Source organism: Ischnura elegans, chromosome 5 (assembly GCF_921293095.1).
Source record: "Ischnura elegans chromosome 5, ioIscEleg1.1, whole genome shotgun sequence".
Lineage (NCBI taxonomy): Eukaryota > Metazoa > Arthropoda > Insecta > Odonata > Coenagrionidae > Ischnura > Ischnura elegans.
In genome coordinates this window covers 33905820-34045719 of record NC_060250.1, presented here as the reverse complement: position 1 = coordinate 34045719, position 139900 = coordinate 33905820, and the positions used below count along the sequence as shown (strand labels likewise).

Here is a 139900-nt window from a genome sequence, read left to right as displayed (position 1 = left end):
TCAGAATAATAAAAAAACAGTGTGTTTAGCATGAAAAGAAATTCAGGAAACCATTTAAAATTTTTTTTCTGTCATAAAAGACAGTGGCCAAAATCTTTCCGTAAAATACTCTGGAAAATTTTGTCAATACTAACTTTTTAACGGCATAATTTTTTATGAAGGAAACAAGACCTACTAATAAAGTGTTAATTCTTAGTTGAATACTTAGAAAACTACTTGCAGGACAAGTTTTAGTACTGAGAATGCTCTCCAATATTTTCTAGAGCACCCTTTACCAACCCCTGAAATATTGCAGATTCCTCATGAAGCACCCTGTTTAAATACTATGTTTGTGGATGCACAATCAGAATATACTTATAATAATATAGGAAAAGGTGATTAATCTCCATGGTGAGACGTGGAATCGCTGCTGTATGTATCATTGAATAAAAATAATATGAATGACTCCTTGTACCTAATCATAATTTATTTAGCCAAATTATCAATTTCGTTCTTCCACTGAAATGTCTCGGAATTACCTAGTGTAAATAATCCGTTGCCCTGGAATCTTGTCGACGTTTTGTCCCACCTCAATTTGGTTGCAAACTGGAAAAATGAGAAGATTTTTATGAAAAAACAATGAAAGTTAAAAATTAAAAATAATAATTAGATACTATGATTATATGATTGATCCATCGTTGGAAATTAATCCTTAACCATACGTAAAAGTAACTGAAATGCGAAGTATCATCCCAAATCAGGTGTTAAAAGTATATACGTAAATAAGTAGAAACATCTTTGAGTAACATTTTAATTCTTAAGGCTTTTCTCGTGTTGAAATTTGGATTTTAATTCTGTTTCGAAATTCAAATAATTAAATCGCAATCATGGGCTTACTGTTAACTACTTTTTTAACAGTGTACTTATCCTCGTTGATAAGGCATCTGGCTAAGGCATTTGGCTGCAGTATATAACCCATTGAAATTCACTCCTGTATCAGAGTTTGGTACTCTTTCAGTCCGAATATTTAACGTACAGAACCATACATTTTATTAATAGCAAATCTGCAAGACTAGTATTAAAATAGGGAAGCAAAAACTGGTAGAGGCGGATGAATTCTGTTATTTGGGAAGCTGGATAACTAGCGACGGGAGAAGCAATAACTATTCAATGCTATTCCTCGCAATTGCAATAATTACACTGCAAAATATTAGGAAAATAGTGGATCGCATTGCACTCATCATCGCGCCGCGGACACTTTTGAAAGTCGATTAAAATGAGAGCGAAGTGGCAACAGACCTGAAAATGAGAGCAGTGGCAGCCTTATATGTGAAGGAATTGGGCCTCCCCTATGCAGTCCCCTTGGTTAAAATTTTTATTTCCCTGTTCCCTTCAACTCAATCACACATTTGAGGCTATCAGTGTGGTTTCATCATCAAAGTAAACCTTTACGAGAGGGACAATCGACTTCTGCGTATGGGACCAAGTTTGAAATGGTGAAATCCGAGATAACGCAGCTTTTTCGATCCATTCGACGGGTGAAGTGCTGTAATTGTAGTGCCGTCCTCGAAGTAAAGGTAAACATGAGACATTTTCGGATTCTGTGCGAACGATGTGATAGAAATGGCAGCATCCGAGATCACGATATATTCGGCTTGATTGGCTGACTACGGCAGTGTACGACGACGACAGATACAGTTTGCAGTTATACTTTTTATTTTAATAAGACATTTTATTTCCATGAAATTTAGTTTTAATAAATAATTATTAATTAATTTCTCAGTAATAAATAAAATAAATAAATTAATTTTAAGTAATAATAATTATTTTTAATTGTTTAATGCCCAAGAAAAAAGTGAGAAGAATCAGAATACCAAAAAGTATGGATTTATGCTTACTTCATTTGCTACCTTTTCTATTTCTCATAATAACGTTGAATTTGGGATTTCAGTGCTGGAACCGGATTTAGATTACTGCGTAGCGCTCTTGAATGGACCAGAGGTCCCATTTACAACCAGTGCTTACGGAATATGCTGATTTTGATGAATTGGTAAAATGCACATTTATAATGCTTTAAAATAAATATTGTTAAAATTCCTAAAAGTAATCAAAAATGGAATGAAATTATAAGAAGAAGCGTTGTTGTCAATATTAAGGGGAAAGAAGAAACTCTATAATTAAATCGAATGTACTTTTAAGAATAAAAATTGATGTACTAACCAAATTCAATGCCTTTCTCAGAAGAATTAATAGTTTTTTTTACATGAAGTTCTTGTAGTAACCCGATTAAATGTACAAACTATCTCATGCGTGCTAAGAATAATGGGCACAGGGAATCAGGGAAATGCAATGCAAGTAAAAGTTGGGACTAAATATATGTCAGAGAAATTAGATTCTGGTCATACAAAATCTTCATAGTAGCATCATATAGGTGGAAATAGTTGTTGAACACACGCATCATTAGTGCATTCAAGGAAACTGCATGAAGGACAGAGGCAGATACAGCATCAAATTTTGCGGAGGTCATGACCTGGGTCCGGAGAGTATCCGGAGAGCAAAATGGAATATACCCCGAGAGAGAGGGGCTTTTCTGCTGTAGGAAGTGGCAGGAGAAGTACGAAGTGGAAGCTCTACGATAAATACAACTCAAACTTCTCTCACGAATCCCAAAGGAATCCAAGCCATGCATTCGCATGAACACACCCTTTACTCATTTACAAGGGTGCATAAACTAATAAAAATAAAACTTTTTCATAAAATTTTGGGGGGGTCACAACTCCTGTGCCCCCTACCTTCCAAAGTCTGCCACTGATGAAAAAGGCCCCAGTCCGTCCCCTATAAGTTTGATTTATGTTGTAATTTCGGGCGCTTTTTAATTCGTTTTTTTAGAATTGGCTAATCGCATCATCACGTATATAATTTACATACCTACGATTTGACATTAATTTTGTTAGAATGGTATAGAAATGAATGATTAGAACATTTTGGCCGCCATTTTAATTTTGGATTTCTGAGCAAAATGACAGCGTTTTACCATTGATATTAATTTTCTATGGTACGTTAGTACAAAGCGATGTAGAGCACTCCCATGCTTCTATCATGTAGGTGCTCACAGCAAGGCACTTGCTCCCGGTCTACGATGCTTCGGCGGCAAAGTCATTCGAAACGTTTCGCACTCGCCGGAAATCGGAAAAAAGCCCGCCAAAATTACAAAATGACTTTTTTTTAGATAGAAACTTGAAACTTCGCACATAAACTAAAAAATAATGGAAATCTATGGAAATTCACTTGGTTTTACATGGTTATCACTCGTTACTGAGATATAGAGGCTAAAACTTGAGTAAATTTCCATAAAAATGCCCGTGTTCAATTTTCATTGAATAAAACCTTACCGCGTCACGGCTTATCCAGCTTACGATGCGCTGATACGAACCTTGCCGCGCAATCGAAAAATCAATTTAATTTCCGGCGTCGCCATCTAATCTCTAAGATAACTTTATATGTACCTTAAGAAATCATTAATTCATGATTTGGTGTAAGTTACTTTGCGTGACTTTGCCGAAAACCCATTCGAAACTCTCACTAAACGTAAACTTTTGTCGAAAAAAAGTATACGCCATTACGTAACTGTGTGAGAGGAATTTATCAATTTTTTTCTTTGAGATTACGGCAATTGAAAGAAAAAAACGCCATGATAACAGATTATATAGTTTTTTATTCCGTAATAATCCAGCTTTAACTTCACCATCAGCTAACTTTGGAAGATTTTCAGTGAATATTGATCACGGGATTTATATGGAAATTTTCTTACGCTTGAGCCTTCATATCGCAGTAACGGGTGGGAAACATGTCAAATCAGGTGCATTTCCATAAATTTAAATTATTTTTGAGTTTACTTGCGAAGTTTCAAGTTTCCATCTCAAAAGAACCCATTTAGTAATTCTGTCCGACATTTTCCGTTTTCCGGCCACTGTGCTTCGGCGTGCTCAAAATTGACGTGGTGGAGGATCCAGGATGATAATCTGGGGTTTCAGGCGAGATGGAGTGGAAGCGTGACATAATGAAAAATGACAAAGCAGGAGCAATTTCCACAAATTTTAAATTTAATATACTACCGGTTTCGCTTTACAGCATCTGTACCTGTTGATGCTGTAAAGCGAAACCGGTAGTGCATTAAATTTTAAATTTGTGGAAATTGCTCCCGCTTTGTCATTTTTCATGATCCACGATGACTTTCACACACTGCGTGCGCCAAGAATGCGCGGGCTCATGCATTGCAGTTGAGTTTTTGCAACCTTGTTCATTGTATAAGGCACTTCTCAAGTTCTTGGGGTTATTCCTGATTATGAAAATGCGACCACATTTATCAAAGTCTGTTATCAGTGAGCAAGCGTCATTATAATCCAGCCTTTACTGGCCTGACGGCAGATAAGTTGTCATGCTTTGTTTTTATTTTATTGCATTATCCCGTGAAAGATAACTGGCGAAGATTTTCAGAGATAACGGATACCAAAACTGGCTACTATTTATCAACTCTTTGAACTCGTTCGTTTAGAACTCTTTACCTTATGTATTCCACAGCCATATCAACATGTCGCGACATGTCGTAGGCGTAGTTAAACGGCAATAAATCTATGTAAAATATGATGAAAAATCTCTCGGGATTCTCACCGGATGTGGTATTGGGTTGATTCTCCCAACGTTTCAATGGCTAAGTCTGCCATCGTCTTCAGGGGTTCACTTGTAATGGTACTTTTTACGGTACTTATTTATTAGTGAACCCCTGAAGACGATGGCAGACTTAGACATTGAAACGTTGGGAGAATCGACCCAATACCACACCCGGTGGGAATCCCGAGAGATTTTTTTTCATCAATTTATACGCCGGGAAAACCTAAAATTTTACTATGTAAAATATCTTTCTAATTCACGATTTTCATCGATAGTCAATCAGGGGTGTCGAGTTATAAAATAATGGGGGACCCATACCGGGGGTCTTGCCCCGGGAAATTTTATAAATAGTGAGTTTTAAAGTTTTTAAAAAGTATTTTAGAAGAGCCATATGGTCAACGTTAAAACCCTGAAAACTCGACTCTCGATAACTGGACATTCCGGGAAAAATCGAAAAGCCTGAGACAGTTTTTCCTCACCTCCATAATGAACTTTTGAGGGAGCCCGGGACCCCTCATGCCCCATGGAGTCGGCGCCACTGTAGTCAAGTTGAAGCTCTATACCAGGGGTGTCAAACACGCGGCCCGCTTCCTTACAATCTGCGGCCCGCGACACCATGACTTCTTCAATCGCAATCTACACTTCCTTTGCTCCTTTAAGATTTACAGCTCTTGCAATTGGAAGATCAAAACTTACTGGCACTTCATCCATATTACCCACATGCATTTCTTCATGCACTTGTACAGGGAGTATTAGTACCAGGGATTAAAGTAAATAAACTCTTTCTTCTCTTTCAGTTGCCTTTGTAAATAATAATAATTATAATATAGTTACGGTAGTGTTTTATATAATTCTCCAGAATTGGTCCTGAAATACATATGCGGCCCTCGAGCTTTATGAGTTGGCTAATGTGGCCCGCCAAGGTGAATGAATTTGACACCCCTGCTCTATACCATTCTAAAAATATGAGGACATGAAGCTATTGGATAGAACCCGCACTCCTTTTTGCTGTCGAATTGTCAGAAATATGATGTTGAAGCTTTCAATAACTTAATCAACGTATTAGTTTATTTTTGAAGCCGGTCGAAATAAGCTGAATGACGGAAAGATGTTATTTATAATTTTCAAATGCTCGTTGATTGGCGACCATATATATTTATTTATTTTTTACTCTGTGCAACAATACTCTTCTGATCTGACGTTAATTAAATGAAGAGTCTTGATTTAAAGTTATATTTTTCACTTACGCCAAACCAGCGTCTTCTACAACTCCGCGTTCAAGAAACTAACAAAAGAGACAAGTGAGAAACGGAAATTCAATATGGAAGCCTTTTGTCCTTAAATTGCACGCAAGTATCATAAGAGTAAATCGGAAATGGCGTTGCGTAGATTACTTTAACTTTCCGTCATCCAAAAATATGCATCCTATGAAGATTAGGGTGTCCCAAAAAAACCGAAAGTTTGAAAGTTGAGGGGGCATTTCCATTTTCCTATGCGAATGCATGAAAAAACATCCCATAAAAATTTTCAGCTCAATCGGACAATATTTTACCCTGCCGAAACGCATTCAAAGTTAGAATTTTTGAGTTTTCCAATTGTCATGGAATGTTGCCTAGCTCTAAGGGTCTTGTGGGATTTAAAATTAGAAACCTCCGTAAGAAAATGCTCTCTTATTATTATACTGTCACAATGCGGATACAAATGCACTGTGAACAACAAGCAATATGAAAAACTAGAGTTTTTTGCCACTTTTTTCATGCATTCTCCTATGCCGCTTAACAACTAGTAACAGATGTTGCCTCTGAGCCTCATCATTTGCCAATTTTTTCTTGACTAGAAAATATTTTATTAATTGAACTCCTCTATCTGCAGTATCATTAACAACCTTAAGGTGCTGAACTGTAGATTGGCCCTTCTGATAGTCTACGTCACTTTTCCATGTGCACGGATATCGCAACAAAAATGTCGGCGAAATACCAATAATTTTGAAAAACTTCACAGAATTTTTCGAAGCGAAGTCAGCGAGAATCAGCTCAGTAATAGGTCGATTAGGCGGAAGAGTAGCCCGAGGTACGTCATCATCAGACCCCTCATTTTCTCTTTTCTCGTCAACAGAAACCATTTTATCGAAGAGGGCCATACAACTCAAGTTTTCGAAAGTTTTAACCATAGATGGTTACAAAACTTGGCCAAAGCTGCTGCGTAGTGAGAGTCTTTCTTCCGACCAAGGACTTTAAGTAGCTCAAGATCCATTCTCGGAGCGCTCACTGCCACGGGACAGGTGTACCAATGTTTCATAAATGCAATTGCAATGAAGCAACACAATTTGAATAAATTGTCACTGTCATGTGTCGACAAATGTAATTGCTCGCCAAAAATCCACGTTTTAAAAGCGTAGAGCTCCTTATTCATCCACTGTGATTTGTCAGTTGGGCCTGGGGGGCGAACCACATACTTCTCTTTCTTGGGAACCACACTATACACAACTCCAAAAGTTCTTTGTAGTCGTCTCAAGGATGGTTGTTCTAAAATAATATGGGGCATAATTTTAAATACTAATCCTGAGGATGGACTTTAAATCACCCTGAACATCCTGACATTTACCATTTACGAACCTGCAGCTGAAGAATACAAAATTTGATAATGTCATCTACATTTGAAATATCCTTCAAACAGCCTCTTGTCGTCTTCACTGCTTGGAAGTAATTTCCCATCCCAGTGCACTGCTAAAGGAACTTGAGGGTGAAAGTCTTGCTTGATAAGCCTTACTGTCTCAGTCCTTTTATTCGCTCTCATTCTATGTAGATGAGATTTGGGAGGTACTAAATGGATTTCATCCCCTTTAAAGCCCAATGCAGATGCTGTCGCTTTGGCGACAGCCTGGACTATCATAGACCCAGCGGCAGAGGACGTCCGAGTCCAATCTAGGGAAGCAGTCACAAGGCTGTCGGACATTATACTTACTCTACGGTGCTTTCCGGACCTTGTCCGCATTTCATAATCTGTAAAAGTAACAAAATATTATTTCTCCCTTTCTTCCGCCATATTGGTCACCCTTCCCGCACCCGTAAAAAATTACCTTCTTCCGAATCCGACGAGCTTGTCGTACTCTCCGCAGACATCTGTCGAACGAGGTCCACTTTTTCATCCAATATTTCCTTTTCTTTCTCATGCAGTTTTTTCCTTAAAAAATCCTCTTCATGAAGTCTCTTACGGTTTTCTAAACGCTTACACCACTTAATATCAATACCCGCCATATATCCTTTTCAATCAGTTTTCATAGATATGTAAAACAACTTGCCCTCCTCCATAGTAATGTTTGAAAGGGCGTCTTTGCAGCCGATGTCAAACAGACGGCCGAGCACTTTGCTGAATTCCTTTCTTGCGGACACTGACTTCTCACTAGTTTTATTTTTGTCTTTCCCAAGGGCACGGTAGTTCTCGTAAGCTGTCAGGAGCTCCTTAATGGCTGCTCAAACCTCCTGGGTAGGAATATTAGACTTTCCCCTCACAACAAGTAACTCTTTGATTGCAATCCTTGCTGCATCTGCCGCTGACATCGATCCTGGAGAACAGTGTAGGTTATAAAAAAAAACTTTGAGAACTTCACACAGCGTTGGGAGTTTACCATTGCCGGGCAAATGTTTGGACTCATCACCCACCAACCACACACTTGTCGCACTTCGCATAACCGGCGTACCCTTCGACTTCACGCTCATTCTGGCCACCGCCGAAACAGCCTCGACCTCGAAACACACGACAATACCTCACGTTCTCGGTTAGTGCACAACACTAAACTCCACGAGTGACTGATAGACTAAGCCGGGATACTTTTAACATAAACAGAGCGGTGTTCCGAAAGCGCATAACTCGAATCTCAACATGAAACGGCGGGGCAATATGCACTCGACTGGCGCCTGGCGGCCGCAACGGCGAGCGGGACTTGTAAACACACCGAGTTGTGGCTGTGAAGCTCATTTTGACTCAAGTGTTGCTGTCAACGACTATAGAGCTAGAGGAGATGGTTTGGACTTAAAATTGGTTGTTTTTTAACACTCGAGCCTCCTGCAGGGTAGGCAACATAGCATGACATTTGGAAAACTCAAAAATTCAAACTTTGAATGCGTTTCGGCAGGGTCAAATATTGTCCGATTGAGCTGAAAATTTTTATGGGATGATTTTTTATGCATTCGCATAGGATAATGGAAATGCCTCCTCAACTTTCAAACTTTCGGTTTTTTTGGGACACCCTATATGAAGATGCATCCATTCTATCAGGGCCGCTCGTAGAAATTGAACAACATTAATTCCTGACCTCGTTACCACCCAGTGTAACAACAAGGCTACGGGTCATTCTGAAGAAACAAGTTGCTGTATCACCATAGGCGGATTTAGAGGTTGGCACGGGAGCACATGCCCTCCCCCAAACGCTTAAAAAAAGCAAGATTTTTAATAACTTATCATTAGGTTCGTTTTGTTTTGTGTATTACGGAACCAAATCAATAATTTAATTTCATATTGATAACTTTCTAATCAAAATAAGGAGAATACTTCGTATAGTAAATGCTGTTTACTGGATTACTGGAAACGATCATAGGAGCCACGTAAAGTCGGATTCAAAAGTATTTCAACAAATGGAGCGGCGCCACGTTCGCCGCAGTTTTGAAATCGAGTTTCGGTATTTTCACCAGTGTGAGGAAAATTTGAACAATACGTGGCTCCGTAGCCGAGTGGGTCTATACTGTGCGCTGTAACTTCGTGAAAATCTTGCGAGGGATCAAGTCCGAAGTAATCAATTTTTTCTCTATCTCTCTCTCATATCTCTCTCAATTTGTCGTTTCTGTCGGACCCGGAAATGTAGTGGCATTCTAATATCATGTTCTTCATCCAACATCTATTGAGTGTAAGGTAAGGGTATACCCTTCCTTTGGACTCCTTCCCCTGCCATCTGACTGCCCTTCCTCTACACTCAATCAACGGTAAGGCAAGTTTAGGACTATCCTTCGTCCATCCTTCCTTGGAACCTCTTCTCTGTAAAAGAACATAAGCAGCCTTTGATAGCAAAGCTAGACGGGATGCACAACAAATATTTAAAAGTCCTCTAAGGAAAAGTAGTTGCTATAATTGTGTGAAAAGGACCTAATGTTTCTATGTGGCTGTCAAGGAGACATGGCGAGAGTGATGTTCGGGATTTGAATGCCGATGTTATTTTCTGAAACAAATAAATAAATATATAATAGGCAAGGTAACCTTGGTAGCCGTGGGTCTCACGGTGTGTGGGTTCCGGATTCAAGTCCACATGAAGGGTAATTTTTTTCTGTCTTCTAATTTTAGAAATCACTGTTACAACTCATCCCCATTCGTTTAATTTAGTTGCGATTGTAATAGCTTAGTTGCGATAATTATGTTGCGATTTTTTTGTTTTCATATTATTTTATGGATTTTTTGTTTTCATATTAGTCCTACCCTTCCTTTACCCTTCATTGAGAATGGCCCAACCCTTCATCTGCCTTTACCCTACACTCCAGGAAGGATAGGACCTACCCGCCAATGTTCTAAAATACGCTCCGTCTATCCTTGCTTAAGGGTATAGGAAGGGTAGTTTTAAGAATCAGAAATAAAAAGATAACTGAGAGAGATTTATATGTAGTGAGCAAGATATAATTGCAACAATAAAAAGCAATTTTTTAAGATGGATATCATCATCATCTGGAGTTTTGCCTTTTGGTAGGTCCCTTGCGCCAACGCTGTCTCCATTATTTCCTGTTTCTGGCCATTTCTTTTTAGTCGCTATATTTTCCCATCTTTAAATTGCCAACTAACAGCCGGTATGATAAAACAGCATGTTAACTGTAGACCAATTGATAAGACAAGTGATTGACCAAGACTGCGTTTGAGAGACAAAGTGCCAAAGGATGTAAAGAGATGTGGACTGGAAATAGAAATGACAGAAGAGTGAATGCGGTTCGTTTGCGAGGCGAAAAACCATCATGGGTTCACATGGCCACACGAGTGAGTAAGTTAGGTGGGAATCCATAGGCTCCTCAGGCCAGCATGGGAGGGAGAGATGGAACAAGAAAGAAAAATAACAATTACATAAATACTTGTCAAAAGTAAGAAAAGCTTACTTTTTTGTTTTGTCTATTTACTGCATCTTACACTCCCAACAGGTATGAGGCTAGCAATTTTCTCCTGGGGAGCTTAGCAATTCCTACACTAGAAAATCGTACACATCATTAAACCAACTACACATATTTTTCATTGGAATCTTGCTGAAAGTTATATTCGAAGTTTTTTTTGCAGACATTAGATATGGAATATAACTAATGAGGCGATGGCAAAACTACAAATAGGCCTAAAGTCTACCGATTGTGACAAACGGCAATGACTGAGTTTACGCCTAATAGCAAGTAGGCCAAAGTATCAGAATTCTATATAGAGTTTAATTTCACTCATTTAATTTTCTTTATGTCGCTTGTTCCAAATTAATGACTTTCAATACTGTACAGTTATTGACTTTAAATAATTATTGAATATTGTATGGATTTTGTTGTTTTATTGTGTACTATACTTTAAAATGTGCACATGAAAGAATTATTATACTGTGCTTAGCACCTAAATATTAAAGAAAATAACTATACTGTAAATAAAAAAGTCAATTTCTTCGAAAATATTTTGTCTTAGAGCTGTTTGCATTAAGCAGATGTTTGGGTTGCATGTGTCTGTATTAGCTGGACTCCAATGTATTTGGAAAAATTGAGTATTTGAGGATGGATTGCTCTGGGCTAGTGGTCTCCTCAACAGATGTATCAACGGCAGTTGCCGTAAAGGAAAAAATTTTGGTGGAGAGTGAAACCTCCAATGCTCTTCCCTCGCCTGACATTCAGTTGCAAGAGTTAAGGCTACTCCATCTTCATCGCAAACTTCTACAAAAAAATCACCTCATGTTCGAGAGCTCATGTTCATTTCCTATGGGGTCTTTCAGTCAGACCCAATATTACAATTCTACCAGGCAATTCTGTAAGTGGATGGAAAAGATAAGTTATGACAAAAAAGGTATTTCTCATTCAGTCATTTTCTCATAACCTCCTCTAGCTATCTCTATCTACCTTAACACATTTCTTTCTAAACAGATTAAATCACTGAGGTAAAATAAGTCGGGGAGGTGGCAGTGGTTGTACCTTAATTTCCTTGCGGCTAATCACTGTCAAATATCCATTGAGTAAAATCCCAACTTATAGTATCGGCAATACTCGATAACTAACCAGCTACATTCGTAGTTGAAATCATTTTATAGCCCTAGGGTATGAAAATTATTTTAACTCACTAAAATGGGACACGTGGATGTCTATGATATTATTGAAAACGATTGTACATCACTAGGAGGTAGGATTACAAGGTCAAGAGTCGAATAGAAAAAAAAATACTTGGCACTTAGCCAACAGCTTATCATTTACGTGCTGATTTAGAATTCGGAGTTGAATTCCTCCTGTTTCCCAACTAGATTTCGTCTTAACCGGGTAGTAGTGGACAATTAGGCTACTATTTATTTCTGCATGTAATGCAACACAAACTTTATTCACTACTACTTCCATATTTTCATCACATTGGCTGCGGATGCCATGAAATTTCGTCTTAATACCTAACATGCGTTTCGTAAGGTCATCAGAACGGTTTAGTGCGTCAGAAAGTTGCGTCTTCAGCACCACATTTTCACTTTGCAATTTGAATATTTGATCTAAAAATTTCTCTAATATTTTACCCTGCGATTCAATTGACTTTAACCTGTCTCCCAATTTATCTTATGGCTTATGAATAGTGTTCCCTAATTTTTTTGATCCGTTATAATTAGTTATTTTATAACCTCTATGAACAAATAAAATATTTCCTGAAGGGATTTACCTTCCGATTTACTTCTGTCCATACGGCATGTCTTTCGTAAATTTTGGCAGTACACACATTTCCAGGATTGTCCTCTTGATTCAATCCCTTCGATATCAGCGACTCCTGAAGAGAAAATCCATGGAAGGTTTTACGGCAGGTATCGCTATTGATGGAAGTTGTATTCCGTGTAGATGTGTTGCACTTTGCATACGAACTAATGCCAGAAAGATGTTGTAGGCATGGCGGATATCACTCCTGTAAGCTCGATTTAGCACACTTATCTTTACACAAATAAGGCTTACACTCAATGAAGGCAACTATTTTCACACATTTAGGCGGAAACTGAATGGCTCGCAACCGGCGATTCCACAACGTTGGACGTTGAGTCAACCACACGGAGTGAGAACACATCCATACCCGACGGGAGCGGAACATGAACTGAATGTAGTCAATCTTAGCACCGGACCTCGTTGCACTCACTGCCCTTTAGTTTACATCTACATACTACCCCGCAAGCCGCCTAAAGAGGCGTGCGGCAGGGGGTGTTAGGACAAAAGCCGTTTACATACGAAAGAAAATGCTCTAACGGAATAACGGCTAGCATTTTTAAAAAGTCCTTTATGGTTCGGGGGAAAAACGAATTCACACACCTCTATCCGTTCGCCAAAATATCTCTCTTAATTTATTGCTTCTGTCGGACCTGGAAATATAGAGGGGCTCTAATATTATGTTCTCAATGTCACTCTTAAAGATATCTATTCTCAATTGTTCAAACAATCTTAGCCTATCGCGCAGCCACCGAGTCTCCGGTGGCTACTTCGCTGGGTAACGCTGTCTGTACGCCCGTAGGAGTTCTATTACGAATCGCGCAGCTTTTATTTGTACTTTGTTCAGCTCGCGGATTATGTCTTTCTACACCGCATCCCATATGCTTGCTGCATATTCAAGGTGTGGACAGGAAGAGCGTAAAATAGCACCTCTCTTTCAGTTTTTCATCCGAAAATCTTCCCACAATACGCTTCACGAATCTTAACTTCTTTAGGGCTCTGCCAGAAATATTCCTTATATGTGTTCCCCACGATTGATTGTAAGTTATCATAACTCCCAGGTACTTCACTTCGTCCGTTGCTTTAATTTTAATACCACAGTTTAATCAAGCGAAGGTTTTCAGACACGGAAATGAACCTTTGATTACCGGAGTAACTAAAACAGTCGAACGTAATTAATTCCGCACAGAATGAAGGGAGTCATATCAATATTAATTCGAGGCTGTAGAATCTCACCTGGTTAAGAAGCTCGGCTGCACAAATCTAGTGGTACCAAAATGACAATCAGCGAAATGGAAAATGAAGGCAGGTCTCACCAGATGTCAAATATTTCATATTGCTCCTCGGTAATCAATCACCTTCTCGGATGCCAGTGAAATTAACCCTCCACCACTTGCCCGCTATCGTATATTTATCCAATGAGCAGTGTTTGTAAAAGTGCTGAGAAAAAGAAACTCGGCTATATTGCAGTTACTTTTTAAAAGGTAATCATTTACGGGTATAAATTACTGATTTTAAAAGTAATCAGTAAAATTATATTAACTTCTTCTAAATTGTCCACTCTAAAGACCACTTGGCAATTAATGTCGAATATTGGAGTAAAAATATGGAAAACTAGAGTCAGAAATAGCTAAAGTTGCACTTTAACTCGCAATGATAACTATTGTCGTACGACACCACTAGTGTCGTATTTTGTACCCATTTGTGTTGTTACTTACAACAGAAGAGTGGCTGAACCTAAGCAAGGAAATTATGGCACTCAAGGATTAGAAGTTATACGTACGCCTAGTCAAATCAGTAAAATCTATAATGTTAGCGTCGATTAGGAGCAATTAACGATTACATCGATAGTACCGATTCCTCTTCCAACGTAAGTAGTAAATTACAAATAAAACTTGCATTTCGTAAAAGTAATTGTTACAAATACAAATGACTGCAAAAGTAATCGTTTTAAGAAATCCGATGCGTTTTACTCGATAACCAACCAAAAACTCCGATGAGGTACACTTATGGTAATTATTGCATATTGGGTTATTCACTGCATAGATGAAGCATCAAATGAGATGAGAAACGTTTTGCTCTGCCGTTCCAAGCACTCCAATGCACAAAATTCTAGCGATGAAACACAACATAGTACTCTGTTAACATTAAATAGTTTAGCTTAAAGCCAGAGGTAGCACGCTGAATTATTTTTGTAGGCGGACGTGGAGATTCGCACACGACATACTCGCCTCTCGCACGCAACGGGCTGATAATGATTTTTATTGGTCGGATGAAGAGACATTCAGACTGCGAATTGTCAAGTAGAAGAATGCTTGTGACTTCATCCGTAAGGGCCCACAAATATTTACAGAATATTAAATGCAATCTCTAGAAATGCAGATATTTTCCAGAAATCCACCTTTTTTAACAGTTTCATTACAGACTATAAAAAAATGATTTTTTTCACATATAAGATATTTCAATTTTCTCTATTGCAAAGGTATTAATTCTTTATGTAAAAACAACCGTTCGTTATGTTATAAAAAACATTTTATCCGAAATGTCACATTCGGGGACTTTCCTTGCCCTTCTTTCCTTCCACCTGTCCTTCTAAGATAAGATTTTCGTCAGATTATCATGGCTCATATTATTGCCAACTCAATTTTCCCGTCTTATCCTGAGGATTTTAGAATATTTCTCTTTTCTCCCTTTTTTCTTGGGACTTCGTCATTATACTTAGTCGATTCATTTCATATTCATCATTCGTCTATAGCACCTATTCGCTTCATCAACTATATCTTTATCATTCTCCGGTAGCACCACATTTCGAATGCTTCCACTCTTGACTTCTCTGCTGCTGTAAACGTCCAAGTCTCACAACACGCCATAACGACACGAATTTGAAATATTTCACGATTATTATCAATCAGCGATTGATAAATAGAATAGGTGTTTACATCAGCATCGTCATGTGGGTAGATAGGCTACACCATTTTGAATTCAATTTCGAAAAATAGATATCATGTCTAACAATGCATATTAATATATTTTTAATAAAATGAACATCTAGATCTACGTAATACCCTGCGAGCCACCTCTAGGGTGTTTGGCAGGGGGTGACCAATCACCAGCATGCAGCATGCATTTGGACTCCCACATGCACACCACACCGTCCAAGAAACGTCCCGTATAATAACAAACCACACTACTATATGCTGTTAGAAATAGAATATAGAATAGAATTTCAGAAACATGCATTAAGTTTTACATAGGTTAGTAGGCTACACTACAAGTCATGCAATCTATTTACGAGTTCTATTGCTGCCGTTATAATCTCTAATTGATCGTGGGAAAAATGACATTCGGAATCTGTCTGTTCTGCAATCTATCTCTCTTATTTTATTTATATGATCCGATCTTCCGTAGTACGTTGGCGTCCGCAAGATATGGTTAACTTCGTCAGAAAAGACACTGATCTTGAATTTATCTAAAAGGTTTAGTCTATTTTTCAATCTACGGTCCGACAGAGATTCCCATCCGAGTTTATCTAAGAGGTCAGTTACACTAACAAGACTATCGTAACGACCTTTCACATACCTGGCAGCTCTTCTTTGCACGCGTTCTAACTCTGTTATTAAGCCTTTTTCATGAGGGTCCCAAACACTGGCAGCGTATTCCAAATGTGGTCTAACGAGGGAAAAGTAGCTAATTTCTCTCACTTTGTCGTCGCACTTTCCTAATATTCTTTTAACAAAACCCATTTTACGATTAGCTTGACCGGTTATTTCTCGAATATGTTTATTCCACGATAGATCATTATTAAGTCTAACCCCTAGATATTTCACAGATTCAACTGCCTTTAACTGCGTGCCCCGAATGACATAGTTACGCTGTAGGGAGTTATTCTTCTTCCAGAAATTCATTACGACGCATTTATCCAAATTTAATTCTAACTGCCAAGCATCGCACCAAGCTTGGATAGCAGCAAGGTCATTCGTTATTTCATCTATATCTTTGCTGGAACGGATTTCTCTGTAAACTACAGCGTCGTCTGCAAATAATCGTAACTTACTCTGCACTACTTCGCCAATGTCGTTTATATAAAGAAGGAATAGGAGTGGGTCAATGACACTACCCTGAGGAACGCCAGAAGTGACTCTAACCTCATTGGAGACTGCACCGTCTAATACTACTCTTTGGACGCGGTCGCTCAAAAATTCTCTAATCCAGGAAATGACATCTTCGTCTAGACCATAAGATTTCAGTTTTATCATTAACTTTCCGTGGGATACTTTATCAAATGCCTTTTTGAAATCAAGAAAAATCGCGTCTACTGGAATGTTGTCTTCCCCGGAGACTAAAATATCGTGGGCGAAAAGCGCTAATTGAGTTTCGCACGATCTGCTTTTCCTGAATCCATGTTGAGTTGCCATTAATAAGTTTTGCGCGTCTAGGTGTTTCATTACCGAGCTGACTACGATGTGTTCAAGGACTTTGCAAGAGATGGACGTTAAAGATATCGGCCTGTAATTAGATGGCTGTTCCTTGTCTCCACTTTTAAATATTGGCGTTACATTAGCGATTTTCCAGTCATTAGGTACTTCGTGTTGCTTGATGGATTTACTGAATATTAACTGCAAGTAGGGGGCAAGTTCTGAGGCTAGTTCTTTATATACGCGAGAAGGGATTTCGTCTGGACCAGGTGATTTATTTGGACTAAGCGATTTCAATATATTTTCTATTCCGAGCGTACTAATGTCAATAGTAATAATGTCATCTTATGTATACAGGGATTGTCATCGGTCTCGGGTGATTTTTCGGAAGGCTCCGTGAACACGCTCTTATAGTATGAATTTAATAAATTGGCTTTATCGTAACCGCTTGTCAACACATCTCCATTGTCGTTTCTCAGCGAACATACGGTAGATCGTTTACCTTGAACTTCCCTAACATATGACCAAAATGCTTTTGGGTTATCCTGTAACTGCTCTACTAGTATTTTTCTTTTAAAATTCGTGAACGCATTCCTGAACGCTTCCTTCGTGGCGGCTTTAGTCATCCTATATTTTTTAATTATTAGCTCGCGTTCATTAGCGGATAAATCCGTGCTGACTTTTTTCATTTTAGCATGACACGCTCTCTGTCGCCTCAATGATTTTCTCACTTCCGCGTCGTACCATCTCGGTTCGCTGCCTTCTTTTACTATTTTACTAGGGATGTAGCTATTTATTCCCGAAGTTACGAGCGAAAGAAAAGCTTTCCAAGTATTCTCTACATTTAACTTTAATACTGATTCTTGAAACTCGGGGAAAGCATTTTTCAGATGACTCTTAAACCCATCAAAATCAGCTCTTTTAAAAATGAAAACTTTTCGCTCTTTTTTTAAAGTTTACAGCGGTATTTAGAGAAAACTTTGCAGTTACTACCCTATGGTCACTTATTCCTTCGACAGTGCCAACGTTTATTACCTGATGTGGTATATTTGTCGCTAATAAATCAAGAATATTTTCTCCTCTGTTTGGTGCGGATGCTATTTGAAACAATGAATTAGATGTAAAAGTGTGCAATAAAGCCTCGCAGATCACTTTATCCCTCCCACCAGGAATGAAGCTATAAGTCTCCCAATTTATAGAAGGTACGTTGAAATCTCCACCTACAATCAAGTTTCTTTCAGGATACTTGGATGCTACGCTGTTTATTTGATTTTGAAAATCCAACATTGACGTTATATCTGAGTTAGGTGGTCTGTAATACGAACATAATAAAATAGTTTTGAATTTTGGACATTTAATTAAACACCACACAGATTCAACGCTGGTCTCAGTTACGGTTATCGCTTGGCTGACGATTGAATTCTTTACAGCTATAAAAACTCCGCCCCCAACTCGATTAATTCTATCTTTCCGATAAACAGTGAACGATTTTGGGAAGATCTCATTGTCTGAATCATCATCTGTTAGCCAACTTTCTGTTCCAAAAATGACGTTACACTTCGTACTATGAATTAAATGGTGGAATTCGGGAATCTTATTTCTTAAACTACGGCAATTAACCACAGCCACGATTAAAACTTCGGAAGTAGTATTATTGCGATTCGGGAATAATTCTGATTTGCTTTTGTCGAATAGACTATTCACAGGCTCTATACCGCTGATAAATGGAAATGCCTGTCTTATCGTCTCACTATCAAAATGACTTGAGCCTTGACTGCCTTTGAACGTATTGCTCGACTGACGCTTCTCATGCTTAAATGTAATACCTGAAACGCTGATTTTTCTTTCTACTTCTTTGTTCTCATTTCTGGAAGAATTTTTGTCTGTGAAAAGTTTTGAACTTACCCCTTTATTTTTCAACCCACTAATATATCTACACTCTGCCCTACTCTCCACTCTAAAAAAGACCTACAGTGCTCAAATATTCTACTCGCTACACGACTAGCCGACTCGGCCGTGTAATGGACTCCCGAACGGTTCAGAGGGATCCGACACGATCGGATTGCCGGCCTAAGGTCCACGAAGGAGGCTCCGATGTCCGTGCAGGAACGACGCAGCCTCTGGTTTATGCCTTCCACTCGGCTCCAAACCAGAGAACCACGATCGATCCTCGGGACAAGACTACAAATCGAAAGCTCTATGCCGACCCCAATGGTCCCACCCACCCGCTTCACTTCGGCATTCAGATCCCGGAGGGAATCCAGAATTTCCTCAGATCCACGGAAGGTGGCATCATTAACGCCGACATGAGCCACAACCCGCAGTCTGGAGCACTTCGTGCCCCGTACCGCCGCACCAACCGCCTGCGTCACCTGAGGAACACCGCCACCAGGGATGCACCATGATGTTACACGGTCGCTTACACCCTCGCGGTCTGCCCTCTCCCGTAACGGGACCATCACACGACGGACATTGCTACTCCCTACAGTGAGAGTAATTTACGGTTTTTATTGTTAATAGGAATTTCTATCAACGCCGTCATATACGTAGCCAAGCCACAAAATTTCCAATACACTCGCGAATAATCGTTAGAGGTGGTTTACATTAGGATCCATTTGGATATAATAATAACAACAGAAAATGTTAGAGGTGGTTTACATTAGGATTCATTTGGTTATCGCGCGATCACTTCTCGAAAGTTATCCATTCTTCCCCCATACGTAGAATGTAAGTACTATCGTTTTCCAAAGTATGTAGACACCCAGTAGTCCTACTTAACTGATGGGGCCGGGTCGGTAAAAACTTGAGAGGTTGGCACATAGAGCGACCTGCATCCCTCACTCGTAAGCCTCGTAAGCAACTAAGAGCCGACGAGGATGGAGGTGGACACGACCTAGCCACCGAATCTGGAGTCAAACTCCATTAGCATAAGCCCAATCAGCATTAAGATTAGCGGATGGAATGTACCGAGGTAACCCACGTCCACACTCACGTTGGGCTGTCACAGTGTTTTCTTTCGTGCTCCTTGGCGAGGTTCTGCCTATCTTTAGATTCACATTTGGACTCACCGTTTGTCTCTTACTGCTACGTGGCTCCGTCGCCGAGTACGTCTATACTGTGCGCGGTTGTTGAGGAAAAGTTCCGGGGTTATAACTGAGCTCATCAGAGGCTTAGAAGTCTTGTACTGCAAAATGTTTTCAGACTTTTCGTCGCGTTGAGAACTCGGAGTTGACAGCTGTTGTTGAGTCCTAGTTTATAACCGATTATTTATACGGATATCAGTACTCCTTTTTAAAACCTTATTTAGGCTTTATATGACAGTTGTTACAGTTTTTACAAGGTGTTCAAGTGCCGTTGAATGCTGATACGCTGTAGTGAATACATTGTTGATGACTTAATGTAAGTAATACTGTCGTAATATGGACGGGCTCTAGGAACCCTTTAACTATAAATGAAATACGGGAAGGACAGACAGGGGTATACGTCATAAGAAAACATATGAAGCGAAAATAAAATGTTTGTGTGAAATATTATAATTTTCGTAACTAGATGATTAAGGAGGCTTCAACAAACTTGAGGAGCTACCTGCCAAAAATTTGCCCTGAATCCCTTCACGGAGGGATTTCGATTTTATCTATCCTTTTACCTTATTACTGAGAACATGTTTTATATATACACGGCTTCCGGAAACACAGCTCACGCTCTTTCTTCACGATGTCCTTCAATCTGTCGAATCGAAAAGACATGAATACACTTTATTCTTAGATTTTAAGAAAGCATTTGACTCGGTACCTCACAATAGGGAACTTGCATATATTTCCGATATAATCAAGAGCCCCAAAATTATATAAAAATATATGCTTGCATACCACGGTGAAAGTTTTATTTTATTTTATGACGTGGTTTGCGATATTTAATTCATCAAAGTTCACGAGAATTTTCAAATGCAAGTGAGAAGCGAAAACGCCCGATGATTGGCTGGTAGAAAAGTGACGTCATAGTTCAGTACGAGGAGGCACGGCCATAGTACTTGAATTGATTACATGCGATGGCGTGGTTATGATTCATTTATTGAAGTGCAGACGTATCGGAGTTGTTCATTGTGACTACAGGGCTATTATTTGATCTATTTTTCTTTTATTGAAAGCGATAGATTGCATGAAGATGAAGGAATATGGTTATTCTTTGGCTGATCCTAGCAAGCTTCCTGGTACTGATTCCATCATGATACCAGGGTATTTTAGTGAAACTGTAGACTTCGTCGGCGCCGAATGTCGATGCCGAGAAATGGAAAGGTAGCTGATGTGCATCTGAAATATTTTATAGTTAACAACAACGTGAGACTTGCATGAATTATTGGCGAAAGCGTATGTGAAATGTGTATTCTCTTGGCAGTCCGGTAGAGAGTCTTATGGTGAACTTATTTTCCACCTCGAGGCAGTCAATGATGCTTTCAACTTAAAAATATTTTGCTTGGAAGGCGACAGGAAGCTCTTTGAGATTAGAATCTGAGCAAGCCAGACTATTAATTGTTTCAATTTAGTAGCGATAATATGCACGAATTTCCAACACAATCTACCAGCTTGTGACTCAAAAACTCAGAAGCCACTTCCTATTTTGCAGAAAGAATCAGTCAATCGCACTTCGATCAATATAATAAACGCAACGTTATCAGGTGTTAATAAGTTAATTTTGTAATTAAGGCCTTCCTAATGTAACATTAAAATATGAACATTTTCCAAAGAGCGTCCATTTTGGGAGCTTTTCTCGCGATATATCTGGAACCTACTCTCAATATGAGCTCATCGTCATTGCGAGCGTTGCCACTTAAAAATTCCGTATCGGAAATCCTAGAGGGGTAACCTTCACCTGCACTCTCACCATTTTCCCTGTGGTGCAGATCAGTCCTACTTTATACGATGGCCTGACAACCTTTAAATGGATCCTTGGTTTTTCCTGACAACCAAAATAAAATGCTGAATGGAAATTGCTGATCCACACATGTATTCTGCTTCTTCCTCCACATTTTCCAAATCAAGGGCCGCGGAGAATTCCTCTTGTGATTCAACTTTTTCTGGAAAGCAAGTAACGGCGTAGAATAGCATCAAAGAATGCTACGATTCATTTTTTGGGACCACCTCTGTATTCCATTCTTTTTCCATTTACAACTTACTTTATCATACGTCTCCGATCCATTCTCGCAACAGCTCCCTAGGTTCCGCCGCGGCCCCGTTTGGCAACATGGCATTAATAGAGTTGATTAACATTCTCAAATATCAATGTTTTTATAGATTATGGGTCATAGAAAAATTACAAATAAAATAAAAGGTGTTTCTATCAGTTTTATTTTTTCTTTCAGGGTAAACTACAGGATAAGATACTGTTTAAATATTTTCATTAATTTATAACAAAATATGCGCTTAAAAATACCCAAAAGCCATTTTTAATCTACACTGATGTTTGTAAATAATCTAATAAACTAGGTTGAGTTTCAAAGTTCATTAAGTTGACAAAACGGCTACTTATACGGTGCGCGGAGTCATTAATTGCACTGGTGTGTCTACATTTTTAAATTAAAAAAAAAACGGAATTTAGGATAAAATTTTCTTTAAAATGACGTATAATTCATTATTCTAAATAATCAACCCATTCCCTCTGTCTTATCCCACTCCGATTTAGGCGTCACTTTTGACCAAAAGTTAACATTTTACGAGCATATAAAAACCGTTGTTAACAAGGCTATGGCAGTGGTTGGGACCCTATATTGTCTGAGCGAGATATCCGAACCGAGTGCCTTAAAATCAGTCTTCATTGGATGTGTGCAACCCATCCTTGAATATTGCTCTCCCATTTGGTCAACTGCTTCTCCCGCCACACTAAAACTAATCAACCGTCCACTCAATTTCTTTTTAGCAATAGTTCGACATCGCATACCTCACCTCAGATTCTCTTCACGTGCCGAAATACTTCATTCACTTGGATTATTACACCCCAACCACCGCAGATTGACAATAGACATCAAATTTCTTTACAGCATCTTAAATGGGTCCTTCAGATCCAGTGATCTCCTATCCTTCTTTTCACTATGCATTCCTGCTCGCAAAACCCGCAATACTGAACTTCTACACCAGCCCAATTTCCGTCTGGCAATGTCTCAAAGATCCCTCTTTTTCCGCCTACCTTCTATTTTCAATTCAGTCTCCAATACTTCTTCCTCTCTTAACATCTTCGCCTCCCGCTCTAATTTTAATAACCAAGTGAAAAGTCTATCTTTCGACAATTTTTTTCTGGGGTGTTATTGCACAGAGGAACAATGCACCACATGTATCGGTTGTATATGCTGAAAGTGATTGTTATTTATGATATTATTTTTTTATATGTTCATTATTATATTTATATTATTTATCTTGTTTAAAAGCCCAATGTCTTAATGCTGTAAGCCTAATGTCTTAAAGCCCAATGGCCTTAGTGCTGTTTTTCGTGTGACATCAATAAATAAAATTATAGCATGCACTGAAGCCAAGATATAAAGTTGCAAAGTACAGCGTCTCATCATTTTGACGCCGACAGCAGAAGAAAACGATGTCTTCTTGGCTGGCACTCGAATGCATGAGGATAAACGCTGCTCTTTATTTTCATGTTTCCTTCCTTGATTTTAAGCATCATGGAATATTCTATGTCCTCCCGTAACTGAAATTGAACAAGTGCCATAAGTAATTCGAGCCCATCGTATCCATCGAGAAACAAGTATCTCGAAGTTTTTATTATAAGGCGGCCGAATTATAGAAAAATCTCAGGTTCAAGTCATTCAGTCGATGAAATATCGAAATATTATTTATATTAAAGTTATCTTTGCACACATAGCACACGGGTTTATCATTCCGTTTATTATACTCTTATTTTTCCGCAACGCTCATTCCGACGAACGGCATGTATCGCGGCTTATCTTCTAATTTCCTCCGTGGGAATGCAAACGACAATTTTTTTCTGGGGTGTTATTGCACAGAGGAACAATGCACCACATGTAATTTTTCCTTATTCCAGCCATGTTCTCCTTTAAACGCAAATTGGCTCTTCCAAACCTGCAGCTACGACGTTACTGGGCTTGGATCTTGGACTCCTACTGAGTTATGACGTCACGGCGTAAGATTAGCGAGGGCGGTATTTTTTATCCCGCGAAACTCGGAAGACTTTTGGGATTCATTTTCTAGTGTATAAACTGAATTTTAAGCGGAAAAAACTATATTGCGGTACTAAGTATTTACTGTAGTATGTCAGCATACTGTCTATAAAAAGTATGCAATTTCCCTATTAACTCATATACTATTAACAGACATGCGGATTAGATGAAACAGTGGCAAACTGGATACGCGACTTTCTGAGTAATCGTAAGTAACAAGTAATTCAATACGGAATTAGCTCTGATGTAGTTGAAGTGACATAAGGTGCCCCACAAGGAAGCGTATCGGGCCCCCTTTTGTTCATTAGGCATGTACTATCGTTTTCAAAAGTATGTAGACACCCACGAGCCCCACTTAACTGATGTGGTAGGGTCGGTAAAAACTTGGAAGGTTGGCACATGAGGTAGCCTGCATCCCTCACCAGTACGCCGCAAGAGCCGACGCGGAAGGACGCGGGGGCGACCGGGCTAGCGAGACAGGAGTCAAACTACAGGCTCAAATGCCCTAGCGAATAGAACGCTCTGAGGAAACTCACGTCCACGCACAGGTTGGGAGTGTTTTCTTGCTAGCTCCGTGACGAGGATTTCCTCTCTTCAGATTCATATTTGGACTCGCCGTGAACAGGGAATGTGTATGTGGCCCCGTAGCTGAGTAGGATTACTTCACGCGCATTTAATGCACTGGTGTTATGGGGGAGATTCGAATCTGAGCCAATAGTATTTATTTTTATTTTTTTGAGAGGTCAATTTATGACATCAACATAATATTAATAATGAATGTATTTGAGAAATTTATTGGAAAATGGTGTAAGTAATAGCTGAAACCGGTAATAAAATACATACTCTGTGAATTTTGTGGAAGTAACAAAGTGTTTTTCATTATTAATATGGAACCCTTCCACCACGTAAAAGCTTCAAGTTTCGATTAAATCAACATAATAGTTATAGTTTACTCGATAAAAAAATTAACACCGAATTTTTTACCGACTAATTTTTTAACATAAATGACTCAATCTGCCTTAACACATTTATTTCAAAGCAAGTTTATTCAAAGAGTAGAAATAATCGGGGAAACTGGCAGAGGTTGTATTTTATCCTTGCTGCTGTCAAATTTCAGTTGAAGAAATGGATGATATCCATTCGGTCATAAATTTAAAATTATTTATTGTTGTCCGATCGGTGCGGTCTTGTCAGGTTGGTTGGTCGGCTATCTCTGAGGCCCCCGAGGTTATAGGGCCCCCACAACGCTCGCGTCTATCTGGAAGTGTATATGAAAGGTGTAATAAAAAAACTCAGATTACTCGAAACAAATTATTTTTAATAATTATAAAATTCTAAGCACTGATTATTTGCTTTATTTTCTGCTTAATCAGCATACAAAGTTTGTAAAAAAATTAATGAAATAAAGGTCTTAGAAGATAAAAGAGAACCTTATGCTTTTTGAAAGGGTTATTCGAAAGTTATTTTGGAGGATTTTTAGATTTTAGTGCGGTTTTAAGGTACAAATATACTAAATAGATAACAGAACCATCACACCTATCTAAATTTTTAAGCTATGTAATTTTCATTTTTCTTAGTATTTTTATTTACGAAATTGCTACCTTTTATTAACTTTTATATACATTTTAAGAGCCAGAATAGCGTCTAAATCCATTTCTGGGCATGCGATTTCCCAAAATTTTCCCAAGGGCCCCAGCCGATGTCACAATATCATCCCAGGCCGCCCCTTCGCCCGTTTTTAAGGGTAAAAGATTTCATGTACCAATTTACTTCCACTTAATCCTTGGATATATTTGTATTTCGCACTCCTATTGGAAGTAAAGAGTTGGTGCTTTTACTTGCATAACTTCCCACACTGGTGAACAAAGATTTTGTATACTTATATTATGTATGTTTTGTATATCTTAGACGTATTTTTTGCTGCTAGCTGCATAGATTATTTCCATCACGTCTAGTTTCATAGGGACAGCTGAATGTATGTTTTTTCTTTTACAAAAGTAGTAATTTATTTCATTTATGTATGAAATAGCATGAACAGGTAAAAATAATAATTTCCTCTCATAACATGTTGTCCTACGATGGCATGCCTTCCTATCCCAACAAAATATATAATTAAACTTACAATAACCTATCGTTTTTTTCAATGCACTGCATAATCAGCTTCCACTCCAAATAAGTATGTGACTGTAGGCGCGTAAAGACATGTGTTTTTCATCTGCAGACGGTTTGAGAATTTTGTTGTTCGCAGGAAATGTCAGCTTATCACATTGTAATCGTCGCGAAGTGTCTTAACTTTCATCGTGGGGTCAATCCATTTCAAATCGCCGAGGTAATGTTGCTCAGCATTTTTAATTATCCTGAATTTTTTATCATTGGTTCCCTTCAAGTAGAAAATCACAAAAAACCATTTGAAAAAAAATTTACAAGACATACTTTTTTTGGCAGACATTTTTAAAAGGGCGAATGGGCCTATACAGAGTGTGAACTACCACGATGACTTTTATTACGTGTGCGATGAAATTAATTTCAAGGCTAAGAGGAGGAACGTGGCTTAAAGATGGAGACAGTGTTTTAGACTTTATTTTGAATGTCCATTGGGTGACCTGGATACAGCATTGGAGCCTTCTGTGATATGTAGCAGGTGTGAAAGGCTTCTCACTGGTTGGACTGATGGAAAATGTCATATGAAATTTTCCGTCCTCATGATTCGGCGGGAAGCTAAGGATCATTTTTGACTACTATGCTTGTGAAACAGAAATTTAAGGAATAACACCAAAATCAGAATACACAGTAAAAGATCCCAACAACCTAGAATCAGCCCCACACTTGAAAATTTTACCAGTGGTGGAACCACACAAAACGTTAATCTTAGCGAATATTCAGAAAGTATGTGAGAATGATGGATTCAAAAACTCGAAAGACCCAATTTTCGGACCAAACATACCTGATAGACCTCATTTTATGTGAGAGGATTTAAGTGTTCTATTGCGTAATTTAAATTTGTCTAAAAAGCAGAGTGAAATCTTAGAATCACAGTTGAAGGGTTGGATTTTGCTAAATCGAAATACAAAAAAATCACAACTGTACTGTATTTTCATGAAAACAATCTTAATTTTTGCAATGATGTTCTCTCTGTTAAGGATACTCTTAGTTTTTAATCAGTGGCGGATAAGGATGGGGGGCGCGCGCCCCCCCCCTTGCGGGTCCGCTTTTATTGCCGAACATTGTAAAACCACAATTGTAACTTTTTTATATCACAAGATGGCATTGTCTTTTACATGTTTGTAATCACTTTAAATAAAATTTTCATATACTTTGCCTGTGACTTGATCATCTTTTATTACGATAAAAGTAAAGACAACTCAAAATATGTTGCGCCCCCCCCTTGAGTTTTTTCTGTATCCGCCACTGTTTTGAATACAACACAGATGACTAGGTTCATTGATTCCTTTAACGTCAGTTTAAAGGCTGTTTTCTTATATAATGGAATTGAACTCCCCTCGAAAGCATTAGCTCATGGAACTGACATGAAAGAATCTTACCAGAATGTGCAGTAAATTTTTCTCTACGCAAAATCTGTGGAAAATTAAAAGCAGCTGAATTTTTACTAGGCATACAGTTGGCCAACACGAAATATTATTGCTTCTTCTGCGATTGGGATAGTACGGACAGAAAAAATCATTGCTTGAAAAAAGATTGGCTATAACGTAAACACTCGTTCCTGGATTCCAAAATGTTCCTTTTAACTTTTTTACGATCCTAAAAATATTGTTTTGCCACCTCTATGTATTAAATTAGGGCTTTTCAAAAATTGTGTAAAAGATATGCGCAAAAATGGTGCAGGTTTTACTTATTTGAAACAAATGTCCTAAAAATCAGTGAAAACAGATAGTAGAAGGATATTTTATTGGGCCACAAATTTTTTTTGGAAGCGCTGAAGAATTCGGAAGTTTGACAGCAAGAGTTCAACAAAAAAGCGCGTGGAAGGCGTTGAAAAATGCATTTGTAGGTTTTCTAGGAAAGAGAATGACTAAATATCATCACAATCTGGTAGTTAATGTAATTAAATTGCACAAAAAATGGGCTGCTCTACGTATTTAAAACAAATCACTTCATCGGCTCACACCTGAACTTTTTTCCTACAAACCTTGGCGCCGTTATACCATTTTCAATCATAGTGATCAACACGATAGGTGTTACTAATGCACGAACGGCACCAAGAAAAGCTCAGCAACATGTTATCAGATTATTGGTGGACACTGAAAAGGGATTCGTTAGAAGCTAAATATGCGAGAAAATTCCGAGTAAGTACCCATTTTTCACATCACTGACAATTTACTTACTTAAACTCCCTTGAATCCCCGTTGAGTCCGATTGTCCTAAAAAAAACTTTACGTGACAGAAAACATCTGGGCCCAGATTCGGAATCAGCCCAAAAAATACCAGAGGATCACTCAAAAATAATTTTTTGGTTGATCAGTGTTACCGATTGAGTTGCAAACATCATGCTCTAGGGATATCATTCTGATTTCAACGAGTGTATCTGGCTATTTATTGAGTATTGTCCATAATATGAGTAGATGTTTTTATCAATGGAAATTTGACAGTAGCAAGGATAAAATACAACCTCTGCCACTTTCCACCCTTTGAATAAACTTGCTTTGAAATAAATGTGTTAAGGCAGATTGAGTCATTTATGTTAAAAAATTAGTCGGTAAAAAATTCGGTGTTGATTTTATTATTGAGTAAAATATATCTATTATTTTGATGTTATCAATTGACCTTTCACAAAATAAAAAAATACAATTGGCTCAGATTCGAATCCCCCCCATAACTTCACTGCATCAAATGCGCGTGAAGTAATCCTACTCAGCTACGGGGCCACATATACATTCCCTGTTCACGGTGAGTACAAATATGAATCTGAAGAGAGGAAATCCTCGTCACAGAGCTAGCAAGAAAACACTCCCAACCTGTGCGTGGACGTGATTTTCTTCAGAGCATTCTATTCGCTAGGGCATTTGAGCCTGTAGTTTGACTCCTGTCTCGCTAGCCCGGTCGCCCCCGCGTCCTTCCGCGTCGGCAATTGCTGGCGTACTGGTGAGGGATGCAGGCTACCTCATGTGCCAACCTTCCAAGTTTTTACCGACCCTACCACATCAGTTAAGTGGGGCTCGTGGGTGTCTACATACTTTTGAAAACGATAGTACATAAATGACCTTTGCCCTAGCATTAACAGTAAAATACGCTTATTTGCTAACGACGCCGTCATCTATCGCGAAATTAGTGGCCACTCTGACAATGAAATTCTATAATCGAATTTAAACAACCTTCATTTGTGAAGCCAAGAGTGGGGACTTGAACTTAATTTGAGCAAATTCATGTCGGTGCAATTTTTGCAGAGTTCGTCCAACCATAACCATGCTAATTCTGTGGATGGTATTAACATAAAGGCTACAGAGGAAGTGAAGATGGCAACGTCGCGACGTTGCCATCCATCCCGCCGTATTAGTGATCACTCAGGCTTTCAAATTCCATCTACGAACTTAAACAACGTCCATGTGTGGAGCCAAGAGTGGGGACTCGAACTTAATCTGATCAAATGCAATCTGACGGTGATTTTTTTGCTCGGGTCGCCCTACTATCTCCATGTATTTTCTGTGGATGTTTTTAACATTATGGTGACAGATGAAGTAAGGTATCTGGGAGTTACCGTAACCTCGACCCTATCTTGGGGAACGCATATAATGGCCTGTTACACGATACATTAACACGCGCGAGTTAATGTCTGTTACCATGAATGATTTTTGTGGATCGGGACGGAACAAGTATGAATGCATGAACCAAATTAGAACAGGTTCTATTTTCTGTGCATGCATTCGCATAAGTTGGTTGGTTAAACGATGCGTTTTGGCGTTTATTCTCGCGTTCATACATTTAGACCCGTACGTGTTAATGCACCGTGTGAACAGGCCTTAAGAAATATTTTTGTAAGAGCCCTGAAGAAGCTGGGATTCGTCAAGCGTTTAGTGGGTGGATTTTCGGATGAGAAAGTAAAAGAGAGGTGCTATTTCGCGCTCGCCAGGCCACACCTTGAATATGCAGCGAGCGTATGGGATCCGGTGCAGAAAGATTAGATTCGTGAAATTAATAAAATACAAAGGAAAGCTGCACGATTCGTAATAAAACCGCTTCGGGCGTACAGAAAGTGTTACACAGATGTTAAACGAATTAGGTTGGGAACCGCTGTAGATTCGGAGGCTGCGCGTTAGACTTGGAATACTTGAGCAATTGACAATGGAAATCTTTCGAAGCGAAAACGGAGAACATCATATCAGAGCCCCGCCACATTTCCAGGTCTTTCCAGGTCAGAAACGATAAATTGAGAGAGATATTTTGCCAAACGGATGGGTATGGGAATTAGCTTTTCCCCCGTCGACAATAAAGGACTTAACTAAATTTTGGGCGTAATTTTGTTAGAGCATATCCTTTTTATTTGTCAACGGCAGGTGACCTAACACTCCCTGCCACATGCCAATTGAGGCGGCTTGCTGGTTAGTCTGTAGATGTAGATTTAGGTGATCAAAACAATTTTTAAATAATTTAAATTATGTTGTGGATTAGTTCTGTAAAAGGTTAACGCACCGTCTAAATAACGCCCAGATGACGAGTAACGATTAATTAATGATAAATTTCGTTAGTGTATAAATTTTTACAAATGCGCTCATAAATATATTGTGTGCTTTCGAGTTTATACTTTTCTTTACGCTGACAAGGACGAATGAAATCTTCCTTTTTCATTCCGTTAGAATTTTTCACCTGCCCTCTTGTCGAGAGTCAGAAATATTGCAACATTTACTTTGCGGTGTCCGAAGTAGATGATATTAGTTCTAAAGAATTTCACGATACAGAGGATAATAATGGTTGCCGAAGAGAAGAAATTTGAGTAAAAGAACGTCATATGTTATGCACTGAGAGCAGTAATAGGAAAACTACATAGTAGTAGTGATCCTGTGTGATTAAAATTAGCTTTTCAATCATTATTTGTCCGTAGAAAACTGAAATATCAGTTAGTCCTGGTTTTCATGGAAAAAATGAAAAGGGGCTTCTTAGTTTAAAGCTGATACAATAATATAAATCTCTATCATTCGAATAATTTCATTGGGCTTCGGGAAGTACTAACCATTGCCCAGGAAAATTACTGGAAAATTTTTGGAAAATTGCCATATGACAAAATTGATTCGAGTTCTTTGTATGCCGCCAATGAATAAATTCAGATTAATTTTAGTGTCCGTGAGCGATAAATCATGCGAAGAAAGGAAGTTAGGACCCAAGGAACGCAGTAAATTACATTTTCAACGATAGTTTCATTTGAAATCACGGACCAAACTCCTCTTACATTAATATCATGTTTCGTAAATATTTATGGAAGGTAGCTTACATGCTTGTGACTCGCTTAGCTCGCTGGGGGGGCTCTGCCCCCCCCTAGGCCCCCCCGAAAAAGGCCTGCGGCCTGTTATGCTCACTGTGGGAGGTCTTACACTTTTTGTTTGCTACTTGTTACTTAAGGATCGTTTACTTTTAAGCTGGTTAGTTTAGGTATAAGCGATATTTCCACTTTCACGTAAAACGAGCGCATGGTACGTAGGCTACAATATGAATGTAAATATTTATAAAGAGAAACGTTTTTCTGAGGGGCTAAAAAAGTGAAATAAATTTCTACGAGTTTCTCTAACTTATTCAATTCAAATACAAAAAGCGTTGAGACCACGTTCCACTGTAACACCTAAGGCATACGTAATATCATAACATAACGACTTTACGTATTACAATGAAAAACACGTTTATTAATTATTTTCCACAAAACTCAACCAAATTCTTATATCATATACGAATAAGATGTAACAGCTCTTCCCCGCTTCGTAAGCGAATTACGTAGGGACTGAATATCAATATCTAGAAACAAATGCGCCTTAGCATGAATTGGGGCTAGTATGACGAATTTTATCGAAATATTATTTATCGTGATCGCGAATGATTTCACTTCAGAAATACCTCTATTTAAAGTTTTAATGAATCGGGATACACAAATATCTCAGCTTTAATATCCAACGCAATGCGCAATAAATCTGGTGAGTAACGCATCACAGCCTTTGGTGTACAAGACATTGTGAATGTCAAGATTTCGATAATTTTCACAGTTGAATAACTTAGTCACTCAAGGAAACGTGATTTTCGCAAGACAAATAATTGAATAAGAAATACCTTTATTTGCACTTATCTTCCATATTGTATTATTCACTGCCTATTCACTCCTGCAGCTCACGGATAACATTGTACATTAAAAAGGAAATTAACGGAAAAAAGAACGTAAACAAAAATAAAAAGTTATCACCATCACAAAAAATGAATATATAATAATTTTTACTAACCTTTATTATGTAAGACTTGTTTAAAAGTCTTTCTACTACAATCGTGTATCGCCAACAAGATACGAACTATAGTCAACAGCACGAAACATATTTCTAATATGGCATTTAGAGCACTTTTTAACTTTGAAATTAATAACCACCACACTCTCGATGTAATATACCAAAAACAACAACTAATTTCTTACCTTACATTTCTCCGCTTTCCATTTGAATGCGCTTTGATTTAAACATGTGTTTGTTCTTGCGGAAAGACGACGCAAAGAAATAGACACTTCAATTATTACTTTCTTAATTTCCTACTTTATATTTATCAGTTTTTCGTTTCATTTCCTTTATCTTCTTTCCCAATTTAGCTCCTCTTGTTTCCATGAACAAATATGTTGCTATGATTGCTTGCTTGTATGACTGCCGCGCCGCCATTGGAATTTAGTGGCCATTTTTTGAACTAATCCCCATACACTCAATTTTATATGAATAGACGGATAAATAATTGTAAATTTAGTGTTTTCATAATTTTTCCTGGGGTTTCAGACAATTTTAGAGGGGGTCTTCATTAGACTTTTTGCCGTATCTCGTCTCGTTCACCCCAAACATTTGTATACGTGAATGAATGAATGAATGAGTGGTCGTTAAGGGGCTTCATGTTATATAGATAAGCCAACTCTGCCAAACACTTTTTCAGTTTGCTGGCTGGATAAGTGTTTCTTTTTTTTATAAGTATACCGGGACTAGCCACGGCGGTAAATTTGCGAGGGTCACCCACAGTGCACATATTGTGCTAAAATCCACTGAGGAAAAAAAATCATTCGGGGGGATCCGGATTCGAATCCTGGCGAATGATTTTTTTCATCGTGGATTTTTCGCACAATGCTGGCTGGATATTATGCTGAGTTAGCATTTGACATCGGGATACATGTCTCACTCTCGTTGGCGCTAATTTAACTAAACCTTCAAAGGACATCGGAAAAAATGTCACATGAAGCATAAATAAGCAAAGAAGCTGATTAGTGTAGAAATAGTCTCTCGCGTACAGAAAGCTAGTACGTGATTCGAATCAGTGAATGAGGCTAATCATTTATGACATGAATTATAGAATAAGACCGTACTTTTATTATTTTTTAATCATATTCTTCACCACTGAAGTTGAAACGTTTGAAAAATTATTATATATTTATTCAATATTTAGCATTTCATACTTTTAATTTCATAATTTTTTCGCAGATGGAGTTTTCACGCTTATCTTTTAGGTGTCCGTACTCGATACTAAAGCCTTTATACAGGTGAAAAATAAGAGAACCGAGTGTTATTATCATATTATTCTCAAAGTTCCTCTCAATATAAATTGATAGACCCTCCACTTTCCCCTTGACTTGTAGGCACAACAGAGCCATATTTTTCGGAGGATAATGTCAAATAATGCTACGTTGGTTTACTATTCCACCTTCCTTATTTCCTGAAAGGATTTTATTTTCTTATTTTTTTCAACATCCAAGCAAAATATACCACTTTCGTCTGTCAACTATATATTTACTTTGTATCATACAAGCCAATTCTTACGAATATTACATCTTTGGGGGTATCCATTAACCCTTTCGACACAGTGTTGTTGTTTCCTTAGCATGACTGAGCCCCAAGGGTCTCTTCCGTCCCCTCTGTACGAACCATTTTTGCAGGACATTGGTTAAGAAGAGTCTCACGGATAATCACACTCTCTCAGCGCCAACCTTATTCGACTTTTCCTGGCGGGGACTCCGCATTATCTCGGACTCAAAGTAAAGTTGGTCTTCCTCCTTTCCGGGTTGATAGCCCTTGCAGCGGAATTGGTTCCGGGTCAACTCATGGTTAGTTTTTGTGAATTAGCTACATGGATAATTGTTGTTTGCCCGTATGTTGCAGATTTCGAATTCAATTCCTCGTTTTTTTTCTGTGCATTGTCAACTTTTGAACGGAGCTATACCGTCCTAATTAACGAATTTAATGCATCAACAATTTCTATGTTGATTTTTATATCGAAATCGAGATATAAGTTAATATTTATGGTAAAATTTCATTTAAAAATTTTAAATGCTCCTTAAAAGGCAAATAATTCACTTATTATCTTATATTTTTTTTAAAAAGGAACAAATGCTTATTTCAAAAACTGACTGAATGATCACTATACCTTACCACAAAAAGGGGTAGTAGAAGACTAGGTGTCCGGGTACCTGCTCCCGGATTTCGAGGGTACGGCCTATGTCCCCGCTTTGTTGGGTCCCGATAGGACTTCGCGTAGCTGCGACCGGCATAAAAGGGCAACGAAACGGATATTCGTTCGCCTGCGTAGGAAAATATGAGACGAAAATTTGCTGCTTTCGTCTTCCGTGTCATAAACCGTCCGAGCGAATATTTACATTGTTAGTAGCGAAAGGGTTAGTTAGATGGTTAGGGTGTTTAGGAGGGGCGAGGGGGTCAAGCCGATTCTCACCCAATCTCACGTGGGGGACCAGGTGGTCTTTGCAAGTGTCACGTAATTTTTTCATAAAAAATGATAAAACATTGTTTTTTAATAAATCTAACGAATGAAGGTTAGATTAATGTCTTTACACTGAAAATACGCATTCAATTCTGTCACGATAATAACGCATGGCTATGGGCCATGGTTTTAAGGTATTGATTTTTCATTTTACCACTAAGATAATCCGTGAAATATAGAAATAAAGTTCACTTGACTGCCTCCTTTGTCTCCAGTATCAATTCAAACGATTTATGTGAAGAGAGAAGGAAATTTTTATATTATTGACTCTGATGAGCTTCCGTACTCATTTATCCAAAACAAACGTATCCAAAATAAACAAGATTGTTAAATCGTGATCCCGGTGGAACAAAGCAACTTTGAATTCCGATTTGTACAAATCCAATATAGAAAAAGAATCTTGCTCAACTTGTAATATACTAACATCGTGCGGTCAATAACTTCAATTTTTTGAGTTTTATATTTAACTTTTGCTATCTGCCTATTTTTAAAAACAAAATAGTTAATACGATGTAATACTTCCCAAAATGTTTGTTTGCTATGTATTTCTTTGGCACTGCTTATTCTACGAATTCTCTAGTGCTGCTATTAGAATAATTAAAGTTATATATTTCTAAGTCATTTTACATATTTATTCAAATCTTTCACTGCTAAAATCAAGTGGATAAAAGAATTCCACATTAAAGTACAATAATTTAATCTGTTTACGAGAGATTTTAATATACCTACCCTATTCAATATCACTGTATCAAGCTCCCTAAAAAATAGCCTGTTGTTTAAAAGTCATTGAACAAATATGTGAATTTCTAGAGAATTTTTTTGGGTGTCCTTCTTTTTACATAAACAGCCTTTGTTTTAGCATCCATTTCCACGATTTTTAAAGACAGACGGGTATAATAGTTTGAGTCATTCCACCTCTATTCCAAAAAAAGCTTGTTTCGTAGGGTCTCAGATTTTGATGAATTCATGGTTGATATTTTATAGGTGACGCTGTAGGTCATACTACAATGATATAGATTACCAGTCTACGAGTACATGTCCTTAGAATGCTATTAAAAGTAATCGGAAAGCCGCACGGGAGAAAAAGTAAACGCTTAAATATTTTCAAAAATATCATTCAGGAGGTGATTTAAACTTAATTTTTGTAATTCTAAGGTAATGAATGAGCCTACATTCTAAATAATAAATGCTTGGGCCAATTCTGAGATGGGTTTTTTGAGAAAAGTTGATTAACAATGTTTTAAACATTTAAATATAACAATTATAGGGAAGTGCACTTTATAAATATTTTACTCAGAGTGACTTCCGAAAGGACGTAGCTGTAAAAAAGCAATAAATAATGGCTATACGACAATTTGATAGTTAAATTGTGGGGTTTATATGATTTCAGGCAATTTTTTTGGGAAAAAAAATCGATAACGTATTAAAACCACATTAAAAAAAGATCTCATGGTATTTAGTTTGAGGTTGATGTAGACCCATACAGATATCAAAATCTGAGACTCTTAGGGACAAACGCTTGTTGAATTTAGGTGGAGTGACCCGTATTTAATAATCTAACCCCCGAATTTAATTAAATTTTTTTGGTCTCTCCTTAGGTGCAAGCCATCCCCGGACGTGATGGGAAGAATGAAGGGTGGAGCAGGAAGAATGAAGAAAAGAAGAAGACGATGGCCTCTCGGGATCCAATGCTACTTCTTTTCATGTTATTCGGAGAGATTTGACTCGAATTTTAATCCACATTTTTGATTTTTCAATTTCAGAATGAATATTGAAGAATTAGAACACCATTCATCGACTTACGTTGAAGGCTGGGAAGAGTGCAGTTTTCCTCGGACGCTGGTCATTGCCGTATCAGCTTTTCATCAGGTTATCTTGAACATGAAATGGTAAATTAGGGCCGACCTGAACCACACGCCTGGAGTTATGAGAGACTCCTGGTGGAAAGGGAATTCACACTCTATTATCAAAGCACGACCTCTAGGTAACAACAGTACACGAAAGGTAACGGCTCGAAGGAGCAAGTTCAAAAAGGTTTCGAAACACCGCTGAAACTAAGGTACCAGAAAGTGCACTTTAAAGTTATTTACTACGAATGAGACCGGTCCTGGTAGACAAAGAATGCATTCTTAGGCAGGAAATAAATGTGGGTATTTTTGTGTGTGTAGTTTTTTAAAGTATTTGGGTGGGTTTTGTACTAACACCATTTATTGTAGGAGTGAAGAATGAAGAAACAAGACGTAGCTGAGGCCCCGAAGATTGAAGACATCGCTGGGGGCCTCGAAGAATGAAGAGTGAAGATAATGTATGTGTATTTGGGGAATGAGTGGACATTGAAAATCCCTCGCCTGAACTGAGTGTTCTTTTGTACTTAATTGTAACATGTCTGTAACCCTTTCCCTTCCAGCCATGAAGACAGAAGACATCAAATTGAGCTCGAAGAACGGCAAGAATCCGATTGCGTGTGTTTTTTAATCTATCGTGTGATTTCGTGTGATATTTTTCTGCGTGTGATTATTTATATTTTCGTGTGCTGCGAGTATTTTTCCGTTGCGTTGCGTTAGGGCTTGCATGTTAGTGTTATTTATTTATTTGTTTGTGCATGCACTAATCTTACCTCTTCACAGATTCAAGCCATCGCTGGACTTCAAGGAAGGAAGAGTGAAGACTGCACGAAGAAGAGAAGATTGAAGACGCAAGTATTCACAGAAGAAAGAAGAGGAGCATCGTAATAAGACGTGTGCGATATTTGCGGCTTAGTTTTGGGCCCTTCTGGCCAATGAATAAAAATTTGTGTAAGGTTAGGCGTTTTTCCCGTGCGTTAGTTTTAGTTTTTTTGTGCCGTGGTTTTGCATTACGGATTCCATTGCGTCATGCAGGAATGTGGCTGTGGCTAGGTAGGAAATTTATGATTTCCTATCGATGCCATTGTCACGTTCTTGTGTGCTGCTTTGGAGTGGTGCAAATCCTCGGAAGGGTTATTTATTTGTGTATGCACTAACCCGCTCTCTCCTTAGGCGCGATTCATCGCTGGACATGATGATAAGGAGAAAGAAGAAACTTGGAAGAAGATTGGATGGTGCACATTACCGAGCCGGCTTCTTGCGGCTCTACATGAGTTGCAGCAGATAAGGAGTGGTATGATCTCATAATATTCAAATTTGGTTCATTTTTCCAATACAAATTTTTAAATTAACGAATTCCTTGAGAATGTTCAATTTTGCATTCATTAACGGAACTCAATTGTGCTCATGCTTATACTGAACTTCTAATTTGCCCATAAAGCAATCAAAATAAACAAATATACTTAATATCCTCCTCAATTTAGTCATTGACTACTTTGAAAATTGTACTCGGTACTTAGTAACTGGAAGTGATATTTCATCAACCTATTAACTTCGAATTGAATTGAAAAGTTATGAAATATATTGCAATGGGCAAAATATTTTTTTGTGCCAACATTTTTCTGGATGACTATACTTATAAAAATACGTGAATCACCTATTCACGTATTTTCTTTACAAGTGTTTTCAAGTCAAAATATCAACTCCCTTAACAGTTTCCACAAAATATTTTCGCATTATAAAGCAGTGCAAATAACTTTTATTTGTAATTAGTTTCTAATTATTTGCTTATTCATTACAAATTTTATTTTGATTTTTCATTCTGAATCATAATTATTTAACTATTTTTATCCTGTGAAAGGTTACCCACTTCAAAATCAATCCTTAATTTTTCCTATTTAAACAAATATATAGTTCCATTTAATTGGAATTAATTTTTTATTTTAATAAGTATTATTAGTTAATTGAATATTATTTTAATTTTCCCATGTTATTTTTCACTCGAAATTTTTTAATCTAATTAAAAGGCGAGCCTATCCACTCTCTAACGTCTATGCGCCATAAGAAAATTTATTGATTGATTCGGCCATGAAGCCGGTTTTCTAGGACATTGATTTGTCTCTTCATGAGTGTTCGTTTTTTCCCATTGCAGAGTTCGTTGGAACGTCTTGTGTGAGTTGACTACTCGAGGCCTCGATGAAAGTACGTGCAAAAAGATCGAAAGAATGCAGCTCGTTGACGCAGGCAGACGGTAAGATTTCATTCATTCCTCTTCCTAGTTTTGAGTTCAGTTCAGAACCATTATTTAGTGATCAGATAGGTACACTATAATTTTTCTATTCAGGAACCTCGATGATAAAAGTAATGAATGTTTGAGAAAATAAATAAATATTTTCACTTTTGCAACGCGAAAATATTTAATTAAACCGCACCAAAAATTAAGATCTCGTGCTTTTTTTTCAACACTCAAAATACTTAAATCCCGCGCTGAATATCAAGGCATTGATTGGTTGACGACGACGATAGCGTTTGCTTTCATATATTTCGGTTTGTTACTTCATTTCCATTAAATTTAACAATTCAAATGAATGACAGTTATGAGGATTTTCGTGAATCTATCATAAGTATTTACTTTTCTCTTTAATTTTCTCATTGTATTGTGGAGGTCGAGGTTTCCATGTTAGCCTTGCTTTTGACAACCCAGCAACCGTCATGCGCGCTCAAGTACTTACTTCCTCGGAGACCCTACCTGAGGGAAACATGAGATTCCGGTAATATTTTCTACCTTTCTGAATTTTTCCGTGAATTTAATGAGTATAAGTGACATATTTCAAAAAAAGTCGCAACAATAATGTCACAATGATTGATACTCTTTTGTGTTTAATTTTGGGTACTTAATTTCTGGTGACGCGTTTTTCCTTGCTATTAAATATTTATTAATCCAATGGTGTCGGAAAAATCAGTATATATTTTTCATTTTTTTCGCCTGTTTTTTTACTGAAGTGATACTTTGACCTCTGGTCCTTTGCATGATCTTGAGAATTAACTTATATTATTTCTTTCGTATCAGAAGACTAAATTATAAAATTACATCCTACAAGAAATTATTAAAATACATCCTCCTTGATAGGTGTGGTGTCCTTAATATGGATGCCATATTTGTAACTTCTGGTTTCATCTCTTTAAATAATTTCAACGTATAGATTTTTATAATTTCATTATTGTTTTCCAATTCACATAATAGTACATATATTAAATGCAGAATGTATCAATGTTTAGTAATATCCATGAAGTCCAAGTAAGTCGTAAAAAAAAGGTATATATATAACAAACTCAGCTCACCGAAATGATTTCCGGGAAAATTTTTAATATTGCCCGATCATATCTTTAAAATGTTTAAAGAATAATGAAAATACATTGAAATATCGCCGATGAGATAAGCGTCAAATAATTTGGAATTACCCGCTCTTGCATTTTTTTAATTTTAAAGATTTCTTGACCATTACAAAGTTAATATTTTCTCAACGTCTTCCTCGAAATGATATTTCTGAGCTGAAAGTTAACTTTTTAGGTCTCCCCTTCGTTGGATTTTGAGAATTTTTTTGTTATATTACCACAGGTCATGCTTGTGGACAACGACAGCGATTGCTTTTGGAGACAACTGTGGAGGTCCATGAAATGGACATCTGAAGGTTACTGCGCCGACAACTAGACTTGAGGATTTATCGTGAGGAAAGGAAGAATGAAGATAGGAAGAAAGAAGACACCACGCCCGAAGATAGTTGTTTTTTTTTTGCATTTTTTGTTGCAATTATTGTACAGGGTGTTTGTATATTTTTTATTTATGCATGTATTTTTTCCAGCTATAGTTAGGATTTGCGGCAGGAGAGTAGGGATTTTATATTGCGTCCTACCGTCGAGTAGAAATAACTCAGATTAGGCAGGTCTTCGTATATCGTGGCCACGATTCCGTATTTAGGCGTTTAATTAATTCAGGCGTATAAAGAAGTATTTAGGTAGGCAGGGCTGTATGAATGGATGAATGTGATTTTATGAATGAGTGAATTGAATGTGATTTTATGAATGAGAGGGTGGAATGTGATTTGATGAATGAGTGAATGGAATGTGGTTTATGAATGAATGAATGATATTAGTAGCAGTAGTGCTTGATTTTTATGAATTGCTAATTCTTTTTTGTGTAGTTTTTTTATTCTTATTAATTTTGGTCGTAGTGTAGTGCATGCCCCCCTCAAATCCAAACTGTTCCCTCATCGTGGGGAGGGGGTGTAACAGGGATAAGTCATTAATTTACGCCAAATGCTTACAATATTTCACCCTTATTGGGAATGTGATGGAATATTTTTTCTTTCAAAGTTTATGGTTTTTCCGCATGAGTTGCAAATTGTAAATGTTATTTGATAACATGCAAATATGACTTATCCCTGGCTAAAACAGTTGGTGCATTTGTGTTTAAATTTGTGTTTGTATTTAAATATGTGAAATCATTGAATATAATGTATTATATGTTACTGTGTTTTTTATTCCAGCGCTAAGTACTATTTGCATTACTGTTTTTGTGGTTTTTCGATAATATTGTACAGAGCCTTCTTTTATTTTTGTAACTATTGATTGTATTTTTGCCAGCTATAGTTTATTGGGGCAGGAGAGTAGGGATTTAATATTGTATCTGACAGTTGTTAAGAAATGACTCAGAATAGGCAGGTCTTCGTATTTGCGACCATGAAAATATAATTAAGTAACACCTTGACCAGAATAAATTGTACCCATTGCTAAGGTCAATTTGTGTTATTGTTGTTGATATTTTTTCTCGATTTTTAATGATATTATTTTAATAGCAGTTGAAATTATTAATTTAATAATTTTAAATGCTATTAAATGGTGTGCATGTAATTTCTCCCTACTACTTTGTACTGGTAAAGACAATAAAACTATTTTCTATATACCTTTGACTATGATACAAAGGAGATGTTGTAAAAATAAAATATTTTCGTATCTTTGTGATTGGTGACATAAAATAAAACATTTTACATGTAATTTTTGTGAAAATTAAAGTGCTGGTACAAATCCAGTAAAATGGAATGTCGTTAAGGTATTGACAAAATTTTACATTCGTCAGTTGACAATTAACCTAAATAAAGTGAACATTTTCAGAAAACATCCATCAAGGTGCAATTACATTGGGCATATATTGGGTATATAACTATATTTTAATTCATTCAATTATATGCAAATAGGCGATTTGTTAGCATTGTTAATCCATTTTTTGTAATGATAATAGGACATTGTTACACAAAAAAGATTAAGAACATGTATTTTTTCGGCTACAGTTTAGATTTGGAACAGGAGAATAAGGGTTATATATGGATTATATAATGCTGTCGATTATAAATAACTCAGACTAGGCAGGCCTTTGGTCATCGTGACAATGAGTCCATATTATGGCGTGAGATTAATTCAGGCGTGCATGTTGAGGTATTTAGTTGGGTAGGGCTTTAACAATGGATGAATGTAATTTTTTGAATAAGTGTAATAGTACTGGTAATGCTTGATCAGTATGAATTGATTTTAATAATGTATGTTTTAATTTTTTATAACCATAGGGGTGTTTTGGGGGCATAAAAATCCCCAATATTTCTCCCCTGGAGGTGACTACCTGCAACGCATCTACTGAGAAGACCAAAAGCCCTCCGGCACTCCAATTTTCAAATTATGTTGTTACATTTCATTATGTATTCCAGTAATCAATTAATTGTTATAATGCTGAAAGATTATTTCATCGCTAAGTAGCTGAAAAGTTTGTAACGAGTGTATCGTTGTCTCATACCTCCAAAGCGACGACAAAAGAGTATCAGTGCTGGCAAGCCACATAACACCCAAACTCTTCATACCTTTCTGGCAATGTGGCTGGCTGAGAACTCAGCAGCGATCTGCCAGATCAGTTCAACCATGAAAATTAGAGCCTAATTTGCATAGCTTATTTGCATTGTGTTTTTTAAAATATATATCACTGTTAGACAGTAAGATGGAGGGGAAGGGGCTTTGGGATATCGGCCTTGAATATCTATACATATAAGATGAAAATATTCCAGGTTGGGCTCACACAGTACAACACAATTTAATAAAAATCTTTCCTAAATCTGAAGAAGGTGGTAGGTGCCCCTGAAATTTATTTATTTTCATCTTTAAGTGTGTATTTTACTGTGTGCGCCCAACCTGGGACATTTTTGTGTTATACACCTCATAGAAGAATTTCCTGAAGTATTTATACATATAATGGTAAACAGGGGTGGATCTAGGAATTTCTTTCTGGGGGGGCACAAGCGCGACCGTTCCAGGATTTTGTTCTAGGGCGGACAAGGATACTTCGTAATACAAAGCGAACGCATTGATAATGGGACCGTATTAAAAATAATGCATTTTTTAAGGGTCTTGGGGTGCACGAGCCCCCGTGCCCCCCTCTAGATCCACCATTGATGGTAAGTTATTAGTTATATTTATATATTCACCACGTTTACCAGCCGATCTCAGATCGGTCTAGCCGGCTCGGTCCGGGTTAGTAAACGCAGCGGCCCGACCAGGCCGGCCTGTAAGCGGGCTGGCTCAGTCCACTTTCGAAACCAGTCTGAAATCTCAGATCGAGCCGTAGAGCTCGGCCTGAGTGGTAAACGATTCGAGCTGATCAGCTCCGTTGCGTATTTCGTTCCTTCTTTGTCATCCCATAACAGACAAAATGCAATCGTAACTCTTCAAGAGCACGTTTGGTTGTTGTGATTCATTGAGTTGGCGTGGTGAGAAATAAGATTTTAGAAATGAGTTTGGAAAGGAAGAGGAACGTATGGAGCGAGCAGGAGACGATGCATTTAATAAATTTAATCAAAGAAGAGGACATTATGCGTCTTCTAGATGGAAAGAGGTAAAATAATTGATAATTTGTTAACGTGCTGCATGTGCACAAATGTTTGGTGCAGTCTTAAATGTGATTCGATAATGCCCTCTTGTAGACGCTGCATATTATTCTTTTTAATTTTGAACAAATGGAAATCCTAATTGCGGTAATTGTATCCTTGGTTTGTATCAGGAGTAGGAACTCCGATATTTACATGAGGCTAGTGGGCCCAATGTCCGAAGCCGGCTACATCCGTGACGTCAACCAGCTCCGGACGAAGTGGAAACATTTGCAGCAGGAGTACAGGAAGGAGGTGGCTGCCAGGGGACGCAGTGGAGGTGCTGGACACGCATCGCCTTATTTTGAGGCTCTTCACGAAATTTTAGGACATCGTGCGAATGTTACTTTCGTAGAGGAGGGAATTGATTCAGGTAATAACAAATGTATCTCGGAGATGTGTCCTTCTCTCGAACATTATGACTCTTCATTAATGCGAGCAGTGGCCTGAGTACTCTTGAAAACCTTTCTAAATCTCCTTCAAGATCTACTCATGTTATCTCTGTAAACTTACGAGGTTTAAATTATTTTATAGTTGGCCTCTGAAAAAGTAATTACCAATGCGAGGGATGACTTCCAAATAATTTTCTTCTAAGCATATCTGACAGCTACATAAATTTTTGAACAGTGGTTTCATATTCTCATCAGCCGTAAAATATTGTTATGCAATGACCATGTATATCATTATAGTGTCGAAAACCTATGGCCAGCTGATGGTATTGTACCTTTTAAAACTTTGATTTACCATAATAAGTGATAATGTGTGTAGACATCCAAATTATTCCTGGGAATGATGAAATTACCATCAGCGTGACATCAGTTCATGCTTATAAATTGCAATTCCATTGCTACAATGCGAACTTCAAACTAATGCTCTTCTGCTTTATTTTTAGGAGTTGTCACAGGAGAAGAAGGAGACAATGGAGGACCATATGATATCGCATCTCCTGGACCCTCGACCTCCAGTGTCTGCTCCTCCCCTTCTCCGCTTCCAAAGAGGAGGAAAGGGAAGACGGACATGGTGCTGAAGCAGATACAGGAAGCAGAAGAGAAACTCACCACTCGCTTTGAGACCTTTAATGCCAAGTGGAAGGAGGAGTGTAGGGAGCAAAGGGAATGGGAGGAGAGGGAAAATAAAAAAATTATTGATGCTCAGAAAGAACTAATGGCACAATGTACGGACAAATTTATGGAGAGTCTGAAGGAAATTTTAGGGAAAAGAAGTTAAAATAAATTAATTTATGTGAATATCTGATGATGTTTTCATTGTTGCCCTGATACAAATTATTATTATTACATTGAGGACTGTCGCAAGGGAGCCCGATCACTAAGGTAAGAACATAATTTGTTCCTGAGAGAAGCCATGGTTTCATTGTCTCTGTCAGTCATCATCAGAGTTGATGGTTGAGGAAATATATGTTCCTGCAACTCCACCAATTCTAACCAATTATCAACGAAGGTGTCCTTGGATCTTTCAACCAGATTGTGGAGAATACAGCATGCAGTCACAACTTGAGGCACAAATGTGTAGTCCACATCTATTCGTTTGAGCAAGCACCTCCACCTAGCTTTTAGCCTACCGAAAGCAATCTCAACACACATTCTTGCAGAACTTAAATACACATTGAATGATTCCTGTTCAGGGGATAAATTCCTTCCAGGATACCCCTTCAGCAACCATGATAGTAAAGGATAGGCTGGATCTCCCAGAACTAGATATGGAATAGCAGTGCCATCCAGGTCATCTTCACCTGAAGGCATTAGATAGTCACTGAATTGATAGAGGGTCGATTCTTTAAGAGCTCTCGCATCGTGCACAGACCCTGGCATCTTACAGCTTACGTATCTGAAACTAAAAGAGATTAATTAGTTATTTTTCTTTCGAATTTGCTCCTTCAGCTGTCAAATGAAAAGTTTTAACCCCGTACCAGTAAAAATAATCCACCACAGCTGTTAGGTTTACAGATGGCCAACCCTTTCGATTGATGAAATCCCGATACGAATCTTTCGGTGGCAAAATAGGAATGTGAGTTCCGTCAATGGCTCCAATAACTTGCGGCAAGTAAAATTTTTCCTTAAAAAGTGCTGCTAATAGCTGAGAGTCCTCAGAAGATGGCAAATTAATTGATTCCTCCATCAAAGAAGTATTTATCGCGACAACAACAAGTCGGAACCATTTGCATGCAGTGCTTTTCGTGACTCCGAATTGATTTGCTACCACTCGAAATTCTGCGCAGGAGGCAAGCTTGTAGATGGTCATCGCCACCTTCTTCTTCAAAGGTACAGGTGTTTGCGCGGAATCGTTTGTCGCACAGAGTTTTGGCTCCAAAATTAAACACAAATGTTCAAAAGTGCATTTGCTCATTCGAAAATTACTCAACCAATCGCTTTCGTCAAAATGTTGGGAAACAACGACTTCCCACCAATGTCCGCTCCGTTGTTTGTTTTTTCCTCTTCTTTTTCGGTCAAGAGAATGAAGAATAAGCACTCTTCTATCTATCGTTGACAGTGACTGCGTAAATTCCTTCATGATTGCAAATAATCTTTGCCGGTGTTCCCTCCTCCTTCGGGTTACAAAAAGCTGGTACCTGCTTAAATTCGCCGAGAAAATTTCCAGGTTATGACTCCATAGCAATGCCAATATCGCTGACGATTCCATGACTGAAAAAGCTTACTGCGATTTCCACAATGACAACAAGCAATGACAACAAAACCACTTTCCAAACAGAATCGATGGGTGAAGATCGATTCTGATCGATTCTATGAAACAATCGATACGTCAAATCCATGTTGGTAAACGCAACGCGCCGAGTCAGCTCACTTTCTAATTTCAGCTCGGTCTGAGCTCAGGCCGATCTGAGATCGGTTGGTAAACGTGGTGATTGTCACTTCTTGGTAGGGTAAGGTAGCTACCCAAAAAAACGGATGCAGTAAGATCCAGTATTATATGTATAGTATATTTTAGTGCAGCAAGAGCAATCTCACATGGTCACTAAGTGTAATACATCGCCGGCGAGAGGGGCGAGACAATTCCCGCAGCCGCTCCCGTGCGAACTCCCGTCCCCCATCCAGCGACGGGCTATGCTGCTATCACGCGAGGTTTGCGGAGAAGGCTCATCGCTGTGAGTCCCCATGTAACTTCGCGGAAAACATGTAGGGCAGTTGGTATACGCGGCAAGCGCCCTGCAGTCAGCCGCCTTTTCATCACTGACGCCACCTCTGAACTGCAGCATCTCATCGACACTGGATGGGACTTGTAGAATCCTGGAGGGAAAACTTCGCTGTCGCTTATATCCTTCATAAGTCAACTCTCTGTTCCTATGACCATGACTATGTCCTGAAATTTACACCCGATTTTAGCACTCTTGTTTATAACGCTATGAAAATTAATTGCGACAAAGTTAATGTCATATTTTTTAGATTACCTTTCGGTCGGTTCTTTTCTTCGCTGTTTATAAGATGAGTGTATCACTATGAAAGTGCTAATCAATTCAGATATAGTAGCTTTCCCTGGAGTAAGCGCTTTGGATATTTGTTATTTCCCTGCATTACTGCTCCTAAATTTAATTCAGGTGATGTGAGGATCTAAGTATGTGTGGATCACCTCGGAGTCTAAATTTAGAAAATTTTACTCCTTAAAAAAATTCAGTATTGAATTTTTCTTAGTCGCCACCATTATTATGTTGATAAAATAAATAACATTCATTTCATATATTATGTTTAAAAAATGAAAAAAAAAAGATTGATTTCTTCGGACTTGATCCCTCGCAGGATTCTCATGAAGTTACAGCGCACCGTATGGACCCACTCGGCTACGATTATAAATGCCTACGGAGCTACGTATTGGTAAGAGGTAAACGGTGAGTCCAAATATGAATCCAAAGATAGGAAATGATATCTGCGGAAAGCAAAAAGATAATTTTCTTCATTAAAAATTTTACAACGACAGAAGAGTTTAATTAAGTTAATATGCGTTAAAGTGGATTTAAAAACTTGTTACTGCCATAACATGTAACAAAAAAATTATCGCAGAGAGGTTCGAAGCACCTACTTCGGATTACTACCGTAGTAAGTCTTCTCCTTAACCACTAGTCCATCTCACTCGTTGACTCAGAAGGGAATTCATTACGACCTTGGTCAGGAAAGGGAATGAACCAGTCTTCTAGTGTCACTAAATCAAACTGAATTTTAACACTCAGTGGCATTATTTGCTGTGATATTGCGGCGGATATTTCATGTGTATGTTTTTTTCGCTATCGTTGATCGAAAAGCTTCAGCCTTAATTGTAAGACAACATACTTCGACGGATCGGCCAAATTAAAAAAGTAAAATGTCGCTCTGGACGTAGATTTATTATGTAGCATAAGCTGCATAATTTATGTGGTATTAAACGCTGCACATATCCCGCATGCATTTCCCTTTAATGATGTTGTTATAAAAATATTGCGGGAGGTGGGAATGTTTTTCAAAATTCCCTCCCACTGGTGCAATAGAAAATACCGAAACTCGATTTCAAAACTGCGACGAAAGTGGCGCCGCTCCATTTGTTGCAATACTTTTCAATCCGTCTGTACCTAAATATCTTCAAAATCGCTAGCAGAAAGTATCCTGAACGGAAATGGGCTAAAGAGGGGATAGATAGATGCTTGAAGTGAATACAAACTAGAGTCCCATGTATTTCTGCAGGTTGACACTACACGGAATTATTCAAGCATTGTGATTTGATATTTTAAGATTTTAAGGATGAGGTGAGTTATCTGGCGAAGATAATCGTTAGCGAATCCGAAATAGGCGTTCCTTGAGCTGTTACTCAGTAGGGATACACTAATACATGTATTCGCATGACCTGATGGGCAGGATTGGCGCTAAGAAGGACTGATAACCTTGATATATCTGTTACATCAGCTCTAGGAAAGCAAGTGGCGGATATAAATGGGGGTAGGGGGAGCCCCCCCCTTGCGGGGCTTCCCGCATTGCTGAACATTGCAGAACCACAATTGTAACCTTTCTACTTATATCATAAGATAACATTTTTTCGTATATGCGTATAATCAGTTTAAATAAAACTATTGTAACTATCTTAAATTGTGCATGTAACTTGATTATTTTTCGTTGCAACAAGAGTTTTGGTAGCTCAAAATATCTTTGGCGCCCCACCCTTGAGTTTTTTTCTGTATCCGTTACTGAGTAGAGAAAATTAACGATCTTAAATGCCTAAATGGAATATAAGATAGGTATTTATTTAAATTTTATACAGGCTCTGATAACGAGACGAGTTGATGTCCTCAACAAGGTAGTAACATCTGAAAAATGATTTATGTGGAAACCGCTAAAGAAAATAAATAGGTAACAAAAGGAAATTATACAGTAGTGTCTAAATTATTTATAATTTAAGTGATTTAATTTTGGCTTCTGTTTAAAATATGTGAAATGTGTGTGATATGAAGGTGGAAAATAGCCCATTAATTCTTACGTCGCCCGACGCAGGAGGATTTGTTCAAGTTTGATGAAAAATGAAACGATTTCGAGATAAATATTCCAGGGGCGGTCTCATCACTGGGGGCCCAGAGCTTAGGGGACCCCCACAACGCTCGCGTCTAACGTGAAGCGTATATGAGAGGTGTAATTAATAAAGAATTAGATTACTTAATCAAAGATTTTTTTCAATTATATAGTTCTAAGTTTTCATTAATATTTTTTTAGTTACAACTTACTCAGTGTAAAAAGGTCATATAAAAATAAATAAAATAAATGGTCAGAAGAAGGAAAAGAACCAGATTCTTACTTTAAAGGCTAGTTTCATTCATTAAAGAAAACGAAAGGCATTGACTGCGATTTGTTACCCACCATTAGTGTATTCATAATATACAAATTATTTGGTTTTAGAAATCCCAGGTTAGACGAATGGCAATGATCAATTTTAACCTCATTTTAAAAAGGGCAGATTGGCGCCCATGCGATGCCACTCCACGTAACGCCACAGGGACTTAGTTTCTATACGAGTAGATAGGAGTTTTACATTGTCTGAGATTACCAAAGCATGCATGAGGCGCAGACCTCAGGGAAACATTTCTCAATAATCACCTATTAAAACTGCCTACGGTCGGAAAGTTTCCTTCATTTGATAATCCTTATTTAAGCCAAGCGCTACCTGCTAGCAGGGTATTTTGCTACCTGATAGCAGCCTGCATCGCAGCGGCGCAGAATTCCTCGCCCCAAGACCACATCACAGAGCGGCAAAGGGAACCAGAATGACTTCACATGGGCTTTTCCCAGCGTTTATACTTAGCCGTCGTTTTTTCGCGCGCTTGAAAATTTTCACTTTTCATTTAATCGCGAAAAATTGATATCGTCATTTAAAAATCTAAAAGAGTAAAATGCGTACTCCAGGAGTAATAAGTTTTCGATTTAAGCAAGAAAAAATAATAGGAAACCACCCTATTTTAAACTTATTTTAGAGTTTTTATTAAAGATTTGTAGCATTAAATTTTTAAGCTGTGTCACTTTTTACAGAATTTTTTTCTGACAAAATTGCCATTTTTATCAACTTTTATGTATTTCTTGAGAGCCAGAATAGCGTCAATAACCATTTCCGGGCATGCTATTACCCAAAATTTTCCGGTGAGGGGCCCTATCATGAGCCCCAGCCAAGGGTCGCCATTCACCCCGAACCGCCTCTGAATATCCGTGATGAATTGTTCACAAATTTCACTTAAAATATCGTGTTTCACGATGCCGGATAATATTTTGTGGACTTAAATTAAAAATCTTGGTAAATGTTTTGCTCAATTTTTTCATATTTTTTTACCGACAGTGGGTTTTTGCATCTAGTGGAATTATCTAGGCTTTATTGTCATCGGAAGATTATCACCACTTAGGAAGTCTCGAAAGACTCAACATTTTAAACTCATTCATAAAACATCATCATGAATCCTCGGTAAATGTATTTGTTAACTTTCAAGGAAGGTACGCTTCACCTTCAACGCTGAGGACGTTTCACCAATGAGGATTAGGAAAATACTCTACCAACCTACCAACTATTAATTATGTTTCGTATTTTTCGATTTCAGCTTGATGTTAAATCCATGCAACGATGAACTTACTTTGGTAGCCAAATTTTTGCGTCAACATTTCGCTAATTTGTGTCTCTGTATAACATATACAATCGTATATAATATATAAAATCATAATACAATACATAATATGCAAACATGAATGCAATATACAAGAAGAATGAGGGCTCAAGGGGAGCCCTTCAGGGATACAACACACCGGGGCCGGGAACCAAGCCAGTGGCTTATACGCCCAGACATCCGGGGAGGGGAAGGAAAGGAAGGGAAAAGGAAAGAGGCGCCGCCGCGATAGGAGCCCGACGACGCCTCTGGGAGAGGAAAGGTGCGGAAGGAACGGCAGAGGGAAAAAACACTCCAACGCTATGGAAAGGAAGGGGGCCCTACTAATGTAACATACAATGCATGAGGGCTCAGGTGAGCCCTTCGAGGATACAACATACCGGGGCCGGGAACCAAGCCCGTGGCTTATACGCCCGATCACCCGGGAGGTCAGGAAGGAAAAAGGATAGAGGCGCCGCCGCGATGGGAGCCCGCCGACGCCCCTGGGAGGGTATAGGAGCGGAAGGGAGGGGACGGGGAAAAACACCTCAACGCTATAGAAGCGAAAAGGGCCCACTACATAGCGAAACCAAGCATACGCAATTAATTTTCCACCAATTCTAGTGGATTTTCCTATGAGGAAGAAAAATCCATCGATCGAATCGGTAGATTGTAGACGGTAGAATGTAACATACAATCTTTATCACTGTATCTGAAATATACTGTTGAGTCGTCACTTGAGATGGATGGAAACAATCTAACGGTTCTTTCACCATTTTGCGCCAATCAATCAATTGTTTATGACTGTCCTGCACTCCAGATAGCATGGCTTCTGGATGCTATGGGCGAAGTGCAAAGCTTTTTCTAGCCTTTCTTATTTTTTTCGCACTCTTTTCCTCGTCTTTGATGGCGCCTTCAGAGATCCGATAAGGATGTGTGGCTTCAGTCGTTCGATAGCCGGGTCAGAAAGATAAGACTCCTCTTTCAGCCGGTTTCTCCTCGTCATCCGTCGTCTAACAACTTGGAGCAATTGCGTAACATCTCTGCTGATATCAATCGACAATCCGTGGACAGTTTTGATGGCTCGAGAAGTCGTGAATTCGATCTACTGTTAAACCTGCCCCAGCGACCTCCGCTATTTTGCGGCCACCTCCATAAGCGGTCACTTTTTCCCCGGTGCTGAATCAGGGCCGGAACTAGCAGTTCTCAGAGGGGCAAAGATCAGTTCAGTAGATCCGTAAACCAGGCCAGAACCGCGAACTATTTTCTGAGGCATGGCAGTTGAAATTGCACACTATACGTACGCTATTAAGAAGTTTTTTTTATGAAAAACACTTTTTGATAATACTTTTACCATTAATAAACTTGTGCATATTAACACTGTACATTACACTTAGATGGTGGTCATTAATTACGTGAGGTGGTTTTGGCGATATTTGGATACCCCTCCTTCTTGGTGATATATCGTGAGATATGGCTTAAGCCACTCCCCCTAATATCACGTGAGATTGTTCAAAATTCAGTGTAATTACGTTAATTTATGCTTCATTGCGTTGGATTTATAAAAAAAAACAAATTTTAAAATTATTTTTACCCAAGATTAGTAAAGGCCAGTATTTAATATTACTAACATCGTAGTCTAATTGCATTTTACGCTGTTTCTTGCGGAAAAAAATTACTTGATACTTGCTAGGACCCCTATTACCCCCCACGTGAGATTGGATGTGAATCGGCTTGACCCCATTCTCCCCAAACGTCTCACGTAATTAATAGATGTCCCCTTACATTGAAAAACACTCATAATTAATACCCTACAATATATTTATTTATGATTTATATAAATAATTTATTTTTATTCCAACTCAATTGCAAATACGCTAAAATTTGAAATTCACATTCCAAATTTTGCCGCACCCTCAAATTTGCCGCCCTGAGTGAGTGCCCCACTACCCCGCCCTCGCTACGGGCCTGAGTTGAATGTATTTACCGTTGAAACAACGTTAATTCCACATCTGTGCGATGGCCGACTCCTTCGACGAACGGCATTCGTTTGTTTTTCGGTGAATAAAATGATGCTTAATCGACTAAAATCCTAACTTTTTCTTTCACAAAATTCTTTGGAATATCGCTATGGAATTAATTGTTTTCTAGCTTCAAAAAATGAAAACGAAAAAAGCTTGCCTCAAAAATGGGTTTTTGTAGCTTGGAAGCTGAAACATTGCACAGTTGTTGCCAATGCATTAGTGCATGCACTGACGCATACCGTTTTTCATCTGTTGCTTCATTTAAATTATATGTGGCCTCAAAGTTGAAAAAATTTCGCAAAAATTGCTCTTATTGATTTTTTTTCGAAATTTAGAATATTAAAACTAATAGTAACCCTTTTGTAGAAATGCGATGAAAACAATTATAAACAACGCTATTATAGGACTAATTACTCTTAATTCTCATCAACTTTCACGACTTATTGTTAGTTATTGTATTAGTTATTATGTGACCGATACAATACAAAACGACGGATCTTGTTTTCCTTCGAATTTTTGTGTTTATGTATGATTATAAAAAAGGGTCACCTAGTTACCTCAAGATATTTACACCACATATACTACAAAGCCTGTAGAGGTGGTCTGCGGCCGCCTGCAACGCCGAAATAAAGATCGATTTTTTTACCATTTGAATCAGTAAATGGTGAAAAATCGCCCCTCATTTTCCTGAATAAATTACCTTCAGTTAGTGTTGCGCGCATTGAGAATATTTATCACGAGTCAAGCAGATAACTTTTATCTCACAGGTTTATCTAATGGAATTCATTTTCACTGTTACAACACGATCATATCCAATCCCTCGGGTATGCTAGAAAAATGTATAAAACACGCGTATTGCTCTGTTATCGTTATTGGGTAAGTAAGAACACTTGACTGTAATAAATCTTCAATGATACCCAGTGGTAGATTTAAAGGGAAGGAGTTGCAGGGGCCATGCCCCACTTAATTTTATCAAATATTTTTAAAAAATTTCTGAATATTTTCGCAGCTTTTGTTGTAAGTTCCTTTTGGGAAATGCTGCGTTGAAACCATTTTACGCTCAGCATTTTCAAGAGAATTAGAGGGAAAACCTTTTCGTCCCGATCTTATGTAGGATTCGTTATCCCATTGTTTGCCCGATTTGAATTTCCCTCGGAAGGCGATAGCCGTTGGGCATTAGATTGGGCCAGGAATTAATAATAATTTCAATAGAGAGGATCTATATCACCTCAACAGGATTTGGAAAGGGTTCCTAGCTCAATCTAATTCCCAACGCCTTCCGTGGGAAATTCAAATCGGGCCAACAATGAGATAAGGAATCCTATATAAGATCGGAACGAGGACGTTTGACCTCTCACTCGATCTTGAAAACGCTCCCAGTAGGAGGAGTGAAACGTTGAGCGAAAAAGGTTTTCTACGGGGCATTTCCCGAAAGGAACTTAGAACATATTTTTAATTTTTATTAGTTTACTATAATCTGTTCACTTTATGTTCGCGGGTTGAGCTTTCGTGAAAGCCCGGACACTCTTGGAAGGCTTCGCTGACGGGGGAGTGGTATTACTGAAAGAGCAATGAGGTTGTAAATATCTGGACTGCATCTGGATAAAAAATGCCACTACAATCTTTAGTATTTCACCCGTGATGGGAGCTTTCTAATCATTCGCGATACTTCTATATATATTAACACTGTGTCTGTTAGCCAATTTACTAGCGGGAATATCCTTGAAAATATACTTAATCACTGCAATTGTTTGGTTTCCGTTCGCTATAATAAAATTAAATGCCAGAATAAGTGCAGGAAAAGACTAGTTTACTCTCGTAAATTTTTTTTCAGCTGATGAGCTGGTTGAAGAACGTAACCGCGATTGATAATAGTTTTTCCCTGGGAAAAGATGTTTGAGTCGAAGTCCTTCGCGAAGCCTACCGATAAAGTAAGAAAAAAAGGTTTATATTCTGCGTTCCATGGGTTATTTTAATGCATTTACGAGTAATGACCAAAAATTTCACCAAATAGTAAGCATTGACCCTTATGGGATTGTCAATGTTTTGGTCAAAGTGGGCGTGGCTTGTCCTACCCAAGCACCCCCATTCTGGCAACACTTCGCTCCACGCTCGAAGCCAGTGGTGCCCCCTCCAGATATTTAGAATCTCCTGGCGAGAGAGAGAGAGAGAGGAGCCAACGTAACGTTGCCAAAATGTACATAGCCGCCCTACTCTATCAATGAAAACGTCGCCGCTGAGACAATATACCTACCAACTCATTTCAAATGTATTGAGGATAATCCTTTCAAAGAAGTCCATGACATTGTGAGCTACCATGCTGAATGAGGCACCGTTCGTGAAAGGCATACTCAAAAACATACCTACAAGGAGAGGTTTGGCAACAGAGTATGAGGACCTTAAAAGGAGGGATCCTTAAAAGATTACAACGCACCGGGGCCGGGACCCAGTAAATCAACTGATACGCCCGCGCAACCTCGGAGGGGAGTGGAATGGGATGGAAAAAAGGATAGAGGCGCCGCCGCGATAGGAGCCCGTCGACGCCTCCAGGGTAAGGATAGGAATCGAAGGGCGGGATAGGGTAATACCCTCGCCGCTATGAGAGCAACCGGGGCCCACTACTAGCGAAACTATACTTTAATGTGGCAAGGATTTGGGAAGATTTTACTTTAAAGAAGCAAAATCCAAAGATCAAATCGTTGGATAGAGGTTTGGCAACACTGCTCCACGAGCAGATTCACGATCTTACATTGACGGAGGTCTGAGAGCGACTGACTGAGGCCACACCTACTGTCTGCAGATTGGCCAAGGGAACGTCACGTGTCGAGAATCTTTCCCTCCCCTCATCCAACTTGCTTTAGCCACACCAACTCACCCACAAAGATAAAATTAACAGAGTCTAGCAGGTCACCCGGCGTTACTCGGGAAGGATATCATCCAGAGAAGGGGAAACTTAGAATTTATCTTTAATTAAAAACTAAAAATTTATCCCACGGTAAACTCAAAACTGTATTAAATCAGTGATCGGAATATCCTGAAGAGTAAACAGTGAAAAAACTATTTCCGTACACCGTGCACGGATCATCAGCTTATACCACGCATTACAAAATTGATAATTATGTGTGGGTACGTGCGTAGACCAAAAAAACGTGTGAACGCATACCCGAACAAAACGTTTTGCACAGAGAGGATTATTAGGCAAGAGTAGCTATAGAAACCTTTTGAGTTATGTTTTCCCTTTGAGCGTGTCAATATGAGTACCTACACGGCAGTATGTCCAATCGCAGAAGCTGTGTGATAGACGTAAAAAAGTAAGGAGAAAACGACGCAAAGGACGCGTCGTGCTCAACCGAAAGTAGCGATACGAGAATTGCGAGCATGAGATGCACCTGTATCAGCGGCATAACTACGCATATGCTTTTGGGGGGATAAAGGGGCACCACCACCCCAGAAAACGGGGGTTCCGGGAAAATTTTTGAAAAATGATATGCCTGGAAGTGCACTTCAAATCATTTTGGCACTCAAAATTTAGCTATAGTCAGATGAAGTTATTATATGTCAAAACTATGCTATAGTTTTACATATTTTTTATTTCTCTGGGGGGGGGGGATCCATCCTCTCATTCCCCCCATAGTTACGCCAAGGACCTGTATGCTAACTTTTGTCTCAATCCTTGAAGCTGTATAGAAAGGCATAGCGGACAGACAAACAGACGTCCTCTAATATGTGTATAGATTAGTTTTTGTATCCTTTTAAACGAGCAAAGGGAGCGCATATGCAAAGGCATGGCTACAAGTCAAGCAATCGTTACAGAATTCAATTTCATCTGGCGCGTCATACGAAATTTTACTTGGCAGAATGCCCCTCTCTCCCAGGGGGTATTTCATACTCCTCGGACCCAGGCCATGACCTACCCCCCCCCCCCCCCAAATTTCGATGCTGAAATCGCCTCTGATGATACCGTTGTAGTTTATCCTTTATGCCTTCGGCTAGTTAGAAGGATGCTGCCATGCGTTCTCATTTTTATAAACATTTCCTCAATGCTTTTTCCCAACTGATTGGCCGAAAACTATTTGAAATGGTGAGACAAAACGGAGGTAGTAAATTCAATGCTCAATTATGTTTCAAAATTTGAAAAACATATCAAGGTTTCTCTTTTATTCGTGAAGGAATAGTGGTCATTTGGAGATTTTGGTGATGAGGGGGCGTCCATAAATTGCTTGAGGTGATTTCGGCGATTTTTAAACCTACTCCCCCCCCTAAGTGGGGTACCATAAGGCTCGACCCCCTCCCTCTATTGTCACGTGAGATTTTTTCAAAATGCGTATTTTTAGTGTAAATAGGTTTTGCTCAATTCAACCCAGTTTTCTCGCAATTTTACACTGTCTTTGGTGGAAACAAAAATTACGTGATGCTTACCAGGACCCCCCCTCTCCCCTCGTGAAGATAGGGTGAGAATCGGCTTGACCCCCGGAATAACAAATGGAAGTCTTCATAACGTGAAATTTCAGTGGGAAAAATTAAGTCATTTGGTCGGAGCATCAACTTGTTTGCAACTTGTGCGGAAGTTTTCTCCGCAAACTTCGGTTTGCTTAATTTTACCGCGTGGTAAAAATCTCTGATGCGTGAATTCGATCGAATATTACACAAATGTGATGAAAAGTATATTTTTTTCTCGGGGCAATAGCTGCTCTTAAATCCGCCGATGTTTAGGACGTTGATGAGACGACAAAAATAATGCCTCGCGGACCCACCTCCTATTTTCAGCTCGTCTCCTCGATTATCCCGACCATCGCAAGCCAGATGTCATTTGTTAAAACAAGCTCAGCCCAATTGGTTGGTCGAAAAACAGAGGTTATGAATGAGACGAATGAATAACTTTGGCTGTCCTTATTTGAATTACCGTTTTCCATGGAATGTGGCGTAAATACTCGCGACTTGCGGATTAACGACCGTTACACGATTACTCAATTTGAACTGGAATTCACAGAATCATATCAAGACGAAATTCCACTATCTGTTTTCGTGGCGGTGATATTGATCTGATACTATTATAGCTTACTCCTTCACCATGGCCCATGCGACGCAAGCGAAAGGATCAAAACCGTCAGGGAAGACAAAATATGTATCAATATCAGGTGACAGGAAGATAATTCGGATATCGATTGGCCTTGTTTGCTCACCGTCTCTAAACCTTGTGCTCGTTGATTAAAAACTCTAGTACGCGATCATGTATCAATTACACGCTAGGTGTCCGTTACAAGGCAACGAGACCGAAGCCGTCGTCAATTAATTCAGTGTTTATTTTCGTTATCTGCGTTACGTAAGATTATTCCAAGCTGAGGTGTTATGAGGTCGTAAAAAGATAGCCACACTTTATATCTGCGCCCACTGTCACACGAGATTGCAGTCAGCACACAGCTTTTCGTCCGTGCCAGTTTTTTAAGCCGCAAGAGACCGGACAATGGGTTGCTGCTCTAAGATAGTCGTCGCGGTGGTCTTGGTTGTTTTGGGTGCTGTGTTCTTGATTGTTGGTTGTGTGCTGGGATTCGCGGTTTTCCCGAACATTATCCAACAGATGGTTGCCGAGGTGAGTGAAGTTTTTCGCTTTTTCCGGTTGCGCGGTTGTGCCCACAGTCATGCAGTGCTTCGATTGGATCGAATCGGCGAGAGACGAGCTCAACCCAAGCTAAGCGGCTCGCGTGTGGATTGAAGGTTGCGCGGCAGGTTCCTTTTATTGAGCGACCTCGCACTGCCGTGGTTGTTGTTGGGTTCGTTAAAATAGAGGATTATGTCCAAGGTTTGCACGTCCACAGTATTTAAGCGTAGAGATTGATTTGTATATGTGAGGGCAGAGCTCAAACCAAGTAAGCCACGGTCGTGCACTGGATATCGTATATGTATTTAGGGAAGGGGAACTGGATCCTTCCATTGGAACAAAGGAAGAGTGGCCAATGCACGGACCTTCCAGCAACCTGAGTCGGTCCGCGAGCCGCGAGCTCCGGGGGGAGGAAAGGACCCTTCATAAAAACTAAGGGACCGACTCAGCCGGCGGGCCCGCTCGCCACCCTACGCTATACAGACTATAGATTACTATTGATGTTCAGAAATTCTTCTCGGGCTGTGCGCCGGGTTATTTCAATCGTATTGGCCGGCGTTTTGGAAGACGACTTGTCATCCATTCTCAAGGCGTCTTACGCTCCTTGCACAATACACATTTTCGGGATAAAACCGCACGGGCCTTTTTATATAAGTCCACTGAAGAAGTTTACGAGACCTTTCACGTTGCACGGTTAAAACACGGGCACGATTTTTAGTCGCATAGTAGCCGTCCAGTGCCACCGAGGCCACACGGCTGCCGTATCGTCTTTCTGCTTGTTAGTGATCCACGTAAACAAATGCACACTTTCACACTAGAGTCCAGGGGTGGACAATTGTTTTGGCTCGAGGGCCACTTTGCATGAGCGGAGGTTATCGGAGGGCCGCGCACCGTTTGCAATGATTGTATTCATCAGTTAACATTGTATTTAATTTCAGAAAAAAAATATAAATCGTATAATAAAAATTAAACAAGAGTGGTAGTTATACTCTACTTATCTATTTGGTTAATTTTACGTTGGTTAGATTTCTAGCTGCTAGCAGAGTTCATTATACAATAAATTTAATGGGACAAGTGTACCCTATCACTTTTTTTAATGGTGTGACGGGCCATTAAAAATTGTTTAGCGGGCCACAATATGCCCACCTCTGCACAAGACGATTTAAGTCGTACGGGAGCTGTCTTCAGCACTGTTTATAATAATCTTTTCGTACGGTTAAAATCGTACAGAAACTGGCCACGATTTCAAACCGTGGGCTCAGGTGTCGTCTGATTGGCTGATGGTCTTTTGAAGTTCCTGTTTTTTATCCATTATGGTGATTTAATATTGTTTTGAATTGCCTTAATCGAAAGATTGTTACTCCCGGAGTAAGTATTTCACGCTTTTAGATTTTTAAGTGAGGATTTCTATTTTTAGCGATCGAATGAAAAGTGAAAATTCCCAAGCGCGCGGAAACGCAACGGCTAAGTATGAATTCTGGGAAAAGCCCGTGTGACGTCATTCTGGTTCGAGCTGCCGCCGTGTGAGGCCACGTTGGTGCGAGGCTGTGTGCGCCGATACGATGCAGGCTGCTTGCTGGTAGCGCTTGGCTTAAATAAGGATTATTAGTACCCTATTAAACGAAGGAAACTTTCCGACCTTTGGTAATTTTAATTGGTGATTATTAAGATATGTTTCCCTGATCCCAGTGCCTCATGCATGCATTGGTAATCTCAGGCGATGAAAAACTCCCGACTACTCGTAAAGCATCTAGGCCCCTGTGACGTCACGTGGAGTGGCATCGCATGTTCGCCAATCTGGCCTTTTCCAAATGAGGTTAAAATTGACCATTAACATTCGTCTAAACTGGGATTTATAAAACCAAATCATTTGTATACTATGAATACGCTAATGGTGGGTAACGAATCGCAATCATTGCCTTTCTTTTTCTTTGATGGAGGAAACTACTCTATTGATTTAAGTTGTCCATGTATTACTTATTGTTAGATGAAAGGCAGTATCACGATTGAAATAATTTGGATTGAGGCGGATCTCGATGGCTTCCTTGATTATGTGCTCCAAGTAGCGTTGTGAGCTGCAAAGAATTTTTGCATCTCCCCATTTAATGGCATGATCTTTATTAATACTGTATTCCGCCACAGCCGAATTCTCTCGTTGCGCTATTCTAAAATGCCTTCGGTGCTCATTCGAATAAGACACCTTGAGAATGGAGAACGAGCCAGTTTCGGAATCGTTGGCCAACACGACTGAATAAACCTGGTGTAGAGCCCGAAAAGAAGAAGTCCTGAATATTATTCATGTGGAAAAATTTAAATCGTTTACTATAGATGTGTTTGCCAAGGAGTGAAAATCGCAAGTGTAGATTGGCCGGTTTGGCTTACGAAGGAGGTGGATAGAACTTTACAGGCTTGCCCGGATGAAGGAATGGTGAAGAAAACTTGTCATCGTTGTTAGAAGTTATGTTCCTGCTATTTGATCGTTTTTGCTAGAATTTTACCCATATAAGGCCTCCTAAGTGCACCGCTAAATTTTCCCTCCATGTCCCTCCCTATACGGCGAGTAGCGTAAGTCCTTCGAATGAGATTTAACCTCGACCCTTTTTAACCCAAAGCTGCTCCTGGGACAAATAAAAGAAAATAAATATCAGATACAGTAAATATCCATATTTTCTTTACATGTTAAAATAAATCTTGGAGTGTAGGTCAATGTATGTTATGCAAAAAAAAGTTTTAGCCAACGTTTCTGTTCATTTGAAACCATATTCTCAGGGCTTAACTTTGTACATATTTATTGATATTAACATAATAACTCCTACACCTATTTTAACATGTATTAAACGAGGTCAAGATAAGGAAAAAAATAGTAATTATTTTCTGTATCTGATACTGATGTAATAGCCGAAACCTGTCATAGAAATATTTAAAAATATTCTGTGGAAGTAAAAAAAGAGTCTGTTATTGATAAAATATGGAGCCCTTCCACCACGTTTAAGCTTCCAGTTTCGATTTAAATGAGAAAGGTAATAAGTTATAAAACATCGTAATTTCGTTTTTTCATGGAGAAGATAGTACGTTCACATGCTAGTGGCACGGAAAAGCTAGAAAGTCAATTGGTACAATAATTCAGCAGCTACGATTGACAAAAGTTGTACACCAATATAAGCTTCACAATGTTGGCAAACGCCTTCCTTTTTTCCCCTGTAAAATTCACATTTTGTGACTTGCCACCTTTCCCAAGTCAGCGCTTCGATTATTATGGCGGCTACATAATTTGCCATTAAATTTTACAGGACAAAAGAACACGTAGATTAAATTTTTCCTGAATAGAGCTGAAAATGTATACATTTTTTGTTACTAAGAAGAAACATTGGGTTATAAATGTTTAAAACAGGGGTCTTCAACCATTTTTAATGCAAGGGACAAAAAGCAATTACACATCGTCCGGAGGGCCACAATGATCCTCGTCACTTCACCACATCAATAAATTTACAAAAAATTAAAGTGCATTAATCTTTATGGGTTAAAAGTTCAATCAATCAATGTGATTTTTGACATTTTTTATTTTTGACGTGTGTGTCAATATTTGGTACGCGATATAATATTTTTTTAGAATCCAGGGGCCGCAAGAAATTAGCCGGCGGGCCGCATGCGGTCCGAGGGCCCCGGGTTGAAGACCGGGTTTAAGTAATCGCGTCAGTTCTATATGATCCGAGAGGTTTTTTTAACGAATAAAACTTACATTCAGTTAAATACTTCAGTAATTTGCGTCCTATGTAATCACATATAGTACTCTTTCTTTCCAAGCCATTTCTGTGTCCACGTATATGCATTGTGTATCATAATTTACCGTTTCGACCCGACGAGAGAGTTTGCGTCTTTAAAAAAACTGCTCTAACTGGTTCTGTGTAGCTCATAATTCAGGGGTCCTCAAGAATCTGCTTTAGATTTTTGTCACTTTGATGTATTTTTCTTCTTGCTTTCTCGATATTGCATCGTTTTATGTTGATAATGATGTTGCGTACTCAATGCAGGTCAAATGGATTGCGTTCTTGAGTGATGCTCAGAGAAATTCCAAGTTTTACGGAAATGTAAGAATTTTATTTTTGGTTACTCATTGTTCACGTTTTTTCCCCACAGACAGAAATCTTTTTTACACAAAATTTTCACATTTAGCTGTTTATATTTTTTTGACATTTCACAAACAGTGTATGTTGCATATTCTTTGAATCGTAAACGATTGTCCACCATTTTTTTAATATGCTTGCGTTGACGCTATCGAGGGGTTAGGTGGAAGAGGGGACTATTAGTCTCAACCTCGCCCGAATAAAGGCATTTTATTATTATTATTATTGATTTTGACCTTGTTTACTTTGGTGACTTTCCAAGGAAGGGTATTTATGAGGATGAAGAACTGGAAAAATTTATCAGTTTAATACTGCATCCATTCCACTATTCAATTCCTGAAATCACCTTTCATGAAGGTCTTACTTTGCTTTGAAATCAAGAAGCATCTCCTTAGAGCACAGACAGAAACTAATTTTCATTCCATTAAGTATTTTTAAATGCTAACAATTAACTATGTTTTGATTTTTTCGCTATTCAATTGAATTTAATAGTGCCCTCTACCACTTTTGTAAAGAGTAATTTTTAGTATTAATACTAATTAGCAAATTCTAGTTTTTAATATTACAACTAAAATTTTCAATCCCTAAATGTATTAGACCATTTTCAAGTTCTGTAAAGGGTGACGTTTAATTCAGAACGATTCATGCAAATATTGGCATTTTGCGTACCCACGAAAAATACGGTTTTATTGAAATGTAATTTATTCTAACTATACGAGCCCTCACTTTTGTGTTGAAATAGGTGTGTTGAATTTTCACTTTAATTGTAATTGGCTTTATTTTTTATTTCAGAATGTGATCCTAAAAGAAGGAACTCAAGCTTGGGATGTGTGGAAGAAACTGCCCATTCCCATGAACTTTGAAGTGTACTTTTTCAATGTCACCAATGTTGACGAGGTCCAAATGGGGATGAAGCCTAAGCTTAAAGAAGTCGGGCCTTATGTTTATAAGTAAGTAATTGATTTTACTTCACTTGATTGAATACATGATTTATGTTTGAAGAATGCTATACCTACTATACCTACACGATTTCATACCATTAGGATTGAAACATTTTTTCATAACTGACCCAGAAAGTGGCTCACAAAATTCTTAAACGAAAATAGTAAATGTTGCCTGTTAACATTATTTTAGCTCAGATGATGATCAGAATCCAAGAACTGATTACCACAGTCTGAGTACTTTGCATTGAGAACAAAACCATTGGATTTTCCATAATGCCTACACAAAGACTGAACGGTTAGGTTCGCTTGACTTAAAGGCATCACTTGGGAGACGAAGCTTATGCAGCAAGTGAAAGCCAAAATATAATTTCAATGCGCTGTAGAACATACCAATTGTGAACCAATTAACCCTTTCTAACCCAGAGAAGCTCTGGGAGAAATTAAATTTCAAGACTTCTCATTAAAAAAAAATGAGAAAATTTTCTCCTCAATCATAACTATTGTGGCAGCAATGTACATATTTTGCCATTAAACTTAAGCATACATAAACATAAGCACAAAAGAACGCGTGGTTTAAATCTTTCCTGAATAGAGATGAAAATGTATACATATGTGATGTTATGTACTCAGAAGCAACATTAGGTTATAATGGGTTAACCATTTCACGCTGGACGTCGGGTGGAGCCGACGGGCATTCCCATACGTAGGGTTCCGTCCAAAACACGCTATATTCGCTACCGGACGCTACAGACGGAAGTGCTCCGGAGCACCGGTCCATAGGCGCTACGTTCGCTACGAGAATTTCTTTTCGGACCGGTAAGGAGCGAAGTCAAAATGGCGGAAATTAACGAGGGCGGGCTAACTGGGATTATTAGATCGAAGAGATGGTTTTAACCCTAGGAAGACTGAAAAAAAATTATCGCGTAGTAGCCTGACTGGGTCCAATGGACACTGAAACATTTTTTCCGCAATATAACCACTTTATGATAAATTTAGGCTGAGTTAAGAGATGGTTTCCATCTTATTTACTTCCTTAACATATTTCTTCTCGTATTTATTATTATTATTAAATTATTTTTTTGGAAGCTATTACTGCAGCGAAGCATAATATTATTCTCTCTACCAGAAATATCATTCCACCTTTCCCATTTTTATGTATGTTCATTAGCACAATTATATGAACACATATTACAAAATGGTTATTTGTCCATGTTAAATAAGATATGTAACAAATTTAATGAAACAAAATTATGATGCATTTACAAATGTTATAAACCATTATGCTACTGCAACCACTGATTGCATAAAATTTCTGAATGCTATTGGAATATATTTTGCGCACATCGTGAAGATGATGTTTGTGTCTTTCTATCCTTTTTGTAGTTTTACTTAAGACACTTATTTTCCTAGGTTGCTAAGGTTGGGGGGAGTTTGTCATAATTTTCTTTTTCACGATTTAAATTCTTCCGATAGTTGATTTTCTCTTGGATTCCATGAGATTCATGAGATACCACTTTGTTAGGAAACCCTGTAGGCTGTACGGAATTTACAGACGTGAGCTCGGGTGGAATCCCTCGTTTATTTTACCTCATGATCTCTAAAATCGCTAAACCTCTGGAAAGTAGTCGGCGGTCTACTTTCACATATTATGTTTCTGGCTGATTAGTCCCTCAACCATATCTGTAACAAATCTTTTTCCTTGATTGACCTCTTGGCATCTACATATTATAATCTCTACCTGTGTATATTTGGGTATTCCATTTGTATGAATCACTACTACCACTTGCAGCCAAAATTTCAATTTTATTCAAAGATATAATACCATACTTTCCTGGTTTTGATGAAACAAACTCTCTAATGGTAGAGTGCCGACGGAACATCAATAACTGATGTCAACTGTCATGCAGGGTCCTGGCACGAATGCATATTTCAAATAATCATTCCACCCATCAAATATCTCTCTTATAGTTTGCAACTTATCTTCTCCTCTGCTTTTCCTCATTTCTGTGGCATTATCAAAGCGAATAACCCGCAGTATTATTTTGACTCTATAATACTATTGAATATTGGTCGCCCGTCTAGTTTACTCAAAAGTTGTGAAACATTTTCATTTTTGACTTGTAAAAATTGTAAATACTAGCAATCCCAGAACCTTATTTATTCCAGTCATTTTCTTCATTCTACAAAGCTTGAAGCAATGGTCCATGTTCTAACAAAATCAAAAATCTTAGGACGCAAAATTAGCAAAAGAGCAGAAGACAAAATAAAAATTCCGCACGGCGTACAGGATATGACGCAAAATATTACGCCTTTGCGTTCTACCCTTTCTGGTGGCAAGAGGTTTTGTTTACCACTCTTTCAGATTTCGTGAAATGAAAATTTTCTCTAGATAAGAATTCCCCATTTTCGTATTTCTATCATTTTCTCAGCAAGATGAAGAAAAAATCGCCCAAGGTTTAGTTATACTCCATCCTTATTCAACACTTTATGCTCCATCACCACTTGAGTCACAACTACCCTCCTCCTGTCAGCGCTGTATGTTTAGATGCTGAACACGTCCTTCTGCAATCTTTAGATGAATGCACTCTAAATGTGTCACTATTAGCAAGCCTGTGAATAAAGTGACAATGAAATTTATCAATTTTTCATTCCAAACTTTACTTGGATATAAATGGAAGATAACATTGTTCGTGCTACTCCTTTGTTGTGAATTGAGGTAAAAATTAGCAAAGCACTGTCTCATATTATGTTTCTGATATCATCAAGCAATTCAAAGAGCTCAATAGCCACAGTAGAACAACCAATGTTTACAAGAACTACAAACAATGCTTTTTTATTATTACCTCAAAAATATCTTGATAGTTATTTTGACTGTAATATCCAATGGGCGACGCCGATTTCTTAGCTCCTACTACACAGTATATCAATAGTCACTCTATGAATTCAGTCACATCAATACCTCACAACAAAAAATTTGGTACCACTAAGCATCCTGTAAAGCTAGGAATAATAAAATAGCTGTATATCATAGTAGATGAAAATCAATACACCACTTCATCTAACTAATCCATCGGAGGAGTAAACGATTTGTTAAATGAAGTAAATACTGAAGTAGTACATTAGAATGAAAGACTATAATCTTTTATATAATCCATAAAGGTTTGTACTTACCATGTACGGTATCAAAATGTAATGATGGAATTCAAATTCTTCAATGTCTTCAGTCAGATAGTTGGAATAAAAACAAATGTCGGCAGGCAGCAAGAATACTCCAGTTTGCGAACGTAACTTCTGACTGACCACCACGAAAGCACTGCAGACGTTAGATGAACGGTCTCACACACAAAACTAATAGATTATGGGACTGAATGTAGATAATTCACACTGTATATGCGTCAAACCAGAGAAAGTGGCAAAAACTACCCATTACGAAACGGTGTGGATACATGTTTCTGACCGTATCACTCTAAATGTGATGTTGTAAGAGAATATGAAAGGCTTCCAGCTCATCCATAAAAATCGCCCACTAATTGGTAATAAGTATCGCCTACGGCTTTGTTTATAACTACGCAGGCATTGAATCTCCCAGAAATACAAAGTAAGTAAGAAAATTGCTGAAAAGTTGAAATGAATTACCCATAGCATTGAAAATAGTCAACTGGGTCCAATGGACCCAGTCCGTCCACTATGTAACTTTGTAGTATACCGTAAAATGCAATGAGCCCATTCTCGTTATTTCTTGCTATTTTATAGAGGACATGCATTTAAGAAAAGTCACGGCGTCAAAATCAGTTTCGTGCATTTTTTACATAATTATAAACTTTCAAAACTACCAACTGGGTCCAATGGACCCAGTCCGTCGTTCTAGGGTTAATTGCGAATTGAGGCGATTATGGTTATTGAAAATGTTCGAATGTCATTAAAATGAATTTTATTTTCTTGTATCGAGGCTCCACAAAGTAAACCGAGAATCTTTGGACTGTATTTCTTACACCTTCCCCTGCATACTCCTTCTAAATGAATCTAATTACCCTCGTAAAGTAAAAATGAGGTATTCTACCGTTTACTCACTTGAAACATATTAACTTATAATGGCTAACGACTATTATAAAGCATTAATCCATTCCAATTATTTTTATATCCTACTTTTCCTTTAATTTATGACATGAGAATTGATGTGTGGATATATGTTCATTTGTCGGATGCATTCAGGCCCGGCGTGAGGTCCAGCTTAGCGAGACCTTTGGGCCCCTCTTCGGCAATTAAGCCCGGCCCTCCCTCTCATTTATGATCATCCTCACCGCCAAAACCGTTGCGGAGTGGCTTTATTATCAATAGTTTTTTCAATGATATATCTTGATGCACACTAACATTATTTAATTCTTGGAAATGAATTCTTCACTTTGTTCTGTGCGTAAGAAATTTTCAAACGAAATTTTAGCGATAGAAATAACGGACTTCCGGACTTATAACCTTAATATATAGGTACCTTGTATTTACTAACTTTGTTGTTATTACCGCAAGAAGCCCGTTTAAAATTCCACAATGCTAACAAAAAATTTTAGTAATCCTTTTAGAAGAGTAATTTAATGAAAATAAAATACAATGTTTGGTTGAAAAAACTCTGGTAACGCAATAAGTTGGCCGTGGATTCGTACTATGATGGGGTTCTAGGGTGTAGTGCAGTGTCCGGGGTAAGGGACGGGCGCCCAGTTGAGCAAGGTCCCTAATCTGAGGGATGAAAATACCAGGGTGACTACACCCCAAAAAAGAGCTCCGTACGGAGAGGTTTAAAATATTCTCATGGTACTCGTAGCCCGAAATTGTTTTCCTATTGTGGGTGCCGTCAGGAAAGGGTTTAATGTCTGCTCCATGCACTTTTAATGCTTCGCTTTATTCAGAATGTCATTAAATGTAGTGTAGTCTGTTTCTCTGAAAAATATCATATGATATGGCGACAGTTACATGGCCATCTACTAATCTTTATTTTTTAGTGGTATGGATTTATCGGATTATCATTTATTATTTCTTTTCCTCTTCCTTTTCAACAGCAAATTAACATCACCAGTGACAAGTTTCTCTTAGGCTTTCCAAGTAGGCTTCCGCGTAGACTATGTTGATATTTAACGATTTTCCGGGGGTTTTTCCGCGTTTATCCATTTTGTAGGACAATATTTCGCCAACTGGAACGTTGGCGAAATATTGTCCTACAAAATGGATAAACGCGGAAGAACACCCGGAAAAATCACTAAATATTTCTCTTCGGCTCCTTAATATTTTTATTTTATCGCATTATTCCCTATTTTCTATACTTCTATAATTTTCTATGTAAACATAGAGCAACTTACTGTATTAGAGATTACTAACCTGAAGTTGTTCTCATTATTGACACCGACTCCATGATTAATTTGAATAATGCTTGTTTAAAAAAATCCGCTCCCACGCCTATGGTCCTGCACTTCTACTTGTATATGTGTAAGATATGAGTACAGAAGTTCCCTTTAGCAACAGTAATTCTCCAATTAATCTATTTTGGAAGCACCTCATGATTGAATGGGTCTAAAATTGTAATACATAAGCATGCATATGTATCGAAGTCCTTTCAGCATGGCAAAAGACATCCTCGAAGCCTGATGGGATCATTAAAGATCTGTGGTACGTATGCTAGTGAATATTCCTCAAACTGAGGGAAATTTCCTTCAAGAATTAAACACAATCAAAACCGTAGCGACCCAAAATGTGTACAATACAGTGCTAAAAACAAAAAAAATAGAAGCAAAAACAATTGAACTAATGGCCACCGTCACAAAAACATCCTTCACTGAGAAAAATACACGCAAATAGTGCAAAATTCTGTTTCTCGTTCTCTTATGCTACCGAATTACAAAATGCATCCCGAGGGAAAATACAGAGCTTTGTTCTACACACTAACTGACATGGGGAGAATACAGACAAATCCAAAACACAAAACAGACAAGCGTTAAAAAAATGGGGTGTACAAGATCTTATGTGGTCTCGTGATGTAGGGCACTTGTGGGGCAAACGGGTTGTAGTTACACCACCAGGGTTAACGAAAACGAATGCGACTTCAATGAGGGGGAGGATCAGTGAATGGAGGCTAAGCATCTCACAGAAACAGGACATACTTGCAAGTTCGAAATAAAAATCCTCCACTTCTAAACAAAAGGAATAAAATTATACGCTTGGGAAATTATGGAAATGCACGATCGCAAAAATTGGAATTCGCCCCGGATGAATGAAAGTGTCTTCTACTTTCCCTTGCTCAATAACTGACAATAGAATTAGAAGTCTGTGGCCTACACAAACCAACAGCTGTATCCATTGAGAGCTGAAACACCCTTCCCTGATGAACCCCATCCCTCTCACATAAGAAGCTGGACCATAGCTTTCCATCCTCCTGCAATGACCCTCAAAAATTCCTTGGGAAGGAGGGGTATTTTAATTTTCTACGGCCACCACCCTTCATACACAACCTCGCCCAACTTCCCGTCTTCCCCTCCCCTACCCCCGCCCACATCATAGAAGAACAATGGATGACGTACATGGGGTTGACGTTCACAAGAAGAAGAGCATCTGCCAAAAACAACAGGTTTTCATAGGCAACTCGCATGCCATTCAAATTATTAGTGCGCCACATATCACTTATTAGCACTTATCATCACTCATGGTCATTTATCATTTGACCATATTTTCCCTGCATTTTCCGTAAATATTTTAAGTGCAATTCTACTTTTGATTCTTTTCTAGCAACTCTGCCATATTTAGACTTGAATTAATAAATGGAAACAGGCATAAATTAATAAATTTTCAAATCACCTCCATATTTTCTTTAAAATTTGTGCCCTTTATTTATTTTCACCGCAAAAAAGATTTAACGAATCAAGCAATCCTCCAATTTAACATTGATAATAAACTATTTTTTCTCATTTTTAATAATTTTAACCTCACATTCATTATATGTGAGAAATTATGGATATGTTTAGGTAGGAAGGGGTTTTTAGCAATTAATAAATGACGGCAAAGGGGTTTATCTTTATTTAGCACCTAGTCTAAAGTTGACCCATGAAATATAAATGTTAATGATCTTCTGTTCTTACACAATGACAACGTTCGACTGGTACTTTACCTGATACCTCGGGCGAGGGAATGGGGTTTGGGAAAGGGAAGGAGGGGAAAATTTAGGGGTGACGAGACCTGAGATAGGAGCGTTCGGATAAAGAAAGCCTTTCGACTGCGTAGTTCACTCAACATAAATTTAATAAGTTTTTAAAGATGATCATTTACAAATACAATCAAGTCGATAACAAAAGGAACAATTAACTTCTTTTCCTTGGATTTCAATGAAATATAACGCATAACTCACTAGGCTGCAGCCTCTCAAATATCCTCAACAGAAAAATTTAAGTCCTTAACCTAGACCAAAAAAAATCACGTTACACGTTTTTCACATTCATAACCCATACGAAAACCACAAGAAAAGGGACCAAAAAAAAAAAGAAACAAAAAAGAAAAGGGGGGGGGGAATGGAAATATAAAGCAACAAAATAAATGTTGCACTGAAGTTCACACTATAATAGGGGGTAGTACTGTCATCTTCTCTACTTGAGCGAGGGAACTTTATAAACATTTTTAGCGAATTCTCTTCATGACTTGGCGGGGTGGGACTTTTCTTCTGTTCTTTGGGGGGGGGGGGGATTTCATGGCTTTTTCTCTTACAATATGTTGAATTTTCGGGGCTCTCGATCTGTTGATGGTGGCGATTCGTTCCGCGGCGTAGGCTGCCCTGCACCCTCTCTGGCAGGTTCACCGGTGGGAGATGACCTGTTGGCAACATTCGGGCGATCCTTTCCTTGGTACCAACGAGTCTACCGTGCAAACTACTACTCGTATCTAGCACCCTCTTTCTCTCTCTCAGGATCTGTCCACCAACTTCGTCTCTCATGCCGTCTCCCACACTCCGCCTACTCATAGGAGCGTTTTGCTTACGTGGAAAAGCAAAAAAAAAGAAGCCCTTTTTCTTAGGTACACCACGTTATATAGTCTTTGAGGGGAGGGATCACCAGGGGGGGGGGTCAGGGGAAAAAAAGAAAAAGGAATGATGCACATGGGGATGGACGGTCACTTCACCAAGGACACGGGGGGGGGGGGGGGGGGGGGGGGGGGAAGAAAATGGGGAAACATCAAATGGGGACCCAACTGACTCATGTCACACACTCAAAACCCTCTTACACTCACTCACACATACAGACAAACATATCTCTAACCAAAAAAACGGCCTTCCTTTACCGTCGCACTCCCATCTCCCATGTCCAAATGTAATTGGGCAGATGGCACCGGTTACAATACTTAAAGCTTACCTATAACTTTAACAACCATGGCTTGCCTCCCCCCCCCCTAGTTTTGGTCCTGGGTACGCCCTCTGGCTCTTGTCCGTTTCCCCTCCCATGAAAATGTTCAAACCCTGCTGTTTCATATTTTTGTTTGTGATTTCGTTGCAGGAGACCATGTAATACATTTGTGGTCTAAGCCTTGTAATCACAATTTTAGAATACTCGGACACTAAATTTGCATTAAAAAATCTTAGCTTCTATACCCAATGTAGTATTGCAGTCATGATTTATTATTCTATTCCTGATAATTTGAAGTTCAATAAACCATCTTCTCAGATCATTGCCAAATGTTGTGGGAATTAGCATTCAACGTATTTATTGGGATATTATTTTCATACTTTAAGGGTGTATCCATTTCATTACAGAGAGTACAAGGAGAAACATGATATAGTTATTGATGAAATCAGTGGAACTGCTTCCTATTATCAAAACACCCTCTTTGAGTTTGACGCTGAAGCCTCTGGGGATCTGACAGAATCTGATAATGTGACAATATATAATCTAGCTATAATGGTGAGTACTGTCCTCTATCCTTCAGTGATTAATGGGTTCGTGCGTCAAATATTTTTGATGCTCGATTGTCATAGAGTATAATATTTGAAGGATTCAAATTTTTGTTTTTTTTTTATCTTTCTCCAAGCTATTCTAGAGCTAGTTGCAACAAAAAATCGATGGTCTTAATCAGGGGTGGTCTGTCCAGATCGGCTGGTCTGCAATTGCCAATTGGCAATTGCAGACCAGCCGACCTGGACCCATATCCGACTCTTAAGAGACCCATATCCGACTTAGGGGGCCCCTACAACGCTCAGGTTTATCGTGAAGCATATATGAAGTGTGTAGTAAAAAAAGGCTCCGATTACTTGAACAAAAGTATTTTTTGCAATGATAAAATATTATGTTTTCATTAATTTGATTTATTTGCAGCATACTAAGTATGAAAAGGCTGTTAAAAAAGTAAATACAATAAAGGCATTAGAAGATTAAAGAGAAGCTGATGCTTTTTTGAAAGGTTAATTCGAAAGCATGCTTTGCATTCAACCAAAATAATGCATGAAAAAATGCATTGAATTTTGGTGGTTTTTTAGATTTCGGTGCAGTTTCAAGGAATGAATTCACTAATAAGATAATATAAACCATAATACATTATTAACTATCATAGGCGGATCCAGGGGGGGGGGGGCACGGGGGCACATGCCCCCCCCCAGACCCTTAAAAATATGCTAGATTTTTAATACGGTCCCATTATCATTTCGTTCATTTTGTATTACAAAGTATCCTTGTGCCCCCCCCCTGAACAAAATCCTGGATACGGCCTTGCTTGTGCCCCTCCCAGAAAGAAATCCTGGATCCGCCCCTGTTAACTATTATAAGCTGTGAATATCTCACGCATCATATTTTTTTTTCTTCCGAAATTTCAATTTTTTATTAACTTTCATCTAGTTTTTAAGAGCCAAAGTAGCATCAACATCCATTTCCAGGCATATAACTTCCTAAAATTTTCCGGAAGAGTACCCCCACCAAATATAAGGTACATAATCACAACGTAGAATTTATAATTGCAAAAACAACTCTGCTTCAAGAAATCTGAGTCTATTTTCATAGCACCTTTTATCCATGGAGTAAGGAGCGCCTAATCATGAGCCCCAGCCGAGGGCAGTGATGTAGCCAGGAATTTCTTTCGGGGGGGGGGGGGGGGGGGAGGGGGGGGGACACAGTGGGTGGAATAAAATATTTTTTTCTAAATTTCTTTGGGCAAAATATGAACTATCTCCATATTTTTGTTAATTTATTGGTGAAAATTGGTAGCCAATAATATTTTTCAAGTATAAATTCGCTTTAAACTCAATTTTAGCCATTCATTACCATTTGGAAAGGGACATGCGAAAGGACCCGCCAGCTACCTGTGTCGGTCCCATACTGTTTTTTTGTCGGTCCTTTCCTCCCCTCCTTTGCTTGCGGCTCAGGTACTTCGTGGGCCCGTGCGCCAACATACGGTATTCACACTATATGTAATACGTCATTGATTTGAATACAATTTTTCAAATTGTGATCTAGGAAATGCTGCATTTTAAATCTTCGTTCAGAAATCCCCCCCTCACCATCTTCCCCTCTTCCCCTTTCTTCCTCTCCCGTCTTCCCCCCTCCCCTCAACCTAGAAGCGCTTTGCTGAGTCGCACTGTGCGAGTGGCTCTCAGGAGTGTGCTATGAGCGGTGAGGCAGCTCCACAAAAAGTCGTTTATGCCATCACTACAAGCAATAAGTAGAGGGTTTTCAGGGACGCCGATTTACAAAAAATATTTGGGGGGGCCCAAACCGGGGATCTTGCCCCAGGAAATTTTATAAGTAGTGAGCTTTGAGTTTTTAGGCATTTTAGAAGAGTCATATGATCAATATTAGAACCCTGATAACTCGAATCTCGATATCTGGACACCCCGGGGAAAATCGACAAGCCTGACACAATATTTCCTCACACCCATAAGGAATTTTTGAGGGGGCTAGGGCCCCCTCAGGCCCCATGGAGTCGGTGCCCCTGACCGGGTTTTTAACTATTCAGCTTATTAAAACAACTTGTCTGTTTCCACACAATTTTATTTTCACCGACCATGGTTTTGGCAACTTGTGCCATTGCCTTGGGTGACAGCCTTTTTATAGGTTTTTCAGGAGGGGGGAGATGTTATTGGGGTGTGTTCAATCTGAGGTTACTGATGACGTCAATGCGCGATGGGTTGGAGGTAGGGTAATGTTCAGAAGGGATGGGTGGAATGGGAACACATGGTCGTTACATAATTTAAAATCAGCGGGGCAATTCACAATTTCAAACTGTTCTAAGAAATCCAGTTTCCGCCCCTTGTCATGTACATGTAAAATTTTTGCATCAAAATTGCACCAATGGTGTTCGTCATTCAAATGTCTTGCAATTCCTGATGAGTTGTCATTATTTAAGAAACATCGTCTATGCTCTCTCATTCTCATTTTAAAACTCCTCCCAGTCTGGCCAATATATTTGGTTTCACAATCGTCACAAATCAGTTCATACACTCCACTTTTATTATCATTACTATATGCATCTTTAGAGTTAAACAATAATTTACCTAGTGTCAATGGATTATAAAAAGCCACTTTCGTTTTGTCATTTGAAATAAACTTATCAAGTTTAAAAGAAATTTTCTGGATAAATGGTATCTTTCGCCAGTTAGATGGTTTGTCTCTATTCTCTGGCTTGTAGGCTATCATATTGAGGGCTCTTTTCCGTCTAGAACATTCTAAGAGTCTGTTTATTAAATATGTGCCAAATCCATTCCTTCTCGCAATGGTTTTGATGGCGTTTAAGTTGAAATTTTCTACGGACATTAGTATGTTTGTTAATCTGTTGATCATTGCTTTGAACGAGCTTATTTTGTGGGAAGGATGGTGGTTAGAAGAGTTGGGAATTATAAAGTCCGTAAAAGTACTCTCACGGTAGATTGAGTAATCGTGATATCCCTTTTCAATGGAAATGCTTAAATCTAGGAAGTTGATATTTTTGCCTCCATATTCTATGGTGAACTTAATTGATTAGTGAATTGAGTTTAAAAGGGATAAAAAACCATCTATCTGACGTGAGGTACCTGGCCACATACATAAAATATCATCAACATACCGATACCAATAACGAACATTCTTTATTTTTGGATTTGAACAGGTTTTGCTCTAGATTGGCCATGAAAATTTCCGCTAGAATTGGTGATAATGGTGACCCCATAGCCAGACCAGTCTGTTGTTTATAAAACTTTCCATTATATAAAAAATAGTTCTGATCAGTACATGTATCTAAAAGTAACTTAATTTCAGTCACCAAGGATGTATTTAGACCAGAATCTTTTAGTAAATTAGCCGCTAAGGTACATGCTTCTTTTGCTGGTACTGAGGTAAACAAATTACACACATCAAAAGATAAAATTTTAGCGTTGTGTGGAATTTTCTCAGTGGAAATTTTTCTTACAAGTTCTAATGAGTTTTTAACACTATATTGTGACTTAAAAGTGGTCAAGTTTTTTCGAAGGCTATTTAATTTTACTGCTAACCTATGGCAGGGGGCAGTGCTGTGTGACACTACGGGTTTGATGGGTATTTCAGGTTTATGGGTCTTGGGCAAACCGAAAAATCTAGGTGGTGATGGGTTTTGTTCACCAGCTTCCACTTTTCTTCAGCACTCAACACAATGTCTTTACAATGGCACAAGTTGCCGAAACCATGGTCGGTGAAAATAAAAGTGTGGAAACAGACAAGTTGTTTTAATAAGCTGAATATCAAAGATTTCCACCGCATCATGCCGGACACTGTATCTTTTAGTTTTGAACTAATTTCTACTCTTTTCATAATGGAAGCAATTTCATTTGTCTAAGAAATCTTTAATAAATTCATGATTTTTCAAGATTTCGCTTTCTTTTTTATGTGGGAAAGGAATTGTGTTTTTACATTTTGGGGGGAATCTTGACCCCCTGGACCTCCCCCATTGCTACGCCACTAGCCAAGGGCCCCTAGCCCCAGACCACCCGTGGTCTTAACCTTTTGGCTGGTATGTTGATTATGCCACAAGCTCATGCCAAGCATTTCACTGCTTCTTAGCTACTCCTTGGTCTTGATCATGGGCCTCATGTGGTCCATTATTATTTTCTCTTTTTTTTAGTGATTCTTTCCCTCCTTGAAAGAAAATGCTAAAATGAACCAGAACTCTATTAATGTCAACTCTTGAGGAATGGGCTGCAAATTTGCCTTTTCTTAAGTTATATTTCCACTGGTCACCAAATAAATCTTGAGATTTATCTCAGAACTGTGGCCAATGAATACTAGCCTTAGTCTCCTAGTGATCTCCTAGAAGCGAGTCTCAAGAATGTGTCCACTAAAGGATAAATGCAAAAACATTGCTCGTCTATTAGTATTCTGAGACCCGAGACCAGTCACAGAAGAACGAATTTGTGTCAAATTGTGAGACTTTGTCTCAAGAGTAATACAGGAAGGGAAGTATGCATGTCCACTGGCAACAATTGAAGTCTCGGAGATTTATCTCATGCTATCGCCGAGAATGGCCTTACTCCCATTCCACTTTTCACTTGTGATTCGAGACTCCAGACTTAATCTCAAGACTTATAGTCTCCAGTGGATGCATAGCTTTACTTAAAACTTACTAGAGAATTATGTTATAAAACTGAATTTTAATTTTTCACAAAAATTTTAGTTAATTTTAGTTTAATTTACGTTACCAGTTTCAATGAATGGAAACGGTTTTGGTACATACGTAATACCTGTCTATATGTAATACGATGACTATGCCCCTGATGGGGATATGAATTGTAGTGAAACTGGTTTTGCTATTAAAATGTTGGGGGAAAGTTGGTAGTCAGTTTTATTAGTAACATAGATTTCAATCAGATGAAAGCCTGAAAATACTATATATTACAAGAGGATGACTGATGAGTGAATTGTAATTTCCGGTCTGAGAAAAATACCCTATAATCTCCCATGTAAAATCCTAATTAATTTAAAATCATGGCTCATATTTATTAAAGCATTACTGCCTCATGTAATTGTAATAGGGCGCATTCCACCTCAATTCAACAAATGCCTGTCCCTTAGGTTCCAAGATTTCGATGAAACTTATTTGCATGGATCTATTTCTACCTCAAACTATATTATCATTTTCTTATTTTAATGCTTTGCGTAGAGCATAACAAGTGTCAAAAATGAAATTATTCCCCTCCTTTTTATTGCTATATTTAAATGTTTAAAAAATTATTAATTACTGTCTTGAGTAGTAACCATCTCGATAGTGGTGCCACATTTTCTCCCTTATGAGATTCCAGCTCCTCTATTAGAAATACATATTGAAGGCTTGTAATACTAGTCTGTGGATGTGATAACTCCTCCATATTTTGAATAAAGAGAAAAATAAGTATACTTTACTTTTACTTTTCCTTGCTCTCCTCCTTTTATGATGGTAGCGGGTATGCGAAGTCTTGATTTCAGAACCCAACGGAATGGGACTTTATAGGCCCTACTCTTGAAATCCGGGAATATTTACTCGGACCCCTTGTCTAATATTACCCCTCTTTGTAGTAAGGGACCATGGACATACAATTATTCATTCAGTCTGTTTGTGAAATAAATATTTGTTCCTTTCTCAAAAAATATAAACTAAGAGTTGATTTTTTTGTCTTTTAAGCACTGTTTAATATTTTTAAACAAAATTCTACCATAATTATAACTTATATCTTGATTTCAGTATAGACATAAACATGGAAATCGTTAATGCATTAAATCCGTTAGTATTGACGGTAGAGCTTTATTCAGAATTTGACAATTTTTAGAAAATAACGAGGAATTCAATTCAAAGTCTGTAGCTGTGTGCTGTAGATCCATATAGCTGATTTATATAAACAAATCATAAATTGACTACGAGCCAATACCACTTGTAAGGTCATAAACCCTGAAAGGAGGGAGCCCAACTACCTTCAGAGTCCGAGATAATATAGAGTCCCCGCTAGCAAGGGTAAAAAAATGTTGGTGCTGAGAGTGTATGATTATCTGCGAGACTCTTCTTAATGAATGTCCTGCAAAACTGCTCCATACAGAGGGGACCGAAGGGTCTCTTGGGGCTCAGTCCAGCAGTCATGCTTGGGAGAGAACTCCACGGTCTCGAAAGAGTTAAAAATGCAAACGCTCCAGCTCCATGGCCTTGATCCTTCTCTCCTCGGTTGGAATTATCAGACCCTTCCCTACCTTTTAACCCTCCAGTTCTCAGTCTCACTGTCCTTATGGGTTGAGGTGTATAAAATGTTATACTGTGACCACCCTTAAGATACATCTCCTTTAAAACCTCAATATTCTCAATATTTTATCCACTTGCCATCCATCAAAGTGTTATCCCATACACATAATCCGTTGCCTTGTCAGCGGAAAAAATGAGAAATTTAGTCTTCTTCAGGGCTCGATATCTCCATTGATAATGAGCCAATTCTTTAATTCTGTTTTGTCTTCAGTCTTCTAGGACTTATATTCACGTTTAAAGAGGTGTAGGTGCTTTAATCAAAAATTTTGGAAAATAGGCATCCTGTTGAAAAAAATTCTCTACTTTTTGATAAAGAAGAAGCTTTGTATACACATTTATTCCTGATACTTCAAAGGTGGCTTTCAAAGTGAGCTGAAACCACAGACATACAGTATTAAACTTTCTCATTCCATTTTATCTCAATCAGTAGTGTTTTATTCTATCTGTACAGTAGACACATATTACTAAGGATCAAACTATTTTTGAACATTAGACAATAAAATGCTTTGAATACATTGCTATATTGAATATTTTGCCCATCAATGAAACTTCATTTTAAATTAACGCTATAATATCCATTAATTCCATTCCAGGGCTTAATTGAAACTGTCAAAATCATGTTTCCAAGTTTTACTTTCATTGATTGGGACAAAAAACTTCCTGACGTAAAAAATGTATTTTTGACGGATTCTGTGAAAAATATACTATTTGATGGAGCCCTTTTTCTCAACTGTACTACTAGTCCTGCTTGTGGACTACTTAATCTTCCTCAACATCTACCGCCAACTATCATCAAAGACCCGGACGAAAATATACAATTCGCTCTATTCAGATATGTGAGTATATTTCATTATTCTTCTTGAAAATTTGATGTATATTTAACTGCATGTATCTGTTAACAAGAAAATTAAGCTATAAAACCTAAAAGAGTGAAAAAGTTACATGATACCGTATATGTCTGAATATATTCCCCCCTTTTTTTCCACAAATGCCTGAGGTAAAAGTAAAGGGGGGGACTATATTCAAATGCATTTATTAAACTTTTCCCAAAACTGAAACCTCAAAATTAGGGGGGGGACTATATTCAGAGGGGGACTATATTCGGAGAAATACGGTATTTATTGATTGCTATATTTTAAGTGAACCAAAGCATAATGTCTATCTTATATGGACATTAGCCAAAAATGTTGCATGTTGCTTACCTCTTTTATGCTAACTTTGCATGGTGAAAGCTATGTGGAGGGAGCCTACAACACCTGATTGAATATATGTGTCCTTTTGATTATTTAATTCTTTTGCATAAATACTGAACGTGTTGGGTACACTGCATGCTGGTGATTGGTCTCCCCCTATTGGAAAAAAATCAGCCAATTCAATAGGGTGGTTTCCCATAGTTTTTTATTGCCTAAATTGAAAGATTATTACTCCTGGAGTACATATTTCATGCTTTTAGATTATAAATGACGATATCTATTTTTTGCAATTAAATGAAAAGTGAAAAATTTCTAGCGATCGAAAACACAATGGCTGAGTGTGAATGCTAGGAAAAGCCTGTGTGACGTCTGGCTGCTGTTTTGTGAGTCCACCAGGGTGCGAAGCTATGAACGCTGCTATGATGCAGGCTACTTGCTGCCGAGCATGGCGGTAGCGTAGAGTGCCCTGCTAGCAGGTAGCGCTTGGCTTAAATAAGGATTACCTATTAATACCCTATCAAATGAAGAAAACTTTCCGACCTTAGGCAATTTTAATAGGTGATTATTAAAAAATGTTTCCCTGAGCTTTGTGCCTCATGCATGCATTGTTAATCTCAGACGATGTAAAACTCCTATCTACTCGTACAGAATCTAGGTCCCTGTGATGTCACGTGGAGTGGCATTGCATGGCCACCAATCTGGCCTTTTCCAAATGAGGTTAAAATTGACCATTAACATTCATCTAAACTGGGATTTCTAAAACCAAATAATTTGTATATTATGAATACACTAATAGTGGGAAATGAATCGCAATCACTGCCTTTCGTTTTCTTTGATGAAGTTAACTACCCTATTTAAAGTTTCAATTAAATTTCCTCATATTCAATAAAATTTACTCATATTCAATTGAATTTCCAAATATTCTATTGAAAATGAGAATATTCAGTTGAATATCAGAACATTCAATAGAATATGAGGAAATTAGGCCGCTTTCACACAAGCTGACTTTTTGCCGGCTGCCGTCCACAGTACGGCATACCTCGATGCCGCACAGTGGGCTGAAATCAAAAGAAGCTGGCCAAAAATGATATTTTTCACTTTTAAATTTGGAAAAACGATTATATTTTCAAATTAAAGAATAATCAGTGATCACAATACTGAAATAAAATTATTTCTAAGTAATTTTTTTGGAGCAGGAGACATCCGTCAATTTTATACAAAATGATCACAAAACGTTTTTCCCATTTTTTGAAAAAATTGACTGAAGTTTTTTGCTACTGTTGCGTTATGTTATAAAATGCCTAAATTTAAATCATTCCATTATAAAAAATAAACATTTTTAGAATCCATTGCGGGGAAATTTTTATTATAATGATAATTTTCACTACTTTTAATTAAACAATTAAAATGTCCTGATTTTCACGTGTTTTTAACCTAGGGTAGAGGAAAACTTTATGTTTTTCACTTTGCTTCACATAGGGTTTTGTACCACATTATAAAACAAAGTGTCATCTTTAATTTGCATATGAAAAATCCTGCCCTAATTTGCCACCCTGACTCTCCTATCATGTACATGAATGTCCTACCGTGAGACGCAGTGGTTAGAGGAGAACATTTGTTCAGACTTAGTTATGGTCGAGTATAATTTGCCAAAATTGAGACAAAATTACAGCTTGCATACATTTAGCATTCCATATTAGTCTTATTGTTCCACTTTTTCAATGGGCACATTTCGATTTCCATCACAAGACATGTACAATGGACTCAACTATTGCCCTGGCAAGTCAGAAGGTTGTCTCGGGAAGTGGGCGGCCATAAATAAATATATTCTAATTCTTAAAAACCCAATTCTAACCACTATACGCTCATTTATTCTGCTGTCCACACTCTCCTAGGCCTTTTATTGCTCCCATCAGCTCAAATACAGAAGGGCAACAAAAGTAGCAGAGAGCCGCCGAGGTGGCAGGCACTATAACTTTGAGTCGCTCACCATAATCACCTCCACCGCATTAGGATCCAGGATGTCTGAAAGAAGAGACTTCACCCAAGAAAATTCATGAGAATTCCTGTTGCCATGTGCTATTCCACCCATCCTATTGCTCCCCCCTCTCGAATGACGTCGATCCCTGAGTCGAGGTTAGCCTACTTCTGTGATTGGCTTCATTCATTTGGAATCTCTGGACTAGTCACTGTGATCATAAGCCCTGGTATTCCTAGATTGCCAGCCATCCGTCAAACTTAAAGGAATATAGATATGCTTTAATTATTGGGAAAAAGGTTTTTTTCATATATTTGAAGGAGACGCTGTGTGGAAAAAGGGTATTTTTTTGTGTATTTGAGAGATGACGGTGAATCAGAGAAGTGTATTTTGTGTTGAAGGTAATGCTGTGTGCCACTAAGGAGTGGCTTTTCTCATATTTCTTTTGGTATTCGAGGTGACACCATATGGGAGGAGTAGTATAAAGTCATTAAATATTATTACAGAAAAGACAATGGTCATGATGGCTGCTAAGATCGCTAATCTTCCTTCCCTTTATTGCATTAGTTAGAACGTCAACGCATTGGTTGCGGAACCTGGGAACACTACCTGTGACCCTTTGAATTTCTTAAAAAGTCTGATTGTGTAGGCACATCACCCCCCTTTTGACTGCACGGACTCTACTAGCCGTGATGGCTCAATGGCAAACTACTTATGTGGGCGGACTTTCGACTGATTCGCCCCAATTTAATCCTGAGGGGAAACTAAGGTTCAATTCGAAAAGAAGTGGTGTGTATGATGGTACCACCACAGTATATTGCAAAAATGTTATTTTTTTCCTCAAGGGTGTGATTTCAATTCTCATTTCTGTGCGACTACATTTATCTTAGTAACTCTATTTTCTTATTCGTTTGTACGGCAGAAAAATAATACATATGATGGGCGCTATGAAGTGAAGCTTGGCTGGAGTGTTGATGGACCCAATCCCACAGTGGATGGCGTAAAACTGATTGGAAAGATTGTGAGATGGGAAAACTCCACTACACTAACAAAGTGGTCAGGGGATTGCAATAAGTTAACTGGGACCGATGCTACCATATTTCCACCCTTCCTCACTGCGGATTCCAAAATAGACATTTTCAGCACAGACTTGTGCAGGTAAGTACCCACTTGGCCAGGTTTCCCTTATGACCGGCCTAGGCTGTTATAAGCATGTTTAAATTGATCTCTCCACATATGTAATATCCTGTTCAACATCACATCATTTTTTATGACAGTTCATTGTTTTGATCATAGCACTACCATTCATTCTTAACATCTTAATTTTTTCAAGATGCAAAAATGTTTTCCTTCAAAAACATGTACTCCCTGAAGGGCAATACTGAAGATCCATGGAATATGCAATTTCTTGCACAAAGAGTGGAAATAGAAATTTTCAGAAATTCAGAAAACTTGAGCAGTGGCAACATTAAGGGAATCTAACTGGATATTCAAACATTTCCTCCAACAAATAATTTGTATGCTTTGGATTTTGTATAATAATGACCATATAATTAAAATGATAGGTATACCAACTATGTACCTCTTTAATCCTTTTTCATGAGTCTTGATTCAGCATCATTTAATTTCCTTAGCCAACTTTTCCTCTCATGATCATTAACTGATGAGACTGAGGCATTCAAAAGACTGCTACATATCAATGAGGAAATCGTGTGCACTCAAGTGTGACAAAAGGAAATAAATGATAAATACAGTCAAACGTCGATAAGCGAGAACTGGATAAGAGATAGACCTCTATAAGAGAGATTAATTGACAGGTTTGTCATTTTTATCCTTTAAAGCCTCCATAAGTGAAAAATTAGGAACTTACACAAGTGAGAGATGTTTGGGCCTACTTCAGATGCGAAAATGCATGCACAAGGTCTGACTCAGTATGGAATAACGGGAAACCTATGTCACACTCAAACTTTAGATTATAATCTATAGCTTACATTTTAGTTAATCTTGAGTTGAAGGGAACATGTTCTTCACGAAATCAGCTATCAATTTCAAATGCACACTTTGACGGAAATTAAGAGAGAAAAACAGTGATATTTTTTCGAAGAAAATTTAAGATGTTTATATTGTTGCAAAGTTAAATACACCAAAGGATGAAGTTCGCAATTATAAGTCTTACAGAATCTTTATATATACTCTTAAAGAAATTCTTATAAGAAGTCTGCATTTCTTATAAAATTCTATAAGAATGTTGTGCAGGTCGCATACCTATCCGGTTTTTATTCAGCTGGCGTTTAAGTCTCCATAACTTATGTTGGCAATTGATTATTCTTTAAGGAATTCTCTTAAGTCTTTCTTAGGGAATTATGTATAACTGTTTGTTAAGTAGTGTTCTGCTAATTTTCTGGTGTTTTCAGCCGGTAGGTATTTGACATAAATGGTTTCAAGAAGTGGAGACTTCTTTTTATGCAACTTGTTGGTACCTATATACGAGGGTGGTCTGAAAAGTTTTCAACCTAACAAAAATACAAAATATTTTTTCTGAATTTTTTTTTTATTTTTCAACATAGTCTCCCTCTAATTCTATACACTTCTCCCAGCGATGCTCCCATCTTTGCAACCCGTCCAAATAGTACTCGGCGCTTTTCTGTGCAAAATATTTGTCTACGAAGGTGATTGCCTCTTCATTGGATGAAAATCTCTGTCCTCCGAGAGCAATTTTTAGATTGGGGAACATAAAGAAGTCACTTGGGGCTAGATCTGGTGAGTGAGGTGGATGGTCAAGCAGTTCAAAGCGTAATTCGTGGATTTTAGCTATTGCAATCGCTGAGGTGTGAGACGGTGCGTTGTCTTGGTGAAACAGGATTTTCTTTTTCTGCAAATGTGGCCGATTTTCCCCAAGTTCTGCCTTCAGCTTGTCAAGTAATGATGCGTGGTATTTTCCTGTGGTTTTTCCTTTTGCAAGATAATCGATTAAAATAACTCCATGACTATCCCAAAAAACTGTCGCCATCACTTTCCCAGCCGAAAAAACAGTTTTAGCTTTTTTTGGAGCCGGTTCCCCCTGTGCAGTCCACTGTTTGGACTGTATTTTCGCTTCGGGCGTATGGTGGTGTATCCAAGTTTCATCAACAGTAATTAGTCGGCGCCAAAACTCGGATTTATTGCGTTTAAACTTCGCCAATAGAGCGTTGGAAATGTTCATTCGAACAAGTTTTTGCTCTAACGTGAGCAAACGCGGCACCCAACGCGCGGACAGCTTTCTCATTCCTAAATGTTGATGTAAGATGTTACAAACACGTTCTTTTGATATGTTCATGACCTCTGCTATCTCTCTCACTTTAATTCGGCGGTCTTCTAGCACTATTTGGTGAACTTTGGCGATATTTTCGTCTGTAGTTGCAGTTTTTGGACGTCCCGAACGTTCATCGTCTCCCAAGCTCTTACGGCCACGTTTCAATTCAGCTGCCCAAAGCTTCACTGTTGTAAATGATGGTGAAGAGTCTCCATGCACAGAATCCAACTCATCCTTGATTTGCGTAGGCGTTTTGCCTTTCAGAAACAAATATTTAATGACAGCTCGATACTCGAGTTTGTCCATTATCACAAAATCACTCACATCAACTCACTAAAATGACTGTTACATAAAAACTGCACGTCCAAAATGGCTGAAACTTTGGTTAGTAACAATAAACAAATAAACAATTAAAATTCATAACTTTTATTTACTAGTGTTGCCATATTAACGTTGAGGTTGAAAACTTTTCAGACCACCCTCGTATATCCCTGAGAGCACACGAAAAACTGTAGACTTATAAATTCTGTCTGCTTTGAGTCTACAGGTTACTTATCCAATGAAAGTTCGATATGGGCCATGAATAAGCACGATGTATACTATGATTGCATACGTTGCAGGATACGGTTCACATGGAAACCTTGTTTGGTTGTTAGGTTGCTAAGGATCAATGGTGCAGCGAGGGGGAGGTTTTGGGGGATAAAACCCCCCATACCCCTGGAGCTCAGATAAATAGTAAAGTTTAATCCATTTTACTTTATTGGATTGATATTACTAATAAAATAGTGTAAGGGTTAATACAATACTCCTCAGAAAGCCTTAAAACTCACCTTGTTGAATCATTTATCTTAAAATTCAGCAATTTATTAATCTTGCACCTACCGCTTATCCTGGTGGGTATTCCATATCCCCACACACCCCGGTATAGTTGCACCTCACCCCCCCAGCCTTAATTCCTAGCTGCGCCCCTGCTAGGGATTGCTTTTATATGTTAACTTTTTCGTGATAGCAGTTGAATGAAATAAGTCATGTGCTTCTAACAAAAAAGGCATTGACCTCATTTGGTAAGTCTTACAAAACTGGCATTCCTAAAATCATGTTACCTTAAACAGACAGTTTGGTGGAATTTTAAACTTTTCATCATTAATTTAGATTGTGCAAAAAATCCACAGAGAAAAAATCGTTCGCCTTGACCAGGATTCGAACCCGGATCCCTCGATTTCCGGCCGAGTGCTTTAGCCAGTTAAGCAACTGAGGCGTCATTCTTCCCTGTGGAAATTGATATAGTCCACAAATTTCCACAGGGAAGAATGACGCCTCGGTAGCTTAACTGGCTAAAGCACTCGGCCGGAAATCGAGGGATCCGGGTTCGAATTCCGGTCAAGGCAAATGATTTTTTCTCTGTGGATTTTTCACACAATTTGTGCATTGTGGGTGACTCCCGTAAAGTTATCACCGTGGCTAGTCCCGGTATACTTCAATTAAAAAAAAAATTAATTTAGATACGGAGATATATTTTTTCAGATTGTGGCATATCTAATATAATTGAAAGTTTCAATGAAAACAGTGTTTCAATGGACAAAGTGAGTGATTTAGTCGTCTCTGAAGAGAATGAGAATGAATTTGTATGGTTAAACCTAAATAACATCTGCACTATTATTATTTTATGGAAAATACATCAACAATTATTCTCAATCAGTGTTTCTGTGATTCCTATTAATTTCCCCAAATCTTGCACTTATTGTTAGTTTTTTCTACCTATCCTTTTCTCCAAATGGCATCGAATTCCTTTTTACTTTGTCTATTTCTTTCATTATCTATCAAAATCTGAATCTAGAGGTAATTCTCTCTGGTATCTTAAATAAAAAGTGCTCATATGCATTTGATGTATAAATTTTTCCTTTTCCTTCCCATATAATTTCTTGAAGTGTCCCAAGTCAATCTTGAATTTTATTTCATTTGCTTCTTCAATTCTCCAGGTTAAACTGTATTTTATTTTGAAATTCTTTTATCTTTCATTGTAAAGTGATTGCCAAAGTCGTATTCTATTATCAGTCCATCATTCTAGGCTATTGTTGACTTCATTGATTTTAGTTTCTTTTAGCATGTGGGAGCGTAAACCCTATGCAGAACCCATGGCACAGAATAAGGACCTACGGATTCCGTAGGCCCCTATTCTGTGCCCATGACCTGAAGGACTTCTATGGTATCTCTAGTCTGACCTGTCACGTGAACTTTACAGAGCTTGAATCTCCTAGCTTGATGCACACTAATGATTTAATGCCCAATTTCTGATAAGAAATTTTCTTTTAAGAATTTTCCAATGAGGGTGATATTATATAGCTTTTTTATAGAATTTGCTTAAGTGTTTTAAGCATGATGATATGATATTTGTAATATATATTCTCATCATAAATTTTTTTATAAATAATGTTTTGTAATTGATTCTTATATGAATTTTTTATAAGAATCCTTTTTATAAAAATTTACTTATAAGAGTAGTTCTTATTAGAAAATTCCCAATTTCTTATAAAAAATATTCTTATAAGAATTTTCCATTAGGGATATGTATCAAAATTCTAGTCTCCTCTTTTCAATTTATTTACAACTAAATTCTTTTTTATTTTAATACTATGAAAAGCATTGTCATAATCTTTTATGCAACAATTATTGAAGGACAAGTGGAAGGGAAAAAGGGCAAGGGACGGCCCCGAATGAGTTATATAGGACAGGTTATAAAGGATGTAAAAGAGAATAAATATGTAGCTATGAAAAGATTAGCGGATAAGAGAGAGAAATGGAGAGCTGCATCAAACCAATCTTAGGATTATCGGCAAATGATGATGAAGAATCTTTTATGTGTCACAATTATGTTCTCATATTAATTTGTAGCCCTGATGAAGGCGTTTAAATACCTTGGCAAAAACTTGCATTGAAAATACTTTAATGACTTATACTACAAGACCTTGCATTAACATTCATTGATAATGCTGCAGATTCCTTTGAGACAGCTAAGGTATTTACTAATGTTTGGAAGATGTCCACAAGTATTTAAAGATACTTACTAGATATTAGCAAAAGACAACTAAGATATTTTATAGACATTTTGTTGATATTTTGTGCCACGTTTTTCAGTTTTGTGCCAGAGTTTTCTACATTTTGTTTAACATTCTGTTTCTTGGACATTAATCTTTGTTTAGTTTTCTCTTGGTTATTAGATAAAAAAATTAATTCATTCATCTCATATTTTACCTCCTATTTTTTTATCGACTCAGAGGTTTTCCTTAGAACTTGTTGGAGGTAAGAAAATATGTCTTCTTGGTGCAATGTACACAATATTTTAACCATCAAAATGCTGTATTTTTAACCAACCAGGAGAGGTCGTGATTGGATCATGGTGGTGGGAAGGAAATAGGTATTATTGACCTGGGATCGCAAGGTTTTTTTGACCATCTAAATTACGTCTCTTTGACCACATTTTAACCAACCAGAAGAGGTTGTGGTTGGGTCATGGTGGAGGGAAAGAAATAGGTATTATTGACCTGGGATGGAGAGGTTTTTTTTGACCATCTAAATGACATCTTTTTGACCTTGGTGTATGTTCTCCCTTGCCTTACTGTAACTCTGAAACCAGGTCTCTCCTTCAAAACTCACCAGTTTTCACTAACAATATTTTCTTGATTTTCTTCTGTTAATGCAGAGAAGTAAAATACAACTTGCACAAAGGTAGATGCTTGCGTAACTTTTTCTCTTGGTGTTTACTAGTCAACACTCAATGGGGAACATGCACAATTTTTTTAAAGTACTGCAATAAGAAGGCCTCTACCTCAAATGTACTCGCCGAAAATTTCGCGTATGAATAATGCTTTTTAGCTGAGTGCAATGAGTCTTTAAAAATTGATCTTCATCGGCTGCTTGAAAACACGACGTCATCGGAGCGTGACGTCACGGCACGGTGTCCACTGATGACAGACTAAGGAAGTGGATAGAAAATCGATCTACGAGGGCTAAAATGCAAATCTGGCAAAAATAATTGCTGTTTTAACGACAGAATGCAGACTGAATATTTTTGGTTGCCAAGGCATTGTTGAAACAAATAAAAGGGATCGTTTGGGGAGATTTGGAATGATTAAATGAAAATAAGTTGGTTGCAGAATGTGATCTACATTGGACACCCACATTATTTAAAACAATTTTCATTAATCGCATAATTACCTGCCTTATTTCACTCCCGCATCGCGCTAGTGACGAAGCAATCATTTTCTCAGAAAATCAGCTGCCATAAGGAAGTCGGCCAAAAGTAAACTGAGGTATTTTGCTTTCTTAAATCCCTATCAGGTCAATTTTTTCTTTTAGGAATTACTACAAAGCTCGAGGAAGATTTTTACTTCGATATCTTGCATTCAAGTCTCTAACACTCTTCTCTCTTAGTGAAGTGAATGGTGTAACGTGCGATGATGTCAGAAGGCGTTTCAGGTCACGTGACTTCAAGCAATATTCGAGCATTTTATTTAGCATTTATTGACGTTTGTGGAGTACTAGGAGAGTTTTGGCTTATATATTTGGGCTCGTGAGAAAATTTTCTATTCAATGAGACTAACTAGCACCATGAACAAATTTCATGCATGTTCCCCATTGCTCTGAAATAATATTAACTTCTTTTACAGATCTCTGACTGCATTATATGATAAAGATTCTAGCTACCAAGGAATAGACTCCCTGAGATTTACAGCTCATGAAATGCTCCTTGCTGATGTGAAAACAAATCCTGATAACTATTGCTTCTGCCCAGATAAGAGAGGTTGTCTGTTGAAGGGAGCACTGGACCTATATGCATGCCAAGGTATTATATAGATTTAGTATTCATCATCAATGGCAATACCAACCACTATTTCATCTTTAGATGAGTGATATATTTTCTTATGCCCGTCGTCAATATTTCTTGATTGTCATCCTGTAATACATACTCAAACAGCAGTACATGGCATTATGTGATTTATTTATCTTCAATTAAGTTAGATAATTTTAATTTTATAACCTACTCTTGCTAAATATCACAGGTGCAAAAGTATAATAGTTTCAAAATTTAGAACTCCGATATAGTCAAAATTATGGCAGTGAAAAACTTGACCATGTCCAAAAGAAGTTCTAGGGAGAAGGAAAGTTGTTAAGAAAAAGCCATGGACCACGAATGAAGTCATAGACGTCATTGCAGAACAGATAAAGTATTAGAATGCAAAACTGGAGAAGAACAGGCTTAATCAAGGGAATAAAGAATAAGATTTGTTGCAAAGCCAGGAAGGCTAGAGAAGTTTGGATGATGATCCTTGGCAAGGATATGCAAAGTAATATCATACTAATTGTAAGAAAAGTGGGAGTGGTCAATAGAATAGTGAGGAATTGTTTCAAGGAAAAGAGTGCAAGATATAATAACATATACGACAAGGATGGACAAATGTATTTTGATTGAAAATGAAGACAAAGTGAAGAGGTGGAAAAAATACCTGGAAGAGTTGTATAATGGAAGCAAACATTATCAAATAGGAAAAGGAAGTACAAATGGATGACATAAGAGCCAGAATCTTAAGATTGAAATCTGACAATACGATTTGAAACCTGCGAAAGAATAAGAGACCAATGGATGACCCTTGGTAAAAAATGAAAGTGAACGGACTATAACTCAGCTGTACAAAACCATCTACAAAATCTACTTGATAGGGGATATAGCAAGTGACTTTGAGAAGAACGTCATGGTTCCTAGTCCCAAAAAGAAAGGAGGAGCGAAGTGTGGAGATTTTAGTTCCATCAGACTGCCAATACAAGTGTCAAAGATTTTGGCAAGAATCATACACAGGAGAATAAAATGAAAAGCAGAAGAACCAATCTGGATTTAGGAAAAGCAAGGGAAGCTAATTTGGCTCTTAGGCTGCTCATAGAGAAGAGAATGGAGATGAATGAACAGAATTTCATAGCATTTGTCGACTTTGAGAAGGCCTTTGACAATTTGGAATAGAATTCAATGCTTAGCATCCTTAGAGAAAAAGGACTTCCAAGAAGCTACAACCGGTTGAGAGCCTAAAACCTGCGCTAAAGCTGCACAAAGCGGTACGTGTAATATAACTACTATAATAACAATACTATTTACATGGGGGAAAACTTAAGAAACTGTGACTGCACTTCCACTTGCAAGAAATGTTGCTCCTTCAAACACATCCAGAACATTTATCGATTGCTTGATAGCATCCCACTGTGGTGGAGTTATGTCTCAGGTTAGAGGCTGCTAATGTTATTTCTCACTTCTGTTCCAGAAGACGCCACATCGTTTTCAAAATCGAGTTCCATCTTGCGGGTACATCCGGAATGAGCTTAGAGTGAAAAGTGGCGAAAATAATTTTTTGAATTTTGGTGTGTTGATGGTATGCGGTCATCCAGGGGCCCGCGGTACGGTCGTTGAAGACACAGAGAGACGCACCGTTTTTTTACTATTATTTTAACAAAAATTTCTATCCTTTTTCAACTTTGACGCGTCATTGCGGAGACGTCGGTCCGGCATAGAGAAACAAAACTGACGTCATCAGAGGAGCCCGCATCCTTGCAGCTCAGGGAAAAACTTTTGCGTTCGAACTGCTTTGGAACCCTTTTGAAACTGTTTTGAAACACCAAAATCTGTCATGAAACTGCTGTGGAACTCATTTCCACTCATTTGTACCAAAAGTTGGAAATACGAAGACGTTTGTAACTCATTTGTAATCCCCTTTCGAACTCCTTTGTACAGAGTGTGTTCGTGTGGAACTACTTTCTACACATTTGGAACTCCTAGTATTCGAATTCGAACCATTTTGAACTACTACTATTCGAATCTTTCCGATGAGTGGAATATTTCGGGAGCAATAGCTGAATGCGTGACGTAAGGTACCCCAAAAGTAGATTTTCTTCCGCCATTTTCAATTTTTTTGAGGGGTTTCGCGGGGGAAATCGGGAGTTTTCAGAGTTTTCCCCCGATCATTTTAGGCCCGTCTCAGATGGACGCGGACGGTCCGCGCTCCGCGAGCGGATAAGGTTCCATCAACTTTAATGGAAGCTTACACATGAGTGCGGACCGTTCGCATGCGGAGGAGCCATCCACGTGGCCCTTCCGCCCCACGGATCATTCGCTCACGTACGGGACACAGACACAGGTTTGTGCGGACCAAGTAGATTTATCAGTAGAATTAGAGCGAGCATGGAGATAACAGTGCGTCTTTTCGCTGTGGAGCAGCGAATAGACACTAGAAAAATAATTGAAAAAATTGTATTCAACATCGCGTAGTACAGTAAATGTGGTCACTGAAGCGGGTTTTAATGTTCTTCGTGCCACAATGGGGTGCACCGAAAACCTCCTTTGACGGGCACTTTACTTCCGTTTTTTCTTACCTGATATACAGCTATTGCTAGAATTTCGCGTGGCTGAGCAAGCTACACACAGCTGATATTGTGCCTATGTGAACGACGTCCGCGTCTGTTCGTCTGCGTCTATGTTAACAACGGCGACCGCTCTCCGCCCCCCGCGTGCGTATAGCGTGAACGCGAACCGTCCGCGTCCATGTGAAACGGGTCTTATTCGCGAATTTGATGTAGTTCGTCAACTTGCCTAAAACGACGCTGCATGCACTAAACAACTAGAGCCCTTTACTTTATTTCTAGTCAACTACGAATGACGTGCGTGCAACAGTGTATAGCGCGAAATTGAAAGTGTTCGAGGTATTGGAGCTCGTACTTTAAGCATAATTATTCGAGATCTCGAATGTCGAATACTTTCTAGCATTCGAGTATTCGCGGATTTTATTTGCACATCTCTAGACAATAACCATATACTTATCACCTGGAAATCAACAAAGAGGAAACTAAGATAGTTGTTTGAATTGAACTAACATTAAACTAGGAAAACAAAGCTTGAAGAGGTGAAAGAGTGTTGTTACGTAGGAGGCCGAACAGTCAATGATAGATGAAGTAGGAAAGAAATCATCAGTAGAATAGCACAGCGAATGAGGGCTTAAGCCCTATACAAAAAGAAGAATATACTTATATCTGAAAGTACAAGCATAAGCGTAAGGAAACAATTCATCAGAATGCTAGATTTAGAGCAAATTACTCTATGAGAGCTGGGCTTGGACGTTGGTAGCTGCAGAGAAGTCAAGAGTGGAAGCATTTGAAATGTGGTCCAAATACACTCCAAATTGTGAGAATTTTAAAAAAAATTTATATATGTCACCAAATTTTAGTAAAATATGTATTTTTTACACATTCTTGGTTTACAAAGAGATTGAAGTTATGGTTTTGTAAATATATGGTTATGGACTTTGAAAGTGGGGCATATGATTTTCTCGCTTTGTATTAAAAGGCATAATGTCTCCATGTTTTGTTTCTGAAGGGAAGTTGTTTGACTTAAAAAAAATGTGCACGCATGTAGAATGTGACCATCACCAATAATATTGCCAGTAGGGTGCAATGAGCACTGTTACTAAGAAGCTTGATATTCAGGTTTATCTCTTTGTTGCTAATTCAATTATTCTCAATGGATGCTGGTTAGATCCTTCCAATATAAAATTACAGAAAGTAAGTAGTATATATGTACTCTTTTTTCAAATTACTTACATATATTTATTTAGAAGGTGTAGTGATTACCTGGTGGTGGCCACAGCCAGCATTATTTTACTGCGTATCAATGTTTTAGCCTTATAAGGCCTGGATCCAAAAAATGTGAAACTTTTCAAACTCATTCAGTGATTCGTTCCAAATATTGGTTTGGATAGGTAAGGGTAATGTTCACCCCAGACTAAGCCACAGGTGTGTGAATAACACACATTCCCTGGACTTTGAAATTTTATTTTGGGGATGCCTGAAGACTTCTCCCAGGATTTGAACCCTGGAACCTTTGATTAGTAGACAAGTGGTCTACCAAATTGGCTGAAACACTCCCCCATTTTTCAACTCGTGAATGTGAACACACCTTGTTTCGCTTGAATTTCAGGGGCACCTGCTATTCTCACCTTCCCACACTTCTACTTGGCTGGTGAACGGTATTTAGAGATGGTTGAAGGTCTAAACCCAAACAAGGAGCTCCATGAAACATTTTTGGAAATCGAGCCAGTAAGTGGGAATATTAAATGCCTGCCTTAAACATAATTAAATAATAGATACACTAGTCAATGCCATACTTCCATACAGCACTCACTCCTTGAGCACAACTCCCGGAGAAAATGGAACATTAAAAAATTATCATAATCTGATATTTTATTTCCAATATCGCCCAGGTGTTAAGATGACAAAATAGGCAGTGGATATTAATGAGCTTAACATGAAGGAACAAAGAATATACCAAATTAAGTTACCATCACTGGAAGACAATTTTATTTCATTTCAAATGACACAAGTGGTATATTGGTGGCAAGTGTACCAAAGTTCAAATAACACATAACCGCAGCTGGATTACATACAAAAGTAACAGCACCCTCTTCTAATCAAGGTTAAAAATTAGCATGCTCACGCTCTCAACAGAATTCAGATATTTGAACTTAAACAGTCGACTTTGGTCAGTACATTTACCACCATCTCACTAGTAGGACAATATTTCACTATCGCCTGGTCATCCTCAACTTATTTTTTAACAAATTGATACTTGATGCCTGTACGTGTTTTGATCGCTCTTTGATACCTCCCTGATAAAAATAAACTCCTCCATTAAGGAGAGGTTTACCCTCCATTGAGGGTACAGGAAGGATAGGTGTACCCTTCCTGTACCCTTCAGCAAGGGTACACGAAGGGTATTTTAGAACATCGGTGGGTACGCCCTCTCCTTCCTGGAGTGTACGGGAAGGGTTTGGCCAGCCTCAATGGAGGGTACAGGAAGGATAAGTGTACCCTTCCTGTACCCTTCAGCAAGGGTACACGAAGGGTATTTTAGAACATTGGTGGGTACGCTCTCTCCTTCCTGGAGTGTACGGGAAGGGTTTGGCCAGCCTCAATGGAGGGTACAGGAAGGGTAGGATTAATATAAAAACTAAAAATCCATAAATTAACATAAAAATTTAAAAAATCGCTAATAAACTAAATTTAACGAATGGGGATGAGTTTCAACAGTGATTTCTAAAGTTAATTATAGGGCAGAAAAAAACTAGCCTTCACGTGGCATTGAACGCAGGACCTACACATTTGAAGATCATGAACTAGTGATTTAACAACCTCGGCTATCGAGGTACTCAACGGAAATTATACTACAAAATCTTAAGATGAGAATCGCACCCGGGCCTATGTGGAAGAAAGCTGTGACTTTTTTCTACGACACTTATTTCGTTTCAGAAAATAAGATCGGCATTCAAATACTGAACATCACTCTAGCAATGTCTCATTGTCAGCCACACAAATAGGTTACATCCTAAAACGTGAATGGAAGAACTTCAAAATGAGCTTTTTTCACACAATTATAGAAACTATTGTGTACAGTGGCGTAGTCAGGAATTTCGTTTGGGGGGGGGGGGGGGGGGTCCAAAAGCAGGTGGGAAAAGTTTTGAAAAACAGGATAGTAAGTATTGGGATTCAACTTATTCAAACACTTTTCATAATTGAAAAAACTTCAACAGTCAAAGAAATATTTTTTAAATTCATTATTTTTCAATATTTTGATTTCTTTTATGAAGGAAAACGATTGTGTTTTTATACTTCGGGGGGGGGGGGGGGGCGGAGGGTCCGAACCCCCCCGGACCCCACCCCTGGCTACGCCACTGAATATGTATATTATTGTTTTCCTTAAGGAAATTTTAAAGATTAGTTGTGTAGCCCGTCTACCTTTGCTTTCAAAGACTGCTTACGTTCTTGTACGGAACTCAATACTCTTTAGCAGGTGAAAGTAGCTGAGGAGACACTTTCAGGATATGTTTTCCTCAGTTATAAATGCTAAGTCCCAAGGAAGGGTAGACTAAGGATTTTTCTCTCCTTCCCTTACCCTTAATGGTGGGTAGAGGAAGGGTACACGGATGGTAAGCGAAGGAGTTCCAAGGAAGGGTACACGAAGGATTTTTCTATCCTTCCCTTACCCTTAATGGTGGGTAGGGCGTGGGTCGTGCAAGGGTAACTACCCACCATGAAGGATGCTACCCTTCCTGTACCCTTCCTGTACCCACCATGGTGGAGTTTATTTTTATCAGGGCTGGAGAGTAGGCATTTTTACAGCTGACTGATTGTCATATAATAATACCTACCATCCTACCAACTTTCCACATAACTCATCGATAGCAATCAGCTCGACGCTATTCAGAACAGTTTTTTGGTGCATGTGGCGCACATATATTCTAGAATATTAAGGAGTACAATTGCCTTTTTGGCACACAACTCAAGGGTAAAAATAAAAAGGTTATGGGTCCAGGCAGTCACAAATAATTGGACCTAAGTCTGTGGGTATGTTCATTCCCTGCAATTCATGTGCGATTTTGCAACATTAATTTTTTTAAGCTCGCATAATGAGCCTATATTGGGACAAACTTTGTGAAATCAATGAGTCAGTGAATATTTGCAAAATCGCTATTTTCATTATTTTACTTACACTTAGGTGTATTGTGCTGTAAAGGTACGATCATTACATTTAAATGTCTGAAGTTTCCTATATGTTTTTGGTTTGCATATACAATGTCTTTTGTACATACATATGTCTTTTTGGTTAGTTACTTGAATTTTATTTTCACTCTAAACATTTTTTTCTTTCATCATTCAAGCTGTAATATTTATATTTATATTCACAAATTCATCAAAAACAAATTTCAAATGATTATTTTTACCATTTGTCATTATCCCAAACTACCTTCACTAGAGCCAATGCCTGTGTTTTATAATTGTTCGACAATCACACACGTGCTATTATCTACACCATTATACCCATTGGGTCAAGGATGAAACTACATCAATACTTGCATCTCAATGTTCCACCGCTGCGGTACTTAGGGGTATTAGCATAGCAATTCCAGAAACTTGGGTTTCTATTTCTTCAGGGACCTGAAAACATTTTTTTTAAAATATAACATTTCGAGATTTTTTAACCCCATATGCCTTATCAGGGTCCACTAATTGATGACTGTGGTGTGTCGGGTCAAATAAATGTAACCATTTGAGTGCTAGCGTGAGACTGCCAAGATGGCGGCAACTTAACATTGGGTGCATTCAGGGGGAGTGATCGCTCTCTGATCAGTGAGCGGACTGTGACGTCAGCGCTCACTGAGCGATCACATCCCTCCCTGGATGGTGAATGCTCAGTGAGCGCTTTGGTGGGGAACTTGAAATGCAAAACATTCAATATGGCGCCCAGCGCTTGTGTTTACTTTCATGTAGCGGCTGCGAAATATCCTTTAATTCCTGTGATAAGTTCATACCTTGTGACTCTGTCCCGAATATATATCACTCTTAATGTACGGGCCTTAAGGATTTATCGCTAACAGTTCTTTACGAGCCCTTGATACCAAATTTATTTTACATAAAAAAATATAAATAAAATTTACACCACTTAACAAGACAAAAATACAAATAAGGCGTTTCGCCACAGTATGGACTAGGGGCAGTGTTGATTCAGAGATATACAAATGGTTTAATGTATACCGGGACTAGCCACGGTGATAACTTATACGGGAGTCACCCGCAATGCACAATCCTGCGAAAGATCCACAGAGAAAAAAATCACCCGCCTTGACCGGGATTTGAACCCGGATCCCCCGATTTCCGGTCGAGTGCTATAGCCAGTTAAGCTACGTTTAAAAAGCATTTATTGCTTACTTTGGCACAGTACAATATATAAAAATTTACATATTTACATATTTTTTAAATATGCTTTAAAATCACTTACAGTTATACAAATATTTAGAATAGTTATATGGCACACCTTTATACATGCATTTTTATAAATATTTATATAAAAAAGAGAGTGAAGATATACATAGGCAGCACTATATAATAAGAAAAAGAAAGAGAGAAATGAGCCAAAGCAGAGATCACTTACTTTTTTTTTAATTAAAAAACATTTTGCAACCACTCCTTCTGTTCCTTTGTAATATTTACAGTTTTGTTTAGAAATCTCACTTTTTCAATTAAACTATACCTGATGTCTCCTCTATAGTGTTTGCTAAAAACATAAGCAGCCACAAGTTCAGTTAAAATCTTTTTCTTCGTGCATGGGAAGAGTTGGAAATTCAATTTTAATAGATCCTCATCGTTAATTCTTCCCGTGCCGAAAGCATCGAATTCTTTATATATGTTTTTCAACGTTTGCCAAAATACATTGTGCTTTTCTTGACAACCAAGAACAGTGTGCGGTATGTCGTCATGCCTCCCACAATCCGGACACTCGTCCTCTGCTCGTAGACCTAGTCTCTTTCTCATGGCATTAGTCACCAGGCAGTCCGAACATATGCTGAACATTATGCCCGCCTCCCTCGCACCACTTCCCAGCCTGGAGTAATTTTCCCAGGTTCTGCTTGACCTTGTGTAAGGAGTCGCTTCCAGCTCCTCCTTTAGCACGCGCTCGTATATTTGTTTAGTGGACTGCAGAGTATTGTTAAATGCATATTTGTCCCCGAAATTATTTGCTTCGTGCACGATTTTCTTAAAGTACCTCAGCCCCCTTGTTTTTTCCATGGAGTTAACCAATAAACGTTTTCTTTCGTTATCATCTGCGTGTAAGATCTTAGCGATATTTTTAATAGCTATTATCCGTGCCTTTATTGCTGTGTTGATTAGGTTTAGACCACCCAGTTTTGGGGGCGCGTATAGCCTTTTCCTTGCAACTTTTTGAAGGAAGCCGCTCCAAATAAATTTGTTCGTCATCTTTATAACGCTAGCGTTTACTCTTTCAGGCATTGGCCAGACGTGAGCCACATACCATAGGTTTGGGAATAGAACTTCGTTGAGTAGTTTTATTTTTGATGTAATCTGCGTGTTGTATTCCGCATAGCCAAATATGGTTTTCCGAATTTTTGCGGTTGCCATGTCCCAATTTTTATTAATGATGGCGGCAAGGTCTTTCTCCCACCATAGCCCTAATATATTTTGGCCATCGACTTTGTTCCAACCTTTTGTATCAGAAAACTCTATCCCTTTAACATGGATGAGAGCAGATTTGGACATGTTAATTCTCATGCCTATTGAGGTGTATTTTTCCATTATTCCACTTATTCTGTCTAGTTCTAAATTATTTTTTACAAAGACAGTGATATCATCGGCATATATACAGGATGCGTAACTTTTTCCACACCTCCTGATTCCGATGCTGTGTTTCAAGTCTATTATAAGTGGCTCCATTGCCAAAGAAAACAGCAACATAGACAAAGGACACCCCTGCCGGACTGAGTTTTTAATCATAAAATGATCGGATAATTTGTTCCCTATTTTAATTTGAGATGTAATCTCATGATAAAGCGTTTTAATCATGCTTATAATTCCTTCTGGAAAATGTTTTTCTCTCATAATCTTAAAAATCCATTCTGTTCTGATGTTGTCAAAAGCCTTTTCTAGGTCAATAGTTAAAATATATAGTGAGTTTTCCTCTTCTGGCATGCTACTTAGAATAATGTCCCGGATTAAAATACAAGCGTCAATTGAGGATTTCCCTTCTCCCACTCCAAACTGATTCTCTAGGCCTGCGCCATTCATTATCATGGTCATTTTTTGGACGACAATATGGGCTAATATCTTATAGTCTGTATTTAACAGAGAGATTGGCCGAAATTCAGTAAGGTGCTTCGCGTTTCTCTTTTTGGGAACCAGTGTGATTAATGCATTTTTCATCCGCTCACACATTTCCCCATTTTTTAAGATGGCGTTAAAGACTGCACATAGAATAGGTTTCATTTGTTCCCAAAATGTGAGATAGAACTCATTAGGCAGACCGTCCTCCCCTGGAGCCTTTCCCTTTTTCAGCTTTAGCTTCACATCGTCTATTTCGTTTACTGTGATCGTTGCCTCGAAGCTCTTTGTGTTTTCGGGGTTGAGCTTGGGGAGGGGGGGGATAGGCGGCCCATCTCCGTCTTCCCATACCCCGTACTGATTATAAAGTCGACTGTAAAAGCTCGTCGCCTCCTCGAGCCGCTTTTCGGAGTCAACTAGCCCTCCCACTTCACCTCCACTCGCATTTTTGATTAATATCCGTATTTGTTCCAAAGTCAGAGCTTCTGATTCACTCGTATCGTACCCTCTCTCCCATTCCCTCGGGGCAAGCTTTTCCACCTCCCGTCTGTAAATTTCTTTTTTTAGTTCTTTAATTTCGAAATTTACACTGGGTGTCCTGCAATTTGAATCTATCAGCTGTTGAAGCACCTCTCTATAAAATGCTATTCCTTCATTTTTCTCTCTATAATAATCACTAGTTAGTTTTTTAAGTTTTTTTTATAATACCTGCTTTAAATATCTGTTCCCACCAGGTTAAAATGTCTTTTTCGCTAAGAGCGTGGTTTGAGAGCCTTAATATTTCATATTCAACCTTTTTACAGAATGTTACATCTTTTAGTAAGTTGGTATTTACGCGCCAAATTTGTTCCTTCTTATTGTATGTCCTCTGTGTAACAAGGTCCAGTTTAATTTTAATGTGAATTGCGTGGTGATCTGAAATGGCAATAGGGGTCGTACTATATTGAATTAAATCATTTTTTAGTTTCTGTGATATAAATATGTAGTCGATTCTGGTTTTCGAGTGTGTACCTATTCTGGTAAATTGTAATCTGTTTTGAGCTGTATTTTTACCGGTGTCTATTGCGTCCATATTGCTGACTAGAATTTTAAATGTCTTGTTTATTGGGTATCGTATTTGCGTATTGTTTGCCGAGCTGTCCTCCCTCCTATATATAGCGTTGAAATCTCCCCCCATTATAGTCTTGTCCTTGAAAAGGCATGCGTAAGGCAGAATTTCGCTTGCCAGGAACTCTCGCATGTCCTTCCACATCCCACCTCCTGCAGGGGCATATACGTTAATAAAGTGCGTGTCCCCGATTTGCAGTGCAGTTATCCTCCCGGAGGCATGACGACGCACATTCGTTACCTCTAAAGACTTTTTAGTTAAAATTGCTGTACCTAGAGAGGAGCCATCAGTATTGCCAAATATACAATAATGTTTGCTCTGCCAAGCAGTCGATTCTTTGTATTCTTGGATGAAGATGACGTCTGCTTTTAGATCATTGTACATAAAATTCTTAATAACATTGATTTTTAAGTTATTCGTAATACTGGCCACATTCAGTGACGCCACCGTTATCTCTCGTTTACTTGGAGAGGTACTCATTGTTGTATTTGAAAAAAGTTCTTTCTAATGTTGGGGAAACAAATAGAAACCGTTTGCATGACAGCTTTGGTATTTAAAGAAAAATATTCAAGAGAAAAAATGTTCAAATTTATAAAGTAAGGAATGAAAGTAAAGTCTGGCCCTCGGCATGGTTCATATAAAACAACTCTGATTATCAAAGCAAGGGTTATTTGACAATTTAAATGCATAGTTATAATCAAAGCAAAGCAAGAGCTATTTAAATTAATTAACGTTAGATTTACAAAGACTTTGGAGGAATTATTATCCATAATTTTTTATTTTTTTTAATTGGACGATTTTTTTTTTATTCCTTTTTGTGCTCACCACCCTGGATTCTGATGCCTCGTTTTCTAAGCCTGTCATTCCACTTCTTTTTCTTTTTCTGTGTGAGGTCCTTCCCAAATAGTTTTTTCGCGACTGCGGCTGCAGTTCTATTCGTTTCGTCATCCTCTGAGGGGGTGAGGGCCGCGTTATCACTAGAGCCCATCTCCTCGTCGTCTCGCTGCGACCACAGCCTGCTTGGACCTGGTTGTGTAAGAAAGGAAGAAAACACTCCCTCCCCTCCCACCCCCCCAACGGCCGAGGACGTTTTTTCTTCTTCCAGCACTTTCATATTGTCATCACAACCTCCCTCCCTCAAATCCATGATTTCGGTCGAAACCACAGTGCCTGAGGCATTCATTAAAACATTTCCTCCCTCCCCTTCACTTATGATTTCCACAATTTTACTATCGGGTTTTCCCCCCTTCACTACAACATTTCTCTCCAACACTACTGCTTCTTCCGTGTCCGTCTCGGTTGAGGAAACAAGCACATTGCTGTCGTTGTTTATGCCGTTGGATATATTTTTCTTACGTTGCCTATTTCTCTTTTTCTCCTTTTTCTTCACTTCCACCCCCTCTGTTGCACTCACAGCACTTTCGCCGTTATTTTGCGAAACATTGCCCCCACTTTCAACCGATTTGGGCGTCTCCTCCGCCACTTGTACTACCCCCCCGTCTTCTACTGGGATGTCCATCCTCTCCTCGTCGTTCTCATCTTCTCCCCCCCCCCCCAGAATTTTTAAGTGCATTAGCGTATGACGGTCCCGCCTTCGTTTTGGGGCACTGTAGCCTCAAATGATCTTCACTCCCGCATCTTGAGCACGTTAACTTTTGCCCGTCGTAATGAATGACAGCGCGTTCACCTTCAATACTAATGACACTTGGTATATTTTCAGTGAGGGACATCTTAACGGTCCTAGTGCCCGTCAAAGTGCCCTGGTGTAACCCATCGCCGGCCCACCTATTTTCCACATACGCGAATATTTTTCCATATTTGGACAATGCAGCTTCCACTTGCTCACGTGACACCTCGAAGGGTAGTTGACACACTTTAACGTACGTATATCTCTCGGAAATAGACTCGCACCACCAAGAGAACCTTTGGGGGCCCTTGGTCGGGAACTGGAATTTTTCACCCGCTTTCACCATAATCCTTTCGAAGGTAGTCTCTTGCTTGACTTTGACGAAGATCGACTTCCTTGCCGGACCCAGCCTGATTCCGTATATTTCCTCTGTCTTCAGCCCGAGGTCTCCACCGAGCAGTTGGTGGACCTCAAGGACTGATGGCGCCTCACTCACACTCTCTATGTTGACACGGAGAGTGTTCTTCTTCCCAACTGGCATTGTGACGGCTCGCTCTGCGTACACCGACACGAAACACTGTCCGCACACCCCTGGTACAGGGGTGCGAACCCACAAAAACAAAGCTTTTGCCTTCAACCGAAAGGCAAAGCACTCCACCGGGAACGCAAAAACCACGTTCGCGGCGATCAAGGGCTCGATCGCCGGGAAAAAAAACCTCGGTCGCTGACTCACAGGTAGCTCCGAAACACGTCCACTCCGTCCGAGCTACCGAGGCGTCATTCTTCCCTGTGGATATATATGGACACCGGACAAGGTGTTGCTGGACTGCTGAGCATATGATGCCAAAAGCAGTCCAATCGTGCGCACAGCGCCACAGCCGGAGAGCGGGCCCGGACATAGAACACATAGAGGTCTTCGCTCTTGACTAGTCTAAAGTATACCGGGTCTAGCCACGGTGATAACTTATATGGGAGTCACCCGCAATCGTGCCCCTTTCGCATGATTGTGCAAGCAAATTCGCACTCCCTGTTTGCCCGCTCAGCCAGACCATTTTGCTCCGGTGGATATGGAATGGCGGTTTCATACCTGATTCCCCAGTTTTAACCTCGTTAGAATTGAATGATTTACATATTCAGAGCCATTCTAAATACACAATCACTTGACTTTTCCATTAGTCTCATTCTCAACCCTCCTTTTTAAGATTTCAAAGGCTTCACACATGGGGCCTGAGCATAGGCGCCGACTCCATGGGGCCTGAGGGGGCTCGAGCCCCCTCAATAATTCTTTTGGGGGGGCCGAGCCCCCCCAATAATTCAAGAAATTAATTAAGTTATATTATGCAGTGGCGCCGACTCCATGGGGCCTGAAGGGGCCCGAGCCCCCTCAAAAATTCGTTATGGGTGTGAGGAAATAATGTGTCAGGCTTGTAGATTTTCCCCGGAGTGTTCAGATATCGCGATTCGAGTTATCAGTGTTCTAATGTTGATCATATGACTCTTCAAAAATGCTTAAAAAACTTAAAACTCACTACTTATAAAATTTCCCAGGGCAAGACCCCCGGTTAGGGCCCCCCCAATATTTTTTGTAAGTCGGCGCGCCTGGGCCTGAGGGAGGCTCGGGACCCCTCAGGCCCCATGGAGTCGGCGCCACTATAGGGGTAGAGGTAGGTATAAATTACTTCTAGCACTTTGGATGTGTTTTCTAGACGAAGGCTGCTTACATGAAATGGTTTCCTACACTGTTTACCCTCTACACATGCCATAAATGGCTTTAATTGATTATCTTTACCCAATTTTATGCAATCAACTAATTTTTCAAGGGAAAAATATTCTTGTGCCCTCAATGGCCTAGTCTTTTCTGCCACAACTCGAAGGGTTTTCCGTTTTGAAATGACGTAGGAAAATATTTTTCAACAGACTCCCTTCCAGTTATTTCTCTCCCTTCACTAACGTCCAAGATATATACAAATACATCAACTGATCCTGTGGCAATCAACTTTTCCTTATCTATTAAATTCACTGACTCATTGATTTAACAAAGTTTGCCACAAATTGTCTCACTATGCAGGCTTAATGTTGCAAAATCGCACATGAATTGCAGGGAATGAACATACCCACAGACTAGGGCTGGGGGAAAGAAGAATGCACCGACCTAAGTTACCATCACTGGAAGACAATTGTCTTTTATTTGATACTACGTAGTGTACAGTGTACACTGTACACTCACAGTACATCGGTGGCAAGCTTCCCAAAGTTCAAATAACACTTAACCAGCTCGATTACATACAAAAATAACAACACCAGGCCTAGCCAAATTACCCTCTCGTCAAAAAAAAGATACCTCACCTCACTGCATCAAAAATTTATTCACACTCAAATATCAATTTTCATTAGCATTTGCTGTATTTGCTAATCAACTAATCAGGTTATATCAGGGAAAATATTAATAAATAGTTAAGTAATGTCTGCAACTGCTGATACAAGTTCAGATAAAACATCCATGACCCTAAAAAGGATGACAACTTTCCTCCTCCCCCCATTTCTACAATCAAGGCACTATTTTCAGCCAGATTTGGTTTGTTTTTGGTATTTGATGTTTTGATTCCTTTCCTTTCACAGCTATATGTTATTACATTTGTGGTACGATGACATATAATTATACTTTCTTTGCTTGTAGAATACGGGTGTTCCTTTACGTGGAGGAAAGAAAGTGCAATTTAATTTGCAGATGAAGAAATATGACAAATTTTCTGTATCAAACAATTTAACAAATGCATTGTTTCCCATCGCTTGGATCAATGAGGTAAGTGGAAATTGACAAATGAAACTATAATCCATGGAGGTGAAGCGAAAAGAGTGTTTCCAACTAAAAATAAATTTTCATGAGCAACACCGTGTTGTTTTGGAGTAGTTAAGCAGCTAAAAACTCAATATTAAAAATGGAGTGAAATCATCAATAATTTTACTTGTGTGTATGCATTAAAATTTGTGTGTTTAAAATTCTTTCTTACACTCTTTCTTTACAGGGTGTTTCATTGGATGATGCCAACGTGAATAAGTTGAAAGATCAATTGGTTAATAACTTAAAAATTGTGACAGGCGTGACGTGGGGTCTCATTGGAATTGGTATTGCCATGATATTTGCTGGAATTTGTCTTTTCTTGTTGGCAAAATGTCGTAGTGGGATGAGATCACTTAAATTGTGATTAATGAAAGCTATAGCTTTCATTGCCCTATGTTGAGTATCATTTCCAGGGTTACCCTGGAAATGATACTCAACATAGGGCAGGAGAAAAAACAACATTTACTCAAAAGAAGATGTTGGTTTATATTTGCTTGTAAATATTAAAATTGCTGAATAAAATATTTATATTTTCTTTTTATAGAATAATTGAAGTTATTACTTTTGAATGTATTGTGTCAACATTTGCAGGTGCTATTTCAAGCTCTTGATAATCCGCTATTGTGTGGTGCTTTTAAAGTAGCACTAAACCCTCATATTTAAAGTCAGATTTTGCTGCCAGATGGGGACCATTCTTATAATGCTGCCTCTTTTGGTTGGTCAACTTCTAAGTAGGTAAATTTGAACTTACCTCGCCAATTAAGACATGTGAAAATGCACAATTTGTTTGAATCCACTGTCCTGTGGTGGTGCACAGCATGTTTAGTGATTGAAAGTGGAAGTGAGTTTTGCATTATCGAGTCATCTTTAGAGCCAATTTGAGCTTGGGCGGTTTGTGAAGTCAGATGTGCTAAACAAAGTAAAGTCAGCTAAACAATATTAATGTTGATATTATTGCAAATGGTCAAACTGCTCCATTGTTGTTGTGGAGACACCCCTTGCTTTCCAAGATGGATGAGCGAAATTTCGATAAATTTAGGATAGAATGTGTAAAATATTTGGTCTCGATACTTAGTTGATGATATTCTATAATACTTCTTGTTTGACAAATTCTTTTATATTTTAACAAATGTAATTTAACCTACCCAAAAAACCTGATCTATTCTTTAGACGATGTTTGAGTGGATAAGGTATTTACTCTCTCTTAATCATGTTGAGGCTGTACTCCGAAGGAGTAGGATTTATTGTCGTTAACTTTCAACGGCAGATATATATATATATATATATATATATATATATATATATATATATATAGGCACGCCTTAAAGGTAAATACACAAGTAACTACAAACATGATCCCTATGCCGGAGCAATATTTTAGTGTAAGGAAGCTGTAGCATCGGTGGGATAATCTTTCTAACGTGTTATAATCGTACATACGAGTCTCTTGATAATAGGCTTAATTGGATACATGTAACCCTGCTTGTAAAAGCCAAGATGCTTGTCAAGTTTACAGTTAAAAGCGTTAATCAATCCACGAGGAAATCGCGAAATATTTATGGAAGTCTTTCAATGGAAGGCCCGTAAGTATAGATATGAAATTCGTTCCACACTGATATGGAATGATTTAAGAAAGATTTCTATGTGGACTTTGCTTTGATTCTCCTTTAATGCATCAAATAGTGCTCACAAATTTTTAAGATACAATTACAGTGCCAAAAAGCTGTTAGCTAAAAATGCCATTCAAAGCTCGTCCGAATTATTGATGGTTATGCAAAGTTTTCACTAAAAAGAGGAGAATAAACCTAAGCGCAAATGCTTCAAGCCATATTACAGCCGTAATAAGTGCGATGATATTTTCCGGCACCAAATATTTGTAAATAGAACTTGATGTTAGGAAAAACTATCAGATTTTGTACCCTGTGAATATTATTTTCTGCATGAATAATAATGTACATTGATCTAAATTCTTGTTAAATTCCCACTTTGGGCCCTACGCGTCTCCTTTTTGGTCGTAATTACTTATTAATAAGGTATTAATAAGGTCCTAATAAAAATATAGGCCTTCGGATTTACCAAACTTATTGGCGCATTCCCAAAATGGCAGCATTATGTCTTAATAAATACGATAATCGACCGGAATAGTAATGCAGTAAAATTATATATGCTCCTTATTCAGCGAAAATTGCCTACCTACGTCGTCGATGCATTTCCATGAGCAATTGGAAACACCATTTTTTTAAAATGTTAAAATGGTGCTCATTTCAGGCGGAGTTCTCTTTCACTCTATGAAATACGTACTCTATTTGAGGAATAATTCTATTGCTAGCAATATAAAACAATGTTTTTGGCTAGATTTAGACACAGAAGAGTCTTAGTCTTAGGGGGAGCATTTGCGTCTACAACGTGGTAGTTTACTCAGATCCGATATGGCAATTCATTGAATGAATTTGGATGATGGAATGGAAAATTATAATTATAATGAATGAAATTTATTAATCGTCCCAAGGAAATACCGCTAAAGAACAAATAATATGCATTTTTCAACAATATAAATAGAAATATCAACAATTTGGAACTAACAGCAATGAAAATGAAAAAGCAGGAGCAATTTCCACAATTTTACATTTATTAATACTACCGGTTTCGCTTTTCAGCATCATCAGGTACTAACAGGGTGGAAAATGTAATAAAAATTAATAAAATTTTTTCGATTTAAAGGATGAATGCAGTATTTTGGAAATACTTTTTAAAAAATTCGTCCACATACTTTTTTTTTAAGTTAACAATAGAGGAACTGCACAAAATACTATAATTAAATATGCAAACACTACTACTATAAGCAATTAGAACAGGTATATATAACGACGAAAAGAAATCATCACCATTAAGCCATTCTCTCGTAAGCTTGAAATAAGAGAAAGCGAACTTCGCCTTCCTCATTTCATAAGTTGGGGACGTCACTGGAGTCTTGACTCACTCGCTTTAGCCCGAATCACAATGCCATTCCCGCCGTCAATGTATTGTGGTCTCTTCAATCTCCTAAAGTGGCTCTCAATCACAATCTATTGTAAAGGGGAATAGAGAAATCGTAGTAATGGGGCTAGAACAATTTGAATGGATGAAGGGGAAGTAGCTTATACAATATCAGCAAATATATCTAGGAATAAATTGCACTGGAAACTGTTATCTTAAAATATGGCTTGGTGATCAATGCCGCTTTTGAATCGATACTTTGCTCGAAATAGCCATTCATCACAACGATCGGATGGGGAAAAGTATTGGTGCAAATGACCTTAGTTGTCGAGGCACCCTAAAAACAAAATACTACTATCTACTACTACTACTAGGGAAAAGTATTTTTTGTGAAAATTGCCCTACAGTCAGAATGTTAAGATAGGTAACTTTTGTCCTACAGTGAGGAACACATGTAAAAAATATTTGAGGCAGAGCCCTGAAGGAGCCAGAATTCGTCAAGCGTGTTTAAAAAAGGTTTTAGGATGAAAAACTGTGAAAGAGATGTATTCTTTCACGGTCGTCATATGACACATTGAATACAAAGCGAGCATATGGATCCAGTAATCAAGGAAGGCAATACGTTGACTTAGAAAATTTCAAAAGGAAGGTGCGCGGCTCATAAACTGCTACAGGCTAACGGAAAGCGTTGTATAACTTTTAAAGGGAATAAGGATGGGAGCCGCTGGAGACTCGGAGGCTACGTGATCGGCTTAGATTGCTTGAGATATTATATTATTAATCATTTTGTACTGATGTCATCGCGCTGCATAATTAATACCAGAACATGAAGAATTATTTTTGCAGTAAGTTATTTATTTATCGAGCAATAAAGGTATGATATGCGTCCAAATATGGAATCGAATCATGATTAAGCAATGGATGAAGCTCTACTTGATAAACCTGATTTGTTCGTTTATGCTTCTCGAGCCTGACCGGAAGCCTCAGATTTAGGCAGGAGTTCTTTTCTCGAAAGAGACTGGCTCAAAAGACATAAAACGCCAGCAGTTTTGATTAAAATACGGTCCATACAAACCTATTCCGAAGGCAGCGTCAACAGCATTTTATATCGCGAGGCATTTCCCAGTCGTAAACATGCCGTAAAAACTACCCGCGATAAAAGACAAGAATCTGATCGATATCTAGAGTATCGCTGATCAATATAAAGCGTGTCTTAATGGAAACATTGTTTATTTTTAAGGGTACATATGACAAAACTGAGCTCATTTCCATTTACCAGGGAGGTTTACTTTATGTAATAAACCTAACCAAATGATTTAATACCAACGCTACGACTTCCGTTTGGGGAAGCGGAGTCTAAGATAAAAATTCTATAAAGAAAAAACTCACAACTGGGGTAATATGACAATAATTTGTCTTTATTTCCCAAATTATATACGCAAGCAAATAATCCTCTCCATACTATTGAATAGAGCGTGATATTTTCTCGTTTTGTTTTTCCTTGCATTTTCGATGCATCTGCACATTTTTATTTTCCCTTTTTTATACTCTCTAAATCTCTTTCGTATCGCATAAAAAAATCATTTTCATAATTTGGATCGAGTAATTTTTCCATTCACTGAAGACAACCCCTACATACCAGCAAACTACTTGAACAATGTGAAATACAAAATATATCGCAGTTGCAATACCTTTAGCATGTTTAAAAATTGATGTCCATGCTATTGGAAAGTATTTACTGGTTTTCAAACTTGTAAAGTACGCATGTAGTCGTCATTGTGATTTCAAAAATTCATAATTAATGTTTAATAATATTTACCTCAGGTCTGTTTGAAATTACATGCCATATTTGTTGGAGTAAATGATTTATCGTTATCCATGTCCTACCCTAAATGTTGTGATGAGTACTATGTGTTTACAGAGAGTATGAGGGTTCTAGGTGAACCCTTCGAAGGATACAACGCACCGGGGCCGGGAACCAAGCCCGTAGCTTATGCGCCCGATCACCCGGGGAGGGGGAGGAGAGGAAGGAAAAAGGATAGAGGCGCCGCCGCGATGGGAGCCCGCCGACGCCTCTGGGAGGGGATAGGAGCGGAAGGGAGGGGACGGGGAAAAACACCCCAACGCTATAGAAGCGAAGGAGGCCCTACTATTAGCGAAACCAAGCATATGCAATTAATGTTCTACCGATCCTAGAGGATTTTCCTATGAGGAAGAAAAATCCATCGATCGAATCGTTAGATACTATGTGTGTACACTAGGTATACTTAGGTTTTCTTGCTATGATTGATTAACTTCAAGATTGGTGCCGGCTTGGCACCAATTTTAAACAATAACAGAACGCCACCAGAGGTAAGAGTTTTTATCTATAAAACGTAAATAAGACCTACAATGACATACGCAACGCCATCAAGGATTGGATTAGCCAATAAACTCGACAGGGGAAAAAATATATATAACAGAAAGAAAATGTTTACGTTCAATACTGAATATAAGATGGGGGGCAGAGGATAATGACAACGAAAGAATACATGAAAAAGCTGTGATTCAAAACATACAATTACTAATAAGAGAACGTTGCAAAAAATACTATGAAAAACTATAAAATACTGACGAAATAACAATCAAAAACTTAGCAACAACAAAAACTAGTACTTGGGACAAACATAGAAGGACAGAGTCCTGTATGCAAATATAGGCCGGGGTAGCCAATAAAAGGGAAATGAAGGAAGATGGAACATTCAAAAAAATCGGTGAACCGATTGCCAGCAAATAAAAGCTGTTTTAACAGCAAGACACACAACTCTTCAACGACATTCAGCCCTGAGGATGGAGTACGACTCGTACCCCGAAACGTCGGCAGCCATGAAGGAGATTACCCGGTGGAGAACTCGAACAGCCTTCACTACCAGGTAATTCGTATCTTCGGCGTACGGCCCTCACGGCGTGAAGTTACCCTAGCCGATATGACCTGTCGTAGTAAATTTTTTACTTGACTAATTCCAGTAATTAGAGATAAGTAAATACAATAATCGTTCTCATCACGATGCAGCGATTAAGTGATTATTTTGATCCGGGTACTTGAGAAATTAGATTTTCACGAAAACGATTTTTTTCTTATGAGAAATAAGGATTCTCCGAAAATTGTGATATGAGTTCAGCCGATTACCTCTATAGAATTGGGAATGCCGAAATTGGGGTAGGGGGAGTAAAGCGTAAAGCTCATTTTCTATCTCACTCCTCTTTTAACTTTTGTCCACGTTTATGTGGAATTCTGTTGCGATGTTCCGCTAAGGCGTTAGGCAGGGTGTTAGTTGTCACCAACCAACACTGTTTCAGATTTATTTGTCCATAAACATGGAGTAGCAACTCCTTGGTTACTGAGCGGTGGTAACGCAAATATTTTTATGGATACTCTTTGCAGTTACCATGGAAATAGGGGAAATAATAATTTTTTCCAGTGTATCCAACCTCTTCGACATTTTATTTACTACTCTGGTAGTACTATTTAATACTATTTTAATGGTGACCTATGAAATTCTCCGCCACTGCCGAGATTAGAACTCGGGCCCTCGTGAGGTTTGGCCCTCACGGTTTGAAGTTACCCCAGCTGATTTAACCTGTCGTAGTACATTTTTCAGCAGGAGGGCCACTTTTTGGACCTGAGCCTACGATCACGACATTTTCACATTCTCATTCAGAATAAATTACATACCGCTATTTCAACTAAACAACATACTCTAATCAAGCTAACATAATAATATAGACAAAATAATATTCTGAACTACAACTGAAGGTAACCATTTTAATTGAATGGAAAGGAAAATACAAAAGCGTTTTGTGAAATTTATATTACTATTTATTTACTGTTATGTACTAAGTTGTTGTACAGAGAAGTAATGTTTTTTATGATAGTAAAAGGAAACTATTATGGAATGAATAGAAACTCTAATTTTCGTCTCTCAATCAACTTTAACATGTATTCCTCTTGTACATTTTCCATTCGAGATAAATTTCGGAAATTTATTGACTATATCATCCATAGTATTATTTATAACGCACCGAAGAGTTATAATTAAATAGCATAAGACAGCCCAAAAAAATCCCGAAAACTTTACCCAAGCGTATTTATGTATCACACAGCCCTGAAGCTTTGATTATAGTATCGTAAGGTGTTTGGTGTGCATTAATGAGTTAATAAATCAGTAAGCAAGGTTTGCGCTTAATATAGGGTTTAGAGATAGCTTTCCAAGTCTCCGTCTTCATACTTGATATTCAAGTGCAAAATCTCCATCCACCCCAAAAAACCGACATTGGTCCTACTGTATCGTGCTTTCGGAATGACCTTTTAGTTTTTTTTGAGCCGACTAAATATTCCTCCGTCTTGTTCCCTTCATTTTGCTAGGTTACAAACAACTTGTTTCGGAATGTGATGAGGTTGGAAAGATCATTGATCTAACTTCTATATTATAATTTCAACTTTTTTGCTCATTCAACACATTTATCATTTTTTTCGTATTTAATTTTAATATTAAATATAGGGAGGTCGTTTTTATTGTTACTTAACCTAACCTTAAATTGAACCTGCCTCCCCCCCAAAAGAACGCTACTGATCTTTCTGTTCATGAAGATGTAACTTGCATAAAACAATAAAACAAGGAAACTATTTCATTCATTAGACTATGTAATAGGAGTGAAATGTTAAATAAATATTACTCTCCATCGTGATAGGTATCGAAAGACATTCTTAGTTAAACAGTTTTGGCTGAGGCATTGATGTTTTTTATATAAATCTTAACTGATATATTCATAATCGGAATGTCTTCCTTTATGTACACAATCAAGTCTCGACCTCAGATCCCAGTTAAAGGCCTAATCTTCTGTCAAATGTAACTCCAAGAAAGAAAAGTTCCGAATCATGGCAACTTAAACTTAAGTCATGAAAAAATGGAGGAGATCAGGAGCTTCAGCTACGGGCTTCAGAGGCTAAGTTAAAGACAGAGGGTTTGTGGAGGCATCAATAGTGGATAGGATTGATATCTACCCTAAACTAATGGAAAACATGTTTGTTTAACTTCTAGTGATCTAACGCTGTAATAGGACAGAATATTTAATCATCTAAAACTTGAAATATACGACACATACGTCGCATTTCTCACTGTATCTCATTTGCGTCAGTGTCGATATAGCATTTGATTGAGTAATGAAAGTATTCCCATTTGCTTGCATTTATGACGCTTTTGGAATCTTCAGGAGAGAAGACATCGGTTATAAAAGTGCTCCCAAAAAATTGCGGGCATGAAAAATACTTCACAATCTGACTCTCAGAGGGCCGAGAAAAAAATGAGGTCACTCGAACATAAATGGAATCCTATCCACATTCGTATCATGTACAATAAGGGGAAATGAGTAAAGACTTTAAATCGAAATGAGTCTCATAAAGAATACACTGTTCCCAAATACGAGTATCATAAAGAATACACTGTTCCCCCCGTACCTAAATATTTCAGTAAATTCTGTTTAAATACTGTTGAGATTTTTGGATATCGCTAGGGAGAGATCATAAGAAAATGACATTAGTGGCAAAATGTAAAGAGATGCAGATTAGACTTTTTCTTAACGGTCATAGTGGGTTGGCTAATATATTTGATGATTATCTCATTCAAAGCCACCAATATGAATTTCCTTTTTAGATGGTGGAAGTGTGGATTACAAATCAGCCATATGTAATTGAGGTTACTGATAGGAATGTGTTTGGTCCGCGCTTTTTTCTCTGATAAAGATAAATTTTACAAATATAGTGTATATATAATATAATTTCATTAATAAAGTTCATTAGAGTCGCAGTCAGGAAAATCAAAAACCTACCTGAAATTTGTGATTTGATTTAGTAAATAGGATGCATGGTCACTAACCACTGAAAGATAAAACAGAAAAAAGATACGGAAAAACTTTCATTTAATATTTATCCATCGTATTTACTACTAATGTGTAGTATGTATATTGTAACTTTCCCCCTCACATTCGATATGATTTCAATGAAAGACTTACATGCTTCCTTTGTGGTGCATTCGTCTTGTGATCCCTTCTGCATTTAATCGGACCTAAAGTTGCTCAGCCTCACAAATACTGCAGAGATATGAGCTAGTTTATTTGATGCTTTTCTCGGGAGCAAAGGTTCTCTATTACTAAGTTTGGTATCCGAAAGACAGATCGCGATAGTTAGGGCGAAGACCTCATTCAGTTTCTGTGGCCTAGTTCTCTGCTCGGTTTGAATGAATACATCTACGCTACTCCTGAGAAAAACAAATAAATTTGATGAATGGTTGGTATTTCTCTTGATGATTACTTGTACCTTTCTTTCCTTCAAGACCGTCGAGTGAGTTTGGAATAGCAAGTTATCTACTGCCGCGTAAAATGAATGGAAAATTTGAGCTAACTTATGCTTTTACGTTTCGAAGTCTCAAGAAAATATTATTTCGCATTAGTTTTGGTGGCATGCGAGCCAAGGTATGAATTCCATGATTCAGATAGAGATGTATTTGTGAATACGCTTGCTTTGATACCCGTGTAAGACGAGTGTTAGAGGGTAGCTCAAAGAGAGTCAGTGAATAATGAGGCGGCAAATTCACGAGTTTAATATCGCTAAAAGGAAAACCTGTAATTAAACCCCTTTCTTGTTCAGTTCTCATTGAAATATACCCTTAACCCCTCAACATCACAAGCAGAAGATGTGATTTTCTCCCACTCTTCAAGATGCGAAAATTAAGCTCATATTCCTTGTCATAGTCAAGAGTTCCACTTTAATTTCCAAAAGATATGTTTTTAAAATCAATTAATACTCACATAAATTACACAATCACATTAAGGACACTTCTGCAGTACTAAATTTATTCTTACTCAAGTCTCAGAATTTGACAGAAATATTTTCATTGATTAACTTCGAGGTTCGCCAAAATTCAACCGGTGTAATATAAAAAAGGTTCTCTGTATAGGTTAAAATTTAGCTTAGAGATTAAATCCATTTAGTTTCTTACACTTATTAGATTTATTGTTGAATTTTCTATAGCTCGTTTACACCCAATGAAACTCGTATCTTGAAAATGCAATATATATGGTCTTCTATTTATTTTTTTATTTTTTTTATTCTAAATCGTAGCCACTTGAAATATTTTCACCAATTTTTGGCCATCATAGAGATGTAGTGTCTGAACTCGTCTTCAACGTTGTAGATTTTGTCTCCTCGGAAAATGGAAATGAAATAAAGCTGCTCATAGAATTTTTAAACTCAACCCTAGAACTAATATCTTTCAATTGTAAATATCTGCTATAAATTTTGGCTAGTATGCATATTGACTTTTCATACTATCATACAGGTAAACGTTTTTATAAACCAGCTTTGACTCCTTTAATCTCCACTTTAAGGAGATTTTGGAATTTTTCATTAAATATAACTATCTGTTCGAAATTTGAAGCTGTAATTCATAAGGCTTTCTACAATAGGTAGGTATTTAAGTTCATTTACCAAGGGATTCCCATCGCTAAACTTCCTTTCCCTCTATCACTCGAGACCTCCCTCTTCACAGCGGCGCGCGGCTCACAGCGGCTCGTCAATTTCATGTGGTAAGTTCTATCATGGCTTTTAACTACAATTTATATATCTTATACATAAAAATTATTCTAATTAAAGCTCTTCATAAACAACAAGTTATCGCCAAAAGCAATGACATCTATATCGATATTTTCTAAAAATGTTTAAATAATAACAACTCAAAAAAAAGCTAAAATGAAGAGATATCGTAAAAATAATGCCAAAATCAGACGATCAAAATCAGTAAGGGAATTCCTATTTTGTTGCTAATATAGGTAATATTACGGCGTGTTATTAATTTTGGCTAGCTTTTTTCGATTTGGGACCCCTGTGCGGTGTAGCGGGGGGGGGGGGGAGGTCTAGAGGATCGGGACCCCCACCGAAATATAAAAATACAATCACTCATCATTCATTTATTTAATAATTTATTATCATTCATTATTTTCAATTGATAAAATCTTTATAAAAATTATTTATTAGTTTTAAACAACCGAATACGTAGCTCAAAGAAAGCGCTTGACGATGCGCACTCATCTTGCTTGCGGTTGTGTCATCCGTCATGATTTACGAATGCAAAACAAAACTCATACGGCATGTAGTGGTGGAATCCCCCATCACGAAATGTAAAAAACAAAATTCCTATCCTTAATAAAAGAAAACAAGCTAATGAAAAATGAAGAAATTACCAAAGATTTCTTTGAAAAATGAAGTTTTTCCAATTATGAAAAGTGTTAAAATTAGTTTAAAACCCTCTACTTAGTACCCTATTTTTAAAACCCCCCCACCTGGTTTTGGACTCCATTGAACAAAATTCCAGGATACCCCACTGCTTCTTCAGCAAGTCATCACCTGCCAGCGCTGCCTCCATCTAAAAGTGTTTTTCTCTGCCCTTTCCTCGTATATAATCCTCCTTTCTCCACCTGCCATCATTGCCAATCATTTATTTTCTTATCCATCCAGCTTCCCCCGTCCATTTTCCCAACGCTCGAATGCGAAAGGCCTTCAGCCGACGTCCATCATTTTTGTGCCGCCGCTAATAGAGTTTCGTCTTCGCTTCACGCACCCAGCCCGCTCATCACTTCATCTTTATCTCAGAAAAATGTTCCTCTCTTTCCTTCTAAGCCATCTCTCCTCTGTGCCCAGCCGTTATTCGTTTTTGAAAAGTCGCACTTCATTCTCCCGCAATCCCTCCCAGTATTTCCTTCAATTGCAGAGATTATTTGCGACTGAAAAAAATAAGCCTTGGGAAATGCATATTTGTACAACAGTGTATTCCCGGAAGGACTTAGTGCTTTCCTGGTGAATACTGTTGATAAAATCTTCACGGGAAATCAGCCGGGCAGATATAAACGGCAGCAATGTCCATCCTTACCCGGCTGATTTCCCGTGAAGAATTTATCACCAATTTACATGGTGAATGTTCGCTATACCCATGATGAAAAAATACAACGGCGGTAATTTCCACATTTTTATACAAATTCAACTAGCGACCATGGTTTCGACATTCAATGTCATTTTCAAGGTGATACATCAATCAATGTCTTGTTTTACAAATCATTTATCCTGAATAAACATTTTAGCAATTTTGACATAGATATTCTACATTGTTATGGCAAAGGGCTTAAATTACATTTTACGGAACAATTTCAATTTGCCAATAGCTAGGATGGACTTGGTAACGATGCTTTATTTTGTACTGGGTCACCTTTGTTAAACCCGTGGAGAAAACACGTTTGCATTAAGAATGCCTAAATTTTACGACATAGCGAGCATTTTAAACGGTAACTTTAAAAGCATTTTTTGCACTTATATGAAGTAGGGTATTTTGCGTGGTCAGAACTGTTTTTTACATTAAAATCATCGCTTGACCTTTTAAAAAAATACACGGATAATTAATAAAAATATTTAATTAATCCCTATATTTGACACGATAGCAAGGATTTTAAGAGGTAACTTTACAAATAGTTTTTTCTAAGTGGAGTAAGGTGTTTTGCGTGGTCACAACACCTTACTTAACAAAAATACTAAAACACGCAAACGATCCCCATGACGACAAAAAATTGACATTCACCTACACCCCAGTTTTTGTACTGTAAACTTACTGTTATCGACCTTAATTCATTTGTTCACTCAAACTGTTCTCCCTCCCAATCCCCTCACGCCATTTCAGTATACCCCATCCTCCTACCTTGGCTCTGGGTATAAATACTGAGTGTGCTTGATAGAATGTCGAAGCCATGGTCGGTAGTTGTGTTTTGTCTTAAAGTGTGGTATTTTCCATTTGTAGTTTTTTATCATGGCTGTATGGAACATCCACAAAATAAAGCCTGAAATGATTTTATTCTTCGTTTTTTTACAATGAAAACATTTCAAGTTATTTCAATGAAATAAACGGGAATGCATTGCGGTAAAAATATGGATTTCCATGGATATGAAGCAGATTCACCAAAATGTCGCCCGGATCCACAGACATCCCAGCGAGAATGAAGTCTATTTTAGGTGAGACGTGAACTAAAACATACCTACTTTGGACAATTTGGGGAAGAGTTCGTTGGTGTGTCTCTTACGTTTCGTCACACTGCGACGCAAGTGATTTAATTTATCTGTTACAAGAGGAATGTAGTTTGAAAATTCCCGGTAGTATGACACGAGGAGTAAAATACGGCCCTACGAGGAGTAAAAATAAAAGTACGAGGAGTAAAAAAAAGTTCATGAACTATTTTAAGACGGACGTCTTCAAATAGTTCATGAACTGTCCGCATTCAGACGCCAGTGAGCTTTGCGCTAATTTTTTCGCCACTGTACTTTGAGGTACTGTAGGTTCGCGACTGATAAGACTAATAATACATATACCTTTCTCGTACGCTATTAAGAAACTAGCGAGTCGTATTCATTGATATTACGAGTAGGGAAGAGTAAACATGGATTAACAGTAATTAAATCAATGTTTTACCATGTAAAAGCAGTAAGTATATAATTCGCGTAAGTTTTGAATAGGTAATTAAGCCTGGTTGCGACGGATAAAATTCGGTACAGTAATTCTATTCGTTTACCCTCCAAGTGCAAACAAAATCTCTTATAACACGAGGAAATATTCTATTGAGGTTCATTTTCATGCACCACCTGAGACCACGTCTCGTTGTTTTCCTTCTAATTAAGCCCTTCCGTTAAGCTCCCAGTAGAGAAGCCTTCGTTTGTTTTAGCTGTTTTCATTCTCTCCCAAGTTTATTCACTCGTTATGCCGCACTTTGGGATTAAGGGCGTCAATTTTGCAAGGTTGCGACCAGGTTCCAAAACAATGAATCCTTTTAATGTCTCCATTTCTAGAGATTGCCTCGAAATCAATAGCTTTAGAGATAAAATGAACTACAGCAGAAAATTTCTCTTTATGACATGCAAGCTCATTTTCAAGCAAAATTTTTCAACCGAAGAAAGGATTGATAAATGATGGCCTTGAATGTTTTCATTTCTGCAGATATAACTTTTCATTGGGTCACCCGCGGAGAAAACACGTTTGTATCGAGAATGCCTAGATTTTATGTGATAGCGTGCATTTTAAAAGCATTTTTGTACTAACATGGAATAGTGTGTTTTGCGTGGTCACAGCTGTTTTTTTTACATCAAAACCATTGTATGGTGTTTTTAAATATGTACGGAATAATAATTAAAAAAAATAATTAATCCCTAAATTCGACGTGATGGCGTGCATTTTCAAAGGTAACTTTACAAGCAGATTTTTTTGTACTAATGTGGAGTGAGGTGTTTTATGCGGTCAGAACACTTTTATTTACATCAAAATCATCGCTTGGTGTTTTTCACAAATATGATAAATTATAGAAAAAAATCAGTGGCTCATTTCTGCATCTCCACGAATGCAGTACTCGCTGTTCAGTGTAGAATGTTGCATAATAATGTGTTCGTGAGACATATATTTAGAGAGACAAAGGGAATGTATTTTTAGCATCGGAACGTCAGCAAAGAAGCAAGAGAGCACGATAAATTAACGACTGTGTGTAAACATCGCTGAATGAACGGACCTCATCGAAAGGCGAATTAATGGTCGCTACGGGAAACCAAGTACATAAATAAATACGCAAACAATTCCCAGTTAGCGCTGTGGGGTTAAAATATTTGCATTTTTGGGGAAATATGCGCGTTTGAAAGTGCCAATTCTTAGTTGTTCACACTTTCGGATGCATGGACTTCCATTACTTTGGCGCCATCAGAAGTTAGAAATGACAAAATAACAGCTAGGCTACCAATTGGCGATTCAAATTAGCGATCCCAGAGGCACGTCAAATGCAGATTTTCAACTCGTTAGGTCACTATGCTGTATTACATTAGCTTGCTGTCTTCTGGCCTTTTATCTGCTGAAATACGTTAAAGGCCTAATATGATGGGCTTAGAAGATATGTAGAGCTAGTGATGAAATTATTTTTCATATGGTGATAATGCACGCAACCGACTATAATAAATCCTAAATTTTCATCCTTCCATAAAATCGTTCCTAAATCGATGCAGGCTTAGACAATTCATGCATAATCTAATTATAATTTGATATGTATTTTTGAAGAAATAATATTTTACTGGCCCATTTTTAATGGTTATAATATTGGCTGATGGTTTTGTTTTTGCAACTTGATTTTGAGTTTAATCACATTTTATGGCTTATCTATATATAATAAAATCCCCTAACGACCACTCATTCATTCATTCATTCATTCATTCACGTATACAAATGTTTGGGGTGAACGAGACGAGATACGGCAAAAAGTCTAATGAAGACCCCCTCTAAAATTGTCTGAAACCCCAGGAAAAATTATGAAAACACTAAATTTACAATTATTTATCCGTCTATTCATATCAAATTGAGTGTATGGGGATTAGTTCAAAAAATGGCCACCAAATATAATAAAATCCCCTAACGACCACTCATTCATTCATTCATTCATTCATTCACGTATACAAATGTTTGGGGTGAACGAGACGAGATACGGCAAAAAGTCTAATGAAGACCCCCTCTAAAATTGTCTGAAACCCCAGGAAAAATTATGAAAACACTAAATTTACAATTATTTATCCGTCTATTCATATAAAATTGAGTGTATGGGGATTAGTTCAAAAAATGGCCACCAAATTCCAATGGCGGCGCGGCAGTCATACAAACGAACAATCATAGCAACAGATTTGTTTATGCAAACAAGAGGAGCTAAATTGGGAAAGAAGATAAGGGAAATGAAACGAAAAACTGATAAATATAAGGTAGGAAATTAAGAAAGTAATAATTGAAGTGTCTATTTCTTTGCGTCTTCTTTCCGCAAGAACAAACATCTGTTTAAATCAAAGCGCATTCAAATCAAAAGCGGAGAAATGTAAGGTAAGAAATTAGTTGTTGTTTTTGATATATTGCCTCGAGAGTGTGGTGGTTATTAATTTCAAAGTTAACAAGTGCTCTAAATGCCATATTAGAAATATGATTCGTGCTGTTGACTATAGTTCGTATCTTGTTGGCGATACACGATTGTAGTAGAAAGACTTTTAAACAAGTCTTACATAATATAGGTTGGTAAAAATGATTTTACTATCGTGTTTTGTGATGGTGATAACTTTTTATTTTTGTTTACGTTCTTTTTTCCGTTAATTTCCTTTTTAATGTATAATGTTATCCGTGAGCTGCAGGAGTGAATAGGCAGTGAATAATACAATATGGAAGATAAGTGCAAATAAAGGTATTTCTTATTCAATTATTTGTCTTGCGTTAATCACGTTTCCTTGAGTGACTAAGTTATTCAACTGTGAAAATTATCGAAATCTTGACATTCACAATGTCTTGTACACCAAAGGCTGTGATCCGTTACTCACTCCGTTCTCACCAGAGTTATTGCGCATTGCGTTTTGGATATTAAAGCTGAGATATTTGTGTATCCCGATTCATTAAAACTTTAAATAGAGGCATTTCTGAAGTGAAATCATTCACGATCACGATAAATAATATTTCGATAAAATTCGTTATACTAGCCCCAATTCATGCTAAGGCGCATTTGTTTCTAGATATTGATATTCAGTCCCAACGTAATTCGCTTACGAAGGGGAACAGCTGTTACATCTTATTCGTATATCAAGAATTTGGTTGTTTTGTGGAAAATAATTAATAAACGTGTTTTTCATTGTAATTCGTAAAGTCGTTATGTTATGATATTACGTATGCATTGGGTGTTACAGTGGAACGTGGTCTCAACGTTTTTTGTATTTGAATTGAATAAGTTAGAGAAACTCGTAGAAATTTATTTTACTTTTTTAGCCCCTCAGAAAAACGTTTCTCTTTATAAATATTTACATTCACATTGTAGCCTACGTACCATGCGCTCGTTTTACGTGAAAGTGGAAATATTGCTTATACCTAAGCTAGCCAGCTTAAAAGTAAACGATCCTTAAGTAACAAGTAGCAAACAAAAAGTGTAAGACCTCCCACAGTGAGCATAACAGGCCGAAGGCCTTTTTCGGGGGGGCCTAGGGGGGGCAGAGCCCCCCCAGCGAGCTAAGCGAGTATCATGAAATAGAGGAGAATGATAGCCCACATAAAACACAAAACGGTTTTGTTAGGGCAATAATAAATAACCAAAAAGGATTTATCTGGTAGTAATTTTGAACCTCTCTTATTTTTCGATACTAATTACACTCCAGGAATAGCTGTAGTTATTCGTTCAGAAGGAACTCCCTGTATTAATGAAAGAAAAAGCTTGTTGGCCTACAGGAAGCTACTTGCAGGCAGAAAAATGTATCCAAAAGAGGAAACAATGCGAAAATATATCAAGGAAACTCAAGAGTAAAACAAAATAGGAAAAAAATGGAGGAGAAAAGCTAAGGTAACTATCACAGAGTCGATCGATTTTCGGATACAGCTGGGAAAGTAAGAGGAAATCAACTTCATCACCACAAATTGTCAACCTTACGGATCACGTGTATCCCTAATGCCCCAATGTCGCAGAAGATTAACCCAAATTGAGCGTTATCCAAGGGAAGAATTTCAATCAAGGCCATTCGGTATTTAGACTCCTGAATCTATTCCGGGAAGTACGAATGGAATTCATGCATACGGAACCTTATCAAAAAAAGAAATCTTTAAAGGTAAAATGATGACCGGAAAGCCATATATTACGAGTAACAGCTTAATTTTTTTTAGGCTTGGAATTCTGCGTTCGACTCATGGCAAAAAAAAGAAGCTCGCTCCCCGATCGTAATGTTGCTTACTTCCCTCTCCATCACATGAATGGATGAGCGCAGACGATTGGCGATGCCACGAGTCAATTTTTCCAGTATCTTGAATCTGGGTCACGATTCCAATGCACTCGGCATTCTTTCCTTACTATGATGGGAATGATTTTTTTTGCTTTCCTACTGCTCACAAACATCCGTATTTTAGCGTTGAATTAATCTCGTGATGTCCAGACTTGGTGCCGGAGGAGAAGTATGCATTCATGTGGATTAATCAGACGTGGAGTCCAAATCATTTCATTAATTCTCGGTAACTCACTGCCTTGTCTTTACTCATAGCATTCGGTTCAGTAGCCGGCTATGCAGTATGAATGCCAATCTTGAATACAAAATCCTGCAACAGCACTGCCTATTTATTTTGATGTTAAAAGTCTACTCCACGTGTTTCAACTAGCTCGTGTCATCATCAGGTTCTGAGGTATTTCATCTACAGACGGATATATACTGCTTCCAAAAATAGTAGGAGGGGAAGGGGAAGGATCAGAGGAGGAGGGGAGGAGTGTAATACGGAGGAGGGAGCACAGACACATGGGAAAAAAATCCATCGTACTAACAAATCAAATAAATGCCGGAATAGGGAACTTTCCTTCATAAAAGATAACTAAAGGCATTGATTGCGATTCGTTACCCACCATTAGTGTTTTCATTATATATCAATTATTTGGTTTTAGAAATCCCAGTTTAGACGCATGGCATTGGTCAATTTTAACCTCATTTGTAAAAGGCCAGATTGGCACCCATGCGATGCCACTGCACACGACGTCACACGGACCTAGTTTCTATACGAGTAGATAGGAATTTTACATCGTCTGAGAATACCAATGCATGCATGAGGCACAGAGCTCAGGGAAACATATCTTAATAATCACCTATTAAAACTGCCTATGGTCGGAAAGTTTCCTTCGTTTGATAAGGTATTAATAATCCTTATTTAAGCCAAGCGCTACCTGCTAGCAGGGTACTCTGCTACCTGCTAGCAGCCCGCATCGCAGCGGCGGGCATATCCTCGCCCCAAGGTCACTACACTTGCTGCTGTGGGAACCAGAATTACGTCACACGGGCTTTTTCCAGCATTCATACTTAGCCGTCGCGTTTTCAAGCGCTTGAAAATTATCACTTTTCATTTAAACGCGAAAAATAGATTTGGTCATTTAAAAATCTAAAAGCGTTAAATGCGTACTCCAGGAGTAATAATCTTTCGATTTAGGCAATGAAAAATAAAAGGAAACCCCCCTATTGAGACAGTTCACTAGGAAAATGCCCACACTACGCTCTTTTTACGCTGGTTAAGCCCGACCATGGTTAGAATACGAGATGTGAACGCAAGTTACCGTTAACCGTGGTTAGGATTCTGACCACCGTTTCGCGACCATGGCTGGCGGTAGTTTATACGTGTGCGAACGCAAGTTGGTTAAATGCTGGTTAGAAAAAGGAGAAGGCGAAGCAGGACCATGGTGGGAGTGGAGGAGGGAAAACTGAAAGAAAAGCTTTCGAAGAGGAGACGGCCGGCTTCTTATTGAACTATATTCGTCAGAATCAATTCAAAGGAAAATGCTCTAGATTCATTTCGTTATTTGTTGAATATTTAATAAATTTTAAACTTTATGTAAGATACGCGATATGCTATAGTTTGTAGTGAATTAGCTATTTGCTTGCTTTGTATTTTTACCGACGTATTTGAATCATCCCTATAAATATTTTGCTAGAAATAATGTCAAATGCGGAAACTACCTTAAAATGCGATTGTCTCAATTATTTAAATTTTTTGGCAAGAGTTCTTTGGCCCAGTTTAAAAAGATTTCTTAAGTTTATCCTTGAACAAAATTTCCTCCCATACTAATATAAAATATCAGGCTAACTGCTAGTCCTATAACTCTAGAAAATAAAGTTAGAAACGTCAGGTAATATTAAATTGCACAAAATCTTTCCCGTTATATTTCTTATTTCCTAAGATTAATTTATACAATATTCAAGTCACATTTCTACAAGTTTATTCGTCAACCACGTAAATTGAATATATGTAAAAGAAAGTTTTAATTTATGGAATAGTATAAGATTCGATCATGTCCTTTGTCAGAATCAGAAAAAAATGGTGCAAGCATGCACAATATTTTACTCGAATATTTAGCCGTGAAATATATTTGTGCGCGTTGGATTCCACATAATTTGAAAATCACTCAAAAATATTCTCGTGTGGATTGGTGCGAAGAAATGCTAAAAAATACTATATTGGTACAATCAAAAGCCGTGTACCGCATTTACCCAGGTGAAGAATCTTAGATCTATGCATATGAGCGCGAAAGAAAAGCGTGCGTGTCTTCTTCCTAGATGAGCCAAACCCAAGAAAAGTTGTTCGGGCCAGAAGCACTTCGAAGCAAATTGTTGCCTGCTTTTTTGGGATGAATGGGTATGTGGCTACCGTGCCGCTAGAGAATCGTAGAACGGTCAATTCTGAATGGCACACAACAATTTTTTTGCCAGCAGTCATTGAAGAAAGAAGAAAAAACAACTGGCGATGTAGGATCACCCATCACCATGACAATGCGAGCTCACACACATAGGCCTAAACAACTAATTATTTAAACGGTCAAAACATCGAATTCATGAATCATCCGTTCGCCATACAATCCTGATTTGGCACCCAATGATTTCTTTTTGTTTCCGTTTCGTGAAGAATTAACTATGTGGTAAACGATTTTCGATGCAAGAAGAAAATGTTGATGCGTTCAAAATGCAGGTTTTGGAGATAACTCAATCAAAATGAAAAGGTGCCATATTGGTTCAAACGTACGCAAAAGTGTATCGATCATCGAGGAGAATAATTGGAAAAGCAATAAAACAATTCTCAATGGCAAATAATTGTTTCTATTTTTTATTCCGGATACATAAATAGTAACCCTCGTATCTATCTTATCTTTTCTTTTCTTTCTGACCAGGAAATATAATTAAGATAACTATGATGATGTTTTCCGAGTCGCTCTGAAAGATATCTATTAGTAATTGCTCAGGTAATGGGAGACAAGGACGTAACCTAGTATTATTTCGCGGTTCCCAGTCTCGTTCGTTTAAAGCTGAGTAATGGTCCCATTCCAAACGAATCGCGCAGGTTTCCTTAGTATTTATTATGTTCACCGGTTAAGTCTTTCTGCGCGTGATTTCTTACGCTCGCCGTGAATGTAAAGATCGGTGGAACAGTAGAGATGTGTAGTTGTTTTGTGTGATGGGTTGCAGGATGATGGATCGGAACGTACGATTATTATTATTGAAGCATTCTACCGATTAAGGTAGGTTTCCATGGAGTTCTTGAGAAGCATTCTGGTAGCCTCCCCTCCCTTCATGGTATTGCATCCTTAATTCACTATAATCCCTACTCCCTTTCATTCTATCTAAAAATCCTATTCTCTTCCTTCCTCTCCCTCGTTTACTCAACATTCTAACTTCCAACACTGTTTTCAACATCCCCTTCCCGCTAAGTACTCGCTCCATCCATACCATCTAACTACTACGTATGTCATCTAGAAGCTGCCACTCCTCACCCACCATGCCCTGCACTTCGTCGTTCCTCTTCCTCTCCGTCCACTTCACCTTCTCCATACTTCTCCACACCCACATCTCGAATGCCTCCAGTCTCATCTAGTCCTCTTTCCTAAGTATCCAAGATAAACGCTACACTCCAGATCAGACTTTTCAGTAGCCTTTTCTTTCAGCTATTACATAACTATTACCTTCCTGTTCATGAACCCCTCCTTTTCCAGCGCAATTCTCTTCCTCATGTTCTTCACTTCTGCATCCGTTTTCCTCTAATGTGTGACCCAAATAGTTGAGCTGCTCTACTTGCTGAAGTTTTACCCACCAATTTTTACGTCGAGTCTCGCATTCTTACAATTAGCTCGCAATGCTCTATGCAACTACCCGCAAAATCTTGGTCTTCTTTTGTTTCATTCTCACAATGTGCGATTATCGTGTGAAAAAGAAGGAAATTCAGAATGGAAAAGATACCGATTGAAATACGGCATCGATGATGCTGGAAGGGTATGGAGGTGAAGGAATGTGAAGCGATATTGGATTGGAAGACTGAAGGTTTATTACGGCTTGTGATTCGGAATCCTCGGGAAAGAAACAGGAAGAGATGAATTGGGGTAAATGGAGTGGTTTCTAAGGGAATCGGAGAATTCCGGGCTGGAATTATATAAATGAGGGAAACGGAATGGGAGGGATGTGAGGGGTTAATAGACCGTGAAAATATTTCCCCCGAACAATAATCTTAAAGGTGGATTTCTATTGTTATGACAGCTTTTTTTCAATTGGCCAATTCCGAATAGAATTTATTGGGGTGCTTCATTAAGAAATGTCGACGTGTCAATAAAAGTTCGCTGTCGCGGATTTTTTCACAGTATTCAGCCAGTAGAATTATATTTGTTGAAGATACTCCGATAAAGAGTATTTCCATGTGATTAAATGTATTTCGCATATGTTTAGGATTTATGATGCAAAATCTTTTCACTACGGAAACTTAAAGAAGCTTCACCTCTTATGAGTATGACCAGGGTTTTGTAACTTTTCCTCTTCTTTTCTGTCCACTTTACATCAACATTCTCCTCCACACCCACATCTCGAGGCCACCGGTCTTCTCCCGTCTTCCTTCCTAATCGTCCAAGTTTCCGCACCGAAAAGCGCTTCACACCGGATCAGACTTTTCGCTAACCTTTCCATTAAACTCTTACATACCAAAAAATCCTGACATAAACTCCCTCCTGTTCATGAATGTCTCCATTCCTAACGCGATTCTCTTCCTGATGACCTTATAGCATGACATTAACTAAGATTTCGCGTAGTAAAATATGTGAAATTACGGTGTTTTTTCTCTTATTTAGCAATCCTTTTATACATACAGACTGTGTTGTCATGTGTCATTTTTGACCTCTAATGTTTGTAACTTTGTCTCGATCAATATGCGCGAAAATTGGCCTACTTACGGGGAAAGGTCCTAAGTTTTGTTGAGTGTAAGCCAAGTTTTACAATTTTGACCTTTTGACCTCATAATGTGGGTCCAAGCAAAAATTTTGAACTTGCCTTATGGAGTTTTAATGTTAAAAAAAATCGAGATAGAAATAAGTCTGAATTTTATTTATCAAGATGCCAATTATTAGGTTTTCGGACACCATAATACTGTAAATATAACTTTTATTTACGAAAATTCCAGCGTTGACCAATAAGGTCACAGTAAAGATAGTAGCATACCAACAGAGGTGGGTAACAATAGGCTTAAGGGTGCCCAAGTCATTGGTATTGTCCAAATACCCATCTAATCCACTAATTAACCTACATGGCTAAAACGGAGGTCAAAGGTCATAAAGTTAATCGTCGGGCCATCATTACAACCAACGTGTGGAACCATGGGTTTAAAAGGGTGCCCAAGTCAGTTTTGCAGTTCATAGATCCGTATCCGTAGGTCATAATCGGGGTTAAAAAGGTCATAGAGATAAACGTCGGGTCATCGTGACAACGACATTCAGACCAATGAAATTCAGATTTTTTCTATCTCGATATTTTTATATTGAAACCTCATAATGCAAGTTCAAAATTTTGTTTTGGACCCACAATGTGAGGTCAAAAGCCACAATTTTAAAATTTTGCTTACAGGTTACAAAACGTAAGACCTTTTCACATTAGTATACCAATTTTCATGAAAATTGCTCGAGGCAAATTTACTAAAATTAGAGGTCAAAAATGACACACGGCTTGTGGGACAGTCTTTACTTATAATTCGACATTATGATGAGATAGCTGCCGATTGAAGAAGGATTTTTTCGTCGTATCTAATCTTCTCCTTCCTCGAATTGAATTCTCACCATGAATTGTGATTTCGGGTCTGAGTGATGGGAGCCCCCGTTTGCGGCGAGACCTCGGTTATATAAATTAGACTTGCGGAGAGAACCGCTGTGGAGTTGGAAAAGGTGAGTTGGAAAATGCAAATGGAGCGAGCGGACCGCGCCCTCTAGACGGCTGTGGGCATCCGCTTGTTGAGAGGATTATGGCGACACGCCTCTACGCCCTTGTGATCGATACCATGCACGAGTCAGTCACAATAACGTCTCGTTTTTCCAATTTTTTTCTGGCTGTGTCCTGCACCATCGGACTTAAACAACGTTCATTTGTGGAGCCAAGAGTGGGGACTCGAACTTAATCTGAGCAAATACATGACGGTACATTTCTTGCGGAATTCGTCCAGCTATGACCATGTTTATGGAGTGGATGGTATTAACATAAAGGCAACAGACGAAGTGAAGTACCTGGGAGTTACAATAACCTCGAACCTCACGTGGGGAACACATATAAGGAATATTTGCGGCATAGCCCTGAAGAAATTAGGATTCGTCAAGCGTATTGTGGGAAGATTTTCGGATGAGAAAGTAAAAGAAAGGTGCTATTTCGCTCTCGTCCGACCGCACCTTGAATATGCAGCGAGCGGATGGGATGCGGTGAACAAAGACTTAATCCGCGAACTGAATAAAATACAAAGGAAGGCCGTGCGTTTCGTCAAAAACTGCTACGGGCGTACAGACAGTGTTACCCAGATGTTAAGCGAATTAGGCTGGGAGCCGTTGGAGACTCGGAGGCTGCGCGCTAGGCTTAGATTGCTTGAACAATTTTTCTGGCTGTGTCCAAATAGCTTCCATGTAAGGAAATTGTAGATATATTAAAAATCAATTTTAAATTTTGAATTTGCTGTTAACCACCCAAATTTTTTCAATTTTTGAAAATTATATTAATTATCTTTCTCAATTTAATAACTTTATAATGAACCATATTTTAATCTTTCTTACTCGTACATGGAAATTCCCCTACCGATGGAAAATTAAGAAAACCGAAGGTGTTGATAGATCGTCATATAGTTATTGGAATTACCATCAGGTTCCTTATGTTTCATGAATTAATCAACTAATTACATTTTATTATTCAAGATTTTATAAAGAGCCATTTTTCTATCTTCAACGGTCCTTATTTACATATATAAGGACCATGCTATCTTCTTTACATCCGGAGATATGACGTCTAATGGGAAGACGACGGAAATTTCAGTTTTACAACATAGCAACATGAGATCATTTAAACCGATGGATAAATAACAAAATATTACTTTTAAAACTGTGCAGTGTTCGTTTACCAATCGAATGGAGACGATTGGCCGAATTTGTTCGAAATCGGTGATCCAAGGGGCGCCTGGTCGAAGTCGGTGGTATGGAGTATTTGGAGTGGTATGGTAGGGTATTTGGAGGAGGCGACCGCCAGCTGAGGTCATTTGCGCCATGAGGGAAGGGTATAGATGGAAGGGTGGAGAGAAACCCGGCGTCGGCATTAGCCTGCTTTTAATGAAAGACGCCAAGGGGACAAAGGCTAAACGTCCTATCCGAAGGACGGTGTGTTACGCTTCCTCCACACAACATTCAAGCAGGGATCGGGCAATCTCTGAAAAATTCTCTGCCCACGCCGAGCTCTGAACCCGAGCTCACGGGGTGAGAAGCCAACAATCTAAGCCACCAAACCAGCACGATCCCTTTAGTCTTTCTTTTTCTTCACCGAGTACTGGATCGTCTCAGGGGAACTTTACTTTCAATTTTTCCCTTCATTGCATTCCTCACGTAACGCCGATGTCTTATGACATGCATATTTACAAAGTCCTTCTCTGGTGAACAGTGCTCAATAGTTCTCCATACTTCCACTTACGGACGTAAATATATTTAAACTTGGGCTACCATATTGGAATTTCGGCGAATAAAGGACTCGATCCTTGCTAAAACTGACATGAATTGATCTAGATAATATTTACACTTTAATACTGGTTCAGGTATAGAAATAGAAAAAGGCGTGATGATCGATGATCATTTCAAATTTCCCCTCCACATAGAAAATATAAAAAATACGAATTTTAGCGGTTCAAATATTTAAGCTAAGAGACATTGTACCTATCAGTATAAAATAAATGATTTTTTTAAATGGTGGAGAGTGTATTAAAATATGGAATCTGTGAAGAATGGCGTCAAATACTCTGTTAAACACAATTTTAGAACCAATAGAGAATAACGAAATTAATTGGGACAGATCAACTATTGTTGTAATACTGACCTAAAAGGCTGTGTACTTAATATATTAGATTAGCTGTGAAAAAAATGATGAACTGGCTTATTATTATGGAGAACTATTCCAAGAAAGAGCAAAAATTTTTAATGTAATAATAAACATGCTATGAATAAACGTAACAGTCCTTTGTTGAAAATGTATCTTTAATTATATTATTGTTATTATCCTAAAATATATACAAATTATGTATGTGTCACCAGTACAATATCTATAATATACACCTTGAGAAATCCAAAACGATCGCGTTAATTTTTAAACAAATCTTGGGCAAGCTATCACTAACAATGAACTTCGCGTTATTAAGCCCAGCATATAGGCATGAATCTGTATGAAAAAATGTCTATGTCACTCACCTCAATAACCTATTATATATCCTCTACTTCATGGTAAGGAAAATAATTACGCTTCCTCATTTACTGCAGGTGCAGAGTAAAACTCGGTGAGGTACCCAGGAATGAGTAACCCTTGAATGAGTAAGGCCTTGTCTATTGCAAATAATAAATTTCATAAATAAAATAAATACTTTTATGAGTAAGGTAACTCTTTTGTAATATTTTTGCTGCGAGGGTATTTCCGCTAGTTGCTCTTTAATTTTAAAGGCCTCAGTTGGCGGCTTCAAAACCCTGCATATTGAATGTTCATCACGCATTTTTTTAAGGGTGTCTTTTAAGTTTAAGGACAGAGCCTCTCCAAAAATTTTTACTAAACTTTTTTACTTTCGTGTCTTTGGCGATAAAATACTCACCAAAAAGTGAAATGTTACTTCTCGCGTCCTTCACCTGAGGCAAAACAAATGAGCATCATAAATTCTTCGCTGTCGGCGAAGAGAGCGTTGCACTCTACGGAGCCATTTGTCAGCAAGTCGTGTGGAGCGGTACTGTGCACTTAATTCATGCTTTTGTGGCTTTAGTGGATGCCGCGGAGGCAGAGTAGAAGGCAAACTCCAGATCAGAAGACTAAAACTACGAACCCGTGCAGAATATGAATAGGAAAAAATCCTAGTGGCCTTAATTTAATATCTCATAAATTTTTCATTAAAATTTTTATGTCTAGCTTCATGCACCAAGAGATAGGAAACAACTCTGGAACGATTATATGCGGATATACGTACTTTTTTTTATAAGCAAGCATTATTGTTGCTGCTAAATGAGATAGAATTGCATCCTAAGAATAGTTTAGTATAATACAATGAAATAATAATGAAAATTCACTTTAATTTACGTATTATCAATTAGATATGATGATATCGATAAGGAAACTAAGTGTATTTCAATGGAGATTACATCTCGTTGAAACTTTTCATTTATTGGAGGAGATAGCAAGTAACTTGCAAGTGGTTAAGGAATATAATGTTCTCCGTTTGGGTGTAAACTATGAAGATAAATGTAATTTATATGAACCTTTATCAGTGAATCCTTAATTTGAATTACATTTCTTCACAGGTAATAGGAAAGCAGGAGGAAAAATGAAATTTCAATAAAATTTCGAGACATTTGAAATCATAAATGAACGACGCATTAATTTGCTATATCTTTTAAAAGTGATATATTTCCAGTGTGCGATGAAGTAGTAGAGGCTTTTTGAATATTTTAATGGGATAAAATTGGTACTCTTTAATAATGATTTATTTAACTCATTTATTTATCATATCTAAGTTTCATAGATTTTACGCCGATTTTATAGGCCCTTACGTTGCAAAATGGTGGTTCTTGACCTTAAGCGACTTGAAAAGTCTGTGTAACAGTTTAGTATATATATATGTTATACTTAAATATTGCATTTTTAGGACAATAACATTTGTGAATAAAGTAGAAATAATCAAACAAGCTGTTTACATATCTCACTGAATACAGAAATACAATTGAAATGTAAATACATGAATGAAAACCCGATGTAATAATTACAAACACTATTTCCTTAACTATTAACCCGATACGAAACAAAACTCCTGAGGTAAATATTATCTCACTGCATGAATTCAAAACTTTATTACTTTAATTACCTAGTTTAAAAATCTTATTTAAATTGTGTTTGGAACCAGTTCATGAAAAGTATACATTAATTAACTGTCTAAAACATATTATAGACATAATTAATCAAATTCATAAAAAACGTTTCCTCGAAATTAGTCCTCCTTAGTTAATTGCTCGCAGAACAACAAACCATTTTATAAGGTCATAAGTTTTTCAATAACAATGCTTTACGATTACTCTTCAATGCAGAAATGGAACTCGTGGCTGAGCTTAATATTCTATCATTTTAAGTAGAGTATATCTTTTTCATTTCTTATATTCTTGTAAGCTTTAGTCCCAAATTGCATTTAACGTCTCTCGCAAGCTTTTATTTTATGACTGAAGTAATATTCTGGTACGAGTAGAAACTCTAGAAGTCTATCAAATGGTGGAACATGCAAATCCTGATAAATGGCACTAACATCTTGTATCTAAAATTCGTCTCTTGAGTTTTTTTTAACACAAAATGACATAAAACTAGCGTTTAAGAAATGAGCGCGCCGCGAATTTTGTATGCATGTTTGGGGCTCCATCGCCGACCGAAATCTAGAATGTGGGCCCGTCTCTATTTGGGTCAAGTGTCTCTCACTCCGGGATGGTGCGCTCAGCTCAGGAAATAAAGACGATGGAGAAGATAGGTCCAAGAGGTAAGTAGCCTTTTCCAGCCCCTCCCCCCCTCTGATCCCAGCCGTTGGCCATTCGCGTGTCTCTGCTCAATTCTTTTGACGGGAGAAATTTCAAACATGGATTCGCGGTACTCGGAACCTTTTATCCCAAGCGTTTTCACCCAAGAGTTAATTTCGAGGCTTAACTCTTTATGCTTATAAATGATTTATAGTGCTGGCAAAGAATTTGATCCTATGCTCGCTGAAAAAAAAAACAGCCAGTCAAAATCAGAGAAGACAAATGATACCGTTTTGATATGATATTTTGAAACATATCTAGTTTAGTAACAGAGAATACGATTATCGACAGAAATGGCATATTTGAGGTTCAATCAGGATATGCTGTTCTCCCGTGGTGATGATATCAAGGAGAAATTGCGTTGTCAAAGAATTATTCTTGAAGAACTCAAAAGTTTAACGCGAAGAGAATGGCCATTAGCTGACCTGACCATACTCCTTTTCGTAAAAAAATGTTTACAAATGGAAAAAGCCTTGATATTCGGAGAACTCAAATAATATATAGATTTTTCACGATATACATCTCATGCCACATTTCAAGTTAAATATATGAAATGCCAAATGAAGAGTTGAGGCATTCGAAATGCAGTGCAACGTTAGAATGATGAATATACAATTTAATGACCTAGTGAGTAACGAGGAGATATTAAGAAGAGCTGGAGAAAAGATAAGTCTTCTGAAAACCCTTAGACGACAGGATAAACTAGTCGATCACATGGTGTATTGATGAATACAACTGCGAAAGATCAATTGGAAGGGAAAAAAAGCAAAGAATGGCACTAAATAAGTTACAAAGAACAAGCAATATATAAGGATGTATAAGAAAAGAAGTACGTCGGTATGAAAAGGTTAGAAGATTAGGGAGAGAAGTTGAGAGCTCCCTTAGGTATGGTATTTGGAGGAGGCGACCGACAGACACGGTCACTTGCGCCATGAGGGAAGGGTAGGTAAGGAAGGGTGGTAATGATTGATATAGCTACTTTTTTTACCACTTGCAATGCACCTGTTATATTGAAAATTGTGAATAAGGATCATGTCTATGCACCTTGGATAAAAGTGAGTCGATCCATTTCCAGCGACACAATTTTATTAGAATTCTGTAGTGTTTAGCTTAATTAGTGTCTATCCTCTGCGAAATGTTTTGAGTAATATTTGGAAATTATTTATACTCCCTGGGTTAAATTATAGATTGCAGGGGAATATACTTAATTGCGTAATAATACATTTGATTCTTTGAAATAGTACGGTGGTGTTTGGAGGAGGCGATCGACAGCTGAGGTCATTAAGGCCATGAGGAAAGGGTAAGGAAGAAAGAAAGGGTGGAGAGAAACCCGGCATCGGCATTAGCCGGCTCTTAACGTAAGTCGCCAAGGGGACTACGCTTAACGTCCCATCCGACGGACGGAGTGTTGTGCTTGAAATGCCCTCCACACTTCATTGAAGCAGGGATCGGGCAGTATCTCAAAATTCTCTGCCACCGCCGAGATTTGAAGCAGAGCTCACGTGGTGGGAAGCCCACACTCTAGCCACCGCACTAACCCCATCCTCATCGCCCGACCCTTTCTCTTTTGGTTATATTAGGTTTAGGTACCGGAGTGACTCCTTACGAAACGGATAAGGCGGCTTTTGTTTACATCAGGTGATTGGGTTTACATCGATCGGTTTACTTTTATTTTTTGAGGATACATTAATATTTATTAATAAATGGATTAAAGTGCATAGGAAATCAAATTTGTATTCCTCTGCTATCTGCTCTAACATTCCGAGTATGAAAATCTGCAGACCCAGGTTTTGGATTGGGATTTGTATTCGCCTCTACGATTATTGGATTATTTACGGATTGGATTGTAATTTTCCGCTTTATCCACTCTTTTTGCTCTTGCATCAATATTCATATTCCTTGACGTAAAATGAATATACTTTGCCGCAGGATTTTCTTCTTTATATTTTCGTTAAGTCTTAATGCACTCACTTCCAATGGAATGGATATCATACGGGTAACTATTATCGCATCAAGTACTCTCGTGGATTGATATTAAATAATCAACGATTTTTGTCGACATAGTACAAATTTTAATTTGCAAAAGCCATACCTTTTTATTCCTACCTACTCGGAAGGGTTTGGAAAAATATGGTTGTGTGAAGGAGGGAAGCCGGGAGACGAGATTAGGAATTTTTAATCAGAAGATTGTCTTTGCAAAAACAGGTGATAAAATGAGTGTTATCATAGTTTCCGTTGCGGGAGAGGATAAAAAATATGGGCGAGGGACTATCTCATTATCACCCAGACTTTCTTTCCAGTGAATGAATTTCACGGAGCAATTAAGAGCCGAAATATTAAAATTCATGAGGTCGTTCACTCCGTCCGACTTATGATCCTAATTTAATGCTTCCCAAATTCTTTGGGTACCTACTTTTTTGCTGGTTGCCTGATTTATCCTCCTGTCGCCAAGATTTTATGGAGTCAAATCTATTGAAATACACTAATTAGGTATCCATATTTTGGTATTTATTTTCAATTTTTTATCAATTTGCCAAAGTATTCTGTAAGGAGAAAAGAATTTATGATATTAATCTTCTTGATATTATTCCACAAGAAAGTTTAAAATAATTTATAGCATAGAAAATGAAAGTTAGCCGCTTCACGCATTACGTAAGCACAAAAAAGAGGAAGAATTATATGAAAAATATTTTTTTTTAATCATAAAACTTCATCTCCAACGTAATATTTTTTTGCTGAGGAAGAATATATTTGTTTTACATTAAAATACCTTTAAAATTTTAAACAATAAATATTCGAGTTGAACACGGGCTATAGTGATTTGAGACTAGCTTTGAACATTTTGAGGTTAATTCAGGAAATTCAGACGAGATAAAAGGATAGTATGGACTGAAAAAATACAGCTTTAAAGTAGTGACAGAATTTCTACTGTCAGTAGTTAAAGCCGAATGTTAATGCAATAAATTTCTGTGAGGAATATTATGAGATGAAAGGCGATTAAAGTTCACAAGCTCATTTAAATATTTATGATTGCCTGTGGACGGTTCGCCAATTAACTTCGATGGCATGAACCTTTGTCATAGAATAGTATATCTTAAGCGTCCATTTTTTAATGTCGAATTGGCGAGGGCTGAAATCGAAAGAAGGGGTACAAAACCTCAAAAATGTTTTCTTTTAAGACGGAAGTTGAAATTCTGCTCAGTGGTTGTCAATGTGCAATATTAGTAACGTTTCCAGGAAGCAGCCGCCAAGTGCGCGGCACGGAAGAAACATATATTTTATTTTCTGTTTTGCGAAAGGTCGCAGATGATTGCTTTGGATGGACACTCCAAAAGGTTTGATTTAATTTTGATGCTAATATCTGAGAGAAACTCGGTGTCCTTAATATGCTGCTACTTAAAAATGTTACTGAAATTAGCGTCTACAACTATGTAACAAATCGACTATAAATATCACAAGATAGTGAAGAAATAAGGTCATAAGAAATTAAAAATAAATGTGTTACTAATACATTTTATCTTTTATTAAATCCATTTCCTTTAAAAGGTTAACTTTACAACATCGTTGAGTATGGTGTTTCCCGTGGGCGGCAGCCAGCTCTGGACTATGACGCTAGTTCGAAATTTCTGTCTTAATTTTGGCGTCGCACGCGGTCGCAGGTCATCTCTGCGTATCACACTCTTTAGGGTTTGTTGTATATGTGGTGTAAATATCTCGAAGTAATCCGGTGATTCTTTATAATTATCCTACATAAACATAAATATTCGACGAAAAAATAGGATCCACCATTTTGTAACGTATTGGCCACAAATAAACTAACTATGTCGTGAAACTCGATGAGATATAGAAAAAAACCGTTTTATAATATTGTAAAATTTTGTTTGCAATTGAGCTCCTAAAAAAGGCGTGTCATAAGTTTTAACGTGCCGATAAAAAAAATTCAATGTGGGCAATGTTTGCGAAATTTGTTCAACTATGAGGCCATGCATTTTTGTTTAAAAAAGTAACCAATGAAAAAAGTTTACGTCTCAACATGCAATAATGCATTAAAAACCACTGCGGAAATTTCCAACTTCCATATTCCTAAAAAAATATTTTTGAGATTAAGTCGAGCTTTTTTCAATTCTAGCCTGCTGAGTGCGGCAGTCCGAAAGAGAAAATTCCGATTTCCGAAATTCCGAGCGAGGACACGATGCTCTTTGCTTCCAAATTCCTTCCACTGGGGCACAAAGTCTGCTGTTTGACTCCAGGTATGCTAACCCTATCGCATACTGCCTTCGTCTTTCGAGGTCGGAGTTATCGTGTATTGTGTGTAGAGTTTTTCCAGAATTTCGCAACGTTCATTCAGCTGGTGAGTGGTGCATAGTTGCACTCAGGCTTTTGTATACGTTTATTATTTATTTATTATTTATCGTTTATTATTATGCTGTCGTTTTCAATTATTTGTAGACACAAGTGCGGATTCAGGTTTTTTTTCTGGGGTGGGGATGGTGTGCACATCGGTCTGACGGGTCGTCTCATATTTGGGATTGAAAACAACATGCAACAATTACTCTAACAAATATACACTTTACTTAAACATTAAAGTTATTAATATGTTAAATATGAAATAACGACAGTTTTATTTTGTTTCCTACTGGAGATGTCCAATTATTCATTAATTTTTATTTTTGTCACAATGTCTTGATGGTTATGCATTAAAAACAGCTCGTTCACACGTTGATTATGTCATTTTACTTGGAAGATATGTTTTTAATCCGCTTAAGGCGAAGAAAGATCGTGGAGCACAGGATTTAGCTGTTTGCACATATGCATTTCTATTGACACGCACGCGCGGAGGGGAAAGAAAGAACTTGCGACGGATAAAATATTACCGTGTTGCGAGGGATAGTTCGCACTCGCAGGCATTAAGGCCACTCACGGTCTCCCCCACGAGTCCCTTTCCCACTTAGCTGATTTATTTTCGATCGCTGACTTGCGAATAACGAAGGACCGGAAAAAGTGTCTTCTTGACTTGGCCTCTAAGCTAAAATGATTGAGGCTCCGCAATACACAAAACAAAACGAGCGTAATGGTAAGGGGACCGTACATTAAAAGGCTTGGAAATTTTAAAAGCGTCTGGGGGTAGTAAGGTAGGGGGCACGTGCTACCGCCTATGTGTAGACACCAGGGATGGCAAACATATTCGTTTCGTCCCGGAGAGAAACGAAAATACGAGGCCTAGGTTTAGTTTCATTCCCGCACGAAATTAAAATCACCAAGGAGTTTAATTTCGACCAGGGACGAAACTTTACTCCCAGGAACGAAACTCCGCTGCTCATAGTTAAGTTTTGATCTCAGAAGTTGAGTGGAGGGAGAAAAGAGGGAATAGTTTCGACCCATTACGTTTGACATACGTGTAGAGAGGTTAAAACATCGAGCTTAAAAAACGAATGGCCAGTTTGTATTTACCGCTCTCCTGTTAGCGGTAAAAATATGAGTGCCCCATGCATCTAATATCGGTAGGCCGAACCTCCACTTCATTCAACCA

At 38.1% G+C, this 139900-nt stretch overlaps 3 protein-coding genes across 4 annotated transcripts; 2 read left to right on the top strand and 1 right to left on the bottom strand.

The window, feature by feature from the left end:
* The first annotated feature begins 43690 nt into the window (after positions 1 to 43690).
* Positions 43691 to 45176, top strand: LOC124158690. The gene is made up of 3 exons (XM_046533924.1): positions 43691 to 43898; positions 44064 to 44302; positions 44822 to 45176. The coding sequence occupies exons 1-3, from the start codon at positions 43795 to 43797 to the stop codon at positions 45154 to 45156; spliced, it is 678 nt and encodes a 225-aa protein (XP_046389880.1). The 5' UTR covers positions 43691 to 43794; the 3' UTR covers positions 45157 to 45176.
* LOC124158689 (protein ALP1-like) lies at positions 45177 to 46772 on the bottom strand. Its single transcript, XM_046533923.1, has 2 exons — positions 45857 to 46772; positions 45177 to 45780 (listed from the first exon to the last, which is right to left on the bottom strand). Exons 1-2 carry the CDS (start codon positions 46585 to 46587, stop codon positions 45222 to 45224), a joined length of 1290 nt encoding a protein of 429 aa, XP_046389879.1. The 5' UTR covers positions 46588 to 46772; the 3' UTR covers positions 45177 to 45221.
* Positions 46773 to 58228: 11456 nt separating this feature from the next.
* Positions 58229 to 106225, top strand: LOC124158688 (sensory neuron membrane protein 2-like). Of its 2 annotated transcripts, XM_046533921.1 has the most exons (9): positions 58229 to 58654; positions 63580 to 63737; positions 72508 to 72655; positions 79544 to 79786; positions 83044 to 83279; positions 90081 to 90256; positions 94424 to 94542; positions 105526 to 105651; positions 105875 to 106225. In XM_046533921.1, the coding sequence occupies exons 1-9, from the start codon at positions 58529 to 58531 to the stop codon at positions 106052 to 106054; spliced, it is 1512 nt and encodes a 503-aa protein (XP_046389877.1). In that variant the 5' UTR covers positions 58229 to 58528; the 3' UTR covers positions 106055 to 106225. The 2 variants fall into 2 exon arrangements, with proteins under 2 accessions (XP_046389877.1, XP_046389878.1); XM_046533922.1 differs by lacking the exon at positions 79544 to 79786 and having other exon boundaries at positions 58236 to 58654.
* The last annotated feature ends 33675 nt before the right edge of the window (positions 106226 to 139900 follow it).

What these genes read in the sequence shown, in the direction of transcription:
- LOC124158690 (XM_046533924.1), top strand. Translation starts at nt 43,795, where the DNA reads ATGAGTTTGGAAAGGAAGAGGAACGTATGGAGCGAGCAGGAGACGATG. An exon ending in CGTCTTCTAGATGGAAAGAG is followed by an intron (nt 43,899 to 44,063) that starts GTAAAATAATTG and finishes GGTTTGTATCAG; the next exon opens with GAGTAGGAACTCCGATATTT. An exon ending in AGAGGAGGGAATTGATTCAG is followed by an intron (nt 44,303 to 44,821) that starts GTAATAACAAAT and finishes CTTTATTTTTAG; the next exon opens with GAGTTGTCACAGGAGAAGAA.
- LOC124158689 (XM_046533923.1), bottom strand. Translation starts at nt 46,587, where the DNA reads ATGGAATCGTCAGCGATATTGGCATTGCTATGGAGTCATAACCTGGAA. An exon ending in GTGGTGGATTATTTTTACTG is followed by an intron (nt 45,781 to 45,856) that starts GTACGGGGTTAA and finishes AATCTCTTTTAG; the next exon opens with TTTCAGATACGTAAGCTGTA.
- LOC124158688 (XM_046533921.1), top strand. Translation starts at nt 58,529, where the DNA reads ATGGGTTGCTGCTCTAAGATAGTCGTCGCGGTGGTCTTGGTTGTTTTG. An exon ending in GGACCTATATGCATGCCAAG is followed by an intron (nt 90,257 to 94,423) that starts GTATTATATAGA and finishes CTTGAATTTCAG; the next exon opens with GGGCACCTGCTATTCTCACC. An exon ending in CCATCGCTTGGATCAATGAG is followed by an intron (nt 105,652 to 105,874) that starts GTAAGTGGAAAT and finishes CTTTCTTTACAG; the next exon opens with GGTGTTTCATTGGATGATGC.